Raw genomic sequence first — 115,135 nt, forward strand, 5'->3', positions numbered from 1 at the left:
TATTATGCACGAAATGACCCTTGTTTCGCCCCTGTGGCGAAAGCTCAGTAGTAGGAAGTAGGCAGCAGGATGCAAGAGCATCCGGGTACGTTGCGCTCTTATTACTCTTTGTTGTATCATAGTCGGAAGCAGGCGAAGCATAGCGTGGAAAGAAACTGATCGAATCAGCTATCTAGAAGGAAGGGAGGGATACAGAGGTAGATGCAACGAGTAGTTGGTATCGAAATGAATAGGAGACAAGATACATGATTTTTAATCACCTTAAGTATGAGCCAGATCGGTTGATGTGGCGCCCAATGTTAGCTTTGTATTCAGCACTTGATATGTCTATATGGTGGGCGGCACATTTCTTTATGTCATCATCACCAATTTGTCTGAGATCAAGTTCCATAAACAACATCAATTGCTAAGTCATAAAAAGCTACAAGACGCAAGTACGTCAGAAAAGCTCTTGCAAATATTTTTTAGTATACAACAATCCTCTGTGAGACATGGCCTGCAAGTGTAGCTAGTCTCGGCAAAGGCTGTAAGATGAATTTCCTTGGCATCATTCGTAATGCCCTGACATTCTTCCCCCAAAGTATTGCATTGTCTCTTTCACCAAGACTGACGTCGAGCCGCTATAAGAAAGACTCACTACAGGCAGAGTCCCAAAGAGCCCCATAGAAAGAATAAACAGACCAAGAGTCAACCGTCGCTCTGAACAGAATCGTGTAATATTTAATTTCTTTGTTTCGTTTTTTCGGGTTCGTTCAATCGTAGAGAAGTGATACTGCTTTTCCTCAATCTTTGTTTCACGGTACCAACACTTTCAAGACCTGCCTGAGGTGAGCCCCGTAAGTAGAAGAAAGAAAAAAAGAAAGCAGGCAGGGAAGCAAAAGGACAAGGCATCCAAAGTTGCCCAAATGAGGCCCAAACCATATCTGAACCGCCGCCCTGGACGCTTGTGTCTTCGCTGTATTGCCCCGAGTAAGAACATCATAACTCCTCATAGCGTCATGTTCATGAACTTGTCTGAAAACTGACAATAAAACCTGCCAAGATCAGCTCAACATGGGCTGAGCCTCCTGAAGCGATGCGAAGCTACAGTCGTCTTGATCATCTCTGAGAATAGTTGATTAGCCCCCTCTTCTTGGCTGCCCATTGCGAGACTGTGGCTGTCTTACGCGACCTCTTCTAGGGTTACCCTGCTCCTGTTGCATGTATCCCATGTTGGGCATACCTCCCATATTTCCGTAGCCGTAATTGCCCATTCCCATGCCGAATCCAGGAGGGGCGAATGGGGTTTGGCCAGCGGGCATCTGAGGCATTTGCGAAACAGGCGGCTGGATAGGGCTTCCGTTGGGCATGTTCTGCTGGCGATACTGGTCAACCGAAGGGTTAGGGCCATTGAAACCACCGTATCCAGCCTGCATGGGAGGATAGTTGTAGTTCATGGGCGGCGGTCCGCGGTTCATCATCTGCTGGTATTGCATTGGCTGCATGTTGGCAGGCATCGGGCCACCGGGTGTGTTGTACATCATGCCCTGGTTGAACTGGGGGAATGCAGAAACACCATTATCCGCAGGCTCGTTTCGTTGACCTCCATATGGCATATCAAATCCAGGAGGGTTAGCTGGCTGGTTCATGGAATTGTAGAAAGGCTTGTTGGAGTGTGCAGAGTTAGGATGGTGGCCGTTGGAGTTTGCCTGCCTAGAAGATGGACGCTGGCGCTGCTCAGCGTGTGTGCTGGCGTCACGGTTGTTACCAGCGCTGCGGGTTGACAGGCCAACCTCATCCATCAGGCGCTTGTAGCCTTGGTTGGGCTGAGCCTTGATCCTGACAAGAACGTTCTTAACGTTCTCAACAACTTGATTGCGAATGGACTCGTCGAAGAAGGGCGTCGTAAGCACCTTGAAGATAAGAGTAGCACCGCACTGGTGATCCTTCAGAATGGCCTCTAGCACCTGGTCATTGGGCGTGAAAAACAAGGCCTGGAGAATGGCGTCCCTAGCATCTGCCTCTGCTTTCTGGTTGATGACCTTCAGAACAGTGAGATAGGCAACCTTGTGGGTGCAAAGGTGGACTAGGTAAGGCACAAGCTGGGGCGATAGGACTGTTCGACGCTGAGGGAAAGTGCACGTGTCCAGGAACCAAGTCAAGAGAAGGGCACCGTTAGCGTTGGTTGCTAACTGCACACTGTTGAGGGCGATGGCGGCAGCCAGCATTCGCTGCTGGTCCTTAGTGGAATGGTGGCTCTCAAGACAAGCTCTCATAGCACGAGCGCCGTATCGGCCCTGGGCGACCTCCCACATGCGAGCAAGCATGGTCTCGAAGATGAAATCATTGTAAGGAGCGCCGAACTTGAGGCAGCCCTGAAGAACATAGTTGCCGTACTGGTCCAAGAAAAGCGGGATGGTGTAAGGGCGAATGTGTTCAGTGATCAAAGTCATCTGGGCAGGGGTCTTGCAGACATCGATGATTTTCTGGGCAGCCCAAGTGCCGTTCTTGTGAACACCAATCTCAGCCAAGTGAGGGGCTATCTCGGATAGCATGGCATCACGAAGCTGGTCAGAGCAGTGCTCGAACAGCTTCTGCACCACTGTGTTACCCAGATAGTCGGACGAGAGCTCGGCGATCTCCGGAAGCATATCAACGGCAATGTTCTCGATCTCAGCCTGAGACAAGCTCTGGTTGTCAATCCGCTTGCGGATATCCCGGAGCTTGGGTGCATCATGGACCCGGGTATGAGCAGGCTCACGAATGGGGGGGATCTCCTCAACGAACGAGTTAAACTGTATGGCGGACTGAAGGTTGCGAGTGATTCGGAACCTGTCTTCCTCAGAAGCACCAAACTGCTTGACAATCTCGAGAATGTCGGGTGTCATTTCGCGGAGAGAAGGAGCTTTGGGAGCCGCGTTGGTAGCGGCAGAGGCAGAAGGAGTCTCACCAGCAGGAGTGGTGGCATTCGTTCCCTGTGCGCTGTCCTGTCCCTTTGCGAATGGATCAGGGCTGGGAGAGGGGAAGACTCCATCATGGCCAGGAGTGTTGGACGCAGAAGGTGGCTTGGCGAAGTTGATGCGGATGGGGCCAGCACCGGGGAAAATTTCCTTGCTGTTCATGCTTGCTTTGGCAGAGATGGCGCTCTCGACCCTCTCAAAGTTGACAAAACCGCAGTTCTTGTGAGTGAGAACTCGGGCCGAGAGGATAGGACCGTGAGACTTGAACATCTCGATCAGGGTGGATGTAGTGGTGGATGTAGGAATGCTGCCCAGCCAAAGTGCACTGGTAGGACCCTCGAGACCCTGCTCATCAGCGCTGAGAAGTCCTGCATTGCGGCTGCTGGATCTACCGAGATTGATTCCAGCAACAGCTTGAGGAAGATCGTCATAATCTTTGTCGTCTTGCAGGCGAATTTCAGCCGAAGAAACAGGGTTTGAAAGACCGGAATTGCCAGATACGTATGTTCTCATTAATCGGCTTCCAGGGGTATCCAAGACACCAGCGGTGCGAGCACGGGGCCGGTTGGCTGAGGCCTGATTGGCGAAAGCCTGGACAGCAAGGTTGTGGTTATGAATGGCGGCGTTGGTAGCAGCGAGCTGATCTTGAAGAGCCGCAACATATTGAGGGTCCAGGGGCATATCGGCTTCGTAATCGTCCTCATCGTCGGCATATTTATCCTTGTTATTAACAGAGTAAGATCGAAATCGGCTGGCCTGCTTGGTGAAGTCGAGATTGGCCAGGTAAGGAGTTGCGAGCTGTGCACGGGGAGGTTGTGGAGTCTCGGCGAGACCAAGATAATCCAGAGTTCTCATATGGACATCTGACTCACCGCCTCCTTCCTTAGAGAACTGAGACTGAGCAGGAGAGCTGGGGCCATTGGAGCCAACGCTGGCAATGCTTGCCAGGGTAGATGCCCTCTCGCGGCCAACGCCTGTGGGGTTCCAACTGCTGAAGATCGAAGGTCCAAAGGGCGAATTGGTTCCAGGAATCGGGGCAAACTGGCTCCTCTGGGGCATGGAGCCAGCGCGAAGACGGGAAAGAAGAGTCGAGCTGTTGGAAGGGTTCTCCTGTGCGTCAGAATTGGGAGAAGGTGATTTGAAAGGACTCTGACTTGGCGTGGGCCTGTTGGCCTTGGCAGCTAAGCCAGGGATGCCGTTAACCGCGCCCCCAGGAGAGAATCGAGAGGGCACTGTGCCTGCGCGGGCACGCCTCGTCTGAGGCATCGAGTCCGGCGTGGGAAGCTGAGCAAAATCTGGAAATCCATCGGTTGGGGACTCGGGGATGTTCTCGCGTAGCGGCGTGGAGTTACCGCTCGTAGGAGGACCGCCCCAAAGAGGCATACCTGATACACCTTCCTGAGCCTGAATCTCACGAGCTCTGTGGGGTAGGACAAGCCTATGTCAGCAATGTACAGTAATCGAATACTGGTTTAGTAACCAGGGACGAAAGTGTTCTCTCAAGTTAAGGGGGGCGAGGAAACACATTTCTGGGGCAGACGAACCTCTTGGAGAACAGGCGGCTAGAGCCAGGGATGTCGTGCGACGGAGAACCAGCCCCGGATCGCGAATTGCCCGCCATCTTGTTTGAAGGGTTGAGACCACCGGATAGACCAAATGGGGATCGGGAAGGCGGCAGAGGATCAATGGGGGAGTTGCTAGCTGATGGGGAACCAGAACGAGGTTGACTGCCAGACTGAGAGGCGTAGCCAAGAGTCAAATGTTCGGATCTAGAAGTTGACATTATCGATTATCTAGCCGACCTCATGAGACGGTGACACAGGGAAGTGTCGGGCCGGATAGCTGATTATTATTCTCGGCAGGGACTGATCGACTGATCACCTAAAGGACCAATACGTTCAGTCGTTTCTAATGGCGGAAAAAAGACAACCTCCAAGATGGAAATCGTCTGGAAAACAGTATAGTAGCTGTCGTTGAGACAACCTCGAGCGATGGACGAGGAAATGCCGGCGTGGAAGCGTCGGGGGGGCACTAATTCGAGCGTATTCGACAGAGACGGGGAGGCTGGATTGAAAGAGCGCGATGCGAACGGGAAGAAATCCAGGAACCGCCGGTATTACAAAGGATGCTCGTGCAAAGAGGAAGGACAGGGCCTGCCTTAGCCGTGAACAGGTCGTGATTCTAAATAGCTGTAGAGACCGCAACGACTGGAGGGCGAAGCAATTTATTGCTCAAACGAAGATGCAATGTAATGCAATTGATGTGGATTTTTGGACGTGGTCGTTGAGCGTCGTCCGAGCCTGCGGCTTGAGAGAGGGCGCAAAAAAAGAATAGAGAATGTAATAAGGGGACTATGTCGAGGGATGAGGGGGGGAAGGAGGGCACAAACAAAGATATGATCAATATACAGGCCTCATTGAAGAAGTTCAAAAAGGAAGATTTTTCGACTGGGCCTGGAGAAGTAGACGAGCGAGGCGCGCGATTATGGAGAATGGGGCACGAAACGGGGGGTGAGGGAGGAAGCAGGAGGAGTCGAGATGTGCGATGTGCGAAGAGGAGAACTAGAAAGAAGGGCCTTGGAAGACAGGCTAGACAGGTACAGAGCACTAGTGGACGGAACAAGACAAGGCATCGAGTTGCCCTGACCAGACCCAGACCAGGCTGGGCTGCTGCTGTTACTGTGACCAGGTAGCCAGGCTCTTAGTTAGCGTGTGTCCTGTACCTGCTCGTACCTGAACCCGGACCTCCATGACAGGTTGCTTCTACGTAGTCTACTCCACGGGGGAAACTGAGAAACTTCACGAATGCCATGCTTTGTCACTCAACGGTTGATTGTTAGTGGTCAACCTCTTGTACAGTTTCTCTTCCTCCTATCGTCCTCTCTCTATAAAACAAAAAAAAAAAGAGCAACGCTCTTGGTGGGCTTGTCGAGAGAAGTGATGACAAAGTTCCAGCACCAAGGTTTCCGGTCTTGCATCCAGGCTGTGCGCATTCCTATCAGGGCTGTACAGTATACGTATACGCGTCCATTCGTCACGGAATAACCGCTTGTATTTTGCTTTATTTCATCCTAGTTCATCCTGGAGCTCACGGACACGAATTGGCTAGAAAAGGCCACAACACGGGCTACAATCCAACTGTTCCGGTGGTCAATGCCACTGAATCGAGCTATCTTCTGTGGTGTAGTTCGATATGTCACAGTCCTGGTTGGCTGCCAAGACTTTTGGTTAGTCGAGGTACCTGGATAATTTATCCAGGTACAACAGCTGTGAAACTGTCAGGACTCATATCCTAACCATCCAAATAGAGTTTCTCCATTTCTTGATACTCAGCTGCTGTTGGGTAGCCAGGCTTTGACCAGGCCAAAAACATAAATAAGCCATCAACTGTCTATCTGTCAATCTGCCTTGTACTGCAGAGTATGAGCATGCCTAGACATGTACATACATACCAAGGTAGATTCTCACCAAGCTCCACAGTTACCGCTTTTTGAAGACGTCAACGGTTTGATGATACATACTCTCGAGTCCGAATCGTAGCTAGTCATTCAAGTTTTTGTTTGTTTGCTGAAAAGATCCAGCGAATGGCTTTATTCCAATGTCATTTGCTTTATTCAAACTACTGCGTATTCTTTCTTGGCTTGGCTTTGTTCCATTTGTGTGCAGGTCTTACTTCTCCACATACCCTCTATAGCGACATCATGTTTAAACGGGTATCATTCCATCAGTCGGCACGTACCCGAGAGCGTTGCGGCATCGTGCATTGGAAACTCTGTCAAATATGAATCCAAATTAGGTTTGCGCCTGCCGACGTTGAGCTGGCTTTGTTCCAACCCTCTTGTGTTCTGTTTTGATATCCAGGAGGGTTCAGGGAGTTGCCAAGCCACCTACTGATGTCTCTTTCATGACTTGTCTTGTACGGATACTTTAGTACTGTGTTACTAGTAGCCATCGGTTAATAACGATACATATATTCAAAGTTTCCCAATCAGCCAACCTGGTATCAATACTCGATCAGGCGCCTTGAAAAACGAAACACTCCGTGACAGCTCAAATAATACAATTGCAATCTAATTCGCGGTAGCCACTCTACCATCGTACCAGCATTGCTTCTTCGAACTATATTCCATGTCTCCTCCTCCTGTTGCCCCTTGAGATAACCTCTCAATTCAACTCTCTTTCACTCTCAGGCTTATGCAAAAATGGACTGCTATTGGCTGCATTGATGACAGTTCGCACCTGTTGCGAGCCCCCTTCTCGACAGCAGAGCCAATTATAAATCACGTTGACTCGTCGGGGGATCTATTAGCCTCCCGATGAAACAAGCCCTATCATCCCTCCCCTGGCTTCTACCCCCTAACCGTACATATACACCGTATGAGTAGTACATAGTACTATCTCGGTGAATGATGGATGGCTCAGGGGTTTTCATGAGCATCTCGAAACGCAGCTCTTACTCTCTCCCCTCCCCTTCATCAAGTGATTACCTAGCCGAGTTTTGGCGACGTCTCTCGCTTGGCCCTGTTTCAGATAGCGGCCCGCACTTGCCGCTGTCCCCGGCTTATGGCCAGCAGTGTCAATTGTTCTATTCCTGGTATCACGGTTCGATATAAGTGAAATGCTTCAAAATTATTATCGTTGCATGTAAAAACATTAAGCGTTCCGCATTTTATCCTATAAGGGTGAAGTATACGACAGAAATCCGGGGTACCGTTGTGGCATCCCGACTCTTATTTTCTCTATATAGGTCATCTTTATTATGCTCTGCCGGAGTGACCCTCCTGCGACTAATAGTTCCCAATTGCGCTCAAAATGTCACTATTGCTTCATGGCCGGACAGGCAGTGCTGCCCCATGCAGTCTGTTCAAGAGTGCCAAAGAGTCCGTCATATCGCCCGACTCCTAGTACACTGGGTATTTGCCTGACCTTTCATGGCATATCATCATCATCGATACTGCGTAATGAGACTCCTCGGACTGATTGCCGCCATATACGCGAAGAGTCACCACACATAGAACAACATCTTTACCAAGTGCGACACGCCAAAGAACTTTCGCCCATAAACGCCAAGAGGTAAAAACATCAGAGGGAATATATGTGCCACCTTGCTTTCAACCCTCTCTCAAAATGCTGAACTGTAATATGAGCGTCTGCTCCTCAAATATAACCGAGACTCTTTATTTGGCATGCTTCTTGAAAGCCAGCAGATCGGCCAGACTGGCAAGCGGGCAACCGTGGCGCAAGAAATCATGGGCCAGGAGCTCGTCGGCCGAAGCGCGACTCTTGACGTCAACGCACAGGCAGACGGACAAGAAAGCCTTGAGTTCTTTGCTGAGTTTCTCGGGCTTCTTGAGTCGAGGAGTTCCGTTGGTGGCGATGAGGTACAGAGCCTTCAGGGGCTCCTCGTTGAGGTATGGCGGCTCAGACTCTATCATCTCGATAGCCATAATGCCCAAAGACCAGATATCGACTTTAGGACCGTACTCTTTCTGCTTGACAACCTCGGGGGCCATCCAATAGGGGGTTCCCACCATGGTGGCTCGCTTGGACTTTGTCTCTGTAAGCTTGGCGCAAAAGCCAAAATCAGCTGCAGATAGTTAGAATCAGATACCAAATGCATTCAAGCTTGCACTTACTAATTTTGACGTTTCCACGAGCGTCCAGTAGAACATTGTCACTCTTGATATCACGGTGAATAATGTTTTGTGAATGCAAGTGCTGCAGTCCGCTACAAGTCTAGAAATGATGTTAGTTGTGGGTATGTATATATTAACACTTTACATACCTCGTGGCAGATGGTTGAAATTTGCTCTTCCGAGATCGAAGGGTTGTTGTCAATCACATCAGTGAGAGCACCACCCTCCATAAACTCCATAACGACCCACAGCTCTGCATTGTTGTTACGCAAGAAAGCATCCAGGAAGTTAACAATGTTACGGTGCCGGCTGTCCTTCATAACCATGATCTCGTTCACAATAAGCTCCTTTCTAGGTTGATGTGCGAGATCCATCTGTTTGATGGCAACCTGGGCCCGAGGGCCCTGGGCACGCAGAATATCGCGGGCAATGCCCTGCGCTGTCTCCTTAATCTTTGCAACGTAGACTGATCCGGAAGCACCCTGTCCAATCTTCTTCTGCTTAGAGTAGGAAACGTTGGGGTCATCCTTGGAGACAGCTTCCTTAAGCTTAGCCATAACCTCGCTCTCAGACATAGTGGACATCCTGACGTCCTGCTTGCGCTCTGAGGGCGATGGCTTAGCGGTAAGAGCAGCCTCGGCGGCTTTAACGCCATCAGCTTGCTGCTGAGTTTGACTGGGCTTTGGTGCAACATTGAGAGGCTTAACAGGCGCTGGCAGGCGAGAGGCTTGCGCTTGCTGCGGTGGCTGTCGAGTCTGTGGCGACTGGCTTCCGTTGGCATAACGGGGGGCATTTGCTGCGCCATTGTCGGCCCTTGGGGTTCGCTGTGCCTGGGAAGCACCAGAACTAGCTTGAGAGGCCAGAGGTGGGCGCTGGGAGGTGGCGGTCGGGGGCGAAGGAGCAGGACGCTGCGCGCGGAGGTTGCTCTGCTGTTGCGAAGCCTTTGGCGCAGGAGGGGCTGCTCGTGAGGGGTTGAAGCGGTCAGACTGGGATGATGAGCTGTAGCCGCCGCCAATCTCCTGCTGAGCAAGGGGAACCTTGGTCTTTGGGAGAGAGGCATTGTAAGCCTCCAACTCGCGACGGTTCTGCTCCTCCATTTCACGCTCACGCTGTCTCTGGGCCTCTTGCTGCTTCTTACGCTGCTCTTCTCTTAAAGCATCCTGAGACATGTAGTTGGGAGCCATTTGCTGCATTTGCTGGCGTTGCTGATATTGTTGTTGCTGGTCCTGCTGGGCAGGGCGCTCGTCGGGGCGGGCAGGACGGCGCGGAGCATTGGGGTTGGGTTGGACAGGAGAAGGATTGTAACCTGGGCGCTGGGAAGGAGCTGGGGGCGCAGGTCGAGGAGGTGCCACAGAGTTACCACTGCCATACCCAAGCTGTTTGTTGCCTTGGCCTTGGGCAGGAGGAGTTGGTGTCAAACTGGGGTACTGGTTAGGGTTCTCAGCTCGTTTGGCGAGATCGGTGTAGAAGTCGAGGACCTCGAAGACAGCCTGGGGGTTTCGCTCATAATCCTCCTTGGTAATTGCCGATGAGTTGAGGAGCTTCGACCACTCTGGTGGTAAACCGACAAACTCTCCGGTCTTTGGATCGAAACCAACATGTACAGCGTGGGAAAAGTTAGTGGGATTGCTGACTCCGCCCATACCTGGGCAGGCACCGTAAATAAAGTCAATCCACTCGTACAAGTCATCGTCACTCTTTACCTTAATCTGGAGGGTCTTGGTCTGACCATCGTCGTCACCGGGGCTGTTAGACGAACCATCTGGCTTGCGTTTGATTTCGAAGATGGTACCGGCGGCTTCGACTCGTCCAACGTTAACTACATCTCTCAGGAAAAGGGTATAAGAAACTTTGCCGCCTTCGGTTTTGTGGAAATCGAGCGACTCTTTGCGGAGGATTAGGTATTTTTGCTTCCAGGGCTGAATGAAGTTTTTGCTCTCCTTGACTGACGCCCAGCCCTCCTTCTTGACGGCTACTCCGCCTAGACCATCGGTGTTGTTGGACTGCTGGCGAGCGATCGGAAGGGAAATGGTGGAACCGGTGTACGTCGAGGTTGCAGTACTTCGAATAGGGGAAATAGCCATGTTGGCCATGCTTCCTGGAAGGTTGGCATTGGGCGTTAGGTTCAAACGCGGTCGATCTGTGGGAGGCCGAGGCGCAGGGCCCGGGTTCGTGAACTGCCCAGAGGAGTACATACTGCATACTGTTAGCGATCCATCTGATGAACTCATTGATCGTACTTGGAATGAATTGCTGACGTCGACTGGCCCCCTCTTCGTTGGATCTGCCGAGTACCCCTTAAAGGCGAAGCATTGACAGTCTCACGAGATGGAATAGCGCAACAACAGTCAGATTCTTCCAATACGTCGGGCGGCTAACTTCCGAGGCCAGAAAGCACATGCTGGCATCGTTGAAGAAGACGAAGTATTGCCTTCACCCCGCCATGGCACTGAAGCCGTTCCTCATTCGTCAAGTACATGAGAAGTAACATACCTGTTTTGTGCCATCTTGAATCACGTTGACTGCAGGATGCAGCGAGTAATATTTGATGGTGACTAGAAAATATAAGCCCGTCTGAAAAGAATGCGCAAGCAGTTTATGACAGATCGTACGCTTGTTGTCTTTCAGATCTGATGGCGAGCGGTGGGCTGTTCTGAGAGGCGACCAACTCAGGAGCACTCTGTTCTTCTGGGCGGTCTGTTGTCGATAATATTGAAGGGCACCCGTACAAAGATCAAAGCAAAAACTGATCCTGGGCGCAGAACAAGGCCTTCTCAGCGACCAAATAAAGAGATCATGTAGTCAGAAATCGTGTCGGAGCAGCGGTCAGAATCAGAAGGGGCGAGGTAGGTATAGGTAGTAGGTAGCTTGCCAGTGACAAGCACGGGGGTTAGATTTGGAGTGGAGGTGCTGGCGCTGGGATGACGGATGGCGCCTGTAGCTGCAACACAAAGAAAAGGTTGTTGGTGCGAACGGCTACGAAACGTGAGTGCAAATTTACTTGCGACTCGTAATAAGAAGCCAGAAGCCGCAATACCAGGGCTACCTAGGTACGGAAAAGTTGGTTGTAGACGGAGAGAAAAGATACAGATACTCGCAATGAACACTGAATATGAACAAAAGGGCAGGTCCAGGGTGTGGATGGCCTTCCAAGTTTAGACCAGAGAATGTGAAGGAGAAGGAGGAGCAGAAAGGTGGAGAAGGAGCAATAAATGACCCCTAGTTCTCCAGCACTGAGGTATTCTCCCGCCGCAAAAGTGTCAGACTAGGAGGGGCGGGGAAGTTCCAGTGGCAGTCGGGTTGGGTTGGCGCCTGGCCGCGACGATGCGCTGGAGGTAGGGACACAAGCTGGGCGGTAATGGTCAGTGGCTGCTAGTTTGTGGTCAATACATAATCTAACTGCCCAGCCCGGCGCCGATCCATGAGGTAGGTATGTATAATGGATGCAATATTCTCAGGTAAAATGCCCCCAAAGACTTCAGTGGAGATTGACCCCTGGATTGGATTGCCTTCGCATAGGTAGGCAGGTTCGATGTTGTTGGATGGGAGAGTCCAGGGGTCTGATTACTTGCATTGGTCCGTTGGGAGAAGTGGGATAAATGAGCAGCCAACTTACCAACCTGGGGAGGCGTTTAATAACGTGCATGCCCGACGGGAGTGGACGGGATCTTCCCTGATGATTGAGAGCTGCAGTAACAAATAACCACTTTATTAGATAGTTTGCAAGATAATCATCATGGCTGTTCTCTATCCCTTTTGTCCTCCAAAATCCAACAAATAGTGAGACGAAGCGATGACAATAGCGTACAGTTAGGCAAGTACAACTCATGTTAGCTTCGACTGCAAATACAGCTGTTATTTTCAGGAGCACCAAAATAGTGCCTACTTATTGGCGCTGATCATGGGCGCACAGTCAGTCATGAATGGAGGGCTCCTTACCACACACTACAGTGCCAGATGGCCCGGGCCGTTCGATCAAGCTGATCAGTATTTTGTCTACTCGCCTACAAATTTGCTGTGTAACTAATAGGCAGACCTATGTTCTCGGGAGAGTCCGTCCCGAACTCTAATGAACAAACAAGAGTAGTATCCTTGTTGTTGATGTGTTTCTTGTTTTGACATGATTAGAACATGATACAAACATACTTAGCTCTCACCACCTCATTATTTACTTTCACGTTCCTGTGATGCATCAGCCTTTTAACCTTAAACGTTACTGGTGTAAAGATTGTCTGTTGCGTTTCAAGCACATGCATCACTATTCCTCATCCAGTGGCCATGGCGTTTCGATCTAGGGTATTACTAGCCATGGAAAACAAATGCAGAGAGGTCATGGCTTAGGAAAACACAAAGCCCAGTTTATCAGTCCCTCTATCATGGCCGCTTAAGCGACGGTATGCCTTATGCCCACACGTTGGTAAACCGTTCAGCGCCTCAATAGCACAAGCTTTCTGATGATGTTCATGAATGCCGAGTAGGGATGTTTTGAGAGGCAGAAACTCTACAAAGTTTCCACTACTAGTGGTACATGTACCAAAGAGCCGCCGCGGCTCAGGAGCCTAGACCTAGGCGGGCCATACCAGACGACATGGCATGACATGTCATGAATCAATCTCATCTGGATTTGGATGGTTTGTTTGATGTGTAGACTACCCATGCCAGAAGCCGAACAGAAACACAAGCCAGGTAGAAGGGTCTTGTGTTACGTAGTATGACCGAATCCTCATGAATGGCCCTGTTTGATATACACTGATTGATATACATATGGATGGATACCTTGTCGACGTCTCCAGTAAAGACCCCTTCGCATAACGGACGGAACCCCGTCTACATTGCCGTTAATAAATTGGAGATAAACGACCGTTCACCTCGACAACAAAATTTAATCTTACCAGCTCCAGTATAATGTCTAGGCCTAGATTCTATTCACCTTGCAATTAAAGGGAGAGGCAAATCATCTAAAGATGGAGTGTGCCTGATGGAATACGAGCGAATTCGTTACTCGAGACAGCCATCACACAGACCTATTCTCCCTCAATTCCTCACCATCAGCCTTCATCACAAGTTATTTTCTTGTAACCAATTCGATCGGCTCGATTCTTCCGTCTCTGCTGTAGAACTCACAGATCTTGAATAACCTTGCTTCTCGTCCGAGCTCTGCGTCAATGGCACGCTAGGTATTGAGATTCAGGAATTTCAGGAGAGCAAGCTGGTGAAAGAACAAGGACCAATCGGCAGCATATCCGTGTGGAGATCTCGGGCCTCGATATCAGGACGACATATTGGGAGCCAAAGCAAATGTCGCTAAAGAATTATGGTGCAAATATGTGACATTCGATATGTAGAGAAATGAAACGTCTGACAGGAAGAAACTTTTCCATTGCTCACTAAGCCTAGGTCTTTTTGTGCGTTGTCCAGTATCCGTATCCGTGGATTGATCCGGACAAATCCTAACTCCTGTCTAGACGTCCATTGCTTTGACAAATGATCATGCCAAGATGACATCTAATAAATTACATTTCCCTTACGTGTATGCTAGTTTTAACCCTTTTCTTGCTTTATCGTGCAGCAACCTCGACCTCCTGACCCTCAAACTTGGGGAGCTCACTCTCAACCTGGGCCCAGGTCTTGCTACCGTCCACAAGTGATTTGATAGCGTCGATGATCTTCTCCTGCTCAGCTCGGACCTGGTTGGTGCTGTCACGGTCTCGCAGGGTGACCGAGCCATCTTGGGCTGTCTGGAAATCGATGGTGATGCCAAGAGGAGTACCAAGCTCGTCGTTTCGGCTATATCGCTTGCCGATGCTGGCAGACGAGTCATCGACACGGCTGGAGATACCAGCGCTGCGAAGACGTTGAGAAAGCTGCTTAAGCAGAGGCTTGAACTGAGGGTTGGAAGAAAGGGGAACAAGGAGAACCTTGGTAGGAGCCACGATAGGGGGGAAAGACAGGACCTTTGATATGTTAGCAAATGATCATGTAGCACTTTGGGAGGGGTTTCTTACACCACGGGCCTCGTCGCCACCCTCGGTACCACGGGTCCAGAAGCTGTGCTCCATCAGAGAGTAGAGGATACGGCCAATACCGAATGAGGGCTCAATGACGTTGGGCACGAACTCACGAGTGTTCTCAACTCGCTTGCGGAACTCGATGGCAATAGAGTCCTTGCTGACCTGGACCTTACCGTCACCAACACCAGCCACCTCGAGAGTGATGCTACCGTTGTCGCTCAACTCCTTGGCGAGCTTCTCTCGCTGTTCCTGAGGTGAAGCCAAGAGAGCAGCCTCGACAGTCTTGGCGTCCTTCTTGAACTGAGGACCAAACTTCTTCCTCTCGATATCAATCTGCCACTCCTCAATAACTAGGGGAGTCTCACGCTGCTCACGCACAACCAGAGGGGCACCGGTCTTCTTGGCGTGCACGCTCAAATCGTAAGCACTTCGGTCGGCACAGCCAACACACTCAATCCAGCCAGAGCTGGTGAACAACTCGGCATCCCAGCAGTCGCAAGCGTAATGAGCCATCTCGTTGGCCATGTGCTGACGGAAGCGCAACTTAGTCATGTCGATACCAATCTTTTGTAAGAACTGGTGGATGCGAGCAAGGAAGTAGCCGAGAGTCTCGTTGTCGACGAGACCATCCTTAACAGCTTGGCCAATCTTGACAGCCTTGGTTTGAGTCTTGCCAGAAAGCTGGGTATCGCGGTCGAGAAGAACAAGCTCGACATCCTCGACCTCGTGGAATCGGGCGTGCTTCTTGCCACCCTCAGGATCGACAAAGTGCTCGATCTCAGCCATGAGGAACTCACGGACTCGCAGAAGACCGGCACGAGGGGAGATCTCGTTACGGTATGACTTGCCGATAGAGGCGGAAGCGAAAGGCATCTGGGACTGGTTGAACTCAAGGAGCTTGGCAAAGTTGAGGAACTGGCCCTGAGCAGTCTCGGGACGGAGGTAACCAGGGTAGTTGCTGCTGGGACCGATAGTGGTCTGGAACATGAGGTTGAAGGAGACAGGCTCTGCAGGCTGGACACCAGTAGCAGGGTTTCTGAGGTCGTACTTCTTGATGAGCTCGCCGAGCTCAGGGCCACCGTAGTTGTCGATTCTGGCAAGAACCTCCTCGTACTCCTGGACAACAGCATCGTCAAGCTTGACAGCCTCGGTCTTGGCCTTTTTCTTCTTCTTCTTGGGGTCCTCCTCCTTTTCCTCCACCTTCTGGCCACGGGCCTCCTTGTCACCGTTTAGGCGGGCTTCAAGAATGGCCTCGACGAAGTGGTCGGCTCGGAGAATCTCGCCGTTCTTGGGGTCCTTGCACATCCAGTCGGCAAACTTGTCGACGTGACCACTGGTCTTGAGAACCTCGTGGGGAGTCAGGACAGAGCAGTCAACCTCGAGCATGTCCTCCTCGAGGATGAAGTGTTTCCTCCATTGGTCAATGACAGCCGCTTGGAGCGCACAACCGGGAGGACCATAGTCGAACAGACCACCAACACCACCATAGATCTCGAAGGAAGGGGTATAGAACATGCGTCGTCGGAGGATGGATTCGAGAACGGCCTTGTCGAGGGGCTGACCCTTGAGGGTTGTCGCGCTGGAAGTCATTGTGTCTTTGGTGCGCTTCTGCGACTTTTGCAGTTTGAAAGCGTTGAGGGGTCGTGAGGTCGCAAATGTGCGAGTGCGGGGTGGTTTTGCGCAGGCCGTAAAACGGGACCTGGAACTAAAACGGGTAACACTAAGTTGCCTTGATAAAGACGACGCTGCTGAAAAGTTTGTTGATACTGTTACGGGCAGTGTCGTTGGAGAAAGTGACAAAAGACGAATTGGCTTCATCCACCCTGATTTGAAGAGTTGTAGGGTATAATAAAAAGTGAAGCACGAGGGCGTGAGTCACAAGCCTGTTACAAAGACTTGCACGTCTGGGCTGGATGGGTCCTATTCTCTATCTGCTCGAGATGGATGACTGTGGATGGTGGGGGAATTTTTTTGGTAGTTTCTATACCGTCTACTGAACGTTGATTCGATGATTTGAAGTGGTTGATTACCCTAAGGGGAGGCAATTCCGGTTCGGATTTGCAGCTCTTCAAGTAAGATATGACTGATATTTTTTGGTCCCGCCATGACCACCATGTCCTCCTACCAGGTACATGCTGGAAGCCAGGAACGGGCGGTTTCCCCTCTGTTTACATCCTAGTCGGTTAATATAGGTGGTTAGAGTCTAACTTTGACATGGATGGTTGACTGTTAAAGGTTGAGAAAGCAGGCGACATCGCAATGATTTACTCATTAATGCTCCTTACAACAATAGATAGATAGATGCCTGGGCATGTCGCTTGTTACCAGTTAGGTTTGACTAGGGGCTGCATCTAGTACTTAGGATAATATTCTTATAGTACCAACACAACATCAATACATCTCGTCGGTGTAGATGGTCTAGTAGGCCAGCGGCATAGTACATTGTGTTACATATTTGACCAGTTCACCGTTTATCCTGGCATCTGTGCCTCTATCGTTCAGACCTTCTGTCTTACTGGTTATATTGATACCGATATGAACAAGAACATATCTGCTTCAACAAACTCTTCCCTATTCCGACTGACAGCCTACTCGAGTATTTAAGCAACTTCCACAATGACTTGTTTATATAGCCCTTGTTCATACAAGTCCTAATCTGCTCTCAGCTGTTTCTCCAGTGGGTCGATCGCTAGAAACCTGTCTATGTCGCCTTTGTCTCAGGCGATCTACCAATTGCTAGTGCGGCCAGTTGCCTAGCAACCACTTTGTTTAGGTAGCCGACCCCAGCTTAAGCGACATACCTTGAAGCACTGCAACCGTTCAAAAAGGCACCGTCCATCGTCTTTCTTCAATTCCTCAACCGTCCTTCACTAACATCAACAGCCCATCCCATAATCCCTCTTGATCATGGCTACCCGCACCATTGAGGCCCGCTTCGAGCGCATGTCGGTCAACGACGAGAACGACCCCATAGGCGATGGATCTAAGCTCTACAGCAAGAGCAAGGTGAGCTCACCGACACATTGTGGTGCTGTGTCAATTACTGACAGGTGCAGACTATCTCTTCGACATCAAGTCATGGTGCAAACCGTCCCAACCTTTTCAAGGTCGCTCTTCAATCACAAAGTAGCAATGCCAACGCCGCTGTCATGCTGCCATCCCAGGCTGCTCAACGAAAGGTCAACAACCCTCCTCCATCTCCTACAAGAAAGGCCCTCCCTTCTTCATCGAGAATATCAGATGAGGTCTCCGAGGATCGAAAGTCAGTCACCCTGCCGGAACAGATGAGTGTGCCCAAACAGTTCCACCTGGGCATGTTTGAGATCGGTCGCCCTCTGGGTAAGGGCAAGTTTGGACGAGTTTATCTTGCTCGAGAGAGAACAACAGGCTTCATCTGTGCCCTTAAGGTTCTCCACAAGAACGAACTGCAGGCCGGTCGAGTTGAGAAGCAGGTCCGCCGAGAGATCGAGATTCAGAGCAACCTGAGACATCCCAATATTCTTCAGCTATACGGCCACTTCCACGACAGCAAGCGAGTGTTTTTGATCCTCGAGTTCGCTGGCAAGGGTGAGCTATACAAGCATCTCCGAAAAGAGAGCCGATTCCCCGAGTGGAAGGCTGCTCAGTATATTGCCCAGATGGCATCAGCCTTGCGCTACCTGCACCGAAAGCATGTTATCCACCGAGACATCAAGCCTGAGAACATCTTGGTTGGTATCCACGGTGAGATCAAGATCTCGGATTTCGGATGGAGTGTGCACGCCCCCAACAACCGAAGGAAGACCATGTGCGGAACTCTCGACTACCTGCCCCCAGAGATGATCAAGCCTGGTACCTCCGATAACTTCTACAACGAAAAGGTTGACCTGTGGAGCTTGGGTGTCTTGACGTATGAGTTTCTCGTGGGCGAAGCGCCCTTTGAGGACACGCCGGTGATGACTCAACGAAGGATTGCTCGTGCTGATATGTCCATCCCAACGTGGGTTAGCCCTGAGGCTACTGATCTCATCAAAAAGGTATGTTTCGTCATTATGCCCCTTGCCTTGATAATCATGGAAACTAACAAAACCAAAGCTACTTGTGCTGGACCCCGAGAAGCGAATTCCTCTTGAGCAAATTCAACAGCACCCTTGGATCATCAAGCACTGCGTCAAGGGTGAACGGGCCTCGAACCGCGAAAAGGGCTTATAACGATTTTATGACAACCTAAGCAATTTGGACGAACGGATACGGATTGGATGGCGTTTATTGGCGATTGATTAATTTGTAATATTCAAAAGCGGAACATGACCGTTTGCATTAGTTGGCGTATGGGGTCTCCATTGTGGCATCATTTCAGAATTGTTACAATGAATAGAAGAATTGCATTATCAGCATTTGAAAGGGTATCATTGATAGTATTGGGGGGTATCCGATGGAGAGGCATCATGTTCCATTGCGAGCGCCTCTTACCGACTCATATATCATACACACTTTTCGGGCAGAATTCTATCTACCAATTACCTAAAAACCTCATCGAATGGCCGGGTATCCGCAAAGCACGAATCCCACACTGAATTGACGGCCTTGGTTGCCTCAACGTCGTCCTTGCACGCAGTTCTGCCAACGATGGAGTCGATGGCTCGTCTGCGGACGCAATTTTGGAATTGCTGTGTTAGTTTCCAGTTTCCTCTTGTGAATGCTTCTTTTGCCCATCTGCATTCGCCACTGAGCATTGAAGCCCGGATCTTTGGAACAGTTAGGGTTCGATCTTAGATGTATGCATGGCTTTAACTCACCTCTGTACATGCGGCATGCTTCAAGTTTCCTGGCTTACCCACAAAGTCGACATTCTTCCACCGAAGCGTATCCCAAGCATGCACCATCTCATGCGCAAGCGTGTCTTCGAGATGTTTTCGGCTCTGGATTTCGTTGGCGCATATCAGAATACCATGTTCAGGGCTGAATCCGCCTGATTGTCGCAGCACGGTGCCATCAGCGTTGAGATATGAAGGGCAGCGGCGACAGTAAACGTTGGAAGAGTCTATTCGTCCATTGAGGTCGCGGATCTTTTCTGACATGAAGCGCACCGTGGGTGAATATGTAAAGAGCCAGTCACGGAATTCTTCGCAGCGCTTAATGTCCTTCTCTTCCTCGACGGTATGTACCCATTCTCGGTAGTGGAATTTTCCTTCTGGTGTCATTTGACCCGAGATCATCTTGAAATAGTTCATCCATTTTGACACTTCTGGTGAGAACCCAGTTACTGCAGGGTTATTCTGAATTCCTCTTGGGGCTTGGTCTGTGGTAGTTGATGCGCCAGCTGTGGCGCTGGGAGCATTTGTTGGATCAGATGACATTGCTAATGTCGACCGATGAGTCTTCGGCGTCGGCGTTGGTGTCGGTGAGTGTATTGGTGCTTGCAGCGGAATTCGGGATCTAGGATCTTGAATTATCAACGACTAACGACTGAATCTCTTTCGACCTTCTCGCCAAGGTCTTAGTCTCTGAGATAGCTTGAACATAAATTCTGCCACGCCCGTTCTGGCCCAAGGCGGTGAAAATGACGACTCGGAAAAGTTGTCCAATCAACAGGCTTTGGCTGACCCATTTTGCGACTTCGGAGTCTGGGGGATACCGGGGAGGTTCTACAAGGGCGTAAAGGGCACAGATCCAATCACCTTGACCATCGAGCAACGTTTACCCAGGATAAACCTGCGCCCAGCTCTATACATCCCATCCTCGGTTCCACACTCGAAAAAGCGACAAGGGCGTCTGAAAATGACGAGTGAAGGCATCTTTCAGTGTGAGCGTTTTCCTGATCTCTCTTCTTTTTGCTTCATTCATCTTCGTTGAATTGCGCTGTGTAAAGAGAGCCTGTCTTGCTGAATTTGTCCATATATGATATATATGTCTCTACATCTCCGTGTAGAAAACATATTGTCATGTAAAAGCACCAGTCTCGACTGCAGACATTGCATTTTGTCATACGTTTAAAGCGGCATTAACTGACTTATTATTCTTTCTTTTAATCTCGCAGTCATGAGAGGAAACGGGACAAAGTCCCTGACCATCGTGATCAAGCTTGGTGAGTACCGCTAAAATACCAAGCTTGACTCATCTCCCACTAACACCCCGTCTCCTTTCAGGAACAAGCTCGATTGTTGATGAAAAGACTCATGAGCCGCTTCTTCCTATTCTCACTCTCATTGTTGACACAGCTGTAAAGCTCCGAAAGGATGGCCACCGAGTAGTCATCGTTTCGTCGGGAGCCATCGGCGTTGGGCTCCGGCGTATGGACGTAGAGAAGCGACCTAAGCATCTCGCACAGCTACAGGTTCGAATTCATGTGTTTTTAAACCAGAATCTTGAGAATTGACTGACCATGATTAACAGGCACTCGCGGCGATCGGTCAATGCCGATTGATGAGTCTATGGGATAGTTTATTCACTCATCTCAGGCAGCCAATTGCCCAGATTCTCCTTACTCGAAACGACATTGCAGATGTACGTTGCCCTTTCTCATTTACTATTCGAGACCATGAGTTAAAACAAGCTACAGAGAACCAGATACTTCAATGCCCAGAACACCTTTCATGCACTTCTGGAGCAGGGCGTTATTCCCATCGTCAACGAGAATGACACTCTCGCTGTTGCCGAAATCAAGTTTGGCGACAACGATACTCTCTCCGCCATCACTGCCGCCATGATTCACGCCGACATGTTGTTCTTGATGACAGATGTTGACTGTCTGTACGACAAGAACCCCCGAACCCATCCAGATGCCAAACCCATTGAGGTGGTCGAGGACATTGCCGCCCTCCAAGCTGATGGTAAGAACCATTTTTCAACCACACGTTTTGCCTCGTGGTCACTAACTATGAACAGTTTCTAGTGCTGGCTCATCCCTCGGAACTGGAGGCATGAGTACCAAGATTATTGCAGCCAGATTGGGCACTTCTGCGGGTGTCACGACTGTGATTACAAGGTCATCTAACCCAGGAAACGTGCTTCATATTGTGCAATACCTCCAATCAATACAAAGAGGGAACACCCCTCCCAGTCCTGATGAACGCGCCGAAGGTCTGACACGTTCAGCGTCAGCTCTGTCACTGTCAGCCTCCAATGGCAATGGTGCCCCCTGGCCCCCCCTACATACCCGATTCGTCCCTGCCAACAACCCTATCCGGGACCGTCACTTCTGGCTGCTTCACACCCCTTATCCTCATGGCACCCTCTACATCGACTCGGGAGCTTACAAAGCACTTGTTGGAAAGGCTGGCCTGCTCCCGGTAGGTGTTGTTGACGTCGAGGGTAACTTTGCCCAGCAGGAAGTAGTGCGGCTTGTGACAGTCAAGAGACGATCAACTCCTGGACCGGATGGTAAGATGTGGGAGGGTACCCCGGAAGAGGTCGGCCGAGCATTGGTCAACTATGCTGCTGCTGAGATCGCTCGGATCAAGGGAAAGCAAAGCGTGGAGATTGAGAAGATTCTTGGTTACGCTGACAGTGAGTATGTCGCTCACCGACAGCATGTTGGCTTCTTTGGGAAAGGTAGCAGACCAGTAAGTCCCGCACACGAGATCCTTTCGGCTGTAATGGAATAGAGCAAAGAGACGGGACCGAAAAAATGGACAAAACGGGGGCAAGCGAATACATTTCAACATATACAGCGCTTTGATGATGATGACGATGATTATATCTACCAAATCCACCAAATAATCCAAGCATGATTGACTTGATTGCAAGTTTCTTTTTCCCTTCACTCTCAACGCCAAAGAATGACTTAAAAAAAATGACCGCAACGCCAGACGAAGTAAAGCCGCCTTCCACTCTAACCGGTCGCAAACAAATTGTCTTCGTCACGGAGGTACTCTCCACAATCGGCCTGTCTGAAGCAGGTAATACCAGTAGGGTCCAGTCTTCGCGCCTCAGCGGTGCTGCGGGCTGTAACACCAAATCCGAGCGGGGTGTCGTTCATGCTGTAGACCACGACTCCCTGGTGCTCAGGGCAGTCCTCGGACCAACGGCCAACGTGGGCCTTGACGATGTTGCTGCCGTAGAGGAAAGGCATGGTTCCGTTCTCCTTGACCCAGATCTTGTAGCGGGCGTGCTCGGCGATGATGGGGAGGGCTGTGACGTGCAGACGGAACTTGCCCGTCTTGGTGAACTTGCCTGTAGAGAGGTTCAGGTTAGTCAAGGTTCTCGAGGTCTCGCATTCGGGGCCACTCATACCGAGACAGGTGCCTAGAGACAGAAGCTTCTCGCGCGCAATAGAAGTAGCCAGGTTGGCAATGGAAAGGCGGACGTAAAAGACACGATCGCGAACCAGGCGGAAGACATAGCGATCAGCGTTAGGAGAGTCGTCGAGAGGGGCGATGAGGTTCTTAAGAGAGCCTCCAGTGTAGTTTGCCAGCTTCTCGAAGAGAGTCTGTGTCTCCTTTTCTGTGAGGGGGCGCATTGTGTCGGTTGTGATTTCTGGTGGTGCTTTAGGTAGGTGATGGATATTTTGCTGGGTTTGGATGCGCAAAGGGAAAAAAAGTTGATGGAGCGGGAACTGATAAGGATCCTTATCAGTTGGTAGATATTCAAAGTTGAAAGGGTCCACCTTCACCTTCAAGGTATAAGTGAGAACAAGCCAAAAACACCGGCTGAATTCATGGCCCTCATGTGCTTTGGTCTTTATGATTACTTCTGATACTGTGAAACTAGATCATCAGCTACGATACTGACCGAATCAACGTGTAATTAATACGGCACATGCGTCTCAGTTGTCACAGTCTAACGGACCTCAATCTACCAATGTAGGTAGGTTAATGAACAGCATTTCTATCCAAAGAATGGGTTCCCCTAAATACGTTGTAATTTACCTACTATAAATGGTATTGCATATTTGCTTGGTGTTTTGTTAATTGGTAGAACCTGGAAGTGAAGACAGCAGAACAAGCTGTGTGATGGAGTTTCAGTGCTGAACGCATCGTGTTACATGAGCTCATGTCCTTTATGTCTTGGAAGAGAAAGAATAAAATCATCATTCTAAGTATATGACCCATACTCATACTGTGGTTCATACTATCAAGTACTAATGGCGAGCTGGTAGTGAGAGCTTTAAGTTGAAGTCATACACAAGGTCGACGACTTACGGCTTCGTGAGTGAGAAATTCTATAAGAGAGAGGTAGATCAGGGACTGGCCATGGGCTTTGATGGCTTCGATCTATCTTTGTTCGAGTCTAACTTAACACTTGATAGCCACGCCCGAGTCAGGAATACTACCCTTGATTTAGCTATGATTGATATGGCTGTGGATGCTGGCTAAAACAAACATGTGCGTTTCCCACATATCTTCCTTTTGCAGATCCCAACGGCACGTTTAATCAACAGATTTCGGCCGATCCCACGTCTTTACATCGTGATTTTTGAGTTTATATGGTTCAAAGTCCTGGAAACTAGGAACCATATGTACTGTCGTGCTGGTATTGGCTTCTTTAATCCTGTCTTTTTCGTAACTTATCGTAAACTAAATTTTGTTTTTGCAATAGTATTACTACCAATTCCATAGTCCACCCTTGGCTCACTAAATAATGAATATTAAGTTGACATCCAGCAAAGTGGACGTGATGAATGTCAATCTGATTGATAAGGCAGCGACCCCTAGTGGGGTGGTGCCTGTGGCAGCAGCTCCCCACTACCCCACCACCTCATACTCACTACAACTTGAGCTCTCCAACTTGTAACCTCTGTTTAGCATCCTCGTGCTTCGTCAGAGAGAAAGCTCTTCACATTTCAAGATGCAGCAAAATCATATAACAAACCCCAATGAGCCCTTCCCGAAGCCGCAGGCTCTGGCATCGGCCACGACGACACATTCTCAAGGCCGATTTCGCATCTCGACGCGCAAGCTACCCATCTCCAAGGCCGGCACCATCGATGCACTCACCGAACAGATTGGCATCCCGATGCCCGAGATGATCTTTGGTGAAAACCTCGTCGGAATTGAGCACATACCTTCGGGCTGGTCCCTGAACTTCAACACCCCGGACGCACTCGACGCCGTCGACAAGACAGATCGTCATATGCTCAAGGTTGCATATGCTCGAGATTGGGAGAGCACCCGAGAAGGCACTACGCAAGGCATCAAAGAGGTCGTGAAGCCTTACGACTGGAGCTATTCAACAACCTATACCGGAAGTGTCGACCCCTCGGCCAAGCAATTCGCACCTACAGAGAATATGATTCCAATCGAACTGTTGAAGCGCCGCGATCCCATCCTTTTCTTCGACGAGGTTATGCTATTCGAGAGCGAGTTGGACGACAACGGCATAAGCATTTTCAGTGCCAAGGTTCGTGTTCACGAGAAGCGCATGCTTTTGCTGTGCCGGCTATTTATGCGACTCGACAATGTCATCCTGCGGATACGCGACACTCGGGTCTATGTTGACTTTGAGACCGACGAAGTCATTCGTGAATATTCGGCACAGGAGGAGACTTACGAGAACGTCAAGAGGGTGAGGCATCTTGAAATCTATACTCACCAATGACCGCATACTAATTTTTGCTTAGAAATTGCAGATGTCTGGCAGACTGCCCGACGAGATCACAATTGCACTGCGGGATCCTAATATCCTAGCCCCATTACTGCCCCTTGTTGAGCATCGAGCGGAGGCTGTAAAGCTGAGTGCATGAAAGAAGGATATAGTACACAACACGCAAGCTTAAGTGAGATGTGGAGTTTCAGGAGTTCAAGGCACATTTTCATCATACAAGTTCTACAATGCAAAAGAGCGGCTACGAAATTCGTGAAACCAAGAAACTTAGTCGTCTGATATCAAAAAAGTAAGCTGTCAAACAAACAGTTTGTTAACTCGCCCCGCCATTGCCTTGAACACACCCATTCCTTTCAACCCGAAGAAGTGCAGTACAATACAAGTCTGAAACAGACATTATTCAGACTTTCATAAAATGCCAATTCCCCTTTGTGTAACTCCAAAGCTTTGCTTTAATACAATCGTCCCTAACCAGACCAACGCCTGCTTGACCCCGTCCCCTTTTTCGTTTACTTTGCTTGGTGCCCCCAGTTCTTATGCTTCAGTTTGCTTCATCGCGCGAGCGGGGAAGAACTCTGCGTTACCTCTTCAAAGTCGAGTTCCCATCTGTCAACTTCCTTAAACTTCTTTGCTGCCTGTCTGAGTTCGTCTGCAGACGGTGTGCTTGCATTCTCAGCACTTCCACCCTCAAAGGTATCGTCGGGGAGTGGTTGGAAGTGACTATTATCTTGCTCATCCTCTTCATCATTAGCTTCTTCGTTCTCGTTCTCCTTGTCTGAAGAGCGACGTGAGTAGGTTTGCGCATTGCGCGCTGCTTGTTTGCCAGAATCAGTTTGCTTGGACTTCAGAGCCTGTGTTGCGCGCCCACCCCTCGAACCTGGCCGTTTTGCGCCGCCACGACTTGTTGACCGCCCGCCTCGTCTTTGGCGTGTCCCTCGGCCGGCAACATATGAAAGCTCGTCCTCATCCTCGCCAATGCCAGATGTGTCATGTTCTTCGTCACTCTCCTGCCCAGCGTCCCGCTGCTTCTTGTACTGACGTTTTGGAAGCAGGCTCGTCAAATCGGCAGTCGTGACTTTGGTTGCAGGCTGTTGACGCCGGGTTGCAGCTCGGCCCCGGGGCTTTTGGGTTTCAGCATAATTAGGAGAATGTGTTAAAGACGGAGGAGAGGAAACATCGGAGAAGTTGTCGGCGCGAACTGGTGTTGTGATAGAGGGCCGTCGACGTCTCTTGGCCAGGGTATGAATATCAGGCCAATTCGCGTCTTCTGAATCACTGCTAGCTGGAAGAGCCATGAGCTCATCGTTATCGATTGGAGTAACAGGTCGTTCGCGGAGGAGGGGCGAAGGTCTCAAAGGAGACCCAAGATCTGATAGTGAAGAAGTACTCTCAGCATCAGAGTCGATAGGTGCAGGTCCAGCTTCATCCTCAGACAGTTCCACTTCTCTCTCAATCCGTGACATCTTCTCCGGCCGTTCGCTGCTTGGGAGCGCGTCTTCACTCTTTCGTTTCCTATGCTTCGGTCCTGCGGAAACGTCTGGAGATACTGGAACTTCAATTTCGAGCTCGGCTTCGGGTTGTGTCCTCCGTCTGTTGTTAACAGGCGTGGATTCAGCTTCAGGTGTAAAGTCGTCCTCACTCTCCGAGTTCGGCTCCTGGCCCACAGCATTTTCTTCTGGTCGCGGCTTTCGTGCAGTTCCGAGGATACTTGGCTCTCGGGCTCGTCGCTTGAAAGCGCCGAAATGAAGTGTAGAGCTGATACTAGGTGTGTTGCCGCCGCGGCTGCTAGGTCGGATGGGAGGGTCGTTTCGTCCAATGATGCTAGACTGACGCGATCTGCGCCCCAAGGTGCTGAAATTGAGAGACGAATTGTTGTTCGAGCCGAGTCCCAATTGTGTGCTATCATCGCCAAGCCCAAAGCTTTCGTCAAGGTCAAGAAAAACGCTATCGGCCAAATCAAGCCCAGATGTGTCTCTCCGGTGCACTGGTGTGGCTGCCGTCCGTCGTCCGCCTTCGACAGAGCTACCAGAATCTACTTCTTCAGCAGTGCGACTGGTCGTAGAAGTAGGATTCTCTCTGCCTAGCTTATCAAGAGCGGCGTCGCGTCGTCGGTTCGCAGCAAGCACATCTTCTTCGTTGGCTGTGCTAACACGAGCACCTAAAGATCGCGTTGTTCGTCTGCGACCTCTCTCTGGTGACTTGTCCTTCTGTTGAGGTCGATTGTCTTCGTCTTGCGTGTCGGGTGAAGGTGATTGTGCATGAGGTTTGGCGGACTGTGCAGCCACACGGCGCGCACGTGTAGCTCGAGGCATTACGAGTGATTATTCTGGTCTTTGGTGTCGCAGGAGAGAAATTAAGAATGCAAACCGTCAGGTCACCTTTTGCGACTTTGACAGAAGTCGTTTCAAGGGAGGCTCGGGGAGGTTGGTATTGGCAATAGTAGACCAGGCAGGGAACAACCTATGATGATGATATTGTGCGAAAGAGAAACACGCCAAAGAAACGCGACGCGACAAGGGTACGTACCAAATCTACAGTAGTGGGATGACCCCACCAGAAACTTTGAGCTTTTGGCCCGCCATCGTGAGCTTCCATTAAGATTAGCTTTAATTGAGCCTGCGGCAACGGACTTGATTTCTAAATTGCTTTTTAATGTTATTGCACGCGCAAAATATTCTGTTTCTCAAAAATGCGCTGCCTTTATCGAGATATCCATAAAAATCTTGACACGTCTATGGAAATAAACTTTATCTAGTCTCATGCCTCTGTCATTGTACATAATCATCCAAAGAATTCTTGCTATCGTACATGGCGCGCGTAAAAATAGAATGCGGGCGTTAAATCAGAGCAGTTCCTCTGAACATACTGTTCTTGACCTCTGCAACAACGTCCTTTCTGTCGTCGTTGCCAACAAGAACGATACCACGACCTCGTCGACCCATTCGTCCAGCACGACCCAGTCGGTGGATAAAGTCAATGGTTGTGTGCGGTACGTGGTAGAGAATGACGTGACGAACTGCAAGAGTGTCGATACCTCTGGAAGCCAAATCTGTGACAACTAGGACTCTCACGTTGGGCAGAGATCGCTTCTTAGCATTGAGTGTTGGTGTAGGGATTCTGAGAGGGTCTGGGGATGTAAATGTTTCCAAAATCTCGCCATGACGCTTTTCGGGAGTGTCTCTGTGAAGAGCATCGGCATTGATACCCTTTTCTCTGAGATATTCCGCCAATTCTTCGGTCTTTTCACGCTCGTTGACGAAAACCATAATGCGGCGAACATCGACTTCACCCTTGACAGGGCCCTCATGGTTGGAGGCTTCGCGGCCGATAGAGTAGATTGCATCAGCGCAAGCGAGATCCTTGTTGTTACGGTATGGTTCTCTCGAGACGTCAATGACTCCCAGTTGAACACGCCGAGGAATGGCGTGAAGGTTGGGGGTTGTGATTCGGGTCATTTTGGGATAGTTGGTGGCTAAATAGTTGTTGAGCTTTCGGGGAATAGTGGCAGAACAGCAGACAAATTGCTTCAAAGATGGCATCGCACGCTCGACGATGCTGGTCGTTACAGGGGCGAAACTTCGGTCAAATAGAGAGTCGGCCTCGTCGACGATGAGATGGGTGACACGAGAAAGGATGTTGGGGTCAGAGTCGGCGATGGATGCAAGAAGATGAGGTGTCGAAACAATGATGTCGACTCCCCTAGGTCCGTACAAGTTGCGCTGGATCTGTTGTGGTCTCAAATCCGAGGAGAGGAGTTCTGTCTTGTACTTTGCGACATGAGATAGCGATTTAGATGTCTTTGTAACCTGATGCGCAAGCTCGGCTGTAGGCACAAGGATGACAACCTTGGGACGGGCCATTGTAGGGTGTGGTTCATCAAGCGGCTTTCCCTTGGAATTGCCTGCCAATTGGCGTTGCTTCTCAATCTCCCATCGTTCACGGTATGCCTTCAACTCAGGATCCGCGGCCTCGGCTGTTTTAAGAGCATCGACAGCTGGTAGAAGATATGCCAGTGTCTTTCCAGATCCTGTCTCGGCAGCCAAAAGAAATGATCTCATCTCGTCCGTTGGCCTCTTCAGGTCATCAGGACTCTTTTGGCCTATTAGAGCGGGAATTGCAAGTTTCTGCACTGGCGTCGGCTTGATATCGACCATACCCTTGAAGAGCTCCTCGTTGATGGCGGCTTGTAGGACGGGGATGAGGTCAAAGTTATCGAATGTGTCGTATTCAGTCAGGATATCCTTCGTCATCATTCGCTTTCCATATGAAACTGTAGCCAGAGCACGCTGCATCTTGAGTGCCTTTCGATCATCACCATCCCTTGCCCCCCCTCTTCGGTTGTCCCTTTCTCTTGTGTTACTGCCTCTTGAATCATTTCCTGCTACCGCACGTTGTCGACCGGCTCTGCGGGCAGGGTCAATATTGGCGACTCTTCTGTTCATCCCACCAAAGGGGCCTGGAGCCTCGCGGCGTCTTTGTCGGTCATCGCGGGATGGGGGGGCCTGGCCGACTCGATCCGATAGAACCATGCGAGAGGGGCGAGGCTTGAAGTGCTGTGAGGCTAAGCGTTGGCTGAGACATGGTTGTAAAGATGTTCGGATTGTAGCAGCCGGTCTATATGTGAACCTGCAGAGCGAACATATCGAGTTCGTTGCGACACGCTGCATGATGGCGAACGGCTTTATAAATGCTATGCAGTAAATGAGTCGTCGCAACAAATCTTCCTGCTAGGTTTTTTTGTTGAAGTCGGCAGTCGGCGTTTTTGCACCGATTATAGTAGGTACGTACCGCCGCCCCGCAGTTGATACTCCAACTTACATCCCACCTTTTGACCATCAACTTTGTTCTACCAAAGCATGTGAAAATGAAACCGAGTCGAATACTTTCCGAATTGCTAACAACTAAAAGCATAATCAATTCATATAAAATTCAATTGTTCATAGAGACAAAATAAATATGCTTCCTAGACGATCCTAGGCCTTGTAGGTCCTCCAACAGTGTTATCCACGACTATGCCATACCTTGACCGGTGCAATTGTCCTTGATCTGATCCCTGCAGTGCTGATATCCCATCCTTATTGTTTATTAAATTCTACCCAAGCCAACTCAGAATCAGAACGTTTCATCCACATTACTTGGCTATTCTTCCTAGTGATCAGCAGCCTGCCACCAACCTATCCCGATGGCGACTGCGAGTGCTCCTGCTGTGATTATCCTGCTGGTTGTCAGTTGTGTCCCTTTGTCGTGGAATCCTCCATCACTCACATAGGTACTACGTTCCCACGAGGGGGTTGCGACGATCCTCCTGAGGGCGCTGTTTTCTTGGCTGCCTTCTTGCTCTTCGTGTTCGGCGCGGGTTCGGTGTCTTGTAGAGAGTAGGCAGGTTTTGATTCAGGGCCAGAGGACGCTTCGTGCTCAACAGATTTGGCGGCGAGCGGAGCATCATTTGCTTGCCCATCGACCGCTTTGGACTGTGTATTGTCCAAGTTCTGTTCGGTTGTAGCGGCGGTGGGGGCCTTTTCGTGTCGGGTATTCTGGGCCGGATAACTTTCAACTTGAGATGGTGACTCGCCATTTGTCTTCGCACTGGGCTTTACCTCAGACGTCTTCATGACAACGGCTTCGTCCTCCTCACTTGGGGGCGACTTTTGCCCGGCAAGTTTGTCTCTCGAGTGGGGATTCGGCAGGGAGACAACGGGCGGGCCCTTCGATTGTCTGTTGGAAGAGGGCTTAGGCTCCTCTTCTATTGACCCCAGAGATACGGCCGAGCGGGTTCTTCCGAAGCTGTGAGAAGGTCTGCTATCACGTCTTCTAGTAATGGTAGGACTCAAAGACGCGGGGGACAAGCACAAGTCATCATTAGAATCCAGGCTAGTTCTTCTAGACGAGATCACACGAGGTGACGAGGGAATGTCGTCGAGGTGAGTCTGGTCTTCTCCAAGATGTGTCTGAATGGAGCGTATGGTGCCGAGAATTGAGCCACGATCGGATGGAAAGCTTTCGAGGGTGGGATCGTTAACGTCGAGTTCGGCCGTCTTATCGTGCATTGTCTTGACTTTCGAGGTCTGTTCCGGGCTACTAATGGCGTTGGGAGTATTGTCATGTTCTGCGTCCTCTCCGAAATCATAAGCACCCAGGCACTCATGAGCAAACAGCGGCATCTTCATCTCTTCAGATTCATCTTTAGAATCATCGGCAAGCGATTCGTGGGCAAACAGAGGCGCCTTAAAATCCTCAGAGTCTTCGTCCTTGACATCGTTGCCCAGAGATTCATGCGCGAACAAGGGTACCTTGTTTTCTGCATTGTCTTCTTGGGCGTCTTCTTCGACATCATGGCCTGGCGACTCATGTGCGAATAGTGGTACATGGGAATCTTGTGTGCCACCCTCGACATTGTTCACTTCCGAAGGTGTCACAGTCGACTGTGTGGCAGGGTTCAGCTTGATTTCTGGTGTATCAATGCCGGCTGGGGCAATTTGTTCTTCTGCGGATTTCTGTACGCGTACAAGATTGTTCTCGTTACCAGAGTCGTCGGTTGCTTGGGAGTCTCATTAGGAAAGGCTCAAGAGACAGTGGTCGAGCTGAACTCACCTGTGGGGTAGTTCTCGGCTAGAACCCACCAGTTATCATGCCCTATGCGAAGCTTGAATTGGTAGTCCTGTTCAGGCTCGAGCATAACTTCGGATTGGAACGTATGCTCTCCATTTTGGTCAGTAATACATTCCATCTCCTGGGGTAGCCATTGTGGATCCGAGAAAGAGCCTGCGAGGAAAACGGGCGGTACGGTTCCAGGCTTGTTGTAAGTGATGGTAAATGGCGTTTTGGGCGACATTGTAAGGTTTGCTGCGCTGTTATTGTGAGAATCCCGCGACCCGGAAGTTAATCAGAACGGAGCGCTCACCTGAGTTAGTGGTTGAAGACAGTGCAGAAGCGCGGCGCGATTAAAGTGAATAAAGATTAGGTTTCGAGTGATAAACTGTGTTGCAGTTGATGCTATGATGGTTCGAGCGTGCGAGAATCGAATGATGAGCAGGGGTGTCTTTACCACTGCCAACGAGCTGCAATAGTCCAGAGATCACTATAACAGCATCACGGCAGATTGGCAATGTATGATAGGATGCGAGGTGTAGAGTCAGGGTGAGAGAAATTGAGGTAGAAGATGCGAAATGAGGGTGAGTGAGGTAAGGTGCAGGATGACGAAAGTTTAGTTGGGAAGAACTGTACTGATGTGAGGAGGAGAGTCAGAAGGAGGAGGCGGCGGGATGACGACAGGCTCAATGCAACACCAACCTTGAGGTAAATGTCAAGACCGAGGTTTATCGACGCACGAATAGGATGATCTTGTTGAGGAAGAGAATGAGGGTGAACAAGGGAGAGAAAAGGATACCTGGAGTTTGCGGTTGGGGTCAAACACGTGAGGTTGAGGCGATTGACTTTTACAGGTCACTTTTAGCACGACCGAGGGAGGATACCGGCCTACCAAGACTTACCTTAGTACCTGACTGCAAGGCCAAGGACGTCATCAAGGGAGGAGATGACGAGGGAGGATATACTTTGCTTCCAGCTTGAAGTGAAGATTGGAACTTGCAATAATCAACTTTCAGCAGTTTGGGCAGATTACATGGCTATTCCTACTTGTTCTTATCTTGAAGGTTGAAGGACTTCGACCGTCACATCAATGGAGCGTGGAGATATGCGTTGTTTGTTGGTGTTGAAAACTACCTAGACACAGTCCCGTCTGGGGTTAATCACGATCTGCAGAAACGGATACAGTGCTGTGCTGTACCAATTAGCTTTGGTGCCTTGTTCGGTAGCTGCAGATCGACAACAGTTGATGCCTGCCACCTTGATTTTTACTTGATAGCAGTTATTAATCGTTTGATTCTGCACGCTCGAAAGTGAATACGAATACTTATTAGCTTTCAGTGAAATTCCATGCCCATTGATAGCGGGGGAAAGAACAAGTATCAGTAGCCACCCGCAGGCCCATTGCGCTGCAGGCAGCTCGTCTTGGAACTTCGGCCGTGAAACCATAGTCTTCGACTCATGAAGAATGGGTCTTTTGGAGTAAAGTGGACCGTGCGTCCCCGCATTCCAACCGTTTTCATGATGGTGCATGAGTATAAAAATGGCGCCTGTTGATAGACATGATTCGACTCTTTGATCTCCCTCAGAAAAATAAGCAATCTAAAAGTCTGGACTAAGTGGCATAAGTTGATCTACTAATTTCATCTCTTATGTTTTCAGCGACTAGCTTTTCTGATGCTAAGGAGTTGCTACCTATTCAAGACGGTACACCTACTTACCTTTGAATTGAAGCCCGAATACTAGGTGTCCATCATAATGTCAGAGCATAGGTAGGTATTAAATTATATGTGGCTCTTCTCTCCTAGAACTGGCCATGAAATGGCTATTTGTTATCAACTATTATGTTGGTTTCTTTCTTTAGTACTATCGAGATAGAGCTGGGAAGTGGGGATCCAATATAAAATTGACAGATAAGACACTCTGAAAGCGCTGCCAGATAATCCTGAATGACTAAATTAAGAACAGAGTCATGGTTGATAATAACAGAGAATCAGTAAGCTCATTACCGGTCTCATGTGCCTGGTTTCAACTACCATATCTACTGGGTAGAGCTCCTAAGGTCTTAGGGCATATAAATAAACATCCTAAAGACTATAGTCTCCGTAGCATAAGTTTACCTACTGATTCCGTCCCTTATTCTCTCAGCGGCCATGTAGACCTCAAGACTTCCATCGGAAGCATATGATAGCCCCACTATCCTGGAGGCTCTGCCTTTGGACCAGACCCACCCGGAAAGTGGATGAAACTTACCTTAGTAGGTTGCGATTTCCAAAGTCTACCTCATACTGACTTTTTTCGTCGCCCTGAAACTTGGAGTTATAGAAAGTGGCATGTAAAGTTCAAAGAAGCTTATTCTCGCACAATATAAAAGGTGCTTCTTCTTCCTTTAGCACAACAAGAAATCCACCACCGAATCGACCGAGCTGATCGCACGGGTGGGTCCTCTATCCTAAGCTTTGGGCTACAAAAATACTAAATAATCTAAGAGCACCAAAGACTTCATCGCCCACAACATAGAAATCATGTCTATGCCGCCTCAGCTCATCCGCGTCAAGCGAAAGCGCGACGACGAGTCACCTGTGACTTTCCTCCGTACGCCTCATTCTCTGCGTTGCAGCCTCTAACTAACTTCCGCCAGAGCTTGACGAAGGCGCAAAACGGCATCGAAACGACAGCAACTGGGTTTATCAGAGGCGACCCCCTGGGCCTCAGCTTCAGTCTCCAACAGTAGAAGCTCCCTATTCTCGCGACCCGAAACCCGTTATTCACATCTCCGGCCCTGGCGATGATGCATCCAAGACAAGGAAGGCTGCTATCCCCTCTGTGGGCGGCATCGCGGGCAGCATCGCAGGGGGGATAGCAGGCAGTGTCACAGGCGGCGTCACCTCTACGTCTGACTCAAATCTGGTCGATCCATCCGCCGTGCCCGAACACCGGCGTTTTCATATCTCCAAAAAGATGATGATGGCCTCAGGCAGCACAACTCAGAACGGTCCTGGCCTCAACAACAAACGACCACGATATGGACCTGCTGTTTTTGTCGAAAGAAGTCGTGCCAAGGCCAGCCAACGGGCATCGAGACTTCGGGAGTCTATCAAGGAATCGATATCACTGCCAGCTGGTCAGCAAATTCCTGGTGTGGTCATGCCTGCACAACAGGAGCGACGCCTCAAGAAGCCGTCGGCGAGAAGCAGACAAAATTCTCCGCTGCCGGATGCCAATTCTCGGACTCCTCTGCCAACTTCAGTCATGAATCCCCATGATCAGGACATATCCAAGAGGGCGGCTGACATGAATGACTGGGTCATGAAAGAGATTGGTGCCAACCTTGAGAAAATGGAGCAAGAAAAGCAAAAAACCAGCAGGTTTAAACCCAAGGCCCCAGCTCAACGATACCAGGAACGTCACCCGGAAACAGCCACTGGCAACACTGACCCGAACGATGTGGATATGACTACGGATAACATAAGTAGTGATATGGAAGATGATGACGACTGGGTCATTGAGGAATATGTTCGCATCCCTGCGCATGCTATGACCATTAACGTAGCACCAACGGATGTTGGTGTGTTGGTCCTCGATGGCAAGGAAGAGAGTAATATGTTCTTCGGTCCTGAGCGCGACGAGGACGATGAACTTGATGAAGACGACGAGGATGAGAATGGTGAGTATCCTAGGCTGCATCGTGTAAAAGAGGATTCTTGTCAGATCAAAAGGCTAACATTAACCTTCAAGCCGAGAATTACTACACGGCGGATTACCCAGAGGAAGAGGTGGACTCAGACGATGAATACGGGCGTCATGCGTACGGTTACCGTAACGGAAATGCGTCCGACGACGAGGAATTTGACAACAACTACTATGAAGACGATATGGTCCTTGACGACGACGAAGACGAAGACGCTACCATGGCTCGTATTAGGACGTACGTGAAACGTAGCCGTGCCTTTGAATAGACTGGAAGAAGGCCAAACCGAAAGAAAACCAAACTGAAAGAATACCAAACTGGAAGAAGACCAGACGAAATAGTTAGTACACTCTTAGACTATGTAAACACTAAAAATGATCTAATATTTTTCACTAGCCACTGCACTTTAAAGATTTTGAGGCGTTACACTTTCAGCCAAAGGAGCATCAAATCGACATTGGCAGCACACCACCCCACGCAAATCCGACACCAACAGACAGTGCTTAATTGTCAATCATTCTTCTTTATTCCTTTATTCCTAGATGTAGGACCCTTGGCTGTGCAAGCCACAACGGTGTGCCCCTGAGGGCAGACACCATCGTCATTCGTCACGCTAACCGAACATGCATCTCAATCAGCGACCAACGACACTACCAACAACCCTAATCCAGAATACCCAATCATCTGTCGTCAAATGAATAGACTCAAAGGAATCTCTCACACGGTGAGAAGCCTCGAATGTTTGCTTGTTGGGGAGTGGACGTGGAGGTGGAGGCGTACGAAGAGTCTACATCCTCGAGACAATGGCTGGTTTGTGCGCCAGGCTCTAATTCCCGATGGGTAAAGTAGCAGATCGGTGACGGGGATCTCATATTCCCATCGTGTTGGAAGAAGGATTCCTGCATCGAGGCAGCGCCTAGCTGCACCATCCTATAGGCACGTGCCTCAAGACATCCTGACTTCTCAGCCCTGCACTAACGGCCTGTCCCGATTCCACTCTGGGGATCTTCATGTTTGTCCTCGCTCTGTACTACAGACGCGAATGCCGAAGACTAAGTGGGCTCGGGTGGTTGGCAATCGTTTGTGTCAATGGGTATAGTTATAGCGGCTTTGCGATGCCAAGATGTGACATGATGAAGCTCACTTGGTCAACTTTCATTGTTTTCAGGCGCCGTCGGGGCTCGCAACAGACATTACGCGCACAAGCTTTCTGCCAGGTTTGGATTAGACAAGGACTCTTGCATGGTATTAACAAATAGAAATTTTACATGCTGACTATCTCCAAGTAACGCCACCTTTTCCCTGATCCGTTTCTTTCATTATTTTGGGTAATCCGTTGTGAGCCGTCTAGTAATACAGGGTGCAGTAATGACAGCAGTGCCTTGGCCTGATCATGTCTCCGCATTCTCTCATCAAATACATGTGTTGCAACCCTCCTGACTTGCTTGGTGCTGCCTCTTTCTGGCCTGTCTCGGTCGACCCCGAAGGCCACTAACAATCATCTCAACGTTCCGGTGTGTAGAATTGTAATGGAATGTACATGCGTGACAAAGGAAACTAGTTACATATTCGAGGGTATGATGGGTACATGTAATACGTGATATTCGTGTCGTCGGAAATTCAGTCGTTTGTAGGCGTGATATAGAAAAGCTTGTGCAAAAAAAAAAAAAAAAAAGAAGAAGAAAAGCAGAACGGTTCGCTTGGTAAATAGCGTGGTCAATGCCACTTCATTCGTATTGTCGCCATTAGGTTGATCCAATTCACTTGTTGGTGGGCCCTGTTTCGAGCTTGGTGGCAGTGTCGTTTGCTCCTCATAGTTTGAGGCGACGCTGCTCCTTTCTTCGACGTCGCTCTCGCCTGTCGCGATATTGCAAAGCTCTCTTGGCAGCTGGGAACCTTGTTAGTTTCATGGGTAAATGCTGCGAGAAAATATAGTGTACGTACCCCAGTCGCTGGACTTGAATTTGATCTCAGGATCAACCCAAGAGTAGTGGATAGCTCTCTCAGGGTACCGCTGTGCGAGGCCAAGTGGCTCTGAGGGTTTGTCCTGGCTGTCACGTTCGCGACACTTGATGCTGATATGTTGGGGTTCGAGGTCGTCTTCATTGTCGAAGCAGAGCCAGCCCTCCTGGTCCCAAATAGGTATGCGCTGGTTCATACGGTAGTACCAAGCTTGGAGACCTTGGACAGTACGCTCGGGTGTGTTCCCGAATCTTGTAGCAAACTCTTGCTTGATCTGCTGCCATTTCATCTTCTTGTCGTGCCAAGCATAGATGATGTAGTCGCCCTCTTCTGTCGTATACTTCTGATTGATATGACGACTTTCGCCCCCTTCTGGTGGTGGGCTTGGGTAACAGTCCATGCCTGGCAGGCCCTGAAGAGGTGGACCGCTGCCATATCCGTAGTACGAATCTGGGTTGCTGAAGCTGCTCATGGATTGCCGCGAGTAGTCGGCAGCAAAAGGGTACTGGCTAGGTCTGAGAATAGTTCCTCGCCTGGAGTTTGGTTGTTCTCTAACCAAGTTCTCAGTGGGAGGGTTTCTTATAGACCAGGATGGCTGTGGTTGTGTGATAGTTGCCAAGGGTTCAAGTACAGTCGGGTTACGAGTGAGTCCATAGAGTGGGGATAGGGCGGCCTCTGTCTTCACAGGTCCATGTGCTCTGATGAGATTCTCTACACCTTGATCGAACTCTCCTAAACTAGGGAGTTTCACAGTCGAGCTCACTTCAGTCGGTACGACATTGCGTAGCCCTGGAAGGCTTGCAAACTCTTTAGATGTCATTAGTTATCAATTGCTAGACCAGTCCGTCGAACCATATGAAGTGAGGCCATAACTCACCCTCGATCTTCACCTTGGGGCTTCCTGAAGTTGAGCCTGGTGGGGTTTGTGCTTGAGTTGCGCGGTAGTAGGTGTGTGTCGGGTTCGGACTGTTCCCCGAAGGTCTCTGAGTTGTCCCCTCCATTGTGAGGAATGGATAAATGCTCATGTCGATAACTGCCACACAACAAGCAGATAAGAAGATGTAAATGGTTTGGCTGTTTGTTATGTTCCAGAGTCGTTTGTTATGATTCAGGTGGAAATGGTTCGCCTCTTGAAGAGGTATCAGGGAGGCAGCAGACAATAGTTGTAGAGTTTGGAGGCTGGCGGAAGGGCAGAGACAAGCTGAGACTAGAATACGCCTCCGTTGACCAGACTTAAGTAAGGGGAGAAGGGCGAGAGACTCGACTCGAGGAAAGAAGGGAGGATCTGTGCCAGGAATATATGTTGAAAATGCGGGTACCTTTCTCGAATTATAGATGTCTCGAGGAGGGGGCTTTAGCTCTCTTGTATTCAAATGATGATCCGTTTGGAGTCGATATGTTGGTAGAGTGAGGGAGTGTTTGATGGCTTTACAAGAGTAAGCTTTCCATTCCTATTCTTTTGTTTAGTACCTGAGCCAGCGGGGATAAGCCAACATCAAAGGAAGACGAGATGAGTGATTGTCTCTACTTATGAACGGGTCTGTGTGCCACCCCTGCTCAACAGATAGACGCTACCAACAGTCTAACTTGGCGTTAGGCAAAGCGCCTCCTCGGGGACACACTCCCCGCCATCAGAGGAGACAAGGTGGAGCGAAGAAGCAAAAGCATCAACCGGGATCATATCCGTACCTGCGGCCATAAAGACAACTTCCTACGGGTTCTACACTGGGTCGGCGCACCGCCCCTACATCGGAGAGTGTCCTGTCAGCACGTGTAGACTGTAGACGCCTACTAGGACGCCCGCCCGCACCGGGACGATCATCCTGTTTTGCCTGGCCGTTATCTGTACACTGCTTTATTGCAATCTCTAGTGGGGTATCTACAGCCATGCATCGTATGAATGATGTATACGAACCAGCCTAGCACATGGTGATGGAACCAGAGTCCTTCGCACGAGTATTCTACCAGATGACATTGCCCCCAGACCAAATTCCCAGCATCGTCCCCCCGTTCGCAAGCAGAAGAGCATAGGTGAAGGATCGAACATGAAAAGGGAAAGAAAAAAGAAACGGGCAAGGTACCCGCCCCGAGGCTCCAAGCAACCCTGTGGAACCCATATCGCGTGGAAGCAAGGGGAGTGAAGGTGGGCGGAGTAGATCATCCCGTAATAATGATAGCAGGTACGTAGACAACTCTGCATCTTAGCGCACAGTATTGATGCCTGTCATCCTCGAAGCAAGTGACTCAAAATAAAGCAAGGCAGATGGTGGGTTGCAAAAGAAAATTAGGGATCGTTGATGAGTGTGACAGAAATAAGTCAACAGTCGATGTACTGCTTGGGTAGGCAAGTATATCTAACGACCTCAGGTGTTTAATTCTCTGTCATTTCGCGAACTATCTGAGAGATTAGCTAACAATCATATCGAAGGGTACAATAGTTGCAGAACCATATCCATTCTGACAGTAACCCATTTGAAGCCGTTGTCATGATCGAGCACTGGGATGTGCCAGACCGAGTTCAAGGCACCCCAGCTCGTCTTGTGACTTAGACTGACCCGGATAGCGTAAGTAGCCGTTCATTTCAGATCGCGTTAAACCGAATTAGCACTGTCCGGGACTAACCCTGCTTGATTACATAGATCCCAGACAGATCTCGCTTGAGGTGGGCGCAAAGGGCATTGGACAAGGGGGTCGCCACTGTGCTGGACCAACCCCGCTACTGCTTTGGGTGCCGCAAGTAGCAGGCTGACAAGCTAGTTTGTAGAAATTTGTTTGCTCGTAATAAGTCAATACAGTGTTGGTTGGTTGTTGAAGCATTAGCGCGTGCGCCTCAACCGTCCCGCTGGGTCAAGCTGGGTGTGTGATTTCTTGATTATTTTTTCTTCCCCAAAAGCCTGCAATGCGAACAGAAAGTCTACCTAGTAGACTGAGCATCATGTATAGACGGAACCGGGCCATATCTCGACATCAACGTGACTGACTACCAGACATACAGTCATGTAGTCTTCTGCACGGACTCTTGACTCAAACGAGTAAGCTGGATTGCGTAAAGTGATAACCGCCACAATTACAACGGGTTCATATAAGGACTATGGGGACAAAACGAGCGTCTGGCCATAGCGGGGGGCAAACAGTATGAGGTCAGGGGCAGCAACGCGAGTTTTGTTTCAGCAGGCCAATCAAAAGACAAGTCGAGTATTGTCCGCGAATGGCATCGGGCATTCTGCAACGTTGACCTCAGCTGCGGTACTGTAGGAACTTGCCTACTTGCCTGCCGTGATAGCACAACAGTGGAAGATTAAGGGATAGAAGAACGCATTGAGACGTCTCGCTTTCAAGCAGCGGTGTACATGGATATGTGCACTTTGGTACATGTGCTAAAGAAAAGAAGAAAGAAAAAAGAAAGTAAAGACGGTCAAATCTGACAGGTATCTTGTGTGGGAGCTCTTGCTCCGCTTTGGTGCAGATAGCTCATCAGCAACAAGCCCAATATTTTGAGCCTCGACAAGTCATTTCTCTTAGCGGGAGATGTGTGACGGCTAGGCCCTGTGTGTCTTGTACTGATGATGACGATGGAGGGTCATATCAAGCCCAGCTTGACTTGGGAAGAGGCGAGCCTTGGTCATCGGACAAGACAGCAGAGATCTTCCGTCTTGAAAGCTCTGGGCAACGGCTTTTGATCTTCTTTCTCTAACAACCTAGGAAGCTCACCGGTCAACATCTTGATCGTGGCGATTTAAGTCTGCGGCGACGATCACAATTCGGCATATAAGCAAGGCAGCGCTGGCGATGCACGATTTTCCAAATGTGTAGTGAAATATCGACTGATGATCTATTTGTTGTGTCAGATATCAAATCTTCAGTATCATAATCGGACACTTGCAGCCGGCACATTCAGATCGATAGCAGCCATTCGAGTCGGACTGAACTCAGTATAGGCGCGCTGGAATAGTGTCTGGGGCGCCGTCATGGTTTCGTGATAACCCTAGGTCTCCTCCGTGGAGCCATGCGGTCGAGCGTCATCGGCTTCTCGCGTTGAGAGCCGGCCGTGGTCAAGGAGAGCTGTGACACCAACAGATGACAGTTTTGCTTTTTGTTATCGTTGCTTTGGCCAACACAGCGAATAGCAGTGCACTCTGGGCAGCCAGCCACACCTTACCAACCCCAATCTGGTCAACGTTGCAGAAAGACATTCATGGCTCCAGGGCGGTGTCGAGCTTCTTCATACTGTACTGCATTGCATGTGGTCGCAGGTTGGAAAGTGAGAGATGACGGGTATATTATCAGCAAGGATGAGGAAATAAGGATCAAGTTTACGAGAATGTCGGTCACAGTTGAGTTGAAGGGAGTTGTTTCAGCTGAAACCTGAGGCATCTTCAGCAACCGCTTGGGTAGAAGCACTTGTGGACCTCGATGGGAAGGAGGTAGGTAGGGAAGGTGACTTCCATTCCATCCAGAGTTGAGCCTCAGGTCAAGCGTGGGAGTGGAAGTGGAAGCCCGGGAATAGGCAGGAACATACCTTCCTTCTGTGTGCGTGCTTGAGTTAAAGAACAAAACCCGCATGCTACCTTCCATTGAAACCCAAACACATGACCCAAGCGCCTGGCGTCTGCGGCGCTTCGCAATCACTTTGTACCACATCCTTTGATTTGAATTGCCTACCTAGGTAGGTAGGTACTACCTTTGGATTTAGGTATTGACTGATGAACTGTCAGGTATCAAGCATCTACTCTGTATTCTTCTACGATATGTAGGTAGGCCGAAAGCTATCGGGCACGATGCAATTCAATCACAAATTCAACCCGAAATGGCAGTAGTTACCTGTGTATTTAATTTCAGTCAAATGACTACCTATTTGCTAGTTTTCTCTCCTTCTTTTCTCCTCAATTTCACCTCTTACACCTCAATCGTATCCACCCAGCCACATTCACGCTACAAGATGGGCCCAAAGGTCACTCCAGTTGAAAGTGATCAGCCTGGTAAGTACAGGACACCAACCAGAGCCTGCAGCAATAATCAGGGCATGCACATTCCCAAACTAAGGTTTCTTTAGATATTCCCATGTTAGTCATGTTGCCTACGGCGCTGTCTTCCGGATCTCGTCCCCGAACCAAGCACTAGCCTCCTTACCTAAGAGATATGGAGACTGGGATAGCTACAACTATTATCGCTTGTTTTCTCCCAAATATGAGCTCCTCCAGCACGCCAACTTCAAGTTGAGCCCCGATCCTCCCAAATCTCATACAGTGCAGTACACGGATGACACGAGCCGTTGGATGTTCTAGCAAACCTCGTTAACGGACGCTTGCTATTTGTTGAAAGACTCTTGTTGGTCGTGTCCGTCAAGACGCTAGCCAACGGTCAGTCATGGGAGAAATATTTCCAACTCAATCGGAGACGAACAATCGTTCAATCGAACGACATTTGCCTATGAAGATAGCCTGGTACTGATAGCCGGGCAAGACGCGTTCTACAGCGCAATTCAACGTCAGGAACATGGCTAGTTCAATCGCCCCAGGAAGCAGGGGTCTGAAGATGTGACATATTCTGTCACTTCTCACTATGGAATTGGCCCGCATCTAGATGGGGATGTCGAATTTTTTCATGCATTCGACGTAAGGGAATGTCCCTCAAAAATCGAGAACGTTGACAGGTCATCTTTCAGCTGACTCGCTGTCTTTCAGCGAAATTAATCGGATATGAAACACGCAATAGTACACAGCAATATCTTTCTTGGTCACTTCCCGTTGGCCAAGTAAATATTTACTGGAGCTTGAGCTTAGACAATGGTCGAAACTAGAGCTGTAGATCAGTGCTTCCTCGGCTGCCGCATAATGCAAGCAAGCACGTTGCAATTCTCTAATGCCAGGAGTCCAATTCATCTGATGAGGCTTTGTATGGATGCAGAGAACACATAGACAATATCTCGGGAATAAACCAACATCTCTTCGCCGGCAGTTCCGTACCCTTGTCATTTGCGTCTGGTTCTATTTCTGGCCCTTGCTCCTGGTGAGGGTGCATTCGGTTGTGATCAACTCTTTGGGATTAGCAGCAGAGTCAAGGGTAGGACACGAGCAGTTTGAGAAGTTTCAGATATGAATTGTAAGTTGCTCGACAATCGATTTATCAGAAATATTTCATCAGGGTCTGGATACGCGTTGGCAGCATTCGAATCCTTCGGAAATACGGATACGCTATGGCTTTGAGTCGGCAATTGGCATTGCTTTGATGAATGTATCGTGGAGCCTCAACCTGAGCGGGTAGTCGGGCTTAGCATCCGCTAGCAATACTCAACACCAACATCATATGCGAAGCACATGGAAATCTCTATAGCTTGGACTCAACGCCGCTTTGTGACATGGACCCGGTCCCAGGGAAAGATTCATCTCCAGAAAACCGCCTGTGTTTTGAGTAAGCACGGTCCAACATTTGGAGGCAAGCAGGTGAAAATAAAAGTCATTATTAGCCAACTCACCAGCCTCGCTCTTCTCCAGAGCTTAGAAAGCTACAGTCGCTGTCCAATTCGCACTGCCACTCCCCAAGCCCGATAGGGATGGCTTCGCTTATGAAGGGTTGGGATTCGACTGTATCGTTGTGTTTGTTAGTTATCTGCCGCCAAGATGCTATCACCTAACAACCACTACAGAACAAACGCACCAGTGCTTGGCACTTGCGTGCCTGTGCCTTGTCGACGGCGGCGGTACGTGCTCAGGCCGCACGTAAAGGCGTGGAAATCTTCTTCTTCGACAGCTTCGGGGACACGCCCTGTGAGGACACGGCCCAAGGCTATGACAACGGCTGCATGGGTGCAGAGCACCACCGCACGTATTCCCTCTGCATCGCAACGCTCAACGATGCCTCGCACGGCCGCTGCAACACGTCCATAGAGGTTCTCGATCGTTTCGCCTTTTCTAGAAGGCTTTATGGCAGATACATAGCTATCATCATAGGCTGGGAATAGCTCTTTGAGTCGCTTATGCGAGGCTGGGATTGGATGATCGAAAGGCGCTGCCCCAAAGAACTCACCTAACCCGTGTTCTGGGCGAATTGTGGTGGTCGCCGAGCGATGTGTCGTTCCTGGTTCCTCTTCTAATTGTTGTTGCTTGAGCTCAACAAATGGCGTTATTGTCTGAAGGCAGCGATAATAAGGACTGGAGTACACGACGTCGATGGGAGGCTCCAAGGTCATGAGATGTTTGCCCATCTCCCTCGCTTGTGATACTCCATAAGACGTCAGAGCAGGGTCTGCGGGAATTCCTGTGGGTGATCGTATGGTGGCCGTGTAGACACCGGTCAAAGGGTCAACACTCCAGCCGGATCGGAACTATACTCAAGGCCGGTCTATCAACACCGGGAAAAGGAGACATATACAACCGAACATTGCTTGAAGGCGGGGTCGGGACTTACTCCGTGACGTGCGACGTAAATGACCTCGAGCGACATATTGACTATATTTATTGGTGAGATTGACCGTCTTGAGATGAATGTGTTATCTAAAGTTCCTGTTCTGGTGTTTGTTGTGAGGGCTCGGTCGGGGAAATGTGCCCGGGACCTCGGTGCTCGGCAGGCCACATGCCTTTCCAAGATACGGCCCCACAGTTCCCCGGAAAGTCGTCAACGGATGGCCGAGATATCGGAGCCGTTCTGTGCCACCACAGTCGAGGTTCTTGGGAGCACAGAGTTCCCCTGAATTATTTTAGTATGACGGGGAAATTTATAATACGCCGCTGATGTCGGAGAGAAGGAGTCCGAATCTTCAACGTTTTGAACTGGGGCGATCGAAATAGCGTCAAACTATTGTTTAGACTAGGCACTTCACCTTGGTCCGGTCCAATCCTGAGCCTGGTGATTATAATCGGCTGAATTCCGATGACGCGGAAATGTATGAAGAAATTACTCGCAGGACAAGAACATCGCACAGTCACGCAAGAAATGTTATTGGCGGGTTCGGTCCGTCGAAACCTCATTTAGTATTGATTTAGCTTCCAGCTAGACAAGGGCTTCAAATGGACTTGACGACAACATTTGCAAATCGTAACAAAATAAGTCATGACCCTTGTCGACTTGGTTATCACCACGCCCGTAGGTACGAAGAACAGAACGCCCTTCTAAGCTTGATTCATCTACCTGGAAGTTCCTTCAAGTCCTCGAGCATCTTCTTCACAAATCCCAAGTGTCAAGATAGACTCTAGGGTAGTATAATCAATGCGGTAGATTAGCGTGAAGATTGTGGAGCGAGTGGCTCACGTCAGCCATAAGCCATTTCAACGACTTACACGAATTTTCATGAGAACCTCATTCTATGCGTTCAAGTTTCTCGAGACTACCTTCCATAAGGATATCTTTCGTCTATAGCAGTAAAATCTGATAAAATGGTTCAAGATCATTCAGGTGCTCCTCGGCGCTCAGCAAATGCGAGTCAAACACCACAAAGTGGCTCATCAGCCAACAAGAAGAAAGTCGCCCGACGTGATCCAGAGAAGAGACGCATGCAGAATCGCTTAGCCCAGCAGAATTATAGTAAGTTATCCGTTTTAGGATAGTAGACTACCCACATCCCTTATAAGCTTGTTATGAGTGGTGGCTGACATGATCCTTCTTCAGGGGAAAAGCAGCGAAAGCGCATACAAGAGCTAGAGCGGCGTGCTGGAGAACATGGCACCGAGGTACAAGGGGAAGCTGACAGGGCCCTTGAGAAAACACAACTGATAGGAGACATTACCACAAGACCTGGTAACGGTATTCCTCTAGACATAGAGACCGTCAACCCTCTTGATCTCTACAACGATCCTGAGACGTCAGCACCACACCAATCAACCACACATGCAGAGACATGGGACTCGGACATCATTTACGAGGACATTGACAAGTGGCTCGTATCAAATCCTACTTGCGATGAGCACACAATGTCGACATTGTTCTTCAACTGCGGCTGTCCCACTCTTCACGTCCCCAACACGTCGGTAGAAGTCCTTCTCCCTGTCATCCCTAACCCATACAAGAACAACCTTCAAATCGACATCATCTGCATAATCTCAGCTATGCTAGAGAACTGCCTCTCACTTGGGATAACGCGCTCTATGTACTGCGCTGACGAGGCTACGTCTCCTTTCTATCGGGATCACGTCGACTCAGATCCCAGTGCGCAAGCTATCGTTGCGTCTGTCCAACGAGTGTCCCGCGGATTGCATTTTGATCTTCGCCCTACACAGACACAGGTCGTTGTCAAGCACCATCCGTTCATTGATACGATCCCGTTCAAAGAGGTCAGGGACAATATCATCAAGTACATGAACCCTATGGATGAGGATGAGTTCTTCCACGACTCGTTGAATCACTTGACATGTTGGGGAGGTGTCAATGGTGCACATACTGGAACACCGTGGGACGCGAGAAGCTGGGAGGCGACGGAAGAGTTCTTGCAGAAGTGGTCAGATATTGTAGGGGGTGAAGAGGGTGAGCTGGCGAGGAATTCTCAGTGGTGGAGATCGCTTCGTGGTGAACGAACAGTGACGGAGATAATGTGATATCAAGATATATGTTTGGAAGGGCACTTTAGATGAATTGGCTTCAAGTCATGTGCAGTGTATTTATATGTCTATACAGATTTGCACAATGTCGAACCAGCAGACCCAATCGATAGGATGTACGAATCTAATGCCATTCTGGCATGTCTGGAAGAAAATGCCCTGATCTACCACAACGCCATCATAAAAAAAGCAACAAAATCAACAAAATCAACCCGTCCCAGATTTAACTCCTGTTCCTTTACCCGAGCCCCATACTCCGAAAGAAATGTGTTTCCAAACATGTTCGTATACCACTCTTCTGCATATTGTGTCATTCATGTCATATCCCAGGCTTACATGACAGTGCATGAGCCTAGGGTGCGTGCCCTCCGGCGTCCGGTAGGACCAAAGCCACCGTCCTCCTCATCGAGATGAAGAGCCTGAGCTTCTCTGGCTCGACGCCTGCGTCTTCGGTGACCTGCACCTGTCATGCCTGCTTCTTCAGTGGCCTGCATGTAATCTGCCCACTTTCTCTCAAGACGGCCGGCGGATGCCAGATCACCCCGCATAACTCGCTTTTGATGCTCATCTACAGTCATCTGGAAGCCGTAGAAACACTTGAGTCCGATCATCTCGGTCGGGTAGCTGACTCGGCCGGGTTGGCCCGAGACAGCCTTAACTTGGGTGTTTCGGAAAAGCACCTCGCGGACACCAGTCCAGGTGACGTTTTGGCAATCATAGACGACCATCTGGAGGCTAATCTTAGGCCGTGTTCCATTTTCCGTTGATCGTTGAGAACGCTTCATGACCATGGCCGCTGCCTCGGCGAGGACGAGATCGCTAACTCGAGTGTTATCGAGGTCGACATTTTGAAGATTTGTGCATGTCTGCATGACTGGAATCATTCCTGTGTCACCCAGGCTTTCACAGTAACTCAGGGAGAGATGTTCTATCGAGGTTGCGCAAGGGGCCTTGGCAAGATGTTCTGATAAGATTGAGTTGGTGAGGTTCTCGAGGTCCTCAAGTTCGAGATGTGTCAGTCTAGGAGTAGATGCTAGAATAGATTCAAGAGCGTCATCGCTCAGTAGCTTGCAGCCAGAAAGCTGCAGACCCTCAAGGTCTGGGACCAAGTGGCCTATCGTCTTGACACCTGCATCTGTGAGTTGAACGCAACGGCTGAGATCCAGATGTCGAAGCTTCCGTGCAGGGACAACTGGTCGATCAGTCAGAATATCGATTTCGGGCTCGACGCCATGCATCATAATCTTGAGAGCTTCATCATTAAGCTCGGCGCATCCACTCAGAACCAACCTCTCCAGGTTGTTTGTCTTGAAGATGGCCTCGGCAGTCGCAACGTTATCGAAACCGCTAACCTCGCCGGCGCGGAGATCCTTTAGTCTTGGGCAAGCCTCAACCACTCCCTTGATACCTCGAGCATCTACCTTGCCACACCACGAAATGTTGAATACTTCAAGTTGAGGGCACGATTCAGCAATGATTTTGCAAGATGTGTTGGAGACGGCGGTCAACCCAGTAAGATTGAGGCTGACGAGCTTTTCGTTGCTTCGCAACAAGCTATGGAGTGTGCTCTTTTGGAAGTTCTGGCAACCTTCCAGTGTCGCATTCATGAGGTTCTTGCATGCCTTGACAATAACCTCGGTGCGCTTATAGTGCTCTACCTGTACGCATCCTCGCAGGTTGAGATCTTTGATGAATGGACCTGCCGCGATGATGATCCTGGCGAGCGACTCGGCAGGAATTTCGCGGTAGAATTCTGAGGCATCGAGGGATGTCCACAACTGACCATCAAAGCAGGTCTTGTAAAAGGCCCTGGAGACTCGAGATGCCTGGACAAGCTCCTTAGGCTGGAAAAAAGAGAAGATGTGGATCTGAAGTTCATTGGGCATCTTTTCCCAGAAGCGGAATGGAGGCTTCTGGATAGGCTTTACACCGGGACGGACTCGAAGCTGAACATCCTGCTTGGACCGAAACTCGGATGGAAGAGGAGCGGTTATGGGTGCAGTAATTGGCGTGACATTTTCGACTCTGCGAATGGCCAATTCGCTGCTTCCAGTAGTTTCAAATGGGAATTCTCCTGAAGATTGAGGACTTGAACCTGATGTGCTAGGCAGGCCAAGAGGTGAAGGCTGTGGGGTTGATGAGCGGGCACTATAGGGAGCCTGGGACTGGGGTGGTCCAGTGGCTGCCAGACTGACACACGAGAGAGTGCTTCTCGTGCCATAAGGGCTTCCGCGACTCCCGACAGATTTGGAGCGGCGCAAGCCACTCAGCGAAGGCGTCGAGGAAATTCGCTGGATTCTTTGAATAAGACGATGTCGATTCTTGCCCTTGACTGGCATGTCCGGTGCTGGCGGAGTGGATACGCCCTCTGGGGCCGGGCTCGGAGCGCCGGAAGACGAGACCTCGTAGACGTTCATGGTAAGAAGTTCGAATTGGATTGGAAGGGTGCTTGAGTATTGCTATCGTCCAAGAGCTTAAGATACAGAATCTCGAGCTGTGATAGTATTCAGGCGAACAGGACAAGATCCTCCTATGGGAATTGTACTGTACTCGTCCGTCGGTCGATGGTGGAGTGTTTCGTTCCTCGGCGGTCGCTAGCAGAGCGGCAGGGGATAAATGCAGGGTCCTGTTCTCAATTCATCGCTAGCGAAGGATGAAAGTCGATGCGAATAGGACTGAGGTCGAACAGATAGGGAAAAAGAATCAAGACAAAACAAGAGCGGACAGAGGAAAGGAAGCAAAGATAAAAAAGAAACCTCGTCCAAAAAAGTCGCTTAGAAGAGAAAAAGGTCCAATGTTAAGGTTGCCCACTCGTTTTTTCTAGAGGAGGGAAACCGAGGAGATCAGCAGACGATGGGGGTGGTGGGGGTGGTCAGCGGGGCCGTTTCGCCGTACAGTAGTAGGTACAGTACAGTACAGTACAGTATCTAACTCGTGTAGGGGCTAAACGAAGAGGGAATGTTCCAATAGATGGATGGGATTGTACAGTAGGCGCAGTATCAGAATTTTAGTTATCGTTGGAGAAGAGGGCACATGCCCATGAACAAGTGAACATGACCTTGGATGATCACCAGAGAAAAGTAGAAGAAGAGAAACAACAGAACAGACGAGTGGAAAGTCACCGAATATGAGGGAAAAAAGTATGCGGCTTTTTGTTTGCTACTAGACACTCACTCTAGAACATAATCCAACAATCCAAATCCAATAGTAACAACCCAAGACTGTCTAGATCCCTCAGAGTTTCGAGTACCTTACGGTTGAGAACCTAGAAGAACCCTTGTGTAGTCTAGGTGGTTCCCGACTTCTGGGCCGGGGGGCTATCACTAGTCCCCCACTATTTTTTCTTATCGTGCGGGCTACGAGGGGGATCGGCCTTACGCGGCTGTTTTTTGGCGGCCCAGATGGCGAATCGTTTGTATCCGCACGATAGCTCGTTATGTAGCGCTTCGGCGAATCCTTGCTGGAATGAGACTTACAACTGCATCGCGGGATACACGAGGCGAGAAGGAGTGGGAGAAAGCCAAACCCACTTCTCCTCAATACAAGTGGACAAGCCTAGCCTCAGCTCAGCCCAGAGCCTGAGTCTCAAGAATCCAACGGGACGGTTATCCGGAAGCCAATCACTGGCACAGCTTCACCCAGATGTTCCCGTCTGCCCCCGACTTTCTCTGTCTTTCTCTCTTGCGATGTAAGCCCTTGGACCTCTGATTCTTCCCTTTCCGACCCGGCCTTTCTTCAGGGGCTTTTGAAGGGTCCTCTTGGTGTGCAGCTCTCCCCCACCCATTCATGCATCTTACCCGACCCATCCCAAACCCGGGGAGGAGGTCCATGTCAGTTTCTCGTGTTCGCGTGGCACTACTTTTTACCTCTCACTTTTATGCTGTTTTACCAACTATGAATAGAACATGGGACCCTTTGACTGTTTCGACGAGACATTGGAGTGTTGCTTTCTTTTTTGAATGACTGCCGACAGAACTTGGTCAAATCAACCGAGGCATGCAGCGACCATCATTACTGTAAATGGTTACCAGCCGTTGCTTCAGCCAGATGGCACCACAAACCCAGGGACCTTGCCTCTGGCTACTGCACGTCGAGCTGTATCAGACTCTGGCACGATACAAATCCGTCCCTGACTCAAGGGTCCATGGCTTGAGGCTGGGCCAACCATGGGGAACAGCTTTCTCCGCATCCATGTCATGTTCAGTACATGGATACCTACTGTGCTGCAAGTTGATTTAACCAAGTTCTGGAAGGCGGTCAGAACGCCTTCTGGCCTCTGAGGGGAATACATAACTATTCGTGGAACTCAACAAATCAAAAGCACCACTTGACAGTAATATTAGCCTGTTGTTTCCTGTCATGTATTGCTTGGAGGATTACTATTTTACATTAGTACCAATGTTGGCTCAACGCCTTTCGTCTTGGTTCCTTCCTTATTCAGTCTCGACTGAATTTAAGCCTGGGGAAGACCCCACTAGAATGGAAGGATGGAAGAATGCCCCTCATCTTCCAAGACTTCAGAGCATTTGACCCCGCGTTCTCTGTTCACCCGCGCGATAACAGCCCGATTCCTTATCGTAGAGGCTGATTTGGAGATTCTAGAGTGAGGCATCTTTCATCCTTTAACTCAAGACATATTATAGCAATCATTCCTAAAAGTTGTATAGTACTAAGGTGACTTGAACTGCCCATGCGTATCATTGTAGGACTGGCAACGCGCTATCAAGATCACCAGGCATCATTCTATAGGTTGACATTTATCTTCTGCCGGCACCCTTTTGATCATCTGCCGCCCGATAGAGTGAGTGTAGATTAAGTACGAGGGCGATCACCACATTGTCACTCGCTGTCTTTCAGGAATTATGCATCCAGTAGAAAGTTAAACACCCATTCGAGCACTCCCGAGTCGCGTGGTCACTTATTCCACTGGACCCTGTTTCGTTGAGACATGACAGGAGGCCTGACCTATTGGGGTAGCATCTGACTCGGTCACGCTTGGATTTGTAGATATGGATAATGGTCAGGCTTCTACCAGCGGTCAAAACTTAAGAAAAGAATTGCCTTGTCTCAATCTGACCACACTTTCTACTTATTGCAGGTAGTGACTTTGATGAGCTTATGGCCATCACTATATATCGTTCTGCATTGTGGTAGTGTGCCAGGGTAGCGAGAAAATACAGACAGACAGTTTGGAACCAAAGCAAGCCCTTCAACTACTAAAAACCTAGTATCCATTCACAGATTGTTCAAACACCAACTCACGCTTTCTCCCTTATCTAATCACCTTTCCCGATCGCGGAGACCTTGAAGACCCCAACTCACCACAAGAGGCTCACAGACGTCTTGGCAATCTACTAAAATATGTACGCAACGACATAATCATTGGTAGGAAATATCTCGCAGGTCGTTGGACTATTTCCTCCAAGAATCACTGCACGTGGGTGCCAAGATACAAAGAAGCACATCCTCCTTCATGATCTCCTCAACAATCGAACTGTCAACTGGCTTTGTGACTTTTGTCCTTCTTTCTAGCGCAGCGCTGTTTTAAACAGTGTGGAGTTCCCAGGTTGTGAGGCATAACGCTGGTTATATACCAAGACCTACCTACGTCAGATATGCTATGCTACACACATTGGATTTTAAGTTTTTGATTGCATGGAATCTAAGTTTCGAGTTACCTCAGGTAACAAGGGGCAAAGTCTTGGTTCTAAAAAAACGGACAGCTTCTTTGATTCACATGCTTCACATTTGGTTCTATTCTTGGGTGAGGGTTATTATATGCATGTGTTTGTTTGGCTTTTACATATATCGCTTTTCTCATTGGCTTTTCGCGAATCTTCAATTCTATATAATGGCTCTCTGATGATTTAGATGAGGGATATTGAGTTACAGGCAGAGTTTCGTTCGGTCTGTTTCTAGGAAATTAATTGTCGCATGCAAAAGTAATTATTGCAAGACAATACTGCATTGATGTTGCAAGTCTCACTTGATTTGTTTGAATACGAATACCTATCAACTGAGGCACAACAAGGAAAGGAAGGGAAAAAACATAACCTGTCGTTGAGTTAACAAGATCTCATCTGACATCGGGTTGTGCGGAAGCAAAAAAACCACTGCGTCATTTGCCTTGTTAGACCAGGTTCATCAATGATGGGTGCAAGCTGGCTTACAACGGTTCCATGGGCTTAACGTGCTACCCAAACCCCATAGGCGTGATGGATTGCACTTGTAACCCTTGGGCCTGTATTTGGGGGTCCTCTAAGGTTAGGAAAGTATGTACTACAGGCAGTGGCTACGATTCAATTTGAACCAATCAGGTTATCTAACAAGTTCACAAGCCTTGAAAGCAGCCTATGATAACAACTCAAAATCACCATCCATCATTTGGGTGCGTTCAACATCTGTCCATTAGTACTTGATGAACCTTCTTGACAATCTAAGTTCACGTACGAATATTTATCTCTCGTTGCAAATGTATCCAACAACATTTTCTGCATATAAACAGATTCGGCTCCTATAACGAACCTGCATTTCCCTCTCACATCCACACCCCTTGATATCTCACACGACTCATAGCGACTGTTTCCTTTGTGATTCAGGTCACAAGCCAAGACACAGCCCTGCAAATACGCCCCCATCCTCGACAATCTCAACCGTCACCCTTCGACTTTCAACCCTCGAATATCGATAACACGACGTTTCTGCACTCACAACTTGTTCAAACACCCACTCTTTTTTGAATAAACACACGATACAAGGCCTTCTTTCGCGGCGACGGCTGGTCTCAATTTAAATCGAACTCTGGGCAATCGAGCCAACCGAGATTTCCTGCTCGACCCCGCCATCTTCAGAGCAGGCCTCTTGCAGCCCTTCCCTCACGACTTAACCCGTGGTTTCGGCCTTCCCTTGGCCGACTCCAACTATGATACAGATGCATGGCGGAAACAATGATCATGGTATTACTCACTCCCGACCTGGCACTGCTCTCGGCTTCCTTTTGCCGTTAGCTAACCACAATGTTTAATCTAGGAGCCGAAAACCACACGGGAGAAGATCAACGCGGACGCGAGAAGTTTCCAATGGCGCTCTCTCTGCCAAAGAACCGTAGCACGGGGAATTTGGCAGCCGCTCGAAACTCATCGACCCAAGATAGAAGCAGAGCACGAATGTCTCTGGATGCATCCGCAGCAGCGGCAGCAGCCGCTGACCTTGAAGCTATCGCCAGGTATGCCGAACGGGATCATGCGTCACCCAGCCCCGAAGTGGCGCCCAACCTCTGCTGGCGACTGCTGACCACCATATTATTTACAGGTCTCCCATCTTGACCGATCACGAGCATGGCCTAGGTCTCTCCGGCCTTCGACGAATTAGACAACAACGCCCGCCATCGAGAAATCCAACACTGCCAGGATCTCGAGCCTCTTCACGAAGCCCATCTGTTGCCGCACTTTCTCGGTCCACCTCAATGAGTGCCATGGCCGCCAGCGTAGGCAGCTTATCACTAACAGGCGGCCCTGCAACTCCAAGTTTCGCTGACGACCTCTCTCGCTTTCCGTCCGAATCTCTTCATTCTTTCTCATTCGCCAATCAATCCGAAGACTTCCTACACAACAGACAAAATGTTCTCAAGCGATCCATTGAGTTCATGAAAGATCATATGGGACTTCCCATGAGCTCGTCGCAGGCTGCTCTTGCAAGTGCTCAGGCAAGGGTGAGCGGGGATGTAGACACTCAAAATATGCTTGACCTGCTAGCCCAGGCACAACTCATCAGAGCCGGAAACTTGCCAAACCCCGACGAGTCCTATACACCAGCACCTCTGACCGGCCCCGCCGAGGTTTCCCAGGAAAACGTCTTTGATAAAAACTTCAATCCCCGAACATCCAGTACAGATTTAACAAGCCCCCACCACACGTCGCCCCCTCCTCGAAGGTCGAGGGTTGAAACAACAAGAAGATCTAATAATCTTGAACCAGTGGCCCACGGAACTGGCCGGGAATCAGATCAACCACCGACAGCAAAAAATGAGAGCCAAAGTGCGAGCAGGAAGTCGGCGCCCGCCCGACCGAAGCTGACGTTGAAGCGAACCATGACTGATATTACGGCTGTGTCAGCTCAAGATAAGTTGATAGACACAGTGTCCCAGCCATTCTTGACAGGACAGCCCATCTATCAAGAACCACTAAGCTCTGCGTCTTTGACGCAACTTCCCAGTGCCACAACAGCCAATTTCCCCACTCAGCTAGGCTCTTCTGTGCATGGTCACACGAATCGATGGGTACCCGCTGCCCAGGCGATTTTCACAACAGAAGTAAAGCCTCCATGGACCATCATAGCAGCCAACGATCTTGCCTGTTTAGTGTTTGGCGTGACCAAGGCAGAGGTACGCAAGATGGGCATCTTGGAGGTTGTCCAGGAGGAGAGAAGATCATGGTTGGAGCGAAAACTTTTGAACCAGCCAGACGAATACAGTGAAGGCCAGACACCTTCTGGCCAAGTTACGCCTGCTGCTTCAGCAGCTTCGGCATTGCTTAATGGTAGATCTGGGATAACAGCCCAACTCCTAAGCAAGCCCAATTCAAGGACCCAGCCACGCAGCTACACGCAAAGACGTGCACAAACGGTTCATAGCGGCGACCCCAACCCCCCCAAAGTTGGAGGCGGCGGTCACGGTCATAACCAAACCAACTCATCCAGAGGTGTATTACTATGTGGCGACGTTGTTCCAATTCAAAAGCGCAACGGTGCCACTGGCTCTGCGAGTCTTTGGGTAAAGGAAAAGAAGGTTGGCCTAATCTGGGTCCTGGAAGAAATTCACGAAGATGTTGCTTATATCACATTGGACGAAGAAGGAATTGTTCAACAAGTATCGGGATCCACGGCTCCTATTTGGGGATTCGAGTCAATTTCCTCTGGATTTGACATAGCAAGACTAATCCCACGTATACCTCGGCAAGGTATAGACCCCAACACCGGAGAGATTGATTTTGCCCAAGCCACGAGACGAAGATATTTCACATGTCCTCACTCGCCTCATGTCAACATTCCTTGTACTATCGAGCAAACTCGTGGCAAGCTAGAGCTTCGAGTGTCGACGTTTCCTCATATGGCTGGAATCATTGTGGTTGAGCCTGAGTCTCTCAAAGTTCGGAGCTCCAACTCGGCCTTCTGTGGTGCACTCTTCGGATTTGAAAGGGCAGATGGAATGTCGATCAATGCCCTGATCCCAGAATTTGACAGCATTCTCGAATCTCTGATAGAGGAGGACGGTATCCAGCTCCTCGATGGTATGGTAGTCCCTGAGCACCGTTTCAGAAAGGCATCGGCGTTCCTTGCTCTGAAAGAGAACAGACCCGATGCTGCGTCAGCTTTCCTCCATCCGGCGGGGTTGAGCGCGAAGCATCGTGACGGGTCCGATCTCAAGGTTGACGTTCAGATGCGCGTAGTCAAGAGTGAAAAGAAGACCCTTGTGGTGAACGAGACTGTCGCTGAAGGCAGCGACGAGGAAAATGCCATTGGGGGTGATGATGCAACATTCGAAGTGACCCATTCAGAAATAGTGTATGCTTTGTGGGTTACATACTCACGCCATCTTCATGGCACCCAGCCTCATCTCGCCATCGAAACTCCTACTCGGTCTGGTGCCCTTACACCTCTCCACCAACCATCGCCGGGCCAGACTCCGGCCCATACACCTTTGGAGATTCCCTCGGATGATGAGACGCCCCGAAAGAACGTGATGAATGCTGCAAGCTCACTATCCAAGCATTTGAAAGATGCTGCCATTCATGCTGCTGCTAAGATTACAGGGCAGCAAACAAAGCCCAAGCCTGAAGAGGCGCCACCAGTTCCAAAGGTTGTTGAGCCCCCACATAAGAAAACCATCAACGACTACACGATACTTGAGGAAATGGGCCAAGGTGCGTACGGTCAAGTGAAACTAGCCCGGCATAAGGAGTCGGGCAAGAAGATCGTGCTCAAGTACGTCACCAAGCGCCGTATTCTCGTGGACACATGGACTAGGGACAGGAAGTTGGGTACTGTTCCTCTGGAAGTTCATGTTCTGGAGTATCTTCGCAGGCCTGAGCTACGGCACCCCAACATCGTTGAAATGCAGGGTTTCTTTGAAGATGACGTTAACTACTACATCGAGATGGTTCCCCATGGACTACCTGGCATGGATCTGTTTGATTACATCGAACTGAGGACCAACATGGATGAGGGTGAGTGTCGCAGCATCTTTGTCCAAGTCGCAAATGCTATCCACCACCTGCACACCGAAGCAAAGGTGGTACATCGTGATATCAAGGACGAGAACGTGATCCTAGACGGAGAAGGCAACATCAAGCTCATTGATTTCGGAAGTGCGGCATACATCAAGAGTGGTCCTTTTGATGTTTTCGTTGGGACAATCGGTATGGTTATGATGTTCGGACTTGTGATGTTAAACAATATGCTGACTTCCAAATAGATTATGCCGCTCCTGAAGTTCTCGCTGGCAAGCCTTATCGAGGCATGGAGCAAGATGTCTGGGCTTTGGGTATCCTCCTCTACACAATCATCTACAAGGAGAACCCTTTCTACAGCATCGACGAAATCATGGATCGTGACCTTCGAATACCATATGTTCTTAGCGAAGAGAGCATCGACCTCATCCGCTGCATGTTGGATCGAGATGTTGCCAAGCGTTACAACATTAACCAGGTGCTAGAGCACCCTTGGTGCCAGGCTGCGAACGACGAATGAGTTCTCAACTTGACACATTTTCAAAACATAATAGGTGTCCACGAGCAAGACACTTTGACATTCTGCTTAAAGATTCACTTTGATCACAATACCCCCTTTTGGACTCACGAGACCTCATTACTTTTTTTCCTTTTTGCCTTATACGCGTTAGATGATTGGTGTGGAGCAACCTCAATGGGGATAGAGGAGAACGCACGATACTTGCTCAAAACACGAAGTGGAACGCCGGAAAGGCTAGGATGAACTTTTTTCTTTTTACGAATTACTTCAGAGCGGGGGATACAAGGACCGCATTCTCAAAGAGCGTGAAGTATGGATGGGTTGGGCACATTGGCGGGAGTTGGATTTGGGTTGCTGATTTTGGTGAGATTGCAATAGAGCGAAGAATGCAGGATATAAAGCATCCTCATCTCCAGGAGCAATTTAAGATAGACGTGATTATCAATATTCAAAATGTATATATGCCTTCTCGAGTGTCTCAAAATAAAACGCCCGTCCTCACACTGGGAGTAGATCCTAGCAGTACCCAATCACTATCTTCAACGGTAACTCAACTCAGGGTTTGCTCTGAAGTTGCAGCGGCATCGACACTCTGGCACCGGACACTCAACGTGTCTAGCGAACCACTGCCGGGCATGATCAAGATGTAAAACATGTTCACAGCGGAGGCAGAATGTTGGGAACTGGCCGGCCATTTTTGCTTCACTCTTCTCCTCCGGCTTGTCAGATCGTGGCACGCCGACAATCTCAAGACAGACTACACATCGTGGAAGGTGTCGGCCACAGTTTGTGCAGCTCACGCCTGCGTTGATACTCGTCGCGAGGAGCGGGTTACGAGACTCGAGAGCTGATGATGCTTGTGGAGCGGAACCACCTCCAAGATGCGGCGGGTGGCTGGCGTTGTTCGCTAGGGATGTCTCGGCATCGCAGAAAACGCAGCGGAGGGCGATTTGGCGAAAGGGCGGTTTGAGTTTAGGGATTCCATCGCGCTTGGAACGTTTCGTAGACTCCACGTCGAACTTCGTGCGCTGGAAGAAGAGTTTGTGACGCTGTAGATGAGCACGGTATGCATTGCGCCAGGCTCGGCAGCGAATATCATCGATGTACCGAGGCGCACAGATTGAAAGTACCAATGTTGCTGTTTGAACATCGTGGAACTTTTGGATGTAGCGAGCAAAGATATCGACCATGGGTTCTGTGATACCTGTGAGAACAACACCTTCTATGTCACCGTCTGCTATTGCCAGATCAACTTGCTCGTTGAGCCACTTGGTAAGATGGTCATCGTCAAAGTTGCGTATCGCGATACACACACGATCTAACAAGGGAAGAGAAAGCTGGCTAGCTATCGCCGTCCAATCACCCGTAGCGATGAGTGATGAGATGGCTCGCAAATATGGATCAGTCTTTGAGGCAACTGCTTCGTCAAAATCGAGCTTTTCCTTGGCGGGTGTGTTGCTATCATCGCCCATGAGCTGCAGTGCCAATGATACGAAGAGCAGTTCCGGATGTGCAGTGCTAGCCTTTTTGAGGATCTGAATAGCTTCCTTGCGATCTCCTGCGAATAACGCTCGAGCAGCAGCCATAGTGTGGATAGTGGTCGGATACTCAGGATCTGCCTTGCGGTTACGGCCTTTGGGATCATGTTTTTCTGAATCGCCCCAACCGCACACACTGAGACAGAGTTGGCGATGGGCGGGCCACTTGGTCGTTACTGCATCGAATTTGGGAAGATGCTTCTTCTTGCAAAAACTCATAATGCTTCGTTCCCACGTTGAACGGTCAGGGGGTGCTGTACCAGGGGGCAGACGAGTAGAAGGATCACGTCCTATCTTGTTATTAACTGTCGATCTTAGAGCAAAAAAAAAGCAGCACTTACCAAGATTGTTAGTCCATATTGAATGAACTCCTAAGTAGCTCATATCAATATTTGAAAGGATCATTCCACCATCATCGGCAAAGTCCTCAGCAGCTGATGATATGTAAGCATATTGCAAAAGCAGTATCGCTCCAAGCCACTAATTTTACTTACTTGCAACCCAATCCCATATGTACTTGACCCAAGGGTCATCTGCTACAATATCCCTATTTGCTACCGCGTCAAAGAGATATTTCTCTTTGGCACGTAACAACATTGCGTGATCAAGTACACTTTGTGCTTCTCTTGGCAACCCTTCAGCCTCAGCAAGTGAAGTCAATAAGGCATCGTGCATTTCTCGACATGAGCCTAAGCTGTCTGAAGCCAGAGACAACTCACTTGTCTCGCTTTGCACGATCTTTGTATCACCAGCACGTGGCTTGATTCCCTTGGGCGCCTGAAACTCGTCTCTGACAAAGGCACGCAAGGCTCTGATTTTGGGAGCCACATCAGATGCTTTATGGAATGCTTCAGGCAATGGCCTCGACGTTGCTCCGATATCTTCTATGACAACCGAAGACATACTATTTGCCTTCAGTGCAGCACCTGTGTCAGCCCGGATGCTTGCGCTATCAGACCCGAAAAGAGGCACATCTGATAGTGCTTCTTCGATTAGCAGGGGACCCAGAATATCAGGAGCCTGTGAAGGCTCAAATTGCATTATATCATGGTATGGTCCCCCCTCTAGGTATGGTTAGATCTGATAAGTTTGTCGGAAAATCTGCTCAACTTACCTTCAAGTCCACGGTGTGGCGACTTCCATGGCACAAGCTTGAAGACATGATCTGAGGTCTGAGATGGCTGTTCCAGGATGTCAAAGTTTCCGTTGGCTCGTAAAACAAGAAGTCGTGGACGTAGCACCGGTGAGCTCAACGTCACCCAGTCAAAAGCAACAATGCGGTCATTCTTTCTCGACGTTTCAACATAGGAGACGTCCATCTCGTACGACTTTTGGACTTGAAGAAGCTCCGGGTTACTGGAACCGGAAGACGGGACTTCTTTGTTGGTGTTCAGAACCTTGAGCTGACCAGTACGGGATAGCACGGCAAGCAATCCGCGATGGTCGCGACAGTAACGAAGAGAGCGGACAAGAGAGTACTTTCCTTCTGCCAAGAAAGGGTCAGAATCGGTCTCTATCACTTGATCGAGACGCAATGCTCCACCCCAAGGAATTTCGTCCTCTTCTATAGCCTGCATGTACGTGGGAGAAGCCACGGGCCGTGATGTGGCCCGCCTATCCCATATCATCACACCAGGATGGTCAAGGGCAGATGAAGCAAAGTAGTTTTGGTCGGCGTAGTCGATTGTGAGGTTGTTGTTACATTTAGTCTGGAAAGTCACAATGCTTCCAGGATCTAGCCAGAATTATCAAGGTCAGTTCGCACAAAACCGCCAGTTCGTCCCTATGCTTACCGCGAAGATCGTGTATTCGGAGGCCTTGCGCCTTGATGCCGACAACGAGAGTTTGAGGGCTATCCTCGAAGAATTTGATACTCGACACAGAGACACTAGGTTCTAGGCGAGTCTTTGGGTCTGCGATATTGCTTGCATCTGGAGGGAATCCTTTCGTGTTTTTGTCTATTGAAGACAGTCGACTGACATCCCAGATGTGAAGACATTGGTCCATTCGGACTCTGTCAAGACCGACAGCCAGTAGTCCAGTAGTGTTAAATGCTACAGCCTGGCAAGTTCGGGACATCTTGAGGCCCAGCTCAACGTATGCATTGGAGCCATCGTCAATCTTGAGCAAGTTTACAATGCCACTTCCAGTTCCCACAGCAAGAAGGCCAGGGTTCGTCGGTGACCAGTCGTAAGTCGTGAGAGGAGGGAAATCATCATGCCGAGAGAGTTTTTGGTAATCAAAACGCCCTGCTCTTGCGTGACCAGTCGGCTCGTAAACCTGAACTACGCGATGCTGAAGGTTGATATGAATGAAGTTGTCATAAGAAGGGTTAGATGACCACTTGACGAGTCCTGGCTCGGGGCGATCCATGGCGCCGCAGGGTTAGCTCAGGGATACGCAATTCATGCAAGAAGCTAAACAGCATCCAATTCTTCAATTATAGAGAACAAGCATTCGAGGCGACTCAAGATCTTGGGTGGGCGGATAGTTGAAATAAGAGCTATTAAATCAAGGAATATAGTTCCGTGACTTGATTTTGAAATAGCTTAACAGCAAGCGACAGTTAGCAAGTATCTCTGGAGCTTCGTTTATAATGGATTGATGTGATCTGGTGCCATTGATAATGAGGGAAGAGGGCCGCTGGATTGTAAGTAAAGTAAATATTGCAGGTGTTGAGCTTAGATGGATCGATCTTCCGCTTCCAGGAACAGACACAGACCTTCCCCACACAGATTAACGCTAGTCCCAATCTGTAAGCACGCGATAAGATAAGGTACCATCACTTGCATCAAAGTCCCCGCCAGTAAAAAAAAAGTTGAACCATTTTCTAAGTCGATCTCGTTAAATACATCCAGCCTTTTTTCCTACGCTTTCTTTTCTCCTCGGCTCAGTTGCGCATACCAGTTCACTCTCCCACTGTAACAGCAAAGATACCTGGTCGCTTTATCATGGCACAAAAGAGAGAGCATTCCGAGGTTGGCTCACCAGAGCCTCGAGACTCGGGATCATTCAATGGCGCCAAGAAGCGCAAGCAAAGCAAGTCGAAGCATCGACCGAACGAAGGGACTTCAACATGGGCCAAGAAGCGAACGCGCACCATCGAGCGACTCCTCAACCGAAATCAAGAACTGCCTGCCAACGTCCGCAACGATCTCGAACGAGAGCTGGGCGCGCTCAAGTCTACAGTCTCGGACAAGAGCTTCCAAAGGCTACGAAGTGCCATGATCTCGAAATACCACATGGTTCGCTTTTTTGGTGCGATCTTATCCAATTCCGTGTCGCGTGTGAACAGAACCACTAACTTACTGCGTGATTAGAGCGAAAGAAGGCATCCAGATTAGCAAAGCAATTGCGCAAGAAAATTGACGAGACCGAATCGACAGAAACAGACGAGCTTGAGAGCTTGAAGCGTGACTTGCATATTGCGGAAGTGGACGAGGCATACACTCAGCACTTTCCTCACGCCGAACCCTACATCAGCCTCTACACCAGTGCCAAATCGGAGAAGGAGGACGAGGATAAAGACGACGACGACAAGCTTGACTACACACCTCTCAAGCACAGGGGTCTGCTGCATACAGAGAGGCCGCCGATGTGGTCGGAAATCGAGCAAGCAATGAAGGGTGGCCATCACGCGCTGCGAACCATAAGAGAAAAGCGACCCGAAATCACAGAAGGAGCCAAACCAGAGCGCAACCAGAACAAGTCCAAGGCGGCAACGGGCAAAGACAAGACCGTGCTGGCTTCCAAGGCGCAGCCCAACCCCGAAACCAACCCCACACCTTACACCAAGGGCAAGGGCAAGTCAGGGGCTGCTCCCAAGAATCGCAGGGAGCGCCGACTTGCAGAACGCCAGGGCGCTCAGCCTGTTGTTAAGAATGACGATGATGATAGTGACGATGGTGGTTTCTTTGAATAGGATTAATGACTTGCGGGGTTGTGAGAGAAGAAAAGCCGAGCCGATTGCAGGGGGGCATGGGAGGAGTTTTTACATATTGCGTTCACAGTTGTTGATAGATACCCTGTGAGACCGATGGGGTCGACCATATGTTGCGCCTGTCTATAACCAACACATTTATAGCGTTGTCAATTTCTCAGCCTGGTTTCGTACCGTGACGCCAAAGTCTAACAATCATGTGAGATGTCCAGACTGGGTATCTGTAGCATTTTTGGTCCTGGAGAGTTTCTAGACCTCTAAAGTCTTCGTCTATTAATACAGTTAGCTTTTGGATAGGTAAATAACCCATATCGAGATAACTATAAAGCGTCAACAGAGTTGCATAAGGTTGCGATGGTAGTGCAACTCTCCTTGTGCCTGCCAGTCGGCCTAGCTCCACCAAAGCTGACCATTAAATGCAGACCCCTCACAGCCACTATCACAGCCAACTTGTCAAGCTGCAATACACTTGCAGCCCTGTTTATTGTTCGCATTGTTCTTTTTCCTTCGGCAAGACAAGACTGACAAAGGCCGGCCAATTTAACTTGGTTCTCAAGTGGGGCCTGCCTTTTTTATTCTTGTCGAATTTTTATAATTCGCCATTGCGATCAAATACTTAAACCCAGGAGATTTTAAAGTTAGACCTGAGAAAGAGGCCTCGTCTGTGATTCATGATACCTACGCAACTATAAATTATACACAGGTCTCTCAACTTCACTTCTCTTTTTTCATCTGATCAATCAAGGTCACTTCTGATATTCTTCATTCAGTGTTTTACATTGAATTCCGCTTTATTTGATTTCATCCGTAACACCTATACACCACCACTTCCAAAATCTCACATACAAACAGCCATGGCAAACACTGCGCAGGGGATCCCTTGGGACCAACTCATCGAGTTTGCCAACAACAAAAAAGCAGAGGAGAAGACCACCGGCAAGCCTGCGCAGCTTAGCAAGCAGCAACTTGCCGCAGTCTCGATGCTCGTCGAGTTTGTCAAGGACATAGAGGTCGAAGACACCTACGTGAGCAAGCTCTTCGGTAAATAAACCCAAACATATTTGGGATACAAATCAACTGACTGCATTACTCCCCCAGAATACTGTCAACGGAACAAGATCGAAAGCCCTCAGTTCACTACAGAAACCTTTAACCAGTGCATCTCTGGCACAAATATCCCACGATCTCGCGTCCTCTGCACTCTACCATCCAGAAACCAGCATTTCCCCCAAGAAGGCTACGGCTACAGTACTGGACAAGCTATTCCAACGTTCGGAAAGGCGCAGAAGGCCAAGAACTTCGCAGCCATGCAAGCCCTCAACTGGCTCCAGGGCCGGGGACCATCATCGCCCCGTGGCGAAAAACGACCAGCTTCGGTCACTAACGAATCTCATGTGCACACGAAGATCAGAGCTGAGGAAGACAACAACTCTGAAGGTGGTGCGCTCACGGCCGATTCTCCACTGCCAAATGCAAAAGGCGTTCCGGTACCAAGCCAGCCTGCTGGAGCTCAAGGATCTGCCATGCGTCAAGAGATCGCTAAGCTTGGCGATGAGATGGACTTTGGCGTCCCAGAGTATCTCATCCGGCCAGCCGAAGAGGGAAGCGACCTTTGGAACGGGCGCCCTATTTTCAGAAACGATGGTAAGATTCCACCTGAAATGGGCGTGGTGACTGGAATCGCCGGCCGGCAGCAAGCCGAGGAGTTGGTTGTGAAGAAGACTCTCGAGTGGCTGCAGGAAGAGAAGCGCAAAAGGTATGCTCTGTATCTGGAGATCATGGCTTCCCGTCCAGAATGAGCTTTTTTTTTTTTCTTCCTTTTTTTTTTTCTTATTTCTATTGCCGTTTCCTCGCACATAGCTAGGACACAGATGGTCGGGGATTTGGAGGAACAGATACGACTAGAGGGTTCTCAGGGGCAGCCTTTCATACCAAGGTAGTCTTGACAATATCATACTGTTTTACATTGCAACTTGCGGCTTTGCGATTCGTATTTCTGCTCTAAGAACCGCCTTGTCTACCTCCCTTTCCTCCTCGCTTGCCGAAAGGAGGACTTATCTTTGTGCCACGGGGCAGATCAGACACCCACTGCCCATCCTGCCAAAGCACACCAACATCAATATTGCGTCCTGTCACCAACTTGAAGTACTTTGTGCTCAGGATGCCCTGCTCATCGCCCTCGGTCAGCAATACCCCGTTGTCACTCAACCACCACTTGATTCCATCCTTCAAACTCTCCTCCATGTCAATCTCGATGATCAGCTCGGCATCCTTGCGCATGCCGCTCAGGATGCCTTCCTCAGGTGTTCCTGCTGAGCAATGCACGTGGTTGCGGTTCATGGGCTTCAGACCACCCGTTTCCACGATGGCTGACCAGAAGTAGAAAAACGATCCGTGGAGAACCCGGTTAGGGACGTTGCCTGCCTCGACAGTGACGGGTGTAAGAAGATTGGCTGACTCGAGCTTGATAGAATGGCCCTGGTTGGCACGAATCAGGTAGTCGGCTGGGGAAGTAGACTTGGCATCCAAGGATGGGTTTGTATCTGGGTTCGGCTTCAACGTGAAGCGCTGCTTGCCATCTGTAGAAACTGCCGTTTTAACGTCATCAAATGTAACCTTGAGAGATCGTAATGGGTTCCATGCAAGCTAGACGAGCAGATTAGTCCAGATTTCTTTTCCACACAGAGAACAGAGCAGCTCTTTCCAACCCTCTATTCAATATTTGGTTACTTACTACAGCATCTAGGCGCGCAAAACCCTCGTCGTCGAGTTGAATACCAGCATTAGCCGCCTGGTGCCTCAAGAGCCTGGACAAGGCCTTGGAAACCTGCACCTCTCGGCCATGACCACCACCTCCTCCGCTTTTGCCCCGTCCCTTGCCACCTCTTGGCTTTGAGTGTTTGTCATGCACCTTGTCCTCGACATCGAGGAGCGCATCTTCTCTTGCTGCATTATCGGCCATTGTGTTGTTTATGCGTTGTGAAAAAAAGACCTTGTGATGTGGTTGAGAGGTGGGCAAACTAGCCTTGGCAGCGATAGCTGATGATCTGTATGCTGTACAAGGAAAATGATGGAATGTTGGTTTCAGCTTTGATGTAAAGATGAAGGACATGAAGCTGGCCGTCACTCAGGTTAACCAGAATTCTTGCGAGAGCCTACCAGTGGGGCCTAACTTAGAGGTGACTGACTGCCCGTGCCTGGCTATTGACTATTCGGCCTGACTCAGCCTCTCTTTCCTTTAAGATTCACAACCCCTCCCTCCCTCACCGAACAGTCACAACACCGCTATACAAATCGAAATGGGGATGAGTGTTTGATCTAAAGGTAATTTTACTTGTATGTATCACAGATTTTTAAACAACCGTCTTCAACACTGACATATCATGAATGTTGTACTCGTTCGATCTTTGCAGAGATATGAGTTTAACAGTAACTGACATATCATATCAAGAATCACAAGTTCACACGCACAAAATCAAATGTGCAACATAGCTAACCATCAAAGATCGTTATAAAACGACCAGGCCAACTCGTACATTCAACTACTAAACTCAGTACCCATATGCTTATCTTGATGCCTTTGTTTTCCCTTGATGCCGGCCTGCTGCCAAAAGGCTACGCAGCATAGGCTCTCGCTTCCTGCGTTGCCAGCCACCCCTCGTACGCCATTTTCAAAAGAAAAAAACACAATCCTCCAAACACCATGATACTGTAGACGAAACAACGTAGTCATCTAAAGACGGAATATATACATCGAGCGGGAACGATGATCGAGGTCATCGCTACTGACACTCTTGGATCGTCAAGCCAGGTTGGGTGCCAAACAAAGGGGAAATAGAATGAGGTGATTCCCGTCCGAACAAATATAGGAGAATAATGACGTCCTGCGCTCGAAACATAAATATGTAGTTGTACAGTCGTGAATCAATGAAATAATTGTTTTTTATGGCCGTTACCTATAGCTGCCCGCAGCTGTAGAGGGATTGCCTGACGCAATGCTCTCCCGGTTAGGTCTTCTGATCATGCTGCCAGTTCTGTTGACCATGGTCGTCTGTCCCAGAGACGTGTAGCGTTGTGCGCGCTCTTCGGTAAACCTATCAGCTGCGCTTGTGCCATGGTCTTGTTGCGTGGATCTCTCCATGTATCTCCGAGGAGGGGTTGCTGTGTTGGCCGAAGGTGTTGCCAAACGAGAGCTGCCGATAGTCGACGAAACGTATCGCCGTCGTGGAATGGCTGATGAAGTCTCAGCTGGCTGTGGCGTTTGCTCTTGCGGCACAACTCGTATCGTGTTGAGATCAGTACGGATTCGAGAAGGCCCTTTGAATCTCGGTTCATCTTCGCTGTCTTCGCCAACCGTGTTTCTGCGGTTACGGACAAACAAAGAGGTTCTTCGGCCTTCATCAGGCTCTTCCGTACCAGCACGTCTAGTCCTTAGGAGAAGTGATGATGTCCTGCCGTCGTCGGGCTCTTCAGTGCCAGCCCGGCGAGCTCTAGAAACCAAAAGAGAGGATCTTCTACTGGAGATAGGCTCGATTGGAGTCGACGGTATCGAGGTTGACGCACGAGACGTGGGGAGGGAGCTTCCATTAAGGATGCTGAGTCTCCTCTCCTCAAACTTGGACATAGTTCTAGGACTAGTAACGGCTTCCTTAGGAACATTCTTATCGGGTCTTCCAATGCTATGTCGGCGTTGAGAGAACCCAGAGAATGTTTTGTTGATCGTTGGTGTAATTGGCGCTTCGTTCTGTGTAGGGGTTGGTACTTCGATTGACTGTCGTGGCATCCGTGTTTGAGTGGCTTCCTCGCCCAACGCGAGACAAAGCTCTGTTAAGCTGCGGCAGACACTCTCGGCTTTTCGCCTTAATTGGCGATCAGTGACGGTCACATTAGAGCCAATAGTGCTGGCGGAGCTGGAAATTGGCCCAGGCTGGCCGGGGGTTCCCATCATGGAAGCCAAAGATATGGCATCGTTAGCAGCAGACTCGAGCGCTTGATAAATATCGGTATCAAGCAGAACCTTGGACTTAGCAAGGGCGGATTGAAGAATGTTATGCGACTCTCGCTGGTGATGGGAGGATGTGGTGCTAACAGCATCGGCGGTTTGGCGGTGGCCATTCTCAACTCGTTTGGGGGAGGAAGACATGGTAGTCGCTGTCGTGGTCGCGGTCGGCGGTCGGTCGTCCGATAATCTCGATACTGCGGCGCCAGAAGTCGAAGGCAGCTTACCAGTCAGTTCTAGTCGATGTATTCTTGATTTGAGGTCGTCTAGTTCGTCCCATACCGTTGAGGGTGCAGTGTTTGACAATGTAGATTCAGTTCCTTCAGCCCCATTTCCGGTATCGATGTTTGACGGCACTTGAAAATCGAAGGATCGTACCAGCGGGGACGAATTGTACGTCTTGTTATGACCATGGTGTATGGATTTGTAGGCAGAGCTTCGGCTTTGTCCAGTTGCGTTATTGTCGGTAATAGATGGTCGGCGACGAGAGTAATTCGAGTTTTCGGAGCTAGGTTCTTGGAAGACAATCGATCTTGGCGTCACAGGTGAAGGGCGCATGGTTGATGTGGAAGCTCGTGAGCGTCCCAAGTCCTCCCCAGGGTGCGCCGATGCTGCCTTGTCTCGTGGCGTTGTGCGGTAGGTAGACATGCGAGAAACCTCTGTCGCTCTGTCGTCTTCGTAGCCTCTTGAACGTGAGCGCGAAGTTTCTCGTTGATCGGAAAGTCGGCGTCGAACTCGAGGGGGTGAATTTGGCGAATGTATAGGGACTACCGAGGATAATGGTCGTCTATGCGTGAATCGGGTTGCGCGGGACTATTTCAGTTAGTGTTGCACTTGAATATAGATGGCGTTTCGTATGTGTTTCCAAAGAAACAACAAACGAGCGCAACTTGAGTTCATGGCGGTCCCCGAAAAGCCTCGCGGCGCATAGGAGATACGAAAATAATTAAACAGCAAATCGGGAAGTAAAATTAAAAAGACTTACTACTATGCTCCGGTTGTCGTCGGAGGGCTGTTCATCTATTTGTCGCTGCGAAGTTTCCTCCCTGGCGATTTTTAGGAAGACGTCGCCGGTATCTTCGTTGTCGAAAGCGCCGCGACGGCTTGAGACAGGGGCTGAGCGAAGAGCTTCGTCGTCGCTTCGGCCTTCCAAGGCGCGCAGGGTGCGGTCATGGTTGGTGTCTTCGTCTTCGTCGCCAGAGTCGAGGAAACGCGGCCTTGAGTGCATATCGAGATTAATGCTCTTCCGAGAGCCTGAAGATCGGAAGGATCGAATTGGTGGGACACGAACAGCGGTCGAGGGCGATGAATCAGTACTGCTGTTGGTGGAGAGGGGTGGTCGATAAGAGACGGGAGGGCGCTGCGATGCAGACGCTCGTCTCTCATCTGAGTTTGTTCTGGACAGCGTCTTGGGCAAAATTAATTCGCGTTGGCCGGAAGGCGATTCAATCGGCGAACTCTCGACTGTGGAACGAAATGTGAATTGACCTTCCTTGGCTGCTTCGATGGCTTCGATGGCTTGGAGGCGCTCCGAGTTTAGGGAAAGCGGCGGGCCAGTGGAAGAGGCGCCAGCAGTTGATCTGCGCGATACCAAAGAACGCCGATTGCGAGTCCTTGATGTTGAGGGAACGTGGTGCGGGGAGATCGCGTCAGGTGTATGTGCGTCAGAGAAAGATGCGGGACGCTTAATCCCAGCCGAAAGATGGACCACCGATGACGATGACGATGGCTGAAGCGACGTTGATCTAGAATGAATTTGCGACGGCGGCGGTGCAGTGGCTTCTACGGGCGCGTTAAGTTCAGTGGGTTGTGTAGAGGATTTTCTGGAGATCAGAGCGGGCGACGTTGTGTTTGTGGATGGGTCTGTGGGCGCAGATGTCAATGCAGCGATGGCGTGTTTTTCGTCGCAGAGATGCGTTGTCGGGGGAGAAGTGTCAGAATCGGTCGTCGCTGAGAGTGGTGGTGCCGTTGGTGCTGGTGCTGGTGCTGGTGCTGGTAGTGGTGCTGGTACCAGATCAGGGTTGGAGGTTGTGGCTGGTCCACTAACAGCGTCGTTCTGGGAGGCCAGAACAGAGCCTGGGTCTGCTGTTTCCGATACTACTGGGCCGGGGGCTGGCGAGACAGGGTCTGGATTGGGTAAGACAGTCGAATCTTCGATTGATGATTGCACGGGCAACGCCGCTGATGCACTATCGGAAGATATCGTGGGGGCTGATGTTGGAGATGTGGTTGGTATTGTCGAAGCCGTGGGTTTGTAGTTGATATAATCAATGGTTTGGGCGTCCTTGTTTTTAATTCCCGAATCGAGATTCTGGTTTTTGTTACGCTTGTACCGGTTGCTGCTAAATGACAGGGGTTCACCCTTATTAACTAGGGGCACACTTCCAAGGCTTTTGCTTCGGTCTGAAAAACGGAAAGCAGGCAGCTTTGAAGGATTGTGACTCTGTCGGTGCAAATCTGCGTGGGCGATGGCGGTTGTCGAAGATTTGGAAGCATCAGACTGCTGAGTAGTGGTAGTGGTGGTAGTAGTAGTAGTAGTAGCTGAAGGACCCCTGAAAGAAGATGAATCGAGGGCTGGCTGAATCTGATGCTGACTGTCAGGGCATGGCTGTTCGGCCGCACTGGTGAAACCGCCTTGTACCGTCATGGTCCCAGCTGTGGGAGCATCAAAGCATCCCAGCAAGTGCCTGCAGGAGAATACGACGTCAATAGATTACGAGAAAAGTCTCGCAGGTTGTCGCAGTAGAACCTGGTGTGGAGGAAACGCCCAGTCGATAACAAGGTGAGGAGGTATTAGCTATTAGCTATTACTGTGGATGCATGCGGTAGTGGCCGTCTCATATAACAATGGACTTGGTTGAGACAAGCGAATGCCTTGGCTCGAGATTGGTTGATTGGTTTGACTGTCAAAGCGTCCGTATGCCTCGGAAACGGACAACAGGCAAAGAAAGGCTGTCGAGGATGACGACGCAGAAAGAGCTTGCTCGCAGTTGTGGCGGTTGATTAGGGATGATACGATAGAATACGATGTGATGTTGATATAACAAAATGGCGAGAATTGAGAAAGAATGAGTCGTAGAGAAAGAAGGCGAAGTCGGTGAGTGTAAAGTGTGAGGGAGGAGGGGAACGGCAATGCCCAACCTACCCAATAAACTAAAAAGGATAAAGATGGGAACGAATTTGGACAACAAAACAGAACAATGTGTCCTAGCAGCGAACAAGAAGAGGAGATCAAGAGAAATGAGAGTAAGGTGAGATGATGAAGGTGAAAAAAATATTATCAGTCAGATGGAGATGGGCCCTACTAAAGTTTGAACAACAGTTCGTCGCTAGAAGAGGTACTGTATGTAGGAAGTTACCGAAAAGCGAGAGGAGGAGGAGATGAGGACATCGACAAGGGCTCATACACGAACGGGTCCCTGTTTTCTCCCCTTCTTTCTCTGTCTTTTCTGATCCAACAAACCAAACCAGACCAGACCAGACCAAAACCAAACAGGGGACCGTCACATCAACAACCGTCAAGGATCGGATGCGAAGAGAGAGAGAGTTACGTAGTTGGAAGGAGTCTCGGCTGACGTTGACCACGGTATGGTTATGGTTACTACTTGTCAATATCCGGCCTCACAAACAGACGGTTACAGTACAGTAGCGAAACTTTGTTTATATGATGAGCAACTAAGACGTTGAAACGTCAAAAGCTCCGTCCGTATGTATACCATCAATCTTTTACCTACAAGATGTTTTTCAACGTTTGCGGACATGCACAACTTACGATGCTCCAATGTCTGAGCTGCAGAACAACGCACATTTCTGCAGTTGACTCGACATGAGCGGGGACTTGAGGTCTGCATACAAATTTCCCCTGCAGAGAACCAAAGGCTCAGGCTCAGACGCTGCCGTTTATGACATTTCATGTCGTGTTACAGAATAGACAAACCGTAGGTCGTTGTGTGTGACTCGAACTTCCCAGGCACAGGACATTCAATAACCAACAGTGGCCCCTTTTTCCGGCATGAACAATTAATTAATTTTCGTCCAGATGGTAATGGTCAGAGCTACGCCAGCGAGAGTGCGCATGTATCTATGGTTACGGGCCGCATGAGCTCCATCCTCATAGCGGCCTAAGCTTTCCTCCAGTCTTGGTTAAGGAGCATTCTCTGACCCCATCCCAATCTCAATCTCTCTATCGTTGCCCACTTTGGAATGCAACTCACATCCCTTGTCATTCTCTTTAAGCGAGAGCAGAGGCCACCGTTGGATTCAACCGCCCGCCAACCTAACGTTAAACGGAGGCCAGATAGGGAAACGATTCCCTGCGTCAGGGGTCGACCAAGCTGGGCGATGAGCTGAAGGAGGAATAGTCTATTCTTGTCTTCCCATGGCGCCATGAGAGCTGCTCCCGTGTAGGGCCACGACTAAGCTAAACTCGACGAACCCCCTAGACCATCCTTGTGCTGAAACAGAGGCCCATTTGTCCAGGTATGTGGTACTGACATCTCAGAGCAAAAGCAAACATGTTGTAACCAACTTGAGCGACTGATTGTTTGATCTGGTCTGGTCTCGTCTGGTCTGTGTCTAGCAATGTGGTTTTCCTGCGAAATGATGCATTCGTCTCGCATAAGTGCCTCTTAGCATGACACTTAACAGTGGTGATAAACGGATATACGTACATCAGTACAACGTAACCCCCGAGTTCCACATAAGTGACATAACACAGGTTCCGCGCGTGCCGCTCTTTGGACTTGACATTTGATATTTGACTTTCCTAACATGAGGCTGTGTCGGTTAACAATCGATGTTGCTGTGGTAGTGTTGGTGGCTCGCATGGATACCCATACACTTATCCTCGCTGCGAATGCCTTCAACGGCCGTCAGAGCCCAATCCAGCCCGTCCTAGTCCCAGGAAGGCCATGTCTTTGCCATAGTTACCAGGAGCTATGCTAATTTATTTTATTCCCCCGATTAAATAACCGGCTATTCGCCTATTGTGCTAGGCAACAAAACTAGCTGTTCAGGGCTGCATCTATCTAGATACAGACTATCATTTCGCTACTGGTAACTACTGGTGACTACTGCAGATCTCAAAGGAGCATTAACTCTTTCCGTTGAACTTACATACAATCTGAATCTTTTTTTTGCGAAAAAGGCGCGGAAGATTTATCATGCCAATCAATCTGTGTGAAACTAGTGCAAAGGCCAAGTACGTGGTATTACTCGGCTTGTTCTCTTGTGTACTTGTTTCTTAGTGTGATGTTTCTAGATGATATCGTTGGATACTGATCGACGTTATGGGCCTAGACCCAGCCAGAATACTGGTTTCGGTTCTTCAAACCGATGCATGAACACATCATCCTGCATTGTGTCTTATGCCTTGTTTGTCTGGCTGCATGTCCCTTTCTCGATAGCTATTTGCTCTTGAGTAACGCCCTCTGGCCTCAAAAGACTTAATTGCTGTAACTAAGAGAAACAAAATCATGCAAGCAATTTTACTCTTTCTTACATTGAGTCCTTGGGCTGTTTATTCTTGTAGCTCGAGGCTTAAACGGCCAACTTTTATTATACCCGCCTTAACTAGTCACTCGGTGAGAAAGGATAGACCTATCAATGAAGACTATATCAAACTCAACGAATTCCTATTTGCCCATTTCGTTTTGGGTGATCTGCATGCATTGACAGATCCACGGTCTCTTATATTTGCCTCTTTGTGGTTCACCACAGTAGTTCATGTCATACTGCTCAGCATCTCATGGCTGCGGATTGATACAGGCCCCAGAGTTCATATGTGATTGCCAACTCTCACGTTACTTGTGGGACAATACACCATGGCAAACCTGTCAGTCATTTCATGGCTATGCGTGCCATACGAGCACTCGTTGTTGAGTAGCGACATGTATTGTGCTTGATAGGCGTTGATAAGGTCTGCCTGAAGATGTCTCGCATAATAGGCAGTGGACATCAGACGACGACTGAGCACATCATAGCAATTCCACATTCTTAAAGCGAGTAGTTTATCTTGTCATTGTATTGCTTCGAAGATGACGTTTGCTGATATTGTGACTACACATGATGTGGCATGATATGACAAGACGACGATGATAGTGATTCATACGAGTAACTCCCGTATAGTATGGCCATCGATGCTACAGACGACGTAAAACGTATACAACCCTTGACTTTGGCAGTATATTATTGTCCTAAGTCATTCACATAAACCATAATACAACGATTTGCTCTTTGGTGGTTACGCATGATGAAAAGTCAGTCCGTAGGGTGAACTGACAAACCGTGCAAAGATAGCCAAACACCACTAGCTCGGAATATAACGTCTGATAATGCATTTCAACTAGTCCTCATGATTACATATCGACTCATAACTATGAATCAGTAGTCTAATATTTATAGAAGCCCTACAAGATGACCAAAATGAGAGAGTCGGAGGAATGCGACCTACCCTATGGCTGGTCCATGATTCGAGAGATGCAATGCGGACTGGTAAACTTGTGACAAAAGTGCATCAAAAGATCATTATCATATTCCGTCTGTTAGAGGGAGCTCTATTATACCGAAATTCATAGTATATATACTCGTATAGTATTTAGTTGATCTAGACGTTTGTGTCAAGTACAAGAGCTACCTCTGGCAATGGAGTTCAGAGAACAAGTTCACGTTTGTCCACACCCTGTATTGTCAAGAATTATCGGATGTGACAAGTGACAGCACGGTAGATAATCAAGTACAAAGCCTTTACTATGGATAAGACGTCATTCTGATAATTTGCTAAGAGACTCCAAAATCTGCAAGTTCATACAACATGGTTCAGGTATGTCATGTGCTGCCAGTCCAACAACATCACTCAGGCTGTCACTCACGGAATCAACCAAACAGCTGTCAAGAATCTTCACGTCTTATGTAATGATATTGAAATAAATCAAAACTTGTGATATGTTGTTATTTTGCTTTTTGCATCACATGAAACTAATGACCTATCTCACCATATAACGAAACATAACAAAGCGTGGGGACAGACTAAGTATGCAGAGATGTAAGAAGATTGGTTACCATGGAGAATGAAAACAATACTGGTTCTCACTTTGTTGAATGTTATTTGCAACTACGAACGACTTGGCCCTTTTCATAAGTCGATGTTAAGAACATATCTAGTTAGGTAGTTACCTGGGTACAGTACAGTAAGATGCACCTTACTAACTTACAATAGCAAGTATGTTGTCCATTGCTACATTACCTAGGTATCGGGAAACAAAAAAACAATCTGCAAGCCTTGAAATAATTTCCCCAACAAATGTTAAAACCAACGGATATAGAGCCAGGAACTGTTAGCCAAGAGTTTATCAGATGGTTCAGTGCTACCTTGTGTAATACGGTAAGTGTCTTCACGTTCTACCTGAAACAGAGTGATCGGATATCCTTGCACGGAACAACTATCGCTGCATCTGCTATCAACCCTACGGGACGGACCAGAAAAGGTCAAGGTTGGTCATATATCACTTACACGTAGGTGACATTGGCGCAGCTGGATGGTGCCACCAGACCGTGGGGAATAGCTGGGCAATACAACGTAAACCACACATATTGCGAATAAGCTATGCAGAAAGACAAAAGCAATAAAACAGCACGGATATCAATATATTTGTTGAAGAATGACTCAAGAAAGACAACGACAGCCTCGGCTCTCCTGAGAGCCGTGACAAATATTAATTACAGTCCGGATGTTTTCAGACAATTCCCATGCATTAAGTGACCAGCATTCAGTGATATATCCAAGAGTCGGTCAAGGCATGACCGAGGCTAAGAAAAGAATTGGACTGGATCGCGAGAGAAGAAAAAGCAAAAAAAAAAAAAAAAAGGATACATACAACACAGTAAGACTGGTAGGTCAATTACTGAGAAGGTGCAGCTACGGAGTAGGTATATCACAGATCCCTGGCTACATAGTATGTCATAGGAAATTACAGTTTCAAAGCCATGATTAGCGACACGTGATACAGGGACGAGGATAAGGCTCCCATGGAAAGCAAGTGTTTAGTTAGTGTAAGATATTTCTGTCTCAAGAGTGCGACTGGAGTCTGGAGCTCTCTAGGCGAGCGAGTAACAGCCCTGGGGATTTGTGGTGGGATAAATCTTCAATCAGCGGCAAGAGGGCATAGCCATCTACACGAAACAAGCGCAGTCGCGGCTACACGCAGTTGCGGTCTGAATCGTTCTTAATCAGGGGGGAATGAATGGCTTGGAGGGACCGGAGGGATTTGCGGGATGATCATGGAGTGTTGCGTATTCTGAGGGCGAAGTTAACCCTGTAATGAAGAGAGTCTCGTTTCAGATCAAGACCCGCCTCAACCACTGTACTAAGGTACAATAGGTACTGTATGTACTCCGTACCTGCAAGATTATTAAAAGAATGTCGTTTTAGGAACGAAGATCTCCCATCACGACAACATCATTGGCGCTGCAGCCTTCAGGTGAAGCACACCAAAGGAACGGGTCGAATTTCCTTTTGTCTCTCAAACTCGAGGGGGTTGAAAGCCCAACTGCCTACAATGGCAGGACACGACGCAAGCAGTGTGGATGAACCCTGCAGGGGCAGATTGCATTATTGCTCCTTATTAGTGACGGATCGCTGCATGTCTGTAAGTACAAGTGAATTGATGAATGAACGACTGAGTGAATGACTGAATGATTGAATAAAGGAAGGTAAAAAGAAGCTAAAAAAAGGATTCGATAAACCTAGAATAGACTAGACTAGTTAGTACGTGGGTTGCAACCGTCGCCCCCCTCTGAGCAATTTGACGTGCAGGTAGCCAATTGTAATTTGAGAGACATTTCTTTGATTGAGCCGTTTTCGTTTGCTGTATCCGTATGTACGCATGTAGCTCCATAGGTAGCGGTCTGTTTGGTAAGAAAAAACGTCTCGTTTCTCGCTGATCGCCTCTTCTTGTCTCTGCTGCATCTGGTAGATCATCGTCATTGGTCATTTGATCGTCCTTTTGTCTGAGAGCGTTAGGTTGAAAAAAATAAAAAAGCTGAAACTCGATGGGTCTCTTGATTTCCCCGTTTCCATTCCTTACAGCAGTTACCAGACCAGGTTAGTACCAGGGGTTTCAGAACTGCGAACCACTCTTTTTGTAGCTTGGCGGCCTTTTTGATCTGCCGTCAGAAGGAGACTAACGAAAGGAAAGAGTGCGGCCCGGTTATGTTTCTGACCAACTGTGATTGTGTGTAGGTGGTTGGTCTTGGTGTTTTGGTTGATTTTGGGAGCGTGAGAGAGACAATTAAGCTAGATTGAATAGTTAAATTTGCCCATTTTTACATGCCGATGGGAGATGACAACCATTAGCTTCGGCACGGTCACTGTTTCTTACTACTACCCAGGCTCCAAGGTAATTAATTGCTGGGTAATAATCATATCAAAGAGTGTCGGTCCAATCAGTTGGTTCTAAACTTTGTAAAAATAATCCATCGTATTATAGAACTTTAGACAATAGCCAAGTTGTTAGTCTCGTAATTATCTCCACTTGCTCAACGTCGATAGTCCTTGTCGTGTCCGAGTAGGAACGTAGGAACAGAGGTATGTAGCTTCATCTCTTCGGAAGTCTTTCTCACTGTAGTCCATCCCGAGGTCTCTCTGACTGGTGAATGGCCGAGAATAGAAATTGATACGTACCTGCTAGACGTACCATGTGGACTATCTAGGCGCCGCAGTGGCGCAAGCCGAGGCTAAGCCACGAGGCCTCTGACAAGTTTCAACTCAAGTTGAACCAACGTGACCTCAAGGGACCGGACGGCAAGAAAAACTTGGCCACTGACAAGAGTCCAGAGCATAACAGACGGAATTGCCGCCTCAGTTGACCGGGATATACGGATAGTTGGCTTCTTTACTTGTTTATTTTCTGCATTCAAAACCTTTCCAAGTCAAGTTTTTTTTCTACTGCCCCTCGCTCTACTCCAAACCAAGGCTAGAAAGGCCACGCGAGAACATCCCGTGTTTCGATCGTATCCAGTTTACAGCCCGTTTTTATGACGCTGCCCATGCTGCCCGGCCAGCGACGACTGTTGCCAGGACCAGCAGGTAGCCAGTGCGCTTCCTTACTCTGGTTGGACCCGGTCCCTTACGGCAACATTGAACAGGCTACAGGGCCAGGCATGTATGTACATAGTAAGGTTAGTTGACGGTGGAGGAACAGGGGACCCCCCTTTCTCACCCGTCTGAACTTGACGAGTAAGCCTGAGTCTGATTCTGAGCCGCCTGTTCTCTTACATGCAGTAAAGTAGAGTTGCGTTGCAGAGAGGTTACAGAAGACCCCTTGTCCACCTGTGACGCCAAAAAAGATGGCCGAATCACGGACGACGGGGTTGTGGCGGGGCCGGGGTAAGACCAGGCCAGGCCAGGCAGGCATTCCTTTTTCCCTTTCTTTATTTTGTCCCTTTCCTTTCCTTTCCTTTCCTTTGGTGGCGTAGACCTGGCGCTTTCACTACCAGCTGTTGAGACGATAACCGACTGCCTACCAGATGAACAAATCTCTTGGGCACAGCGTTAAACGGCACTTGTTAGTTGCCCATCTAAAGCTGCAGCCCTACCTGACACAAGACTGCGGTTGACGAGGTTGGATGACAAACGGGTATGTAATAATTTAAACTGGTGATCTGCAGAAACAACCAACGTTGGAATCTTGAAAGTTTGAGAGTGAACATTTGTCTTTGACAACTCCTGATTGACCAAGCGAATCCGCGCTTGTCCATCGTTTCCTAAATTGTCAAGATCTCAGATAGCCCTGACATTACGGATATGTTGACTAGGTTCATCGCAAATTACCCATTTATTATTGTCAAGCAGCTATCCATCAGCACGGCGCAGCACAGTGCACGCTCTGCTACAGACCAGGAAAAAGGTACCTAACGCCAGCGGTTTAAATTTAAATCCTCCTCCACCTTGGTCCAGCGTCGCGACATGCCCGCATTCCCTTTCCCACCTGCACACCCTGTTTGCGCCCACCCTTGTTCTGCAACTCTCAAGTCCCAATTTGGTTTCGGATGCGTGATTGGCTGCCTGTAGGCGCCTTTCATGCTGTTCCAGTGCTGCAGAGTGCTGCTCGAGGTCTATATTTAGGATCCCCGACGCGTTTCGTGCAGGGAAGTCGTCCACTCACAGAGCAGAAATTACAGCCGTGGCCACTACAGCAGTAGCTTGGAACCTGTGAGAAGAGCTGTGAGTGGTTCGTTGTAGCGCCTTTGAAGTTGCTCGCCCCATTCTACAGACCTGCCCGCTCATTCTCACTTGGGAATTAGCAACCTACTGTACCCAAGAGAGTGAAAAGAGCTGGAGATCCATCCCTAATGGTGGCATCGGCTCAGTGCATTTCAGTTCAGTTGGTTCTCTCTCTCGCAGGCGGCGGGGGGTCTAATCTGGATGTCGATTGTTCTATGGAGCCTCTCTTTCTTTAATTCCAGTCTTTGTTTTGTCATTGGACACCGTACGTTGTCTATTGGCAAGGGAGTGACATAAGAAGCTGGACTCTATTTGGCCATTCAATATTATTCGTTTCGATACTCGTGACCGACCAAAGGGAGGCAAGCAGCTCAACTAGAAGTGTGCGTGTTGTGCAGATACTCTAGTCTAGACCAATACACAACACGGCAGCAAGAAGATCTAGACGAGATCTCCACCAGAAAATACTTGTTGTTGATTGACAATACTGGGATGGCAGTTGTGCATGTTTCGTATGGATGCTATTCTTGATTCTTGCACCCATTCCGGGCCTGGTTCAAGGATCTCACGCAGGTTTCCCTTCCCACTTCTGTTCTCTCCTCTTGTCTTCACGTGCAGGATACATTAGTAGTACATAACAGACAGAAATCATTGCCGCTTCTTCTTCTTGATCGCGTTCAGTGCCGCCTGTTGAAGGCGGATATTTGTTTCATACTGAATACGAAAACAAAATAATTGCCGCCGTGTGCAGTTCAACATGTTGAATTATTAGCAGGTGCTGTAGTTGTGGCCGGATTAGACTTCCCTGGATTGGACTGGATGCTTCAATAATTGTTTTAGGTGCCGCCGTTGCTATGTCGGCGAGTAGCGCTTGGTCTCCTTTTTGCAGGGTTTCATTCGAGCCTCCACCAGGCAGCTGACTTGCCCGCCGTCCATGTACTGTGCCGTTGGCGGGAATACATACAGTAGGTACATCCTTCGCCGGTAGCGCCTGGGCTGGACTAGCTGCTGGGTACCAGGTTCCATCCCATCCATGGATTGCTCGCGCGCACACCCCCAAGGGCTGCCAGTTCTCCCCCAGAAGCTAAACTCAATCCAATCCAATCCAAAGACGTCTCACACTCCCCTCCAACTCATTACTCTTCCTCTCGTCTTTCTCTCTCACTTCTCTCCTCACTTTGATCTTCCGAAATCCAAATCTTGTCCTCTCTACCCTTCCCTTCCTCCAGACCAGAACAGCCCAAGACGTCTGATATAACCTCCCCTCCTCGAACGACGACTCGGCCTCCCTCGTAAAGGGAAATAATGATCTCGCGACTCTAACAGCGCCACTCTGCAGCTCTGCCCTGCCGCTATCTATCGTCGAGGCGCCAGTTCTTTGTCTCACTTCACCTGGGCTCGTTCCTTATCCTCCCTGCTACACGCTAGATTCGACAGTAGCTTCTTTCTTCGATTGATTCTATCGCCCTAGCTCGCGATACGTTTCCTGCCAAGAGCATCTTTTTATTTTTATTTTTTACACCTTCACTTATTCACAAGCCGAGGATTCTTGCGTGCGTTTTTACCGAGCACTGCCCACTACCCGGCACGCTCAGTGACAGGATCAGCTGCGCTGACCATTCGAACGACCGATTTGACTTGTTCTCGATCGCACCGCTACCTTGGAAAACCATTCGTTTCTCATACTGCATTATTTATCACTTGCTGCTTGATTTGCAAAATCTTTGCACATAATTTGAACAACATCTTCACACTGCACGCCAACCTTGGTGTATTTCAACGCCCAGCACGAACCTCGAAATACCCAAGGCGCAAACGGCAAGACCATAATTAACCTCAATATCTGCTTCGGCTTTTTGCGCGCATCCAACAAAAACCAATTCAACCACCAGCCGACTACCAAAACATGCCGTCAGTTACAGACCGGAGAGTGTACGAGGATCAAATACCGCCTTTCATGACAGTATTTGACCTGGATGCCGAGACTATGGCAGACCAAGATACTGTCACACTTATGGACACCAAGTTTGTCGATATCGACTCTAAGCGACCTGGCATGATGGCTACCTCTCATCAACATGGCCTTGCACCAAGCATGATGCCAGTCGACTCAATTCACAAGCACCATGGCAGCACCTTGACACAAACCTCAGAGTCAGCCGACTCTTCACCCACTACAACGCTATCTACAACCGACTCTTCGCCTCTGTCAGATGCTTCTCCCTCCTCTTCTCCCGATTCTCCCATGAATCTTATCCCACTCAACAACTTCCCAGCCACCAGCTTTGGCACACTTGGTGTCAACAACATGAGCATGAACTACAACACCAACAGTAGCACCATGTTAAGCGAACCGCCTCGGTTACAGCGACCCATGACATCGCCCTCGCCCCGGCGCGGACGCAACATGAAGGGTCTGTCTATTCAGCCCCCCTTCGCTGTTTCGACCGCTACAACAAACATCTCGCTGGTTTCTGAGCCTGCTTCTCCATCCTTCATCAAGCCTACCATTCCGGCCATGAGGAGAAAGCCTAGCCAGTTGAGCCTAAACACCAACACTTCTGACCTGAACCACAAGACCACACTAGAGGTCCCGCCTTCGCCAGCCATGCCTATGCTCCAGCGCCGAGCTCTGAAGCACTCTTGCTCATCGCCTCACATGTCCTCTGGTCTCAAGTCGGCAACGTTTGGTCCACCAGGCGGCATGACCTTTCCCAAGGTACTGGAGCGAAACGAATCCGGACTCTCAGAGGTGCTGCGCCCATCCAAGTCGACTCTCAAGCCAACCACCATCCATTCCGCCATCACGGAAGAGGACTCGCCTATTCGCACTCAAATGGCCTTCCGGGATGATGATCCTTACCGCGACAATGAGAATAACGAGGACATGAAGACTCCTGGATACCCTGACGGACCAATTGCCATCTATGGAGACAACATCTTCCTCTACTCGGAACCTACCGCAGAGGAGGCAGCACGCTTTGATGTGGTCATCAACTGCGCCAGGGAGGTCAGCAACCCATTTGAAATCAACAAGGCCAAGCGACGCCCTATGTCTATCGCTGAGCCCGACACTGCCGTGTCCACAGCCAGCTTCATGACAGCCTGGGAGTTCCCTCAAGGCGACGATTCGGTTGAGACGCCAACAACGCCCAAGGCCCTTCAGTTTCAGGAGCCCGAGTATATTCATATTCCTTGGGATCACAACACTGACATTGCCCCTGATCTTATGGACCTGTGCCACGTTGTCGATGACCGAACCAAGGCTGGCAAGCGTGTGCTTATCCACTGCCAACAGGGTGCTAGTCGATCTGCCAGTTTGATCATTGCCTACGGACTGTTCCAGAGGCCCGAACTTACCGTCAACGATGCTTACTATGCTGCCCAAGCTAAAAGTCAATGGATCAGCCCAAACATGAAGCTCATGTATTCGCTTCAGGACTTTCAGAAGGAAGTGTCAACAAAGCGCACGGCCCAGCCCTCGAACCGGCCCAGACCTGGTCGTAAACCTTCCAAGCACAGGCTGACGCTGTCCGCCAACGCCATTGACATTGGTCCCAAGGAACCTCAAACTGCCCCTCTTCCAACGCAAGGCGAAGACGTTCAGGACTCGAACCTCAGCTCGAGTCCCACTCGGCTACGGGGTAACTCAACACCTGGCCCTCGACCAGTTTCACCAGGCCCAGCTTCTGCTCCACCTACATGTACATGGAAGGATGAGATTGAGCAACGGCCCTCGGATAAACTGAACCCTTTTAAGTTGGGTGACCTGCCAAAGAGACCAGTCTCAAATCACGGCAATGCGCCGCCTACATTGGCACCACCTACATTGGTGCTGCCTTCATTGGCACCTTCGACTTTGGCTCCATCACCTATGATGGATTCGGGCATGAAGCCGCCTCCTTCTCCTGGATTCCCGTCTCAGTCAAGTTTTGGTTTCCAGAGTATGACCTTCCCAAGATTTAACCCTGCACCGCCCGAGATGAAGTTCAACGACAGCCCATTTCAGAGGACGATAGCTCTCCCTGGGTCTTATCCAGAGGACGATGCCTTATTATCACCTAGAGCTGAGACAATGACCAACAACCCGCTTCATGATGTGCCTGAAGTTGCTGGCATGCGATTTGTGGAAAGCCCCCCGACTCCGGGTCAGGGGTTGTTCTCTCCACGAGCAGGCATGTTTCCTCGCGACCCTTTCTCAACTTTCGGGAGGCCACCAGTTGTCGCAGACCCAAGGAGTCCGCCTACCAAGGGCGAGGCACCTATAATTCGGTCAATCGATGATCTATTATGATGAAGCCTGACCATAATGTCATGTTTCGAAATCGAACGAAGCTACTTCCAAAGGAAGAAAATCGTACGATTACCTTCGCTCACATTTCCTTTTAATCTTAACACTCGCTATACAACCATGTGAAATCAGCATTTCCGGGCGTTTTCTTTTTAAGCAATGGGACGGATATCTTAACTGCGCTTAATCCGACCCTCGATCCCGGATGGTCCTTCGACTGTCCGCACGACGATACGCAAATATCAAAATATATCTTCTTTGTCACTCATCTTATCCAATCGTTATCCCCTCTTCAACACACAGACATTCGCTATTTTAAGCAACGCAGAGCGCATGGCGTCGGGTGGTACCACGACGGCCTAGTGTAATATAGACAAAGACAACCTCGTCTTGTCACTTGTTTCATTTTCAAATTTGTTTTTGGTTTCTCTTTGTCCATTTTGGACAACAAAACGGAGTGGCGCATGGTTTATGGAACCCTCTGTGGGAAACATGGGGAGGGGCTCAAATACCCAGTCAGGGAAATGGCACGGAGCTATGGCCAAGGGAAAGACGAGTTGCTGTCTTGGTTTATAACAGCAGGGCGTTTAGGAAGCAAAGGGGTCTTGGAACATCCAGACCCATGTTATGGAGGAACTATTTAGTGATAATCAAAATGGTTACCACATTTTTCAATGCTCTCTGTGATATACATTGTATCATCCGTCTCTATAACTAAGTTTAATACTTCCCTCGAAAACTTTCAGAGCAAGTCTTTTGTACCTTCCTATCTAGTATGCAGTACCCTGACGCAACTCGATATATACTTTGATCCGCTGCAACCATGTTTATCTAGCCCATGCAATGTATTTTATTACGAACCAACACAAAACCAGCTCTTCTACAGCTCCTTCTTCCCACTCTGCTGGGCCTTCTTAGCAGCCTCCTTGGTCATCTTCTCCTGTCGCGCAATCCCAGCCTCAACGCCAATGCCGCCAAAGACAAGCGCAACACCGAGCCACTGCATTTGCGTGAGGCGATGACCGAAAGCGAGGACTGACAGAATCATGGTGAACATCTTTCGAGTCACCGTCACAGTGACGAGAAGGACTGACGAGAAAGTGGAAAGGGTGTAGACTAAACGATTGGTCAGCTGACGATGATAGATGGTTTGGGGGCGGTAGAAACTTACAGATGAAGACCTGGCCGACGGCACCGCATGCGGCAAAACCAAGGACGTCCTTCCAGACAGCCGGGTACCGAGCCATAAAGTCTAGAGCAGCCGTGAGCTCACCGGCGTTGCCAGCAACGTCCATGCCGAACCACTCTCCAAGACCTGTAGCGACCAACCAGGGGCTGATGACCAAGTAAGCGCCTGTAACGATTGTGCTCATAATGTTGTTGGCGCACATCATCTGAGGTCCAGAGTAAGGGCGGAATGTTTGAAAGATGTGATCCTGAGTACTGTTTGTCAAGCCGTCAAACAGGAGGTTGATGCCGAGCAGCAAAAGACCCCACGATGTGCTCGCGTCATCGGGGCGAACCTTGCTGCCCTTCTTCTTTCCGGAGTGGAGAGTAAAGACGGCCACGCCGAGGGTCACAGCTGCAACGACGAGGTACTTGTACAGAGGATAGCGGCGGCGGAATACGGTGATGTGGAGGAACATGACAGGTAGCAGCTTGCAGCTCTTTGCAAGGAGGAAGGTGATGTAGTCGATGTGCGCAAGCGACGCATAACCGAAAGGACTGGCGAGACTGCTGGTAACGGCGACGAGGGCGAGAGGCGCAAGGATGCGACGCGATGGAATGACGGGAGGCACAGGGGCATTGCTGGGAGTCGAAGCGTAGAGGTAGACAGCGCCTACGATTGCGGCGAAGACGGACTGAATGGTGTTGAGGAAGACGGGGAAGTGCCAGACTTCCGGGGCGTCGACAGGACCATAGGGTTTGGTGGTGAGCTTTTCTTGAAGATATGCCCAAGTGAGGCTATTCGCGATAACGACGTCAGTAATTGATCAATTGGGCGCTGGCAAGGGTCAAACCCACAATGAAGCATAAATACCTGCAACCGCGATAACAAGCTGCAAGACCCCGGCGTCCGGCGCGAGAGCTGGGGCAGCATCAACTGCCTTTTTTACAACGCTCCCATTGGAAGTGTTCTTTTGCGATTTGTCGCTATCTTCCCATGTTGCGGTCGTCTTGTTAAAAAACTCGGACGACGCTTCGCGCTTGATGGCCGGTTGCTTTGAGCGCGCCATCCTCAGGAGATTGAGGGAGCGTATTAAAGAACTAAACGAAAGGCAGGCAAACAATTGTCAAAAGTCAATGAAGCCACAGTTTTGCTTGGTATGTATGGTAAGGAGAGAAATGAAGAAAAAAGAGGACGAAAAAGGAGCCGGGAAAAAGGGTAATTTAATCAACCAGAGTTGCCATGATGAAACTGACAAGTTGGCTTCAATTCCAACCATGAGATCGGCGCCCCACCAAAACCTCAGCCACGACATGACTCTATCAAGGGTCCATTCGGTTGACTAAGCTGATTTCACTAGCCTCATTATGGTTGACATCATAACAGTACAGTTTCACTTCACTTCATTTCATGCAATATGTCTTTGCTCATAATTTTGATTTTATTTGATGGCTCTTGAGCCCAAGCTAAATCCACCCCAGCTAAGGATATCTTGTAAATCCCAACACGGAACGAGGAGTCACTTAACATGGTTATTGGGTCGCGAGGAGCGGAATGCACAATGGGCGAGCCGGCGTTGTTGATGTCAAGGGGGGGTATGTGAGAGCGATGAGTGATGTGGGAATTATGTGAGTGATAAGATGGGAGGCGCGGGTCGAGTGACAATGTCGGGATCCGAGGATGTAAGAGATAGAAACGTTTGTGCGAGGTGAAAGAGAGGGGAAGGTAACGCGAAGTGTGGGTAGAGATTGTTAGAGGAGCCGCGATGTGCCCTTCTCGGTCCTGAGAGATTGCGCTGTCCCTGTCGTTACCGGCTCGTCAAGGGTGATTTTGTGTCATTAGCCATAACCATTTCGGACTGCGCCGTTTTGGTTCAACAGTCATAAGAAGAACTGTATCATGCCCCCGGACGGCAAGCATGCCATTGCCAAAAACTCCAGATGGGAAAAGCTGATAAAGACGGCAAGCTTCAGTGTTTGGTAGCGATCTGCTCGCCAAAAAAGAAGCGGTTCCGTTTAAAAGGCGAAGAGGTGACAGGTAAGGCTCGAGTCGGAATCGACACTAGTCAAACCCCCTAATTGATGTAGCAAAGATAATGAGAAGGGTAAGAATCAGGAAAAGAAATGAGTTTGATGGTTGGGGGGTTTCGGATTTGATAAGAAGAAATGAGTTGGACAAATGGATTCAGTCGCTCGTAATGCTGTCATCTGGTATCGTCCTTATTGAAAACACAAGCCTCGCGGCAAGTCAGATCTGAAATGCCCCAGCCCATCCTGCCAAAACCTATTTTAGCAAGCCGCATGGAGCACGAGAAAAGCAAAAATCGACTAGATTTCATCTGAAGGTCGGCTATTCGGCCTCTTGAAGTTGGCTTCGGCGCATCTTCTCAGCCTCTAGGTTCTCATACAAGAGGAAGAGTGCCGACTCGTTGGCTTTGGCGGTACCCATGATGGTGAACATGCGCTCACCGGTCTCATCATGGGGAGCCTACAATTCGTAAGTCAGTAATGTGATAATCAAACTTCAAGTCAGATGATTTACCTTGGCAATGGAGATGCGTGCGCCCGATGTCTTTCGGATCTCGCTAATCTTGCTGCCAGCACGTCCGATGATGCACCCAACCATGTCTGCGGGGATGCTAATGTTCTGAGTTTGGATCTCCTCGCCGTTTTCGTCGTGAGTAGGTGGGCCTCGAAGAGCTGCGTCAGAGTCGGAGCGGCGGTTGTACGGCCTTGAGCTACCGTTACTGAAGTCGGCACCGTTGCCTGTTCGCATGACACGAGGGCTGCCGCCATAATCGCTCCTGCCAGAGCCCTGGTTGAATCCTGCTCCACCACTGGTGCTTCCGCTGCTGGAAGGCTGAGTGCGAACAACAGGGTTGTAGAGAACAGTGCCAGTGCCTCGCTGCCAGTCGTCGACCAAACATTTGCAGATTTCCCAGATAGCACGCTGGATGCCTTCAGGAGTACCCTGGACCTCGACTATTCTCTCGGTAGATTGAGGAAGCATCTCCTTCTGAGCAACCATGCGAACACCAGAAGCGTCCTGAATGTGCTTGATCTTAAGACCTTGTCTTCCAATAATGGTACCCATCTGGTTGTGAGAAATGAGAAGCTTGATGGCTATGTACCGAGTTAGTAAAATTTGACATTTTGTTCATCTTAAAGGTAAGATATATGACGTACGGTGAGTCCCATTGCTCTGGACCACGCCTCCCATGCCCATAGCAGGCGCGCCCTCTAGTAGAGCGCGAGCAACAATGGCGTAGGCACGAGAAATAGCGTCGCAACCACCAGTGATGGTCAGGACACGGTCGTGAACGCCTTGCACAACCTTGCTGACACCGGCCTTGACACCAGTCTCATCTCTGAGATCGGCGACGTTCTTGCCACCCTTGCCAATAATGACACCGGCTTCCTTGGAGGAAACAATCGCACGGAGGGTGAGCTGGGCCTGAGCGTACTCCTCCTCCGTCTTAGGGGCAGGTTCGCCGTCAGGACCGAGGCGGTCATCCATTCTAAGCTGATCCATCTGATCGAGGATGTCACTGCCGTTGCCGGGGATGGAGTCTTGAGGGGCCGACATTTTGTAGAGAGATAGGTTGGGAAGAGCGGTTCGAGGGGAGGATGAAGCGTTGGAGGCTGAGGACAACAGACGGTTAAGGGGATGTCTGATCAAATCTATTGATTGTGTTAGAATATGTTGTCCCAATAGTTGGCCGAGCAAGCGAATTCGTAGAGGCGCAAGCCGATATGTTTGGACGATCGCCCCTCATATGTAGCGCACATTTAGAGCAAGGGTGCACAATATGACATGCGCCCTCACGAAATGGCCAAGAAGGCGATTTTTCACAAGTAATCGGCAGAAAATAAATATTCTACTAACCTTGTCGTCGACGCTGGATGTGTGCTGGAGAAGGCGGGGGGGCAGCAAGATGGAGGTGATGCAGTGTGTTTTTTTTTCTGCGGTAGGTTGTTTGTACGCGAGGCGGGATAGCGGGGTCAAGGGTCGTTGCGAGTACTCCGGTTGAGAAAGCGGCGGCGGAGGCAGGCGAGTGGGCTATTGAATGATACGCGGGAGGCGTATTGGTTAAGAAAGCTTCAACAGCTGATGTAATGGGATGGCAGCGGGACAAGGGCCAAAGAGGAGGGGGATGAGAGTAGAGCGGGGGAGAGGGCGAGAAGCTGGAGAGAGGGAGAAGAAGAGGTGGTAAAGGCGAGGGAAAGGTGAGGAGAGGAGAGAGAGATTCGTAACGTAAGTGAAGTGGGTGAAGGATAGAAGAAGAGGAAGAAGTGGTGGAAGTGATAGGATCTAATACTAAATAAGCTACCTCTGTACTTGCTCAGGCAGGTAGGTACCTCTGACAGTCTAAACTGCCACAACGGAACCCAGGGCCAAAACCAAAACCAAGTAAGGTGACTACAAAGATCGGAGCAGTACCTGCCTTATTGTTTCCTGCGGCAGTAGCCCGTAATGGAGTGGGGTGAGCAACACATGGGAAGGGAAGGAAGAGGCAGCTATGACCATCCGAACGACATATAGAGGAGTACCTGAGCCACAAGTACTGCATTTTCTCGCTTCCCCAATTCAGAACCGGTTCCGACAATCTTGACTGACAGATGAGGGGAAAAGATACTTAAGTCTAAAGTCTCTATTCAGTGATGCCATACATCCACTTCCGCATGGATCTGGCCCCGGCTTAGAAACATCAACCGTGGATGGATATCTAAGCCGCTTGGGCCAGCTATTGCCGGTGCTCTTTAAGGTCTACATCTTATTTTGCAATGCATAATCGCCGTCGAACAGTTACCAAGCAGAGCGAGGTCACAGTAGACATTTCCAACCTCTGAAGTCTGGGAAAGCCAAATGGGCAGGCCGTTTATTGAACTGCCAGCATGTGGGACAAGAGTCCGGTGTATCATCAAGCCGTTCCATGGGTGGCAAGTAAGTGGATGAAACGGATTGTAACTCAGCACGAGGCAAGCACAAACAAGCAGCAATCTTCTAACCATAGAAGGTTTCCAGTTTGGTAGGCAGGCAGTATCTCGCTACCTATAGCGTGCCTTCCTTTATAGGCACTTGTCTGAACAGAGATTCAATACAAATGTGTTTGCTGTAATACCATGTAGTAGTATATAATACAACTTGTTTTCAATGCTAACCAAGAGTTGCGTTTGACAGCTGTATACTACTATGTATGTATTATATGTATTGAGAGGGCCTCGTTACAACCGGTTGTCTTCCATCTGACAACAGTCGTACACAGTAACACACACACACACACACACACACAATGTCAAAGTCCAGGACTCTTGGCATATCTCACTAGACCGCTCTAGGAAACAAGCGGGCATGCATGCACCCATCTCAAGATTTTGGCATTCATTTTTGTTCTGTTCTCAAAAGCCCTGGCAACCTGGTCACTCGGGAGTTTTTTCCCCTACCACACCCACACGGCCCGGAGTGGGCCACGGAGGTTTGACTTTCGCTTCTGTCAACGTCCAGGACAACTTGTAGCGCATCTTGTTCCATTCAATACTGTGTCAACGGTTCTAATGTTGGCAAAGGTTTGAGGGAAATAAAGGGCCTTGATTACGATTTCTGATGGCCTTCAATTAAACCATAAACGACTACATGGTCCAATTATAAACACAGGTTTGGGTACAAGAGCCTTATTGGCCAACACTTGTGTTTCTCGATCACCAAGCTGCAGCTCTGGCTCATCTGATGTTAAGATTGTATATCAACGGCAGGATAGGCAAGCCAATCTTGACAATTTCATTCTGACGCTGAAGTTATACGGTGGTTATCACGCCGCTTTCCACTTCATCCGCTTCCCCTAGCCCGAGGTTGTGTAACGGCCCATCCCCGCATATCATCAATAACGTGCTAGCTCGATTGCTGTTCAGCAGCACGAACAATCCTGGACGAATGGTTGCTCATCACACATTGTCATTCAAAGGGCACGACTTGCTTGACTGTGACTGCGTCTAATAAGTGACGCCCACACTCTACATCACCTGGTTGCAGCTGTTGCCTCTGGGGATTGGCTGTACAACGTCACAGCCTGTGGAGCAACGCTGCTGCAGACTGCATAGGCCATCAAGTGTCACTCTTGGATGGCACAAAACCCCTGTCATTGTATGTACGCACACATTGACTCCATGAACTGCCATCAATGCCCTCGGACTTCTCGTTCAACTGAATGCCGCCCAACGAAGACGTTTTTGCTATGTACCGAAAGTATTAAACCTCCCTCAGATATATCGTTTCAACAGAGCGTTGACTCTCAGCGTTGTCGTAGCCTTTGTTCATGTTCGATCCAAAAGTTCTTGCACGCCTTGTGTCCCCAGTGATCAACCCACCACTCTCCAAAGCTATCCTCCACCTCAACGTCCACCTTGGCCACTCTCTCCTCTCTCTTCAGCCCACAGATGATACAAGCCTTAGGGGCTGTTGGAACCATCTTGGCTGTATGCACTTGCATATTTTCGCTAATCTCAGGAACCTTTAGAGTCAGGCCCTTATCAGCCGACTTGGCCGCAGCTACCGCCGATCGCAACCGACCAACTTGCTGACGCCATACAGCCGCTACATCAGCAGCCTCACGATCTTCGCGTGCAGCTTGTGTTTTGTCGACTCCTGCGAGTTTCATGCCCTTACTTCCCGCAGCTGAGATTGACATGCTCTTGGCTAGGATCTTATCCCGGTGCCATCGTTGTTTGCGACCGGCAATCACGCGGGCTGCCGTTTCCGCTAACAGAACATAGGCCTTCAGAAACTCCACAGCTTTTGAGTCTGATAAAATTCGCTGTTTGATGGATACGCTCTGGCCAGACACAGGCTTGAATAGAGCAGTACCGGAATTCAAGATATCAGGGAATGCAGAGAGGATGACGGAAGGAGGTGGGACATTAATTGGCGGAGGAGCATCCTCCTGAGAATCGCTATGCGATGGCTGAACACCATCAACAGCGTCCCAATCCCAACTTTCAGGCGCCTTTTTCGTGCTGGTAGTAACTTTTTTGTTGTCACTGGCCGAGAAATCGTCCCAGGCATCCCATTCTTCTTCTTGATCCTTGAATTTGGCTGGCTCAGGATCTATTGGGCTTTCGAAAGATGGCCATGCTGTAGCTGGGGTTGCTTCTTTTGGTTTCTTTACTTCCTTTGGCTCGGCAGAAATAGGCGTTTTTATGGCCAATTCCGGGAAAGGGTTACGATCCTGGAATGAGGGTGATTTTGGAGCTTGAGGATAGTTTGTAGTAGTAGCTCCAAACGCCAGGGGACCGAGAAGCTGGGCGGGCGGTGTTTTCCTGGTTTGCTGAGGGGGGGTTGGAACTGGTTCATCTAAAGAAAGGAGATCCATTGATGGAGGGGCCGGTGTTGAGTTTATGGGAGCAGTCACGGAAGCCGGCTTGACCGCAGTTGGAGGAGGGACACTTTCGAAATCTCCGAATTCATCGTCCTCATCATCGTCTTCATCGTCCTCATCATCGTCTTCATCTTCAGCGACCTGTAGCTCAAAATCTTCGGCATCAAAGAGTACGCTAGGATCCTTTTGTGCGGACGGCTTAAGCTTGGCTTTCATCCGTTGGTGTGGCGATTCTTGATAAGCTGTTCCTTGCCCCCAACCTTGCGTAAACTGTGACTGCGATTGCGGCTGTGATTGAGATTGGGGTTTCGAAGATTGAGGTTTGGTGGTACCGGTGGAATTTTGCAAGGCCTCAATATCGACAAGGCTATTGGACATAAGATCCATCGTCGAAGCCCTCGCAATTCTAGTTGGTGGCTGCTGCTTGATACCAGGTGCGCGTTGGGCTACAGCGGCAGCTGAGACTGGATTTGATTTGGGCCATGGTATGGACGATGTGTTCGCCGAGACTGGCGTATTGCTTTCACCTGTGCCCCAGCCCGGAGCAGAGAAAGGAGCAGGGCTTGGAGTCTGAGTAGGAGTCGCATTGGCCGTCGGAGGTTGCGATGGCTCAGCTATCTCGAAATCGCCCCATCCATCGTCGTCGTCGTCATTCGTCTCCGCCGGCTTCGACGGGACCTGGGCACTTCCCCATGTGTTCTGCGTGGTAGGCTGAGACTGAAGACCCGACCACGGCTGGCTGTTTACTGGTGAGGCATTGTTGGTGTTTCCCAAGAGGTCAAACAGATTCTGCGTCTCGCTACGTTGTAGCGGCTTTGGCGGCAGAGGCGCTTGCTGCTGCGTTTGAGTCTGAAACGGAGTGGTCTGCTGCTGATGATGATTTTGTGGTTGTGGTTGAGTTGGTTCAGGCGTTGACTTGTCAGAAAGACTATTAAACTCGGCAAATAGATCTGCAGACATGATGTAGTGCCTAAAGAGGCGTCACTCTGTGATCACGAATCACAATATGTGTTATATATACGGAGCGTTGAGGCTAAAAGGGAAAGGTGTCAGTCGATGAACTGAACATCAGCTCGTGGATTTTGGAGCCCAGGTGCATGACACTACACGGGCTACCTTTTGTTGGCGGTTAGCCCCTGAACTTCCAGGCGCCCTGGGGGCTTGGTTACTGGAGTTTGTCCGTCCCTAGGCGGGGTGTACTATTAAGAGTGGAGCCGACGACGGAGACGGCAACCCAATTGAACGTGAAGCACCGATAGATCAAGGTTTCGGGTTCATCCTCCGCCATCAAACATCCATTCCTCGCTAGTTTACCGTTCAAGTACTTTCTCACGATTCCGTTGACTTATCTGTTTCGCTTCTTTCTTGGTGTTGCTGAGCAACATGAGGCCCCTCGAAGAGTCGCTGTAGGTTGCGCCTAGGGACCCGACAGGATATAGGCGTTGAATCCAACTGACTCTACCCTGTTCGCAGCTCAAGATGGCGTGAAACACAATCCCAAGGCGCACACCTTGGCGATCTCCGTCGTGCTGTTCGTCATAACGGTCCATCAAGTCCTTGTATATCAGGCTGTCGTTCTCTTTGCTGGAAGGTGAGTCTTTTCACATATACTCAGGCTTGGTGCATCGACTGACATCATTGCAGACTTTCCTGCTCTCAACTGCTGCCGAAGGCTTGAGCTGGGCCCAGGTTCTAGACGATGGGAGGCAATCTTACACGGAAAAAAGGAACCATTTTCTCAAGTACATCAAGCACCCAGAGGCCCTTGCAGAGCTGAATATTGACCCTTTGAATGAAGATCCAAATGTAAGGTGTCTCTAGGTTCAAGAACGAATAATGAACTGACTGAAGCAAGTCGCCATGGAACACCATTCGCCAAGATGAGATCGTTCGCGCTGAAATACAGCAAGATGTCCAGCGATTACCTGATGAGGCATCCTACCACGAAGACCAGACTCAGGCGACTATTTTGGATATACTCTTCATGTACTGCAAACTGAACCCTGAGCGAGGAGGTTATCGACAGGGCATGCATGAGTTGCTTGCACCCATTCTACATATCATTGAGCAGGATTCTGTGGACCCTTCAACCTTACCAGAAGACATTCCTTCGGATGATGCCCTTGCCAAAACTCTTGATCACTCCTTCGTCGAGCACGATGCCTTCATCTTATTCTCCAAACTGATGGAGCGTGCCCAATCGTTCTACGAAGTCACAGACACCGCGACAACACCAGGAAACTCTTTGAAGCCTTCCAAGTTTCCAGAACAAAGTTCCGCCATCGTGGAGCGAAGTAAATTCATCCATGAAGTCTGTTTACACAAAGTTGACCCTGAACTCGCTACCCACCTTACTAACATTGAGATCCTACCACAAATCTTCCTGATGTAAGTCTATATCGCTCTATCACAATTCGCTCACCACTAATAACGTCTAATAGTCGATGGATTCGATTACTCTTCAGTAGAGAATACCCCTTTGAGCAGTTCTTGGTACTCTGGGATACAATTTTTGCCGTCGATCCCACTCTGGAAATCATAGATCTTATTTGTGTTGCCATGCTAATAAGAATTCGATGGGAGCGTAAGTTCTCCATCATATTATGATTTCAAGGACCCCAAATCTAACGTTTTTTCTAGTATTGGAGGCCGATTATTCTGTCTGCCTTCAGCTACTCCTTAAATACCCACCCCCCCCAGACGATCATGGTCCCCATACCTTTGTTGACGATGCATTATATCTCCAAGATCATCTCGATGAATCGGGGGGCTCGTCTCTCATTAAGAAATATACCGGAAGGATGCCTGAAGTAGCTTCGCCACCTCAGAACTCAAGAAATGGTACTCCCAGCTTTCGCAGCTTCAATTCATTCAAGCAGAAAATTCCAGGCTCTAGGTCGCAGGTGACATCACCATCCCGATTTATCCAACAGCAGGGTGGTATGGAAGCACTGTTCCAGGGAGCCGCCAAGGGAGCCAAGGGGGTCTATGAACGAGGTGAAAAGCTGGGTATCAACCAGGCCGTCAGAGATGCCATGGGCGAAATCAAACGTAACATAAACGAGGCTCGGTCCACGCCCCGATCGCCGCAGCCCTTGATGAGCGAAGGGGAAGCGGCCAGGAGTTTGGCAGCATTGGAAACCAGGAACCAGCACTTGTCAGCCATGCTTGACGAGACAGTCAACAGCCTCAAAGCAATATCTGCCTCTAGTCTGGAAGACAAGGTTAAAAGCCTTGAGCTTATTGAAGTTGCAGCCGCAAAAGTGCAATTCGTCAAGATATACCTGGATGACTCTTCGATGGAGGTCCCGGTTCTGCATTCACCACCATCTGAAGAGACTCCCCAGGAAGTGGTCGTGGCCGAAACGACAATCGTTCAGCCGGAGCCAGTACCAGCGGTACCCACAGAATTGGACGTTTCCAGTCCAAAAATATCTAAACCGAAGCCAGCCCCCAAAGAAGAACCAGCGCAAACTGTAGGCCTTGATCAAATGAAGATAGTCACGACTGACGACAGTAAACCTGCACGTTCTTTAGTCCCCTCACGCCCGGGCCCTGTCCCGACCCGATCAACGTTGGCACAATCATCCTTTTCATGGATGTTAGAGCCAGATGAATCCGGAACTCCAAAACCCTTGACATCACCGAACAAGTCGCCACCGTTCCAGCACAAGAAGAAAATATCAAATAGCGCCAGTCGTGAAAAGAACGCTTTCTTGTTTGGCGAGGTTACTGAGAACCGCAATCCTTTGAACTCGGACGAGATATTTGGTTTGGAACCCATCAAGAAGCTGAAGGAAGTCAAACACGATGGCAAGGAGAAAGAATAGAGAGGGACCGGATATCGAGATCTCACTAAGGATGTGAACCAGTTGCCCCCATAGAACACACATATTTCCACCCGTCCATATACAACAAATAGATTCAAGCCCCTGTTCAAATTCACCTGCTAGCACAAGCGAAGGTTTGATAAAAGAACAACAACCCATCAATCAAAGACGCAGTCGTGGCTGAAAGGGGTCATTGTTCTCTTTTCAGTTGAGCCCGTTGCTAGAGATTGTGAACATGCGAATGATTGGAACCCAAAGATTCGAACAAGGAACAAGGAATCGGGGACACGATTGTTCTGCCGCTATTATATAGTGCTCAGCAACTCCAATGACTCCCGTCACTATAACTAATCAAATCTTATCGAGTTTATTGACAAACAGCACAGAAAGCAATTCGCCACTGTATTCCATACAGCTTTTGAGACTCGCCAAGATACCCGAAGAACACCACGAAAATAAACACTCAATCACTGTCATGGATTCCGTACAGTTACACTTCCAAGCGCAACTTGGGTTTCTCATCGCGATTTCCCGCTGGCCGGGAGACCTAGAAGAACACACAAACACCAAGGGTGTGCAAAAGCCAGGCCAACCCATCTCATCACCTCCTAATTGTTTCGACAGAATTCCCGCAAACGCTGACATTTATCCACACCCAAAGCGAGAACACCTCGTTCGAGCGCAATGGGCTATTGAGAAGCTTGAAGCGAGACTGAACGGTCAGACCCCTATACTGGAATCCCCGGAAGACCCTCAAGGAGATGCACGATCCAAGGTTTCCCTTTCTGCCTGGACGGTTGAATACGACGGACACGCTCAAGAGTATCAAGCTGACAAGTGTAAATGGATCGGTGTCAAAATGACATCTCCCAAGTTCCAAGCCGAAAGCCTGGATCTGCAAAAGCAGTTGAAGAAGGTCTTGATCATTCTTAACATGGAGTATCTCACTGTGCCAAACTCGGAGACCCGTCTCAAGATCGCTGTGTACTTGCACGATTCCCTTGTCACTCTTGACCGAATGAAAGCCATTGCAGCCTTGATTTGGACCATAGACCCTCTCTTGGATGACGTCCATCCTCACCACTGTGGTTCTAATTCGATCTATTCCCTCGGCCTACAGTACAGTAATCTTGTCAGGAGTTCTCCTCTTTGTTTAAAGGCACAACTGGATTCCACAGTTGACATCCAGGATCCCTGGGACAACCATCTGTCCCCCAATCGACGCCCACTGGAACTTCTCGCTCACCCTGGAGAGTTGAGAGAGCAAAAGTATTCCAGTGGTGTTGATATGATACTCGATGCTAACTCTGTTGATGAACTCACACATCGTCTAGATATTACGATCCAAGACTCCGAATGCTATCCTCAAGCATCGCCTGCTTATAGCTTGCGGCCTTCTGGTAAGTCTGATGAGATGGTTATTTGGTTCAACCAGCACTGCGGAACTCTTGACTTTACCGAGATCAGGCACTGGATTTCCTTTTGCGTAGGTGTCATTCAGCTCAGCACAGAGGAAACCAGTACCTCATTTCACAAATCGAACCCTGGGCTCATTTGCAGGTCTGTCCTCTCCCACCGCCTCAATGAGATTGGCCTACATGACCTTGTCGATTACCACCAGGCGAAGCTAAGAACCTCCCGGATGCCGGATCTGAAATATTGGTACTCGGACGGGTGGGCCTTTTCCCGAGATTCGAGCTCTCATATGAGCTCAGATGGCTCGTCTAATCTGTCGCCCAGGGACGATTTTCCCTTTCCAGTCTACGAAAGGCGGTTTGCACCTAGCAACTCTGTTAACGGCAACTATTCTTTTGGAATCGAGCTTGAATTCCACACACCAATAAAGCGAGATGCTAGTAGTCTACCGCTAATCGGATCGCCGCCACCCAGCCTACCGATTGATCCCCAATCTCCCATCGACAGGTCTGATCCCTCTCCTGAGGATGACAGACAAATTGGCGAGTATTCTATCAATGACAGGACGATTCAAGTAGCAAAGGTGATTACGGAAAAGGGGCGGTTAGCTTTGACGAGGTCACAAGTGCCCTCTGACGAAACACCTGAGTGGCGAGGTATCCTTGCCAAGCATCTCATTGTCCCTATTCCTGGCATCAAGCCCGTTTATCAGGTATGGACTGTTGTGCCTGAGTACACCCTCAAACCTTGGAGAAACTGGGCAGGTTACGCGGCAATAGATGGTATGGAAGTCGTGAACCCTGTTTTGGCAGACACGTCAACGGACTGGGAGAACGTCGTGGATGTGTTGGGCATTCTGCGAAACAACTTTAGGATACTCGTACCTAAAACCTGCGGCTTCCACATTCACGTTGCCAAGGGCACCGAGAAGCTATCTTTGCACCTGCTGCGTAAACTCGTTGTTCTCGTGGCTTGTGCAGAAAACATGATCTTCAGCCTCTGTCACCCTATCAGAAGGGAGAAGGGGTGGTCGACACCTATCAGAAGGGAGGGTTCGCCATTATACGACGGATATAAAGAGGCGTGGACGCGCAAGGGTGTCACGGCTGACTTTTGGCAGCATATACCCATTCGTACGGCTTCAAACCCTCGTCTTTTTGGCGCTTTGAAGAAGGTATGGATGGTCAAGAGCGGATCAAGTCTTCAAAGACTCTTGCCTTCCATAGGTAAGTGCTGCATCAGTTTAGCCAAGTGTAACTTCTATTCTTCCCTTGGCACAGATTATGACGGAACTGTCGAGTTCCGTTTCCTCGAAGGTACACTGGATCCGGAACTGATTGTACGCTGGGGTCAGCTCATGGTAGCTCTTTTTAGATTCGCTGACAAGGCTCCCCACGAGGCCTGGTTCCCGTTTGTAGCTACTGCATTACAGTGCCAATCATCAGGCCCTTGCGACATCAATGTTCTGAGAGTGTTTCTTACTCTTCTCGGTCTGAGCGATGATTTCGACTTTTGGGCTGACAGAGTCGCAGCAATGTCAAAGCTGGATCCGCAAGAATACCGAAAAGATCGACCCGATGAGAATCAGGGATTCCTCTCTCGAATCAGCAACTCGCAAATGACTGCCCTTCGTAACAATCTATGCCAGAGGGAAAGAATCCTTCCATGCCTAGCTGCCAAAAAGGGGGTCGCCCAAGAACCTGAATCACCACATGATCCTGCAGACCGCGCAGAATCGATACTGAGGGAAGCTGGATTTGCAGGTAAGTCACTCATTAAAGCAGTCAAGGCTGAAAGGGGGAGAGTACAAACGATTCGGGCTAGGCCTACCAAGAAGCCTGAAGAAGAGGCTCGCGAAGATGACACAGATGAACCCAGCCTTCATCTGCTGCGCGTTCTTGAAATCAGCCGTTCCGAAGCAGAGAAAAACTTGACGTAGTATTGCCCTTCCTGATCAGGCGCTAGAGTGAATTGCTGATGTTGAGTTTAGAGAGCGGTGGCGTTCATGGAGATATTTCTTTCGGCTACTATCAGGTAAGTAATCATGTAAATTTGTTTTCAACATATACGCCGTCCATATGTGAGCTGCAAATCGTATAACAGTAAGTAATATTTGTGGATCCAGCCTTCCGACTTTTAAAAAATAGAGACGGATGTAGTACTAGGAATCGCAAGGAGTCGCCCAACATGAAAGACTAAATGCGAATCAGTATTGAAGCTGCTTTATGAAACTGCCCTGGTGTCTCTACCTTTCATTATGTCGTCGCCATCTCTGGCATCCATTAACCAAGTGCAGTCCAAGTTTAAGGCCATGTTATTCAAGCTTGGTTACAACTGCCTGCATTCGATGTCAGCAACTTCAGCTCGCATATACATATATAAACGCTTTTCGTTGTCATGCTGGGTATCTATTGTCACTATGACTATGCTGGTGACGTATGTTCTCTCTCAATAATATCCTCGCGCGCCAATGGTCGAGTTCCATCGTTGAGGACCATTGCCTCTCGATGCTGTCGCCGCAGCCGTTGCTCTTCGGCAGAATGTTCCCTTGTGCGCGTTGGCTGTTGTTCTACAAGCGGCATGTTTCCTGCTTCCTCTTCGATTTCCATAATGAGGTCGGGCAACTCTCGGATCCTTCTTCTAGAGTTTTCCTTGTCCAAAAGTCCTGCCTTCTCCAATGCCCGGAGACCTCGTCTTGTCTCCTTGATTCGATCGACAATCTCGACAATTCTATTGACCTTGAGAGCCATGTAGTCTTTGAAACTGCGGCGTCTCTCTTCGGGGGTAGCGCCCCAGTCCTGCTTTGCCAGCCATTTTTCAACAAAGCGTGCCTTGATCAGCATACTAGCACCGTACTTATTGACGAGTTCCAGGATGAACATGAGGCAAAACCTCTCGGCCATATCACGGAGGTAGTACTCATCCCAATGACTGTCGGTAAGACTCGGTCGCTCGACGTCGTCTAAACTCAACTCCAAAGACCTGACCAAGGCAGAGTAGGCTTTAGGATTGTTCAGTTTAGAAAGGCCGTCCAAGCCTGGGGAAATTAGCCGTAGTCTTGGCTGCGTATGAATATAACCTTACCAATAGTCTGCCCAGTGAGCAGGGCCATCGCTCTTAGACATCGCATCCTCTCATCATAGTCCGGTCGAGTGATGCCGAAAAGAAGTGAGTGAGTTGTCTCAGGATCGTTGACAGCTCGATCACAGAGGATTTTTACTGCGACCTCTCTAATAGAGTAGTTCGGGTGGTCCAGTAGCTTCTCAAGAGTTTCGAGCTGTAAAGAATCTTCGGTATCCTGGGTGATGTATTGTGTCTTTGGCTGTAGTGGGGGAATCTCATTGTCGTCGCGAATGATTGTGAGTGCAGTTAAGACGGTGCTCACAACGCCAAAAGTAGCGAGACTCAGCGTCAACAGAACCACTCGCTCATCGCGGGCGAACTTAAGGAGGCTGTCAGCCCATCCCATCTTGACTAATAACTTTGTTTGTTGAGCTCATGCTTCTTGAAAGGTTGATGGACCAAGAGCGCGACAGCTTGAGTTGGATACCCCGGAGCTCCTGACGTAAGGTATTCTGCAAATACTCACCGCCTTGAGAACGCCAGATAGAGTTAGACTTCCCGTCAATAGTGATTCGCTCGCCAATGGTTCTCAGGGACACGGCTGCAGGGAACAAACCATATGCACCAGTATCTTAGGTATTTTACTTCAGCGACCTTGACAACTACATAAATGAATCGGATTATCTCTAGATAACTATATCATTATACTGTCATATAGTACTAATCCATCTCCTAGACTAGTAAGTATCTATCTAACATTGTCTTCTTAAGGAATTGTACATGTTCTAATTCCAATGCCACCTTCAGACCCACCTCATATGAGCCCCACATCTGATAACGATAAGACTGGACTTTTTTTTTCTATCGCAAAAAATCCATGGTCGCAGAGCGCAAGTCGAACACTACCATCAGCATATTTCATCGCTATGGCCGGCTCGCAGCTCAAACGCCTCAAGGCGTCCCTCAAAGAGCAGGGAATTGTCGGACCCCAACAATCGAAAAAGCAAAAGCGACGCAATGCTCAGGATGAGCGTTCTCGCAATGACAAACGACTCCAGCGAGGAGTCGTTCTAGAAGGCATTCGCGAGCAGTTCAATCCTTTTGACCTGAAGCATGCCAAGGGTCCCAAGTTCGAGGTTACCAGTAACCGACCAACTTTAACTGCTGGAAGCATCAAAGGACGACCTGGTCAAGCCAAGGCAGCTAGCGAAGAGAGGGTAAGTCGCATAGCCACCACTTCCAAGTAACCAACTAATGAATGTGGTAGCGTCGTCAAACACTCCTTGTTGAAATGCAGCGTCGAAACAAGGTTGGTGGAATTATCGATCGTCGATTCGGTGAAAACGATCCCACAATGGCACCAGAAGACAAGATGCTGGAACGATTCGCCCGAGAGAAGCAAAGAAGCCACAAGAAAAACTCCATGTTCGATCTGGAAGACGACGAACCATCAGAGGGCTTGACACACATGGGCAAGTCTCTCAGTTTCGATAAGATGGACGATTTCAAGGAAGACGACCTGGAGGAGGATTATGACAGTGATGGTTCAGTGCGTGAGCGACAAAGACTAAAGCGTATTCGTGCATTGGCCGCGGAGGGAAGCGACGGAGAAGATGCCGAGAACGACGAGCCTGAACGGAAAAAGACGAAGAAGGAGGTAATGGAAGAGGTCATCGCCAAGTCCAAACACTACAAATACGAGCGCCAGGCTGCGAAGGAGGAGGACGAAGACCTTCGAGAAGAAATCGACAAGGAGCTTCAAACCATCCAGTACATGCTACACCACATCCGACCAGATGGCAAGCCCCAGGCTGATCCTGCCGCCGTGTCCAAAATCGCCGGTGTCGACCGCGATGCTTTCGAGAAGGATTTCGACCTCCAAGTAAAGAAGCTCGCTCAGGACAAGAGGGCCCAGCCTGCGGACCGTACCAAGACTGAGGAGGAGAAGGCTGAAGAAGAGTCTCAAAGGTTGAAGGAGCTTGAAGAAAAACGCCAGAAGCGCATGCGAGGAGAGTCTGTTAGCGATAGTGAGGACGAGGAAGTCAACAACAAGGGCAAGAAGCCTGAGCAAGACGAGATGGACCTGGACGATGAAGACGATTTTGGTCTTGGTGATGGTATCCGAGCTCGACCTACAGCTACCGAACTTGGATTCGACGATGAAGACGACTTCATCATCGACGATGATCTTGTGGCTGACGGATCTGACATGGAGCCACTCGACGACAGTGACGATGAATCGATGGAGGATGGATCTGAGGAGGAAGAGGAAGAGGAGGATGAGTTTACCAAGGGCCTCCTCAATGAAGAAGAGAGCCGAAATCCTGTCTTCGAAGCTGACTCGACCACAAAGGCTTCGGCCATTCAGAAAGGTGATGAGCAGGGTCTTCCTTATACCTTCACGTGCCCCCAGACTTGCGATGAGCTGAAGGCTACTTTGGCTCCATATTCGACCAAGACCTTCCCTACCATCGTTCAAAGAATCCGTGCCCTCTACCACCCCAAGCTCAACAGCAAGAATAAGGAGAAGCTCGGCAACTTTGCTACTTCTCTGGTCGACTACATCGGTTCACCTTGGGATCCCACAACTTCTGCTCCCTTTACTGTCCTCGAAAGCCTTGTCCGACACATCCACTCTCTTTCCAAAATGTTCCCTGTCGAGATTGGCAAGCAGTTCAGCCACAACATTGAGGAGATTAGCACCTCAAGACCGTTGGACCTGGGGCCTGGAGACCTTGTTCTGCTGACTGCTGTTGGTACCATTTTCCCCACCTCCGATCACTTCCACCAGGTTGTCACCCCTGCTGTGTTGACAATTACGCGATACCTGGGCCAGAAGGTACCGCAAAGCCTGGCACACTATGCCATCGGCGCCTATCTCTCAACCCTTACTATCAGCTACCAGAAGCTCGCAAAGCGCTATGTTCCTGAGGCTATCAACTTCTCTCTGAACACCCTCTGCGCTTTGGCGCCTGCTGCTTCTTCCAAGCAACTCGGAAACTTTCCCATCCACAATGCTCCCGCCGATATCCGTATCGAGAGCGCAAGCAAGGCCAAGGTCCGGAAGCCAACTTTCTCGGACTGCATCGCCGGGGAGTTGAAGAAGTCCGAAGCCAATGCTAGTAAGGTTGCCATTGTCAACGCCACAGCGTCCATTTTGGAGGCTGCTGCGGATTTGTGGACTGGCAAGAGCGCATTCATTGAGACTTTCAGCCAGGCTACAAGTGTGCTAAAGCATCTCAACGGCAAGGCTTGCCGACCCCAGCTACCTACCGCTCTGAATGAGAGGGTTGAGAAGCTGCTGGCCAAGTTCGACCGCATGCTTCAGGTTGCCCAGCTATCGCGTCGCAACGTGGAACTCCACCACCACCGTCCCCTGGCAATCAAGACCTATATCCCCAAGTTCGAGGAGACGTTCGACCCAGACAAGCACTACGACCCAGACCGCGAGCGTGCAGAGATGGCCAAGCTCAAGAAGGAGCACAAGAGGGAGCGCAAGGGTGCTCTGCGGGAGCTGCGCAAGGACGCCAACTTTATGGCGCGGGAGAAGCTACGCGTCAAGAAGGCGAAGGACGAGGCTTACGAGAAGAAGTACAAGCGTCTCGTTGCCGAGATTCAAAGCGAGGAGGGCCGCGAGTCGAATATTTACGAGAGGGAGAAGTCTGCGAGAAAGAAGGCCAAGAACAGGTAAATGGACATGGCGGCATAGGCTTAGGCGCAGGATACCACATATTCATTCATATATTCATTTGTGTAATAACGTGTCTGAGGCTGTTGATTCGAAAGCATATATCTGGGGCTGTCTTTTACACAGCTGTGATGTCTATTAGCAACGATGGTCAGCTATTTTTTTTACCTATATACCATGTTGAGTAACAGCAATTAGATCATGCCGAAGTATACGCCTAGTGAGATACGAGGTGAAGAAATGCATATATATAATATCGAACTCATTATCCTTGGAGGAGATATCTGTAGTAAGAGATACACATACATGTGTTTGCCCAAGAACCAGCATCAGAGCTACACGCCTAAGCCCGAAAATTAGTGGAGCCCACTACAATCATAGCCTGGAACAGTTTCCATACATCAACAAGAATCTTTAATCATCACAAGTAACAATCAACAACAGTTAATCTCACCTTCAACTCACATCACTCAAACAATTTCACCCATAGAAGCGACCTATATCATGAGCAATGAACAAAAGAATGGTGCGGGCGCGCCAGATGAAGACGAGGATGACTACATGAACATGTCCTTTGACGAGCCTGCACCCGTCAAAGAGACATCCCTACAGCGCACGCAACGACTGAAGCGCGAATCACGCGCACGAGGAAACGTCAAATCAAAAGAACAGATTGCGGAAGAGGAGGAAGCTGCTCGCGAAAAAGCTCTCTCCACTTCGCTACTGGATGATGCAAAGGCCAAGAAGAGCAAAGGTTTTGCCATGATGGCAAAGATGGGATTCACAGGCGGTGGTCTGGGAAAGAAGACAGATGAAGGCGCTGCTCCAGGCCGGACGGAACCGATCAAAGTCAGCGTCAAAGATGACCGTGGAGGCATTGGCCTGGATAATGAGAAGAAGCGAAAGATCAGAGAAGCGGCTGAGGAAAGAGACATCAAAGCCGCCAAGATGGATCCCGATGAGTATCGTGATCGTGTGCGGAAAGAGCGCGAGGACGCGAGACTAGAGAAACAGTTCTTTGCGGCTCAACGCATGGCAGAGAGAATGGATGATGAAAAGGCGGAACTCGCTGGCTCTGGAGAACAAGCATCGAAAACAAACGATAAATCTGGCAAGGCAACACCAACATCCTCACGCCCTCTCAAATCAATATCGCTTCTGTACCGTGGCCTCGTGAGACACAGAGAAGAAGCCGAGCGAGACAGGCGTATGCGATATGATCTTGAACAGTCACTATCAAGGCTACCTACGTACGAGGATGATCAGGAGGATGAAGACGATAAGAGGGCTCTGGGTAAGGGACAGACTGTGTATGCTACGGCTGATGATTTGGATGAGGAGGACGAGGAGTTGGATCAGTTCAATGAACTTGAGATTGGGGAGAGGTTGAAGACAGTCTTGGAATACCTGAGGGAGAAACATCAATATTGCTTCTGGTGCAAGATGGTGTACCCTGATACTGAGATGGAGGGTTGTCCTGGATTGACTGAGGAGGATCATGATTGATCTGATAAGAGCGACACAGCACAAGGGGTGGTGGATGTGCGTACAACCGCAGACCGAACTCGGTGAACAAACAACACCAAGTTACAAGCCGGTGGCGACTATATAATACAACTTTGCCTATAAGAGCATATGCATTATCACCCCGAGGTGAACCACAAACTGCAAGCCACTTATGTCTTATCCGCTAACTTGGTGGCATACCTACCCTGGAACAAACGAGTTGTCATCTCGGGAGCATCTCAACAAAATGTTTGCTACCTGGCCGCATGTGATACAATACATTTCTCAACGATAGTCAAGTTATCTCAACAAATTGATGATAAGTGTTAGCTGACGCGTCAGGTATAGGAATGATATCGGAAAGTTAGACTAGATTTGGTTTAGAGGCGACGATATCGTCACATAGCCTGTTTGGTTTTCTCAAACCATTGGTTAATGACAGTTCAAAGTGTATATGAGATGTCATGCTTTTTATCTCTGTAAGACCATGTTGCCTCTAGGGAGATATTAGCAATAAGATTAAGCTCAACTAAGTTATTGTAGCTGTGTGGTACCCTTCACTATCAGCCTGCCTTAGACACCGTGGATACATTAGTAGGTAGCTCACAAAACGACATCCAAGGATGGAGTTTGTCGTTTTCTCTGTATTCAGCAGAGTAGAGCTGTTGTGGCTAAGAGTAACGAAGCATGTATGCAGAAGGCCATGACAACTGGCCATGATTACAGCCTTCCTAATAAGGCAAATGCACCAATATACGGAAAGCAATGGCTCCTTTTCATCAATCAGTGCTCGCATATAGAGCTTCTGTTTTATCTGATATAACTTCTGGCCTAACTACAGCAAGCGCACATCTAATCTTTAGACTCAAGACTTATGGCTTGGAATTTTGAGTCACAGGCCGAAAGTATATTGCAATCGGTGTTTCTTGTCTACCTATGCAATGACCTGGAGTTTTGGGAGTTTAGTAACGAAACATTATGTTGAAATATACTTGGTGGTTATGGTTGGTACAACTTTAAAGACACGTCAAAATATATATAATGATTGGCAGTTTCCTTTCTGTCCCAAAGTCTTTCCTCCTGAACATACCAAACCAACCTTCCCGTCCCATCGGATGAATACCAGAACCATGGGCGGCATTCAGGATCTTACAAATGAGCTTCTATTCCTAATAATGGAGTATTGCGGCTCAGAACTCTTACCACTTATGAATGCATGCCCGACTGCCCTGAGATGTTTCTCCGATAATCGCAAATGCTTCGTCGCCCGTATGTCGAATCGCTTCGGCGGCGGCCTAGATTTTCCTTCGTTCGTGCGCGCAGCACACTTACGCTATATCAGACAGGAAAGAGACTTCGCTTTCCTAGGAACCGAAGCGGTTGAAGACAAGATAAGACAAGTTTTTGACTCAACCTGCGATACTGCGCCACCCGAATTGCACAAGTTCTCGGTCTCAGCACTTTGCATTATGTTGGAGCTTGGTGAAGATGCAGCGCGGATAATCGATATGTATTCGCAGGAAGCACTGGCAGATAAGGCTGAGCAACCCAACGCTGAGTTCTATGTTGCACGGCAGTCAACAGAACTGACTCAGGACGAGCGAAGACGTTTCATGAATGCAGCCTTTACATTTGAAAGTTACTGCCTCACCTTCTTCTATCAACGGAAAGTGCTTTACTGGAGGGACAACAACTTTCGACAGATATTTTTTGACAAGCCTAGTTCCGACATGCATCTGGAAAACAGGACCGCCGTTGGGAGATTTTACTGCATTATGTTTTATATACGGCATAAACATCTGGAACTACTATCAAGGGTTAATTGGCGTCTTGAATCCATCCACGGCAGGGCGGCCTCGCCATCATTGACAGACGGCACTCGACAGTACTTGGAGCAGAGATTCTTAAACTCAATACAGCGCGATGACCCCAAAAATCGTCGCAAATACTCCCTCCACCTTACTTCTCATGGCTTAAAAATGCTTATAGGCCTCCAGGAGATGAGCATCAAAGAGCTGACAGAATCTACTTTAACGACATATCTAGGAATTAGGGATCTTGACTATACCACTGTTTCCTTTACGACGACAGAATCTCCGGACTCTCGATCAAGAAGGCTTGAGTATTGGTCTTGCCATCCGTGGGAATACCTTGACGAGATTGGTGAGAAATTTGATGCCCTGGGCGTAAATGGAAATTAGAATGATACTTGGAGTCGTGCAATTCCCTTCTGGGACCCAAGTGAGAATGAGAATCCATATGGTAAAGACTATCGCGGTTTGTCGAAGTTCTGGTTCCTCCACCGGACTCCCTATCGTCTTTGAGTCAAGTCTCGTCATCATCACCATGGAGCCTATGTGGAGAGGAACCAGCTCCTTAGTTTTATCAAATGGGATACCATGTGGATAGTATACTCGACTAGGATTTTGAGGAAAATGTTTGTGCTGCGGAAATTGGGCTTGAGGTAGCGCCAGCGTTGATAAACGAGGTTATCGCAAAGTCTAAGGAGTGTCAGGGCGAAGAAGAGCTTGACTAGGACAGGGGTAATAATACAATATTGATAACAATAGGATAGGTGTAGTCCTTTTAAAAGGATACCTGGCTTATCGAGCACAGCTTTCCAAGACCGATATGAAATAACAGAAACTACCTTCCCTTCCATCTCAACTTTCCAACCCATGCAGCCCATAGTTGAACCTCTTTCTCCTCGAGCAACAGGTCAACAGTGTAGTAATCCCGAGCGAGTTCCTCGTGAGTCTTAAAGTTGTGCACAAAGCGATGGCACGCACCACACAGCCAGGCTACATTCTGCAGATCCTCCTTGCGGTGCCAACCTCGCTTGACGGCCTTTTCGTGCACGAATCTTGGGATGAGATGATGGTATGACAGAGGGACCCAAGATCGAGCACAAAGCTCACAGGCGTCGGCACGGGTGGCTCTTGTAGCGGGAGGTGGCTCGATGAGGGGAGTGATGTACGAGGTTATGATGGGGAGTAAAAATGCCTCGGGGGAGGACGGGAGATGCGATGCAGTGTATGGATCTGCAGAGATAAGGTTGTAAGTCGTCAATGTTTCAACAACAGAAGGTGGCAGGTTTAACGCGGAGAGACTCTCCTTTGTGAGAGGGAGAGAGTACTGCTCCTGCAACGCCTCGTCGTCCCTCCATGTTCGATACTCCAAGGTCTGCAGCTCATCCGGAAGATTCTCGAATATCTCTGTAGCAAGGTAATCTACAAAGTCGGCCAGCTCTTCGGCGTCCCTCTCCGGGTTCGGAGCCGGAGTGGATGCTGCAGCGGCTGGAGTAGCGGCCGAGTTCTTGCGACGCCGACGGCGTTTGGGCGGGTCTGGTGCCGGGGATGCAGGTTGGAGAAGGGTGGTTGATAAACAATCCCTGAAGAGGGCATAGTTTTCGGGGTTATCGTTGGCTGACATTGCCGTGTGTATCTATGTCTTCTGGTTACCTCTGTTGTGCGATGCGTAGAGTGTTATTTGCTGTGCTACAAACAAGACAAGAGGTGGAATAGACTTGATTTGGTGACGTAATTGATTTCACAACTGTTCATTTATTAAGTGAAACATTTTGGGAAATAACTGATTCCATTTTGTTATTTTATGTAGAGTTTATTTAGAGTTGAGAGAATGTTTTCGAATATGGAAGAGCTGTTTGAGTGCTGAAGCTGAACTGTGGTCTTTATTTCGACTACTAACTTAGTAAGTAAGCCGGCTGAGTCACTCGGTGTAAGTGATTGGATTTCCTCTAATTGAAACCATCACGACAATGAATATTCCAGCAATACCCTGTATTCAAAGAAGGAGTTTCGAAAGTAACTCCATAACACTAGACACTCTTTCCTCTTACTGAAGCCTTGTTGCTGTCATTCGTAGCGCCGAGAGCAAGACAAGTCCGAGCCGAACCGAGTGACTCTTCGGGCATGAAAGCTATCACCGGATGAAACCAACGGTGTAGGATGAGTATTATTGAAGCGCCAATAGGTGCAGGATCATCGCACGTGGCCAGTATTTACCTATGACTGTGCTGCCATGTCATACATAGGTGAACAAGAATAAGAACAAGAATGAGTGAGTGAATGTGTGAGGCGAACATGACACTGCTGTACATCCCTACTGATCACATTTAGCAACACGGCAGATGATTGAATATCCTACGTTTCAGCGATCGACAAGATCTTCAGGCCAACTAGAATCCCTCAAACAGTTTTATCGTCAGACACTAACAACTAAGCTTGTTATCAGCCATGAGTAGCCCCCACGCAAAGGGTCAAAGGTTGTTTCGTTGAAGCATCAGCAACGAGAGGAGGAGTTAAATCATCGAATATACAGTTACAAGAATGAGTTGATGATTTACAGACTAAAACAATAGACAACATGACAGACAGTAACAGATGCATACCGCTACTGATGGCACGTTGGTATCTAGGAATATCCACAAAGTGACAGGGCAAAGAAGTGGGCATTGGACCCGACGATATGAGGCCCCAGATATTACAAAGTCGGCCCGCCAAGTCACGATATTCTAGAAAGGAGCAAAGAAAAATCACGGGATTCATATGTCATAGACGATAACACCTCAATGAAACAAGAAGTGCTTGGGTGCATTTTTAAAAAGGAATGTTATTTGGGGGATGTAACAAAACAAAACACGTCGCGATATGTCGATCAAATAGATTAACATAAATGTTTATATTTAGTTGAAACGCAATGCGACAAAAGCCAAAACGTTTCCTCAACCCGTATCAACCGTCTTTCTGTTACTGGCATTGACACCAAAAAGGCTGGATAATGAGGCTCTGCGGCAGACGTACCATCAAGATTAGGTCAAAAATCAACATCTGATCTACATGCGATCTGGCTCACATAAATCGAAGTAGCACCGAGTAAAGCGAGATTGAATCACCTGTTTTTTTGTTGCTGGCATACCCGGAAAAGGGCCGTACTTGTCAGGAGACTTTGTGGTGAGGACGAGGGTATTTTGTGTTTGATGGCACAGAGCATGCCACCAATCACAAGGTCATGGATGTGCCGAAGAGTATATACAGCATGAATGACATAACTCGACATGGACGGAGCGTTACATCCGATAGGTATAGTATTAAAAAAAGATGAGATCGATAGAAACAAGCCTGACACAGAACAACCACAACCGAAGACTACGCCGCGAGTCTAAGATAGTCGTCATTGGTTTGACATAGTTTCAGCTGCTCTGACAGGACAGCTACACGAGAGGAGAAGGGGAATCCGGGGAGCCACGTAGAGTCGACTCTACCAAGTAAGCTAGACAGGCTGCAGTACGCTACCAGGCTGATATGGAAACCCTTTATCCGCTCCGCTCCTCTCTCCGCAAAGCAAATCAAAACAAAGCGCAGCGGAGAGTGGGGGGTTTTCCCTCTCAAATCGTTGGTGGCTGTCGACAAAACCAGAGGAAAATGATAAGATGAAGGCTGGAAGCGCGTAAGCCGCGGGAACAACGGGAGCCGATCCCATGATGGAGGGATGACCTCCCCCTTCCATGTTATCACTCTTGCTGCAAGTGCAGTGAGTGGCTTGGCACAGCAAATAAACGGGAAGATCAAGCCAAGAGAACAAGAGAAGAAGAAGAAAAGGCCCGAGTGACGGACTAACAACGAGAGGTCTCGAACATGAGACGCGGGCAGAGAGACAGGCCGACCTGATAGTGATGGATAGACGGAGCTGATATCAACAAAAAACAAAAGGAAACAAAGCCTGGAACGAATTGAGTATGGAATTTGACTTTGGTTGTGCTCAATGTCACAGCATCTTTGTGCCATCTCATCTTACATGCCTATAGTACAAAGGCATCTTCATGTGAAAAGACTCGCCTCAACAACTTTCACAGGCCAAAAAAAAAACTGGGCTTGTTGTCATGCCCTGACTTGCCCTGTCTCCAGGTCTTTGATGCCCGCCTGGTCTTGTAACATCCACTAAGAGAAACGCGAGGCACGCCATCCATGCCCAAGCTAAAATGGGAATTACCCGATGCGTGTTCCCTGCGGTTCCCTCTCGTGGGGGCCTGGAGCCCTGTCAATCAAACACCTTGCTATCATGAGTGACTTTATTGGGTAATCGTCTGGAGCCAGGGTCTCTCTCACCTCACTTAGACTGACCACAGAATGGATATGCCAAACGGAGCCCACGGAGATGGAGATGGGAGATGGATGCTCTTTGAAAGGGGGGACACTATACTACACTACACACAACACAGTCGGCGCTTCTCTTTCTGTTTTGGATTTAGTTTACTTTATTGGATAGAATGGATCTTGCTATTTTGTTGAAATAGTCTGCCATGTCCTTCCAGAAGCTGAGGTCCTTCATTCTAGCTCATCATCTTTATACAACAACCATATACTATCTACTATCTACTACTATCTATACCTTATATCTACTAGACAACCACCTACAACTCACATCAAACATACCAACATCAACATGCCTTCAAAGCTGCTCTCAAACAAGCCAAACAAGGCCATCTACGTCGATAGCATCGCTAGCCTCTCAGACCCTCTCTCCTCCATGTCATCCACCTTCTCTCTCGTCTCTCTCTTGACCATGGCCTACCACGTCCGAACACCACAACCTGCCAGCCAGGAACGCCTTCTCACACTCTTAAACACAATGTCACCAGCCCTCAGAACACATGCAGACCCAAGATACTCGCGCGAGGAGATCCTCAACTCCTTCGTCCACTTTCTCAGCCCTGTCCTCAACGGCATGGCAGGCATGCTAGAGCTCCTCGCAAACGTCGATGCCTTCTCACGTCCAGAAGACTTCCGCCAATTCTGGAGCCTCGAGCAGAGCAACCTCATCAGAGACTTTGTAGAGAGTGGGGGACCCTTGCGGGGAATGCAGGGCTACGATGTCCCCTTCCTCGAGACCTTTGTCAAGGACTCGTCGTGCAGAATCGCTCTCGGTAGCAACCAGGGCATGCTTCTGCTAGTCCCTGCGGACGCCGAGGTCGGCGACGATGTGTGGTGGGACGAGGATGAGCAGCGTCTCACTGTCAGAAAAGGCGTTGACGATCTCAACACCAACGTCGAAGCATACCTCGACAACGGTTCAAGGATATCCGCCATGGCTATCCCTTCTGCCACTTAAAAAAAGCGTCCCCTCCTTCATCATGACTTGACGATTTTTTTATTTACTTTACGGACACTGTTGCTTTTTGGGAAATGAAATGGGACTCGATTTGATATCCACAGCGGGATTTTTCTCTCTCTCTTTTTTTTCTCTTTCTCTATTGGGAACTGGATTGGCAGCAGAGGCTACTGCGCTTACTGGAGTACAATGGCGGCGCATGAGCGATGAGATGATACACCTCTCATAGGGACAAAAACAAGTAGCATAGAGAAGATCTATCTATCTAAGGTTTTGATATGCTAGTTTTATGACAATTAAATTCGTCTCAACTTTTCCTACTTAAACGGCATCTGCAAGCGCATCCCCCGTGCTTGAGCCACACAGTTGTTCCCTATGTCGATTAGTGTGGAAGCCACTCACTTCATAGTTCCACCTTTCCAAAAGCTGTTGTGCAGATCTAATCGACCTACCTAACCTAACCTAGCTCGGCACCTCAGCAGCGTCATCTTTCGTTACATCTTTTTGTTTTCCTTTTTCTTCACAGCGAGCATTGACACTCACATCTCATACAACATGACGTCGGACGAGGAACGTGGAACTCGGCCTAGCCGAAAGCGCTACGACGACGAGGATCATGAACCCAGAGACACCGACCGTCGATCAAAACAGTCAGACCGCGATTCCGGACGCCGAGAGCGTCGTCGATCCCGTGACAAACGCGATAGGAGGCGATCTCGGACACCAGAATCCTCCTCGCGGCGGAGGTCAAGAAGCCGAGACCGGGATCGCGACAGGAACAGAGAACACAGACGTCGACGGTCACGCGACGACAAAAGTTCACGACGAAGACCACGCGGCGACGACGATGAAGGAAATGACAAACGGGTCGCGAAACGCAGCCCCGTGAGACAGGCTGCTCCTTTACCTTCCCAGGCGGACTCCTTTGCTGTTACCACCGGCGAAGCGCCCGAGAAGCCCAGGGAGAAGCCCAATTTCGGAAGCACGGGCGTCTTGGCCGCAGTATCCAACTCGGTCGCACAAGCAGATGGCACGACAGTTACACTCAAGTACCACGAGCCCGCCGAGGCACGTAAGCCCTCACCGCGCGACGTCTGGAAGCTGTTCATCTTCAAGGGCCAAGACATTGTCGACACGATAGAGCTGAGCGCACGGAGCTGCTGGCTCGTTGGACGGGAAATGTCGGTCGTCGATTTGCCCGCGGAGCATCCGAGTATCAGCAAACAGCACGCTGTGATCCAGTTCCGTTATGTTGAGAAGAGGAATGAGTTTGGTGACAAGGTTGGCAAGGTCAAGCCGTATCTTATCGATCTTGAGAGTGCCAATGGAACCAAGTTGAATGATGGCAAGATTCCCGACAGCAGATATCTGGAGTTGAGAGACAAGGATATGATTCAGTTCGGACATAGTACTCGAGAGTACGTCGTCATGCTTGCACCGAGGGACTGAGCATCGACTCGAAGTAACCAGAACGAACGACGGCCTTGCAACCTTAACCTGGCAACCAGGTCTACGCAAGCAGAGGCCTCATTCCTTATCAGGCGACTTGAAAACGAAACAATTTAGGAGAAGCCTATTGGAATCATATTGGCTTCTCCGTATCAGGCACCGAGAGTGGCTGAATTCTGTGACTCGGCCAAGCTTTGCTCAAGGACTCATAGGGAATCCAGGCGAGTCGTCAGGACCAAATCACAAGGCTGTACTCATCGAATCGGGCCATCGTTAACGAATAAGCCTCGTTGAAGTCCAATCAAAGTCCAAAGCTTGAGATATGAGTTCCGCCTTGAGCTTCTACATGGCTCTTTGGGTGACATTTACGCCGAGGAAAATGACATTCGACTCATCCAACGAGCAGTCACATGTGTGGTCTCATACCATGATGTGTCAGTATTAGAATAAGGGAGAAAACAATGGAGAGGTTTGTTATCTGTACATTTATGCCACATAGGCAAAGACACTTAGTATTTGGACTTTTAATTGCATAGCGGCAATACAGAATATTTGAAGTTTTCATGGCTATCTCATGCACTTCCTGGTAGTGTTGCATAAACGCCATACATATCGACGAAGGTTCTGTTGCATCACAGTCAAGGTCACGCATACGTTGAGATACTCCAAGACTCATTCACACGAACGTATCTGAAACTTACAATTCAACTTCAGCCTTCACGCTCGCATTGCAAAGTTTCAATCCTCGTTATCGGGTATTTGCGCACTTATCTTCGTCGTTGTAAAATGGCGAACGAGCAAAAAACAAAAACATACAACAGCGGGGATTCGCTGGTCGTCACCGACCCAACTACTAATCCGCCCCTTACCAGCTTATCTATGGGAGAGCGGACGGGATCC

At 49.2% G+C, this 115,135-nt stretch overlaps 38 protein-coding genes across 38 annotated transcripts, besides 14 other annotated features; 19 read left to right on the forward strand and 19 right to left on the reverse strand.

The window, feature by feature from the left end:
* Window positions 1-1,118: 1,118 nt before the first annotated feature.
* On the reverse strand, window positions 1,119-4,722 carry FPSE_04767 (uncharacterized protein; the record flags this gene model as incomplete). Its single annotated transcript, XM_009257885.1, has 2 exons — window positions 1,119-4,359; window positions 4,484-4,722. The coding sequence occupies 2 exons, from the start codon at window positions 4,720-4,722 to the stop codon at window positions 1,119-1,121; spliced, it is 3,480 nt and encodes a 1,159-aa protein (XP_009256160.1).
* A 3,393-nt stretch (window positions 4,723-8,115) lies between these two features.
* Window positions 8,116-11,081, reverse strand: FPSE_04766 (uncharacterized protein; the record flags this gene model as incomplete). The annotated part of the gene is made up of 4 exons (XM_009257884.1): window positions 8,116-8,525; window positions 8,575-8,674; window positions 8,724-10,770; window positions 11,068-11,081. 4 exons carry the CDS (start codon window positions 11,079-11,081, stop codon window positions 8,116-8,118), a joined length of 2,571 nt encoding a protein of 856 aa, XP_009256159.1.
* Window positions 11,082-11,737: 656 nt separating this feature from the next.
* Window positions 11,738-11,780: a repeat region.
* A 2,352-nt stretch (window positions 11,781-14,132) lies between these two features.
* On the reverse strand, window positions 14,133-16,175 carry FPSE_04765 (uncharacterized protein; the record flags this gene model as incomplete). Its single annotated transcript, XM_009257883.1, has 2 exons — window positions 14,133-14,528; window positions 14,580-16,175. The coding sequence occupies 2 exons, from the start codon at window positions 16,173-16,175 to the stop codon at window positions 14,133-14,135; spliced, it is 1,992 nt and encodes a 663-aa protein (XP_009256158.1).
* Window positions 16,176-17,492: 1,317 nt separating this feature from the next.
* Window positions 17,493-18,776, forward strand: FPSE_04764 (uncharacterized protein; the record flags this gene model as incomplete). The annotated part of the gene is made up of 3 exons (XM_009257882.1): window positions 17,493-17,591; window positions 17,642-18,601; window positions 18,660-18,776. 3 exons carry the CDS (start codon window positions 17,493-17,495, stop codon window positions 18,774-18,776), a joined length of 1,176 nt encoding a protein of 391 aa, XP_009256157.1.
* A 308-nt stretch (window positions 18,777-19,084) lies between these two features.
* On the reverse strand, window positions 19,085-19,924 carry FPSE_04763 (uncharacterized protein; the record flags this gene model as incomplete). The annotated part of the gene is made up of 2 exons (XM_009257881.1): window positions 19,085-19,312; window positions 19,364-19,924. The coding sequence occupies 2 exons, from the start codon at window positions 19,922-19,924 to the stop codon at window positions 19,085-19,087; spliced, it is 789 nt and encodes a 262-aa protein (XP_009256156.1).
* Window positions 19,925-20,606: 682 nt separating this feature from the next.
* Window positions 20,607-22,171, forward strand: FPSE_04762 (uncharacterized protein; the record flags this gene model as incomplete). The annotated part of the gene is made up of 5 exons (XM_009257880.1): window positions 20,607-20,652; window positions 20,714-20,901; window positions 20,961-21,071; window positions 21,127-21,397; window positions 21,453-22,171. The coding sequence occupies 5 exons, from the start codon at window positions 20,607-20,609 to the stop codon at window positions 22,169-22,171; spliced, it is 1,335 nt and encodes a 444-aa protein (XP_009256155.1).
* A 227-nt stretch (window positions 22,172-22,398) lies between these two features.
* FPSE_04761 (uncharacterized protein) lies at window positions 22,399-23,025 on the reverse strand (the record flags this gene model as incomplete). Its single annotated transcript, XM_009257879.1, has 1 exon — window positions 22,399-23,025. One exon carries the CDS (start codon window positions 23,023-23,025, stop codon window positions 22,399-22,401), a length of 627 nt encoding a protein of 208 aa, XP_009256154.1.
* Window positions 23,026-24,353: 1,328 nt separating this feature from the next.
* On the forward strand, window positions 24,354-25,248 carry FPSE_04760 (uncharacterized protein; the record flags this gene model as incomplete). Its single annotated transcript, XM_009257878.1, has 2 exons — window positions 24,354-25,070; window positions 25,126-25,248. The coding sequence occupies 2 exons, from the start codon at window positions 24,354-24,356 to the stop codon at window positions 25,246-25,248; spliced, it is 840 nt and encodes a 279-aa protein (XP_009256153.1).
* Window positions 25,249-25,660: 412 nt separating this feature from the next.
* On the reverse strand, window positions 25,661-27,421 carry FPSE_04759 (uncharacterized protein; the record flags this gene model as incomplete). The annotated part of the gene is made up of 1 exon (XM_009257877.1): window positions 25,661-27,421. The coding sequence occupies one exon, from the start codon at window positions 27,419-27,421 to the stop codon at window positions 25,661-25,663; it is 1,761 nt and encodes a 586-aa protein (XP_009256152.1).
* A 525-nt stretch (window positions 27,422-27,946) lies between these two features.
* FPSE_04758 (uncharacterized protein) lies at window positions 27,947-29,776 on the reverse strand (the record flags this gene model as incomplete). The annotated part of the gene is made up of 1 exon (XM_009257876.1): window positions 27,947-29,776. One exon carries the CDS (start codon window positions 29,774-29,776, stop codon window positions 27,947-27,949), a length of 1,830 nt encoding a protein of 609 aa, XP_009256151.1.
* Window positions 29,777-30,257: 481 nt separating this feature from the next.
* On the reverse strand, window positions 30,258-31,941 carry FPSE_04757 (uncharacterized protein; the record flags this gene model as incomplete). Its single annotated transcript, XM_009257875.1, has 3 exons — window positions 30,258-30,324; window positions 30,375-31,647; window positions 31,701-31,941. 3 exons carry the CDS (start codon window positions 31,939-31,941, stop codon window positions 30,258-30,260), a joined length of 1,581 nt encoding a protein of 526 aa, XP_009256150.1.
* Window positions 31,942-34,219: 2,278 nt separating this feature from the next.
* FPSE_04756 (uncharacterized protein) lies at window positions 34,220-35,653 on the forward strand (the record flags this gene model as incomplete). Its single annotated transcript, XM_009257874.1, has 3 exons — window positions 34,220-34,289; window positions 34,336-35,361; window positions 35,433-35,653. 3 exons carry the CDS (start codon window positions 34,220-34,222, stop codon window positions 35,651-35,653), a joined length of 1,317 nt encoding a protein of 438 aa, XP_009256149.1.
* A 1,389-nt stretch (window positions 35,654-37,042) lies between these two features.
* Window positions 37,043-37,071: a repeat region.
* A 125-nt stretch (window positions 37,072-37,196) lies between these two features.
* FPSE_04755 (uncharacterized protein) lies at window positions 37,197-38,348 on the reverse strand (the record flags this gene model as incomplete). The annotated part of the gene is made up of 3 exons (XM_009257873.1): window positions 37,197-37,273; window positions 37,330-38,154; window positions 38,225-38,348. 3 exons carry the CDS (start codon window positions 38,346-38,348, stop codon window positions 37,197-37,199), a joined length of 1,026 nt encoding a protein of 341 aa, XP_009256148.1.
* A 3,588-nt stretch (window positions 38,349-41,936) lies between these two features.
* Window positions 41,937-43,106, forward strand: FPSE_04754 (uncharacterized protein; the record flags this gene model as incomplete). Its single annotated transcript, XM_009257872.1, has 4 exons — window positions 41,937-42,013; window positions 42,063-42,097; window positions 42,210-42,326; window positions 43,063-43,106. 4 exons carry the CDS (start codon window positions 41,937-41,939, stop codon window positions 43,104-43,106), a joined length of 273 nt encoding a protein of 90 aa, XP_009256147.1.
* Window positions 43,107-43,818: 712 nt separating this feature from the next.
* Window positions 43,819-44,790, reverse strand: FPSE_04753 (uncharacterized protein; the record flags this gene model as incomplete). Its single annotated transcript, XM_009257871.1, has 3 exons — window positions 43,819-43,931; window positions 44,005-44,671; window positions 44,755-44,790. 3 exons carry the CDS (start codon window positions 44,788-44,790, stop codon window positions 43,819-43,821), a joined length of 816 nt encoding a protein of 271 aa, XP_009256146.1.
* A 929-nt stretch (window positions 44,791-45,719) lies between these two features.
* Window positions 45,720-46,874, forward strand: FPSE_04752 (uncharacterized protein; the record flags this gene model as incomplete). The annotated part of the gene is made up of 2 exons (XM_009257870.1): window positions 45,720-45,867; window positions 45,952-46,874. 2 exons carry the CDS (start codon window positions 45,720-45,722, stop codon window positions 46,872-46,874), a joined length of 1,071 nt encoding a protein of 356 aa, XP_009256145.1.
* Window positions 46,875-47,209: 335 nt separating this feature from the next.
* FPSE_04751 (uncharacterized protein) lies at window positions 47,210-49,294 on the reverse strand (the record flags this gene model as incomplete). Its single annotated transcript, XM_009257869.1, has 1 exon — window positions 47,210-49,294. The coding sequence occupies one exon, from the start codon at window positions 49,292-49,294 to the stop codon at window positions 47,210-47,212; it is 2,085 nt and encodes a 694-aa protein (XP_009256144.1).
* A 486-nt stretch (window positions 49,295-49,780) lies between these two features.
* Window positions 49,781-49,803: a microsatellite.
* Window positions 49,804-53,893: 4,090 nt separating this feature from the next.
* On the forward strand, window positions 53,894-57,623 carry FPSE_04750 (uncharacterized protein; the record flags this gene model as incomplete). Its single annotated transcript, XM_009257868.1, has 3 exons — window positions 53,894-54,102; window positions 54,189-57,292; window positions 57,349-57,623. 3 exons carry the CDS (start codon window positions 53,894-53,896, stop codon window positions 57,621-57,623), a joined length of 3,588 nt encoding a protein of 1,195 aa, XP_009256143.1.
* Window positions 57,624-58,162: 539 nt separating this feature from the next.
* On the reverse strand, window positions 58,163-61,534 carry FPSE_04749 (uncharacterized protein; the record flags this gene model as incomplete). The annotated part of the gene is made up of 5 exons (XM_009257867.1): window positions 58,163-59,451; window positions 59,503-59,595; window positions 59,656-60,225; window positions 60,276-60,896; window positions 60,955-61,534. 5 exons carry the CDS (start codon window positions 61,532-61,534, stop codon window positions 58,163-58,165), a joined length of 3,153 nt encoding a protein of 1,050 aa, XP_009256142.1.
* Window positions 61,535-62,112: 578 nt separating this feature from the next.
* On the forward strand, window positions 62,113-63,083 carry FPSE_04748 (uncharacterized protein; the record flags this gene model as incomplete). Its single annotated transcript, XM_009257866.1, has 2 exons — window positions 62,113-62,419; window positions 62,482-63,083. The coding sequence occupies 2 exons, from the start codon at window positions 62,113-62,115 to the stop codon at window positions 63,081-63,083; spliced, it is 909 nt and encodes a 302-aa protein (XP_009256141.1).
* An 872-nt stretch (window positions 63,084-63,955) lies between these two features.
* FPSE_04747 (uncharacterized protein) lies at window positions 63,956-64,900 on the forward strand (the record flags this gene model as incomplete). Its single annotated transcript, XM_009257865.1, has 2 exons — window positions 63,956-64,142; window positions 64,200-64,900. 2 exons carry the CDS (start codon window positions 63,956-63,958, stop codon window positions 64,898-64,900), a joined length of 888 nt encoding a protein of 295 aa, XP_009256140.1.
* A 2-nt stretch (window positions 64,901-64,902) lies between these two features.
* Window positions 64,903-64,937: a repeat region.
* A 165-nt stretch (window positions 64,938-65,102) lies between these two features.
* On the reverse strand, window positions 65,103-66,063 carry FPSE_04746 (uncharacterized protein; the record flags this gene model as incomplete). The annotated part of the gene is made up of 2 exons (XM_009257864.1): window positions 65,103-65,747; window positions 65,836-66,063. 2 exons carry the CDS (start codon window positions 66,061-66,063, stop codon window positions 65,103-65,105), a joined length of 873 nt encoding a protein of 290 aa, XP_009256139.1.
* A 990-nt stretch (window positions 66,064-67,053) lies between these two features.
* FPSE_04745 (uncharacterized protein) lies at window positions 67,054-70,747 on the reverse strand (the record flags this gene model as incomplete). Its single annotated transcript, XM_009257863.1, has 2 exons — window positions 67,054-68,913; window positions 69,086-70,747. The coding sequence occupies 2 exons, from the start codon at window positions 70,745-70,747 to the stop codon at window positions 67,054-67,056; spliced, it is 3,522 nt and encodes a 1,173-aa protein (XP_009256138.1).
* Window positions 70,057-70,109: a microsatellite.
* Window positions 70,607-70,641: a microsatellite.
* Window positions 70,748-71,300: 553 nt separating the features above from the next.
* FPSE_04744 (uncharacterized protein) lies at window positions 71,301-72,225 on the forward strand (the record flags this gene model as incomplete). Its single annotated transcript, XM_009257862.1, has 2 exons — window positions 71,301-71,346; window positions 72,140-72,225. The coding sequence occupies 2 exons, from the start codon at window positions 71,301-71,303 to the stop codon at window positions 72,223-72,225; spliced, it is 132 nt and encodes a 43-aa protein (XP_009256137.1).
* Window positions 71,559-71,594: a microsatellite.
* Window positions 72,226-72,642: 417 nt separating the features above from the next.
* Window positions 72,643-72,672: a microsatellite.
* Window positions 72,673-74,911: 2,239 nt separating this feature from the next.
* FPSE_04743 (uncharacterized protein) lies at window positions 74,912-75,616 on the forward strand (the record flags this gene model as incomplete). The annotated part of the gene is made up of 5 exons (XM_009257861.1): window positions 74,912-74,920; window positions 75,266-75,287; window positions 75,317-75,319; window positions 75,423-75,481; window positions 75,512-75,616. 5 exons carry the CDS (start codon window positions 74,912-74,914, stop codon window positions 75,614-75,616), a joined length of 198 nt encoding a protein of 65 aa, XP_009256136.1.
* A 1,140-nt stretch (window positions 75,617-76,756) lies between these two features.
* Window positions 76,757-76,808: a microsatellite.
* Window positions 76,809-78,538: 1,730 nt separating this feature from the next.
* Window positions 78,539-78,563: a microsatellite.
* A 2,664-nt stretch (window positions 78,564-81,227) lies between these two features.
* On the forward strand, window positions 81,228-83,615 carry FPSE_04742 (uncharacterized protein; the record flags this gene model as incomplete). The annotated part of the gene is made up of 1 exon (XM_009257860.1): window positions 81,228-83,615. One exon carries the CDS (start codon window positions 81,228-81,230, stop codon window positions 83,613-83,615), a length of 2,388 nt encoding a protein of 795 aa, XP_009256135.1.
* An 877-nt stretch (window positions 83,616-84,492) lies between these two features.
* On the reverse strand, window positions 84,493-85,849 carry FPSE_04741 (uncharacterized protein; the record flags this gene model as incomplete). Its single annotated transcript, XM_009257859.1, has 3 exons — window positions 84,493-84,728; window positions 84,784-85,577; window positions 85,638-85,849. The coding sequence occupies 3 exons, from the start codon at window positions 85,847-85,849 to the stop codon at window positions 84,493-84,495; spliced, it is 1,242 nt and encodes a 413-aa protein (XP_009256134.1).
* Window positions 85,850-87,129: 1,280 nt separating this feature from the next.
* Window positions 87,130-88,365, reverse strand: FPSE_04740 (uncharacterized protein; the record flags this gene model as incomplete). Its single annotated transcript, XM_009257858.1, has 3 exons — window positions 87,130-87,267; window positions 87,322-87,902; window positions 87,966-88,365. 3 exons carry the CDS (start codon window positions 88,363-88,365, stop codon window positions 87,130-87,132), a joined length of 1,119 nt encoding a protein of 372 aa, XP_009256133.1.
* Window positions 88,366-88,922: 557 nt separating this feature from the next.
* Window positions 88,923-89,025: a repeat region.
* Window positions 89,026-90,048: 1,023 nt separating this feature from the next.
* Window positions 90,049-90,073: a microsatellite.
* Window positions 90,074-91,069: 996 nt separating this feature from the next.
* On the reverse strand, window positions 91,070-93,112 carry FPSE_04739 (uncharacterized protein; the record flags this gene model as incomplete). Its single annotated transcript, XM_009257857.1, has 1 exon — window positions 91,070-93,112. One exon carries the CDS (start codon window positions 93,110-93,112, stop codon window positions 91,070-91,072), a length of 2,043 nt encoding a protein of 680 aa, XP_009256132.1.
* Window positions 92,238-92,288: a microsatellite.
* A 423-nt stretch (window positions 93,113-93,535) lies between the features above and the next one.
* Window positions 93,536-95,982, forward strand: FPSE_04738 (uncharacterized protein; the record flags this gene model as incomplete). Its single annotated transcript, XM_009257856.1, has 6 exons — window positions 93,536-93,558; window positions 93,626-93,743; window positions 93,797-93,958; window positions 94,008-94,540; window positions 94,594-94,736; window positions 94,793-95,982. The coding sequence occupies 6 exons, from the start codon at window positions 93,536-93,538 to the stop codon at window positions 95,980-95,982; spliced, it is 2,169 nt and encodes a 722-aa protein (XP_009256131.1).
* Window positions 95,983-96,457: 475 nt separating this feature from the next.
* On the forward strand, window positions 96,458-99,337 carry FPSE_04737 (uncharacterized protein; the record flags this gene model as incomplete). The annotated part of the gene is made up of 1 exon (XM_009257855.1): window positions 96,458-99,337. The coding sequence occupies one exon, from the start codon at window positions 96,458-96,460 to the stop codon at window positions 99,335-99,337; it is 2,880 nt and encodes a 959-aa protein (XP_009256130.1).
* Window positions 99,338-99,821: 484 nt separating this feature from the next.
* On the reverse strand, window positions 99,822-100,867 carry FPSE_04736 (uncharacterized protein; the record flags this gene model as incomplete). Its single annotated transcript, XM_009257854.1, has 2 exons — window positions 99,822-100,435; window positions 100,483-100,867. The coding sequence occupies 2 exons, from the start codon at window positions 100,865-100,867 to the stop codon at window positions 99,822-99,824; spliced, it is 999 nt and encodes a 332-aa protein (XP_009256129.1).
* A 520-nt stretch (window positions 100,868-101,387) lies between these two features.
* FPSE_04735 (uncharacterized protein) lies at window positions 101,388-104,152 on the forward strand (the record flags this gene model as incomplete). The annotated part of the gene is made up of 2 exons (XM_009257853.1): window positions 101,388-101,678; window positions 101,729-104,152. 2 exons carry the CDS (start codon window positions 101,388-101,390, stop codon window positions 104,150-104,152), a joined length of 2,715 nt encoding a protein of 904 aa, XP_009256128.1.
* Window positions 104,153-104,653: 501 nt separating this feature from the next.
* On the forward strand, window positions 104,654-105,655 carry FPSE_04734 (uncharacterized protein; the record flags this gene model as incomplete). Its single annotated transcript, XM_009257852.1, has 1 exon — window positions 104,654-105,655. One exon carries the CDS (start codon window positions 104,654-104,656, stop codon window positions 105,653-105,655), a length of 1,002 nt encoding a protein of 333 aa, XP_009256127.1.
* A 1,130-nt stretch (window positions 105,656-106,785) lies between these two features.
* FPSE_04733 (uncharacterized protein) lies at window positions 106,786-107,856 on the forward strand (the record flags this gene model as incomplete). Its single annotated transcript, XM_009257851.1, has 1 exon — window positions 106,786-107,856. One exon carries the CDS (start codon window positions 106,786-106,788, stop codon window positions 107,854-107,856), a length of 1,071 nt encoding a protein of 356 aa, XP_009256126.1.
* Window positions 107,857-108,301: 445 nt separating this feature from the next.
* FPSE_04732 (uncharacterized protein) lies at window positions 108,302-109,087 on the reverse strand (the record flags this gene model as incomplete). The annotated part of the gene is made up of 1 exon (XM_009257850.1): window positions 108,302-109,087. One exon carries the CDS (start codon window positions 109,085-109,087, stop codon window positions 108,302-108,304), a length of 786 nt encoding a protein of 261 aa, XP_009256125.1.
* Window positions 109,088-112,120: 3,033 nt separating this feature from the next.
* On the forward strand, window positions 112,121-112,786 carry FPSE_04731 (uncharacterized protein; the record flags this gene model as incomplete). Its single annotated transcript, XM_009257849.1, has 1 exon — window positions 112,121-112,786. One exon carries the CDS (start codon window positions 112,121-112,123, stop codon window positions 112,784-112,786), a length of 666 nt encoding a protein of 221 aa, XP_009256124.1.
* A 555-nt stretch (window positions 112,787-113,341) lies between these two features.
* On the forward strand, window positions 113,342-114,235 carry FPSE_04730 (uncharacterized protein; the record flags this gene model as incomplete). Its single annotated transcript, XM_009257848.1, has 1 exon — window positions 113,342-114,235. One exon carries the CDS (start codon window positions 113,342-113,344, stop codon window positions 114,233-114,235), a length of 894 nt encoding a protein of 297 aa, XP_009256123.1.
* An 806-nt stretch (window positions 114,236-115,041) lies between these two features.
* Window positions 115,042-115,132: a repeat region.
* Between the last annotated feature and the right edge of the window lie 3 nt (window positions 115,133-115,135).

The sequence above is a fragment of the Fusarium pseudograminearum genome, chromosome 4 (assembly GCF_000303195.2).
Source record: "Fusarium pseudograminearum CS3096 chromosome 4, whole genome shotgun sequence".
Classification (NCBI taxonomy): domain Eukaryota; kingdom Fungi; phylum Ascomycota; class Sordariomycetes; order Hypocreales; family Nectriaceae; genus Fusarium; species Fusarium pseudograminearum.